Source organism: Perissodus microlepis, chromosome 18, assembly GCF_051167445.1.
Source record: "Perissodus microlepis isolate ML-2025 ecotype Zambia chromosome 18, ASM5116744v1, whole genome shotgun sequence".
Lineage (NCBI taxonomy): Eukaryota > Metazoa > Chordata > Actinopteri > Cichliformes > Cichlidae > Perissodus > Perissodus microlepis.
Window position 1 is genome coordinate 35,055,030 of NC_140478.1, and position 144,179 is coordinate 35,199,208.

Genomic DNA, 144,179 nt, shown 5'->3' on the forward strand with positions numbered 1-144,179 from the left:
AAATGAAAGCCTTCAAGTCCTGTTTAGTCTGTCTGGCATCTTACTGTGAGAAACACCTTCAGACTCATTATGATTCACCTACATTCAAGAAACACAAGCTGGTGGAGCCCTCCAAGAAGCTCCAGGAGAACATCTGCTCTCGTCATGATGAGGTGATGAAGATGTTCTGCCGTACTGATCAGCAGAGTATCTGTTATCTCTGCCCTGTGGATGAACATAAAGGCCACGACACAGTCTCAGCTGCAGCAGAAAGGACTGAGAGGCAGAGAGAGCTGGAGGTGAGTCGACAAAACATCCAGCAGAGAATCCAGGACAGAGAGAAAGATGTGAAGCTGCTTCAACAGGAGGTGGAGGCCATCAATCAGTCTGCTGATCAAACAGTGGAGCACAGTGAGAAGATCTTCACTGAGCTGATCCATCTCATCCAGAAAAGAAGCTCTGATGTGAAGCAGCAGATCAGATCCCAGCAGGAAACTGAAGTGAGTCGAGTCAAAGAGCTTCAGGAGAAGCTGGAGCAGGAGATCACTGAGCTGAAGAGGAAAGATGCTGAGCTGAAGCAGCTCTCACACACAGAGGATCACATCCAGTTTCTACACAACTACCCCTCACTGTCAGCACTCAGTGAGTCTACAGGCTCATCCAGCATCAATATCCGTCCTCTGAGCTACTTTGAGGATGTGACAGCAGCTGTGTCAGAGGTCAGAGATAAACTACAGGACATTCTGAGAGAGGAATGGACAAACATCTCACTGACAGTCACTGAAGTGGATGTTTTACTGTCAGATCCACAAGCAGAGCCAAAGACCAGAGCTGGATTCTTAAAATGTTCATGTGAAATCACACTGGATCCAAACACAGCAAACACATATCTGTTATTATCAGAGGGGAACAGAAAAGTAACAGTAATGAATCAACAACAGTCTTATTCTGATCATCCAGACAGATTCACTGACTGGTTTCAGGTCCTGAGTAGAGAGAGTCTGACTGGACGTTGCTACTGGGAGGTGGAGTGGAGAGGGGGAGGAGTTTATGTAGCAGTCGCATACAAGAATATCAGCAGAAAAGGAGGGGGTAATGAATGTGTTTTTGGATGGAATGGCAAATCTTGGTCATTAGATTGTAACAACAACAGTTATACATTTCGGTACAACAACATCCAAACTCCTGTCTCAGGTCCTCGTTCCTCCAGAGTAGGAGTGTACCTGGATCACAGAGCAGGTATTTTGTCCTTCTACAGCGTCTCTGAAACCATGACTCTCCTCCACAGAGTCCAGACCACATTCACTCAGCCGCTCTATGCTGGACTGAGGGTTTATGATTATGGAGCCACTGCTGAGTTGATTAAAGTGAAATAGACTGAAGTCTTTCATATTGTGGGTTTAAATCTGTATTTTAGTTTCATTTTATTTTCTCTCCATCATTTCTGCACAGAGATCAGCTGTCAGTCAAACATTATGGGTGGTACCTCCACATCTTCTAGTTGTTCTCTTGATGTTTCTGAGTTTTTAAAGGAGATCTTTCCTGTGACTGTTTATGGAGGCTATCACTGCTCATCATCATTTTGATTTACTAAAATATTTCTCCACATGAAAATGTAAACTTCTCTATCCTCTAAATGTTTCTGGAATATTTGTATTGAAAAATGTCGACATTTCTCTTCATGAGTATGGCAGACCATGTGTGTGTGTTTGTGTTTGTTTTTGTCAAAATCATCAAAGAAATGAGGAAAAACTGTGATTTTAATGAATGAATTCATATATTGTGTTGATGTTTTATTGTGTGAATAAACTGGAAGGTTTGACTATAAATCAAACTTTGAACAAAGTCTTTTCTTCTGTCTTCATTCCAGGATCTCACTCAAATCTGATGCAGAAAATATGAAACTAATCTGAGAGAATAACTGAAGCAGTTTTCCTCCTGAAGCATCACAAAGTTCAGAGTTCATGTTTAGAGCAGAAGATTCAGCAGTCGCTCTGTGACCTTTCAACTTTCTTCACTAAAACAGCTTCATTACAGAGAAACAAGTCACATTTTCTTCATGTTCTTAAGTCCTTTCAGATGTTTTTAATGGTCCTTGAATGCAGCATCAGTGTCGCAGGTTTAAAAGGTCACTTTCTGTTGTGTTGAAAGATTTCCTTCAGATATGGTCTTTAATCAGTAAAGCCAGTGATACAGCAGTGTCATTAGCTGTGTTATTGGCACCAGGCTGTGTTTATGTATGTATTTAATTCTGTCTGAGGATGTCTTCAGCATGAAATGATCATTTGCTCAGCTGCTGTGTCTCAAACGACTCCTACAGTCTTTGCTTATGTGACCAACTTTTAAACAACCAAAACAAATTCCCCTTTCCTTGATAAAAGTCAACTTATCTCGATGCATTTTAGCTTTAAACTGCTTACAATTCTCTAGTAAATGACTGCTGTGTGAACAAAACAAACAACTATGCAGAACAGTGGAATTTGTTCTGCTTCCAGTTGATTGAGTTTTGACTCCTGGAACCGTACTGACATTAGTGGCAAAACTACTTCCCTTTTTTCTTTGCTTGGTGGAACTTGAAACTTTAAAGCTGCTTCCAGATTGTGAGTCTTGGATGTTGCCAAACACTGGATCTTATGCTACTTTCACCTGTTTTATTATGAAGGCAACCAGATCAGTGAACACTGCTCTGTGACCATTTTGTTCCTGCAGTTCATAGGCAACAACTCTCCATTTTTCCCTCAATTTGTATGGAAGTTTCATAACAATCATTCTCATATTTGAGGGCAAATCCAACTCCTTCATATAAACAACTTGCTGTGTTGGATTCGAACATCCTTGAAGAAAAAGAGAGAATGACTGTAGACCTTTCACATCCTCACTTTTAATAGGTGCCCAACTCACAATCCTCTCCATCTATGCAGAGGCAATTTTATTTCCGTTCCCAAAATGTTCTCCAAGAAGATATCTGGCTGTGGAATAGCCCTGCTCAGGAGGTAAATGCTGACAACTATGCACCAAGTCTTTAGGCTGCCCCCTAGTGAACTGCTCTAAAAAATGCAAACAGTCGCTCCAGTTATCAGTTTTAGCTTCCACTCCATTTTCAAAGGCATTCATAAATGATCTGTACTGTAAAGGGTCTCCATCAAACATAGGGATGTTTCTAGCTGGAAGGACAGAAGATAAGTTTTGTTTTACAAGCAAAGTAGTGATGTCATTTTGTTTTTGCATAATATTGACAATCTCCTTCGTGCAATTCTCAGTCAAAGTAGGAGACTGAGGCTGTGTTTGCTGCGTCACTTGAGCTGAATCATCAACTTTTACCATCACCTCATCCACCTGATGTTGGTTTTGACTTTGTCTAGGTATGATTACTTGTGATTCAGATGCAGAATTTGTACCAGAGTAATCTCTTTCTGCCGGAACAAATGTATCAGCACAAGGATTTAAATTAGGCGCTTCTTGTACGTGCCCTCTTTCAAAATAAGAGTTCATTCCATCAGAACGCTCAGAGCTACAAACTGAGTTTATTTTTAAGACACGAAGCTTTGCCTTAGTTGCTGCCAACTCTGTTTCCAAGGATAATTTCTCCTTTTCTTTTCTCAGTTTTTCCTCTTGCGCTTCAATAGAATGTTTTTCTTTAATGCAGCGAGTCGCTCCATGAGCGCTGCCTTGTCAGCCGCAGCTTTAATGCGTGCGGAAGATGTTGATGAAATTCGACTTTGCTGTGACAATGTTTTCGAAGGTGGCTTTACACTTGAGATATTAGAGACACTGTCTTCAGGATTTATTTCATCCAAACTTTCAACAGCTTGATCATTAAGAGCAGTATTGCTTTGTTCAGTATACGGCTCGCCTGCTTGCTGCAACCAAACCTTTACTTTGTCCATAAAAACAGAGAATGCTGTCACCTTAGACTGAAAATGTGCGCTTTGCCTTTTCACTTCATCTTCTGGCAGTGGCAAACTTAAAAAGGATTCTTGCAAAGCGTTTGCATCTTGATAGCATTTAATAAACTTCCCAAATTCCGAAGACACTTCCTTAACCTTCTCATGTGAGGTCATTAAATTTTCGCCATGTACTTAGATGCTTGCTTACACATTGAACTCCGCTTTTCTTGGCATGTCTTTATATACAAATCCAAACCTTTTGGCGTAAATTTGATGCTTCTTTTCTCTGCTTGCATCTGAGTGTCATCCTCTTGTTTACTCTCTTGTTTACTCTTAATATCCGACATTTTTATTGTCCTCTTGGATTATTTCAAACATTATAAAGATGCACAGCACACTGAGAATCCATAGCATAAAGCGCAAACATGATTGCAGTGAACAAACATTTCCACAGAGGGCGTTGGCATGTTCCACTGTCCACTGTCCAAACTTTAAAGTTGCGTTTTTATGGTTTATTTTATCCAGTTTGGCAAGCAATAACAAGATCCATTTTTAGTTACTTCCTGCTGCTTCTCCTGCTCTAGTAAAAAACCATAGGCTCACCCCAGTGCATGCTGGTCCTACACCAGTCTCTTTATTTATAGAAACAAAATGGCCCTACAGCTTTTACTGACTAATTTAACAAGGTAACATCAAACAAACAAAACATTGAAAGAAATATTAACCTACAAATAAACTTGTAAATAAACCCCAAAATATAAGTAAACTAACAACAAACTTTAACTAATTTCAAAATAATAAAAAATAAGAACAAATAGCTCCAACAGAAGTTATTGCTGCAGACTGAAGGTTCTGTAAACTACTCAGTCATAGAATGATTACGATATTGAACTAAAACAAATGCCTGAATCCTAAATTATGGATATCCTATTGTGGTGATCTGAAATGTAACACTAAATGTGATTAAAACACTAAAACTCTGGACTCCGGGGCTGAACCACCGCGGGGATCACCAGCCCGAGGAAAACACAAAATACACATGACTCCGTGAGAAAGACAATTCATTCTTGAATGAAGACGTTGATCAGACACATTTAAAATGTAGCCAATTGTGTTTATTATTAAATTATTAAGGAAATAGAAAAGCGGGGGAATAGAAAAGGGGGGAGGGGTGGGGGGTAAAGAAGAGGGTAAAGGAAAGGGATAGAAAGGAGGAAAGAGATAGAGGAGAGAGAACCCCAACTATGCCCTCTGAGCAAGCACTGGGTGCGACAGTGGATAGGAACAACTCCCTTTAAAGGAAGAAACCTATGACAGAACCAGGCTCTAGAGGGGGCAGTCAACTGTCGGGACTGGTTGGGGGGTGAGGGTGAAAGAGAGGGGGGGGGAGATGGGACAGGTGTTAGGAGTTAAGGTGAAAATTACGATGCAACGGTGGAGGAGGAAGACGGGGTGACATCAGCAGAAGGAAAAGTAGAAAAAGTAGAAAAAGCAGGAGTGCTCTTTCTCCAGAAGAAGCGGAAGCGTTTTTTCTTCTTTTCCATGAGCACTTTTTTCTCTAGGATGAGGGTTCGTAACTCATCAATTGTTTGTGTATTTTCCTTCTCGAGTTTCCTGCATGTTGTCTCCACTTCTTCTAATTTGGCTTGTTTTTCTTCGAGCCTTTCTTTCAGTTCTTTACATTTGGCCTCCTGCATAAGCTTTGCCTCGTGCATCTCTGTATAACTGTGTTGTAATTTGTTGTGTGCGTCTTGTAGCTGCTGACTTCTCTCGAGTTCTTGAAGTGTACACTGCAGGTCTTTTCTTGTTTTCTCTAGTTGCTGCTTTAACATCTGCACCTCAGTGTTTTTGCACTTCAAGTTGTTGGAAAGTTTCTCCAGTTCTGTGTTTTTAATTATTCTTTTTGAATCATAATCAGGTTACCACAAATTGTTTTTTAATTTAGTAGAACTTGAAATGTTTGTCAGTGGGTAAACAATTCATAATGCAAAGTCAGAAACATCAAGTTATTCTTAGTACTGCATACTTGCAATACATAAGTTGTCCTAACAGTCATGTAGGGCATCCGTAGTTCAGGGGGTCGGGAAGCTCATCTTGTAACTGGATGTAATATTAGCAGACAGAGGGTTTGATGTTGCAGAATCTTTGGAGTTGTACCATGCTGAATTGAAGAGCCCAACTTTCACCAAAGGAAAGAACTAACTGGCCCCTAGATTGCCCAATCAAATCTCTTAATGCCACCAGCCCTCCCCTACCTTCACTGTGTGCTCAGCTTGTAGAAAAGAGTTGAGTGTGGAAGAAATGGCAAAAATGTGGAGCTGAAAAGCTAAGAGAGAAAAAGAAATTATATATAAACCAACGTGTCAAATTAATGGACATGTTAGTTATTGGAGTTCTGGCTGCATTTTATATATCTATATTGTGTCCTTTTTATAATAAATAATAAAAAACATTATTTATCCTCACTGTATGAACATTGTTGGAGTCCTTGAAGTCTCGTCATGTTGAAGTTACTCATGTGATGTGATGTTGTTATAATGATCCAGCTGGTGTGCAGCCATCATATTAGAGTTCTCTTTCTTCTTCTGATTTTATACAATTTTTCTGTGATGGTGTCACATTTACAGTGGTCGCAACAATTGCACCTACAGGACCCTGAAAAACTGGTGCACAGACTTCAGAGTCTAATAAGTGTCACCACTGTAACCACTGCATAATGCAAACCATGACACGAGTTTAGTCTTGGTGTGAAACTCATTTTGGTTCATAGACACCAATCTGACCTTAAGTGGAACAGACCCATAAAACTAATGCGTAATAAATCTGTTAATAAATAAATCCAAATTCTCCCATCATCATTCTTTGGTAGGAAGTCATAAATAGGAGTTAAATTCAGACTCGCACAGGCTCACCTCTGCACGACTGGCTTCTCCTGTAACCCTGCATGTTTCTAAGGTTTGTTTTCTTTCTTTTTTTGTTGTTGTTCTTGTGCTTTTTGTCCTCGGGTGAGGTTTGAAGTGTCTGTGTGGTGCAGCTGGTCTGGTCTGTCCAGGCTGCACCACACAGACACTTCCAATCACCACACATCAAAGTACAAAGCGTATGACGTCATCACATTCTGTGTTAGGAAGTCATATTTAGGAGTTAAATTCATTGTTCATCATACTCAAGAAATCTTTCTGTTATCTTGATTAACTTATCCCAACATTGTCAATCAGACTAAGTGATCACATGACGCTAGTTATCAACTCTATAAGGTAAACCAGGGTTTCCCATTTTAGCTACTAGCCTGTTTACATGAAAGGGGTGGCGTTGGGCGCATCTGACCAATCACATACAGAGCAGCAGAACAGCTGACTTTACAAAGAAAGATAAAACTATAAACATGAGCATCCAATCATGATCCAGGTGACAGTGAACCGCCATCGAGCTCATCCACTGATCAAAGCCTCTCCATTTCAGCTCAAAAGAACACAGAGCTCAGGCTGTACCCAAGACTCGGGTACAGAGGCTCTCTTTTTTTTTTTTTGCCCCCACCACCAAATAACAGGAATGCATATAAGAGCAGCGGTAGCTACTCACAGATCCCTGTCAGAACAGGCATGGGGTCTGTCAACTCCCCGGCCGTTTCTGTGAGATTGGAGGCGTACGACATCGGAGAGAAGAAATGCATCTCGGATGTGAGGAGGACTTTCTGCCTCTTTGTCACCTTTGACCTCTTGTTCATCACCATGCTCTGGATCATAGAACTCAATGTAAGTCTGTGTTTGTAGTGGCTGTGACAGCAGTTTTGTTTTTTTATTAGATATCTGTAGTAATAAAGTTTTTACAGCAATGTAAAACCACACGAGATTAAGATATATCACCAGACAGTGAGCCTTTTTGACTGAGTCAGCCTACTCGGGAGAAATTTATTGGATGCATCTGCTGTCTTCTATGTATTTTGCTCAAGAAAAAACTAAAACTGAAGATGATTTTATTATTTCCCAGAGATTAAAGGGTTATTTAAAAGTAAAGTTAAACAAAGTCAGGAAAGATAAAACGCTAGTATTGAAGTTTTTAAAAAACTCCAAAGTAAGTGAAGCCGTTAAAAGGCCAGGCTCAGAGCCTTTGGTTTTGCTTTTTTGTGGAAAAACATTTATTGTTCTTTTAGAGCATTTCGAGTTGTTTCTTTCAGCTTGTGGTGGACTTTCGGATTGACAGCATCATTCCTATCTGCTTTTACTTTTGTGCCTGATCGGTACGATTAACAGCAGTCAGCTTGACGCACAAGTTCAATTTCAAGTTGGCTTTTATTGTCACTTCAACCATATACATTTAGTTCACAGTGAAACGAAACAACGTTCCTCCAGGACCAGCCGATCGGCCACAATGCTGGTGGCTTTGCGAATACAGCGTGTAGTGTAGATGTCCTCAATAGAGGGGAGAGAGACCCCGATGATCTTCTCTGCTGTTCCCACTATCCGCTGTAGGGTCTTGCGGTCCGATATGGCACAGATGAACTGAATAACAAAAATAAACACACCGTAGATTTCTGATGCACTAAATCACTTTGGAGGAAAAATTAGTTTCCTCTGCTGACTGACAGTTATTGTTTGTTGAGCTCAGTTGTATGAAAGTTCAGAGGAACTCATGAGTAGCCACCGATTTGTACACAACTGATAGCAAAGTGTGGACTATGGCATTACATGTGAACAAAGGTTTAAAGCTGGTGAAGAATGCACGTTCCTTATCTGTACAGACTTTTTCTTAACTAAACTATCAAGTGGTTTAGTTGGTATCGTGGTTTACAGTGGTTCGCCTACCAGGTGAAAGATCCCAGAAGGAGACGCTTATCCCATTGGGTTTGGTTCAGGAAAGGCATCTACCTGCTGTGGTGACTTCTTGTGACAAGGGAGAAGTAATACCATTACTTCTTCCTGTTCACAATTTTTATCTTTGTAACAACAAATCATTGAGTAATAAAACCAGCTGCCTTTTCAGTGAGTATCTCATCCAGTGGTGGTTGAGCTCCAAATCCACCGTCTTACACATCAGTTTGCGGCAGCTATCCTCGTTCTGCTCTTGGTGAGCTTCATATAGAGGTACAGAAGCCAGTTCTTGACATGGTGCAGGTTCTGCAGATGGACTCTGTTGAGGGCTTCAGTCCAGTTAGGTGGAGTCAGACAGCTGGATGAGAGACTCTCTGGAGAAGCAACTACAGAACTCCCAGAATAGCATCATAACCAGAGAGCCGGCTGGTAGTGATGACAGAATAAAGGTAGAGCAGATAGACACTGAACTTTCAAAATAAGAGCCACAGGATTGTCCATAAGTAAATCAGTCGCAGATGGCAACGTCCTTTAAGATGGATTAAAAAGGTATACCCGTTGATATACCTGATTAGATCTGTGCGCTGTCATACAACGCAGCGGCCAGATTGCACCAGACTGTCCTCCTCCACAGTTATTTAAATGGATTATAAAAAATATGCAATAAGATTAATGCTACAGGTTATTTTAACCAAACCAAACTATTTGTGCTTTCTCAGCACTGCCCCACCACTAACATCTGGATGAGTGTTAGAAAGCTAACTAACTTTATCAAATTACATCCAGGCTTTGTTTTAAAAGGAAAGAATTTCTTGTCTTTAACAAACGGCAGTGTTGTTAACCCATCCAGATAAAAACAAAAACATACATCTGTTTGTTTCTATTCTTTTACCATGGTGGCAGTTTAGGAGGAGCTCTTGCAGGAACTTTTCTGGTTTTTAGTTACTGAAATGCTGCAGTATGTGCAGGGTGCCGATCTTTGTTTTTTCTGCTTTGAACCGTGATCTCAGGGTCTGCTGATTTAAACTAATGGAGAATTTACAGGCTCGTGCTGCAGTATTGAAGTGTCCAGCATGTTGGAACAGTGTTTGTGTCCTCCAGGACTCTGAACTGTTTACAGTATTTGACTGAAAGTTTTAATTTATTCTGCACATGTTTATCTTCTTAGATGACAGCAATCATTAATTAAGCCGAGTGGACTCTGTCTCTCTCCTTTTTGAAGATGTTACTCAGCGTTGTTGCTTTTTCTGTAAATGTCACATCTGAAAAAAGCCGGAAGGAACATTTAGTAAAAAATGTTACTAAAATGCCATCACGATAAGAGATGGATAAAGTCAGCAGAATTATCAAACGTATTCCTGTAAGGGTGCATTTAGATACCACAAACAAACAGAGTTTATGAACTACAGAAAAAAAGTTTTTTAATCTTGTGCATACATTAATACGGTTCCTGCTCAGTTTGCCTGTTTACATGTTTTACTATTTTATCTTATTTGACCTGTTAAAAACAGGTCTGTTAACCATTAATCGGGAGGAAGCAGTTACATTATTGTCAGTCGTCCTCATCGTTTCAAATTGTACGCTATCGTTTGTTTCGTGGTTTCCAAAATAAGCTGTTTACGGCAACGTTTTTCCATCGGGGCGCAGAGAATACCAGCATGGCCAGTGAATATGAGGCAGAACCAGGTAGCTCCAAACAGAAGGACTAGTCGAAACAAAACGAGGACCTTATTCCTAATGAGGGCCGGCCCCTGTAGCATGGACATGATTTGGTTATAAAAAGTCTGACACGGACCAGAAAACTCTACTATGCAAATTATGCCGCAAACCGGTTTCCACCACAGACTCAAACACGACAAACCTCTTCTACCACCTACGCAAGAATCACGTGAAAGGTTGTTGACAGAGTTTACAGATGAGAAGCAAAAAAGAGCCGTCAGGTGCTCAAAATAAACCTTAGACTCAAACGTTAGAACAGGCTTTTCCTCGCAGCACGCCGTGTAATAAATACAAAGAACATGGTGGCCGTTACATATAGTTTCATGCACCGGTCAAAACACTCGGCTCCAGGTACACGACACCCAGCTGAAAACACTTCACACAAGTCGGGTTGCCCAAGATTCATAGAGTTTACATAAAAAGCCCTTTTTTGTCATATACATCGTTATCAGGATGAGAAATGTCTTACATGAGGATATGAGATTTTGGTCATCGCACAGCCCTAACCCCAAATGTTTATTTGAATCCTACAACTTCTCATGTTTTTTGTGTTGTATTAAAACTTATGATTATTATTTTAGATGGAATAAACTTACAAAAAATATTCCTCTAGTAACAAAAAATATAACTGCCTCACTCAGGTCATTTTAGCCTCAGTTGTGTCAGGGTTAACTTTAACATTCAGAGTATTTGTCATGATGAGCTGTTTGTGTTTGTCAGGTGAACGGCGGCATTCAGAATCGGCTGGAACAAGAAGTCCTGCACTACGACTACCACGCCTCCTTCTTCGACATCTTTGTAAGGTTCTTTCTTTTGCTTTAAATGATCAACTTTATATCATTTATTTTATGTGGGGGTTTTTTTCACTATTTTTTTCCTTCCTTTTTGTTTCTCTCCTCCTTCTGTGCCACCTTCACCTTCCTCCCCTCCCTCAGCTGCTGGCAGTTTTCAGGTTTGCCGTCCTCATCCTGGCCTACGCTGTCTGCAAGCTTCGTCACTGGTGGGCCATCGCGGTAGGTTTTAAGGCTGTACGCCACAACAGTGTTTCTGTAATTGCGCCAGCAGAGGGCGCTGCCCAGCAAGAGCTCACATTGTTGGGTGCACAGTGAAGTGTCTGGCAGGAGGATGCACTAATTCTTGTTTCTGTGCATTAAATATGTCATCAGGGGGCATCAGTGTTTGTTACAGGGTGATTCTGTGATTTTCCATTTCACTTCATTATATTCAGTGTATTTAGAGAGTTAAAGACCATTAACATGAGGATGTTTTCAGGTAAAAGGGGTTCTGTTTAAAATATTAGCAAAAATAAGAGCATGAGCATTTCTGATGTTTTCTGTCTTTGTGCAGATCACCACTGCAGTCAGCTGTGCTTTCCTGATTGCTAAAGTCATTTTGTCGAAGGTAAGAAAAAGCTTTACAATTCCTAACTGTCTGCACTCCTACACACACACACACACACACACACACACACACACACACACACACACACACAAAGCTTTGATCTAAGAAACCTGACAACATCTAATATTTTCATTATTTGTAACAAAAATGTTGCACTGACTTTAGTTTTTTACTTCTAATAATATCTTTATTTATTTTAGTATTGGTGTCAATGTCCACACACAAAAACCTCTTAGAGGACAGTTTGTTGTTGGAGTTAATTTTCCTCTGCAGTCTTTGCTCCATATTCCCCGATGGCGATGCATACATGAGGATTTAAGGAAGTGAAGCAAACTATCTCCTTCCTGTACAGGAAAACCTGTAATTGCTGCTGCTTAACAATAATAAATATTTGTTTTTGCACCTTCTAAATTTTAAATGGTCAGATTTTGTATGCTTTGTGTAGAATTACGTATTCATATTGGGACGTGTGTGTTTCTTGTGTAGCTGCTGAGTCAGGGGGCCTTTGGGTACCTGCTGCCCATCATCTCCTTCGTTCTGGCCTGGATAGAAACATGGCTGCTCGACTTCAAGGTCCTGCCTCAGGAGATCGAAGACGAAAACAGTGAGTCTCAATTGAGCTAATAATAAAAAAGGCACCTTCATTACTGTTGCAGTACTGCTGCTGTCACTGCTGTGATCTCTGTCAACAGATCGTTTACCTTACAGGTTCCTTTTAAAACCTTCCTTTAAGTTAGCAAAAGAATGTGAAAAAACAAGTACTATGACTCAAGAGCCTCTGAGTGGAGAATGAAAAAGAAACAAGAAAACGATAAAGAACAGCAGCAGACGCTCTGGTGAAACACTGCCACCTGCTGGTGAACATTCAAAGCTACATACTGAGTAATTTTATTCAGTTGTTTTATTTCAAATAAAAGATCATGGGATAAGAAGTTAATATTATAATTATTTATTATAATGTTAGAGTAAAAAGTGTAATGCATCAGCTTCCTGTTGCTATTTCACAGGTAGTTTACCTGTAATTATTAATAATTATATGCAATGAACAACATCTGCAAATGTGTTTACTCACCTGATAAATGAAAGTTATTTCACCACTGTTATGTTATTTTAACCTCATTGATGTCCTGCTGATGCAGTTATTCCTGCTTCCTTCATCCTGCTGTGTTTCAGGACATCGGTCCATCATAGATACAAGTAGGGCTCCTCTCCTGGGTCCAGGTCCTTTATCTGATGGGCAGTTCTACTCTCCGCCAGAGTCTTTGGCAGGTCTGTTTCCTCCCACTGACATCAGACAAACCCAAACACACCCGACACACTCGCTTCAGCTGTCGCTCCTTCAGACTGCTCAGTCTGATGATTCTGACTCTTCATTCCCATTTAAATGAGCGTACAGACACAAAATATGAAGATATACAGTTCATTTTATTGTCATTATTATTATTATTATTATTAGAGTTTTTAGATTTCCAGCTTTGCACTTCACACCCAGAAATGAGTGGCGTAGCTCCTTCAGTATTTGTTTCACTGCACAGTGAAAGGAGCTTTTTCATCTGCAGACATCTTATTGCTTAGAAAACAATTCAATTACTCAGCTGCCTCTGCAGTGAGCCTTCCATACAATGGGTGGGCCCATCCTTTGCAGACACAGACACTCTCCAGAGCAGAAGCAGAGCTGCAGTCGATAACACAAAATACAAAAATAATTCCCGTTTCTGTAAAATGTGAAGAATTAAAAGTGAAGGTTTATTCTCACACCAGACTCCTGCAGCTGCTTTGAACCTGCAGCCTCCTGCAGACGGATTAAGACAAGCGCGCCTCAGATGTTTCACACAGGTCAATAAACAAGAAAATTTAAAAATGATGAAACCTGACAAGACAGGAATTGTCAGGCTGGTTATCAGTGGCTGAATTTTCAAAATAAGAGCGAAGGGCATCATCTGCTATTAAGCAGTTGTAGATGCCATTAATGTCTTTAAGGATAATACATTTAGTTGGCATGAATACCTGAGCCGTCCGGGTTCAGAGGGGTCGTCTTCTAATCTGAAGGTTGGCAGTTAAAATCCTGGCTCCACCGTTCTTTTATCATCCTAAATTTTCTGTGGTGTTTCTATAAAAACGCTGACCGATTTCCCTTTCGTGCTCAGACTCTGACGAGGAGCTGGATGATAAACACGAACCTGAAAAAGGGCTCATTACACAAGTGACTTAACAGGTAAGAATACGTAATGACAGACGTCAGTCAGGATTCGTCTGATGTGCTGTTTTATTTCTCCACAGGATCGCCGATCCTGAACATGGAGGGATTTTTGGGTCCTCCAGCGTTGTGCTACTGAGGGGAAAACTTCTGCCTTACACCTTCAGCCATTTTAGTTTGTATTTGTTCATATCCACAAATGCAGCTCACGTTCTGATATCAGCCTTCTGCACGTACACCGCGACCGGGAAAGTGCCACTTAAAAGTTTCAGTGTCATGAACTCTGGTTACTGTATGAGTTTTGTTTCTCCACCTTTAAGGAACTCGAGACCTTACAAGAGATTTATCAGAAATAAATCATTACATCCTTATCAGTATCCATCCATAATTCAAAACATTACATTCATTTTAAAACTTAAAAAAATATATATACACTTTCAATTAAAAAACAGAGTGTTAATGTCTTATTTCCAGCATAATGTTTACTTATAATTCTGTGATCATTTTCTTATGCTTCGGTTGTGTCACTGCAAAGGAAAATAAGCTCATGGATGCCACAGAAAGGATTGTTCAGCCAGTATTGAGCCTGCAGACCAGACTGTAGCAGAAAGAGAAAGTCAAACTCTTAGAGATGTTTATGATTACTTCAATGTCTTAAAAATGTGCATGAAAGAATATTAAGGTAACATATAGAGATGTGAACGATACTGTTTGTTTTGAAACGAGTGAAGGATTGTGTGTTAAAGAAAACGAGCCATAAACGTGCAGCATGTACACTCGGAGATTTGGGTTTAGTGCACTGAACAGAAGGGACGCTGCTCTCGAAAGCTGCTGTGACGGGCGGGGAAACGTTCTAATGGAAATGTACATATCTTCATGCATGCTTTGCAAGCTCAGTGGATGTTTATTCTTTTTTTTTCTTTTTTAAAGAAAAGCCCGTCTGTATAACAGAATCATTAAAATGTTAAAGGTTATGTGGTTTTGTTTAATTGTTTATGTCAAACGTCGACCTTAAAGAGATCAACAGAATAAGAACTTAGACATAAATTAGCCTTGTGAATAAATAAAATGTGAAAATATCAGTTTGTTTCAGGTAATGTCAGCTGTTTATTAAAAAAAATATTCCTTTAAAAAAACTTTTTCATCTCTATTTTTCTTAAGCCAAATTACTATTCTTAATTAAGGTGAACAGACTCTGAATGGGGGACTTTTATTTTAATTGTGTGTAATATATTAATTACATTTATTGAATTAAATAAAGATTAACCCTTATTTTTAAAGAAGACATGCTACTGAATACATGGACTGTAGATAAAAGATGGAGGTGACCTTTTACTAGAGTTATTAGTTTCGAATTTTCTAGTTTTTATTTTTCATTCCATTTTGACTTTTTAAGGTCAGTTTAGTGTCAGTTAGTCTCCAGAGTGAATTTTCTTCTTTCAGTTTAGTTTTTAGTAGTTTCAGTTACTTTTAGGCTTTTAAATTATTATTGTTATATGGAGGCCAAATGTCAGAGGGAACATTTATGAAAATCAGTAGAGAGATCACTAAAAATAAAGATTTACCCCCTATTTTTAGTTTAGTTTTCCAAGTTCAATGTCTTGAAATGTTTTATTTTTATCTCAGTTTGGGTTTAGATTAGATTAAATTTTTGGGGGTTTTGTTTGTTTGTTTTTTGCTAAGCAAGCATTGTCAACATGCTCCATCCATAAAATACAGCTCAACCTTTGTTTAATTTAATGCATTTTTTATTCATTAAATAAGATCAAACTAATTTTTGGGGGGACTTTTTATTTAGTAATTTTTGTGGCAATAACCAAAAAAACAAGCAACATATTAACATTCTCTGATATAAGACCATTTAAGAGAGAGGGAAAAAAACAGACCACGATTAATATAATGACATGTCGTAGGGGAGATTTATAGCTTTATATTACAATGTTCCAAAGTTCGTGTTCATTCACCCAAGTATCTGGCCACACATCCATCTCTGGTGGAAGATCTCCACCTTCAGTTGCAGGCTTGCTGTCATTCTTTCCATTGTATGAACTCTTTTCAGTCTCTGTTTCCATTGAGTTATGGATGGTGAGTTTGTTTGTTTTCCTTTTCTTAGCTATCAGTAAGAGTATCTGCAGAATATATTTTTCATCTATGGTATACCTCTCTCTAGGTATAACTCCCAAGAGAAATATGGTGGGGTTCAGTGCAGTATTTACTTGTAGGATTTTCTCTGTTTCTTCTTTGATTCTTATCCAGAAACCTTGAATTATTGGACAGTCCCAAAAGATATGTGAATCGTCTCCTATTCCCCCACATTTTCTCCAACATAGTTCTGCATTGGGTTCCTTACAATATGAGGAGATAACAAGAGGTGTATTAAAAAAAAATCTAATTTTAAATTTCCAGTCAAACTCTCCATAATTGACTACTTATTCCCTTGTGACAAGTTTGACACATCTCTTCCCATACATTATCAGTGATAATAATATTTAGTTCTAGTTTCCATTTCTCTGTAATATGGCCTGTATTTTAAGATCAAACTAATTTTAATATTAGATAAGAATAACCCAAGTAAGTAAAAAAGTGTTTTATAAATGATGATTTCGTTAGAAATCCAGAAATCACTCAAACAGAACCTGTCTGTCAAAGTGAAGCAGGCTAAAAGCTCAGAAAAACAAACATCACACCACGATTTAAAGACGCTCAAGAAAACTTATGAGAAAAATTACAAAGTTATTGGCATCTATTAGTCTGCAAATGTTTGTAAGGCTTTGGGGCTCCAGTGAACAACGGAGAGGTGAACTTTCCAAGAAGCTACCAGTGACTCATCCAGGTCACATAAGAACCCAGAATAACATCTAAAGAACTGCAAACCACAGAAATCTAACATATAAGAAATGTATAAAACCACATGTGCTCAATGGGTTGTTTTTAATTGTTATTCTTCTGTGTTTCAATTCCTGTTAAGATAAACCAGCTGGAGGGAACGCGGCAGATAAACGACTGCAGACAGAAGAAGAAACACAAAGCAGCAGTTTCTATAATTCTCTTTTATTAATTTTTTTCTTCACATTTTTATTGACAGAAGTCAAGTAACCAAGGCATCTGTAAACAGTGCATCCACAAATCTACATGTTGCCTCTCATCAGTGCGATCGTTCAGTCATTCAAAAACACTGTTTGGAAATAAATACAATACTGATTGTTTTTTTTTTCTTTAAAAAAAAGAAGAAGAAGAAGAAGGTAAAACCTACATCTGCCTGAAGGAGCTCGTAAAGATTCAGTCTTTGTCTGTAGTCACAGTCTGGAAATGATGCCACATATGAAGCAACACACGGAGGTAAACGACTCGATGTGGTAAAATCCTGAAGCCGGAGGATGAAATACTGACACCACCTGCACGGCTGGTTATGGGCGGCTAAAATGAGAAGTGAGAATTTCTGGACCTTTGAACCCCTTAAAAAGCTTTCAGCTTCATTATAAAAATTACAGTATATCTATCAGTGCATCAGGTGGTCCAGGTGTGTGATTAGGAGGCTTCCTGTGTGCCTCATTACGAGGTTTATTAAGCTTGTACGACACCCAGAAAGCCACAAACTTCCTCCTAACAGCACTTCACCGCTGTCCAAAGACGACTGAAATGTTCCTTTATTACCATGAACACAGACCCACTCCCACATGCATCACTGTGCTGCCCCAAAAGTAACAGGTTGACTAATCCGCCATGAAAAATAGTCCCCAATAAACGCACCTTTTCCTCCTGTTAAACAAAAACTTCCCATTTTCTTTTTGTGTGGTATCAAAAAGGGTTAAAAAAAAGCCAGCCATCAAGAAATACTGGTGTCAGCAGTTCATCCTCCCAGTGTCGTTTGAGACGTGAAACAGCGCCGCCTGCAGCTAAACCGCAGCGCTGCATGGACAAACTGAAACAGCAGATGTTCTGGTTGTTAAATGTTAAACGGATGGACGAGCATCTCTAACACGACACAGACGGACATGGGTGAGACTTGTATTAGTTGTTCTCGCTGTACATGAAAATGGAATGATGTGCTGAAATTTGATTCTACTCTACTTTCTCTACTGGAATCGTGCGTCAAGTTTTCCTTCCATTTACTGAGAAGTGGTGCGATTTTTTTTTTCTCCCAACGACGTTTCTTGTGTGTGATTATTGTCCACCTGTCCTTAATTTTATCACCTCAAAAGTCACTCTGACATTACAGAAACATGTTATTGCATCAGACATGAGCTCTAACCTGTTCAACCATGATAATCACTTTAATTAAAACAAGAATCTTTTTTAACATCACTGAACCCTTAAAGCTCACCAGTCAGTCATCAGCTCCAGCACGCGCCTCATCTTGAAATATTCTAGCTTGAATTTTATTTTTTATCCTATTGCTGCACAAGATGCACCGCGACTCTCTGAGGGGAACAAAATAGGAAGCACGTGTAAAACAATAATAATAATGATAATAATAATAATAATAATATTAATGCAGTAACTGTAAACAAAAACAAGGGTCGACTGATCGATTGTTTGTTGGCTGTTATGAGTTTCATGATAACCGTGTATTGACGATTACAATGAAGTGACAATACTGTGTCAATAATGCACGTATAACGTAAACTTATGAGTAACTGTTCTCTTTTTACAGGTATGCCTAGACTTGCTCAAACCTTTGAGTTTAACTATTTTGAATTTTAAATTCTTTAAATCTAACCAAGGAAAAAGGGCAGATTAGCTTGGGTAAAAGAATGAAAGTTTAGGCACACAACGATGTGTGCCGCTGGTCAAGTTTCTGGGCTGCTTTTCCTCATAACAGCCATCCCTCAAGATTTTCTCCATTTAAAGCAATGCATTGTCAGGGACTGTAACATCATGTCCTTTTACTGAATCTTTGATGAATGCATAAAAATACAGCCCAAGTCGACCTGTTGGTATCTGTCTGAAGTCTTACTGCTTAAATAGCTGCTTTTATTACGTTTTTATTAGTTTGGTTAAAGAGGTTAACCGCCAGAAAACGTTTTAAAAATTGTCCTTCACCTGCTGGAGCTCAAACCGTGCAGCAAATGAAACAGGTGGCTTTAAATGAGTGTAAACTTTCTGGGGTTCAGGAGTGATGGTCAGGCATCTCATTTTAAAGTTTGCCCAGTTTGAATGCTCAGCATTAAATATCAGAGCTGCTTTTATCTGAGGTCTCAAAAGTAAAAACACCGGGACAAAATGAGGCACCAACCGTGCTGTCGACACACAAAAATACTGTTTTGGTTCTTGTTCTCTGTCTCGCATGTAACAAGTATTGATCGTCTTTCTCTTCGGTTGGTTTGGGACATGATGTGCGTGTCGGACGGCTGGTACACATCTGCCCAGCAGGTGTCCTCACAGGACAGCGATCGATGAAACTGCGCGTGTACAGTAAGAGCACATGTAACATCGAACCTCCACGGGCATCGCACCTCGACATCCAAACACAGTGTTTTTGTGAGGTTTGAGTTTTCAGAGGGAAAAACAAACACAGATGTGTAACGAGCTGTAAACAGAGAGCCAAGAGGAAAGAAGCTCCGACACTGATCTAAATTTATATTTCTGTTCCTAAAGCTCAGAAATGCCCTCACCGTTTCTAGACTGAGGAGAAAAGTTTTGGCCTGCAGCCACAGTGGAAGCAAATCCTCATCAAACTGTTTATATACAAAACACAAACATGGCTTACATGGTGGTACAGGTTCAAAAATATTTCCTTTGTAAATGTAATCTCTGGATTTAAAAGAATCCAAAAAATTTGGAGCAAAATTATTTTCGGGATCAAAAAAAGAAGTTTGTCCCATCACTGTGCGCACTGACAGTGTCCGAATGTTATTAATTTACTTTTACTAATACTATTCATTTATTGATTTATTGCAAAACTATTAAAACATTTTAGGAATTAAACTTGTTACTTTTTGAGCTTTCATCACTGTTAAGTAGCACTTCAGTTCCACAGTTTGTTTAGTGTAAAGTAGAATTAAAAACATAAAAGTCATGGTGTTTATTTGCTTCCACTGGGCTGCTAAATCAAAAATTTAACTACTTTAACCACTAACTAATTTTAAAACAAGCTTTAAATATGGCTTAATTGTTACCTTTAAAATCAAAACAAACAAGAAAAAAAAAAAAGGTCTAAATTTTCTGTTATTGGGTTGTGTTTTCTTCAGATTGGTCATTTTTACTTATTTTTGTTGAGACTTCTTGTTGAAAACTTTCCAAATACGGTGACTGCTTGCTTTTCAGTGCATTTAGTAGCAGTTGTGCAACTTTTCCTTCACAGAACACGATCAGAAAACGTCTACCAAAAAACGACTCTGCTGAGTTTAATGTAATATTTTTTAAATGTCATAATAAATGGAGCAAAATTTATTCTGACCTTTAACGACTAAATCTGTCTTTTAAAGTCGAGCTGTTATCCTTACTTGCCGTTAAATGTCTGCTGTTTTAATGGTGAATATTTAAGTGAGTGAGCTGGGAAGTCCCTACTATTGTCATCTCAGGCAACACCACTCTGGGTGTGAGACCAAAGCCCCACCCCCTCCTGCTCAAACCTACTGTTTGTGAGGGGCAGCCAACCAGAAGAAAGCAGGTTTAAAGCAGTGGTACTCTGATTTCTTTTTTTTTTGATGCTCTTGCATTGACTCTAGATCAAAACCCTATGTTTGTTGTTAGTAATTGATAAAAATGATTTAGTGACAGGTGAAAACAGGATCAGGCCTGAAAATGTTTAAGAACCACTGGTGTAAAATATTAAAAGAGCTTGTTTGGGACAGTGGACGAATTGAGGGGCTGAACAAAGGCCTGTATGAGTTAAAAGAGGATTATTTTAAACTGTGAATCATGCAAAGCTACTCTAGTCGAGTCCAAGAGTAAAACAGTAGAGCTGGAAATGAGCCTAATTGGACTTGCACATTTGATAGGTTAAGCGTTTCGGTTTTTCATATTGCTAAAAACATCTTTGGGTTTTGGGGTTGAACAAAAAAATTTTGAGCTCAGAAAAACTGTTGATTTACATTGTTTGACTTTTTTTTAGATCAAAGAAAACGATCATTAGCTGCACTCCATCAGGAATCTGTGACCTTTTCTCTACTTTCTCAATAAACTACTGAACCATTCTGCAAACTGATGCCTTATTTTCTTATTTTTTCCTCACTTGGCTGCGACTTACACCTATCAAACGCAACACACATCACATTCTGGCAGACGAGCAGGTCATTACCCATAATACACCAGGACTACTGTTTCATATTAAACCAACAAGGTGCATTCATACAGTTTCCATCTGCAGACGCCGCTTTCATTTCTGGAGCAGACAAAGGGAACAGATGACTACACTATGACCTCTACTTGATGGTCGACTACTCGCCATCCTACATGTTGAGTACAAATGTTAGAGTTGCTGTTAGTAAAGTGGACGGAAGTCACTGAGCCTGAAATGCAGTCATTTTCTTTCCTCGTTCTTCCAGTCGTTTATTCGGAGAATCCGCCGCTGACTCGACGGGAATGTGGTCAGGAGGAAAATGCCGATCCTCTTTTTTTTTTTTTCTCCCCAGGTTAAGCTGCTTATCACAGGGTGCCAGTCGGAGGCCCGGATGTATGGATGCATTGTATGGAGCTGGAAAAAGCCAACACAATCTGACTTTAAGCAGTAATACTGCGTGTCATTGTGTCAGGGGAGCAACAAAAGGCCTTGCATCGAAGAGGAAGGCATTCTGTGCATGCCAAGCTGCTTAGCCCAGTGACCTGTTGGGTTTTTTCTTTTAAAAAAAAGATTTAAAAAAAGGATGCTGTTTTTCACATAGCACCATGCCATCGGTTTCCAGTTCTTTAACGGTTGTGTATCACATTTCCAAAGGTTTTTCTTTTTTTTCCAGTGAAAGCGCTGATACAAGAACAAAAATGGCTCAAAAGAAAATCGCAAATGAGGATGAAGCACGCAGACGTGAGGCGACGTTGAAGCTGAAGGGAGAGGTTAGCGAAGCTGAGGTATCTGTTCAGGTGACTCCTACAAGGTGACCAGTCTGTGTGTGAGGGGCTTCCAGTGTGTTTTGTACTATTAATGTGAGGATCGTGGTGACAGAAGGCACACATTGCCAAGGTGGAGGGGTGGAGGTGGGGGCTTATGAGCGATGAACTGTCTTCCATCTCAAAGGAAACCAAGCTTCCATTTGCATTTCAATGAACCGAGCAGAGATTTCCACCTGGTCTGGACAAAGTGGAGGTCTACCTGAAGGTTTTCGGTCCACGTAGTTTACCAGTGTTTCACCAGCTAATCAGAGATTTGAGATGCGAGCAGGACATCCGTGTTATGACTGGTGTTCCTGACAGCGGCTAAAAATCCAGCTGACTGGAGAAACAAGATGTCAGTGGAAGAGACCTACCTCGTCGCCTGGCCTCGATCTGGAGCTCAGACTCGGACTGAGACGTGTTCCAGTGATTGGGCAGGTGTGGGGTTGGGCGCCGCTGCGGGTGAAGGTGCAGCCGTGGCTGCCGGAGGAGTTATTGCTTTCAGCTCCTGGCCGGGGCAGCTCTGGGTGCTAACGCCACGGTTCAGGGTGCCGGCGCGCGGCGGTGCATTAGCAGGCAGAGCGTTGGGGTCGGTTCGAGGGATATTTACGGGACAGGATCGGGTGCGGGCGTGGCCCTTGTGGCCGCCGGGGTGGCAGACGAGGCTGCCCACGGTGTCGACGGGCGACAGGTGGCGCTTGAGCCAGCGCTCTACCCGCTCCTCTTTGTACTTAATGGAGTACCAGGTGAGGAAGATGAAGAGGAAGCCAAGGAACTTGAGGCTAGCAGCGAGGCCGAAGTACACGAAGCGCAGAGAGGTGACGTCGTACTCCCAGCAGGAGCCGTGGACGCCGCAGTCCTGCTGCCACAACATGCAGGTGGTGTCGATGACGGCCCCGAAATAAATGGGAGTCGGGATGTAGGCTGAGTAAAAAAAAGAGAAGAAGAAGAAATCAGGCGGGGGAAAGAACGAGAGAGTGGACAGAAAAGGAGATGGAAAGAGCAGAAAGAAAGAAAAAAACGATGACATGGAAGAGAAAACAGGGAAAGAAGAGGTCAAGGGAGGTAAAAAAACAAACAAACTAAACCCAGAACAGACGTGAGCTCTCAGCTTTCTCATTGAGGTGAGACGCCAATAAAGCTGCAGGAGCTGCTGTGAGAAACTGCAGCACAACATGAGAAGTGCCATCCTGGATTTCATAAATTTCATAATCCTCACCACCTGATTAACCCCAAACACCTCAGAGTTTCTAACTGTCCTCCAAATAATTTACACTGACAGCAGCTCCCTGAACATGCATCAAATATAATTCACCTCCTTTGACTCCTCCTTATTCAGGATAACTGCCACTTTTTAAAACTCTGTAAAACATCTCGTCAGTCAGGAGGCACCGAGTGTTTACAAGCAGTGAGCCCATCTCTCCATCGAGCTCCACAAATAACACTGCTGATATTCTGCTTTTCTATTTAATGTCATGGCAAAATAAAACAAGACGAGCAGCTCTGTGCTTTCCGGTTCTACTCACCGAGAGTCCTGAGGAGGACAAACTGCATTCCCAGAGCGAACGGCCGCTCCTGCTCCGCTACAGACCTGCAACACACAGACAGGAGACTGAGGAAGGCAGAAACAGAAGATGATAGAACAAAATAAAGCAACTGCCTAAGCTAATGTTAAATATTACAGTTGAATTGCTAAAATTAAGTGTTTGTTCAGAGAAAATTGAAATTTTAACTGTTTGTTCAGTGATAACAACACACAACTCTGTGTTTCCGTGAATGTAGATTTATTTCCAAGCATCGTGCCTGCATCTAAAACATTTCTGAGACCACACACAGGAATAGAAATGGAAATTTGGTTGAGGTAGTCAAACTTCACAACTCGAATAAATATTCACCATCCATGCCTGTTGTGCAACCTCTTGGTCTGTAATATGCAATAAAATCCCCCAAAGAAACGAAAAGCTTCACGGCCATATTTATGAAAAATAAAACGGTTAATTCTTAAAAAAAAAAGCAAAAGTAAAAATGAACCAAATGGATGGGAATTGATCTGTGGACTTGGCTAAGAGTGTTTTCACCACAGATGGCACATAACCATGTTTTAAAGGGTTAATGTCTCTCCAGTCACTTAAATTGGACAGCTTTTTTCAAGCATTAGCCAAATTACCTTTAATCTTAGTGCATTACAGGGACATTAAAAGGGCGGAGATTCGCCAGTCGACTCTGATAAAACTCTTTAAAGTTTGCTGACTCTGCACACAGACGTCACCATGTTTGGATGAGAGCAGGAGAGCTTTGTTATCAGATAAAGATAACAAGACTGATGCCGGCAGACTTGATCAGCTTAGACGTGATTCAGCAACAATTCTGCTCATTCACAACAAATATCTGTGTTTTTGGCTTTTTTTATTATGTTCATCTTAATTGACTGTCCTACTGCGTGAATACAAATCTACTTAACAAAGACCCACTTATCCATTTTTAAATCGAAAATGGCCCCATGCCTGAATCCTTTAATGATGTTAACATTTTTATTTGTCGAATGTTCAGAAATATCTATCAAATACACACATTTCCATCAGGCAAATTAGTTACACAGTCATTATTTTTACTATATGTGGTGATTATATTTAAAAGGTCCAAAGTCACATCATCAGTCTAATAAGAGATGCCCAGACCTCTCCAGCTGATCTGGGAAGGATACTGAGGCATTCCCAAGCCAGCACTATCCCAGTACTATCCCAGGGGTCTTCTCCCAATGGGAAATGCCCAAAACACCTCACCTAGGAGGCGCTCGTGAGGCATCCTGTTCATATGCCTAAACCATCTCAACTGGCTCCTTGCAGGCCAGCTGTCCATAAGGTAAGAGAGGGAATGTAGATCAACCAGTAAGTCAACAGTGTCGCCTTTACTCTCACTCTCACAGTTTGTCTACAGTCAGTAAAGTTTCTTCAACTTTTCAAGCACTTTGATTATTTTTGAAAACTCATTTCCTACAAAAATAGAAAATTGTTTCTTTTTTTCTCAGAAAGGTGATAAGAACACCTGGTCTGCAGAGAGGCTGTTACTTAAAAACCAAAGAGGCTGACGACTTTTAGTTGGAACAAAACATTGACATCCCATCCTCCTCACAGTGAGTGATTCATAAAGGTGTACCTGAGGGTGACAATGATGGCGGAGGGCTGAGCGCAGGCAGTGATGAGCGTGACGATGAAGAGAAAGATGAGGAAGGGGATGAGCGTATTGCAGGTGCGGTCGCACTTCCCCGACACGGCGTAGCCGTTCTCGTTCAGGTAGGTCTTGACGATGACGAGCTGCAGCTGGTTGCTGCCCTGACTGCCGGTCGACGGCGTGATGACCTGCCGGCTCTGAACGCAGGCGCAGTCGGAGTAGTTTCGGATCTGGAGGGCAAATGAAGATACGTATGGAAGTTTAGATACATGATTCACAATGTTATTACTTTAGACATTAATGTAACTGCTAAAAACAAGTGAGAAAGCCATGAAGCAGATGTTCCTGAGGTTCTACAGTTTTGGATGAATTAAATGAGACCAACCAAACAAATCCTTTAAAATAAAAACAGAAAGTAACAGGAGTGTCCCTCAAACCACTGCTGCTCATATGGCAGTCTAACAGTGGGCGCCCTGAAGATTTGCACTGGTGTATTTTTAATGTCTTTAGCACTGGAAAAATAAAGGCCTTTTATTACTCTTTCAAACCTATCCGAGTGCCTCCGTCTAATAATGACGAGACGGCCTACAGAGGGCAGATCCAGCATCTGCTGACTCAAACAAAAACCTTGATCTTAATGTTATAGAAAGTCCAAAAAAGGTAGACAGAGCCCCATCTACAACAGGGTAAAGCTGAGAACATAACGAGCTTTCAGTTCCTTGGTCTCTATGCCTCTGGGGACCTGACATGGTCTCTATATACTTCCTGATAAGCAACAACAATGCCTCCACTGCCTGAGGAGACTGAAAAGGCTCCATCTGGACAGCTTCTACCACTGCACGGTAACATCTTGCACAACAGCTTGGTACGATCACTGCACCTGCAGCGATGAGTGAAACCAACAGAGCGTCCTGTTGGCACCCGCTATGTGCCGTTAAAGACTGCTACCTGAAACGCTTTATCTTGCATGCGTGTAACATGAACTATGACCCCACTCCCCCTTTCAACATTGATCCCCCACCGAGTGTGAAACAGTACCAGTGTCTCACACTATAAGGCTCAGGAACAGATTTTTTTGTTCCCGGACTGTAAATCTGTCTCTCCAATCATGTGCACCATAAGCACTGAACTCACAGTCACACACTGTAACACACATAATCACTGGATCAGAACCTGCCACACTCTGACACTTTATCAGTAACAACAGATTACCTATAAGTCACTAACCTGCTATTTTATTTTCTTTATATTAATCTATATGATTTTTTTTAATTTTTATTATTTATTTTATCCTCTTTTATATCATTTTATGTTTTTGCTTTTCTATTATGTTACTGTGTCGTGTCATTACTGTGTTGTGTTGCGCTGCACCTACATATTAATACTGTATATATCATTGTGTTGGCTTTGCTTGTATAATAACAACAAAATGAATTAAATTTGGTAACATTTTGCTTTTTTTTGCCAAAATTATTAAAATCTTCTGGTTTTTGGCCTTGAAATCACACATATACAACGCCAGGATAGTGTCCAGGTTACTACTACCCCGTAGTGTTTACAAGTTCAAACAAGTTAAACTGAAGATCGTTTAAAATGAATATTGAGGGAAAAGCACATCAAAACTAAAACTTTCCATCTCACTTCGAAATAATTTATAAAGTAACAGTTAAGTTCAAGAACACTGTCTAAATGCAATTATTAATTTGAAAAGAACAGAAAAATATAATTTATACATCAGTTAATATACCAAATTAGAACCTTTTTCTAATTTAAAAAAGAAGCTGAATGGTTTAAAGAAGCTAACCCAGCAAACATCATGACTGTTTGAGAACATCACCAAACTCATGATCCATCACAGTTCAGAGGTTGTTGCCAGTAAAAATGACATACGTGACCTTTAGTTTGTGCTAGTTTGATTAAATTTGGACCAATGCTGTAGGTGGAGTAGCAATTCTGCTATGAGCTTATTGATCCTTTAATTTAATTCAGTTTTATTTATGTAGCGCGAAATCACAACAAGACGCTTTATATTTTAAGGTAAATTGCTAAAATAATACAGAAAAAAAATCCCAGTTAACATGAGCGAGCACTTGGTGACAGTGGGAAGGAAAAACTCCCTTTTAACAGGAAGTATTCTCCAGGAGGAACCAGGCTCAGGGGGGTGCGGCCATCTGCCGCGACCTGCCTGTGGATGAGAGGACGGAGCTGCATGAGCTGAAAATAGCAACAGTCAAGCTGAGAAAACAACGTGCCGTGGGCAGAAAATAGTGAAACAAAACATTTAAAATACATCTTAGACTGAATTTAAGATCTTTTAGTGTCGACATTTTTAAAAAAAAAAGACACAGGTATCGTGGCCTCTTACCCCAGTGCTGTCGTTGGCCACGCTGCCACAGCCAGCTAGGCAGGGGTTAAAATATGTGATGCCATCAGAGCCGCAGACCGGAGCGTACTCGTGGATTTTACAGCCGCAGTTCACATTACAGCCTCCGGTCAGGTTCCTCTGCGTCATAGTGAGTGTAGGTCTGAAGGGAGAAAACAGAACCTTTTTAATTAGACAGTTATTTTCCTTTAAAGCTATTCCACTTCTGAGTGTTCAACACTGAAAACAAATTAATTCCAGCACTTAGTGGCATTAAGTCAAATTCAGTCTGTTAACAGGCGACATCATTACACTAAACACTGTGTAAAAGCTCATTTCTTGCTCGCAATGATCCGCATATTAACTGCTTGTCTAACACATTACTAATAAGCAGCATGATTTTCAAAGTAAAGCTCAGGCTGATGGAAAAGTCATCACAGCTTTTAAATGAGCACTTTCGGTACATTTCTCCATTATTTTATTTAGTAATGATGACACTTGTTACGGATTCAAATATTGGGGATGGATACAAGAGGAAAAACCACAATAACAACACTGGTCCGGCCGGGTTGAGTCAAACGATGATTTTAATGATCACACGCGTGGGAGATGGACACCGTACGCAGACAGCATCAGATCTCAAAATGGTGGAGCATTGATCAAACTCTTATAGCCTCTAGTGGCCCCCACCTAATCATAAAAGCCTAAACATTCACATTCTTTCTCTAAGCTACGACCTTGGCTCCCTGTTTATCTGCTCCTGCTGAGATGGGGCAGAAAACCTCTCCAGTATGTTCTGTTCTCTTCTAATCAGACAAATAAGGCGATGACTTTCTGCAAACAGTATTTCTTATAACTCAGCAGTATAATGCATCATAAAACAATATCATTCATTCACAATAAATCAGCAGTCTAATCTAATGTAATGCAAATCAGTTTAACAAATGTAATAGTTATCACCTTCTTCTAATCCAGGAGAATAATGCAAACTAAAACTACATAATAATTCACCATCTTTAATTAGGGGTCTAACATGGCATGAAATAATATTATAATCCCACACACTACGTGAGGAAAAAGTTACAAATCTTCTTCAGAGAAATCTGACAGATAAAGAAATTCACTGAACACTCAGACGTTTTGACGTGTTTGGGAAAAGCCAAAAAGAAAAACTAGAATTCTTAAGTTATGGGCAAAACAAGCTGTTTTCAGGTCACAGTGGCCTTGGTCCTAGACGTAGAAAAACTAATCATTTCTTCTTTCCTTCGTCCATGTAAAAGTTTGTGCCAAGCTGGCACGTCCTGACCTATTTTGTTCACAACAAGTTAAGCAGTAGGGTTGGATGGACGACCGTAGCTGTCATCAAAACACAACAGACGAACAAGAGGAAAAAGCAGAGAGAGGACGAGGAAAAGGAGACAGAAGGGAGGGAATCGAAAAGGGCGAAAGGGACAGACAGACAGACAGACTCACAGAGGGAAATAAAAAAAGACCAGAGGGACAAACGAGAGAGAAAACAGAGAGGGCACGCAGCCAAAGATCCTCTCTTCCAAGCTGTCCTTGGACATTTTCCACAGTTGCCATGTAATCGCTCTCAGGGACGCTTTGTGCAAAAGAAAACGCCTCCGTTCACTGGCTCGTTATCTGTTATCCTGCACTCATCCGAACATTTGCTTCCTCCCTGACATGAGCCACAGATGGGGTGATGAAAACTACCACCTACTCCGTCAGACCGGGAAATGATTAAACAGGAGAAAGGCCACACTGCAGTCGGCAAACGGATGTCTGCGGTTTAAGGGAAAGAGTCACGATTCCAAGTTTACATCTGGAAGGAGAAGCAAAAGAACGACACCAGGGGAGGTGCTGAAAAAAACAACTAAGGTTTTAGACTTAATACAAAAAAAATCAAAAAGATGGCTGAATGTCAAATATGTGTAAACTTTAAGGAACAAAATTGTATTTCTTCTTGTAACCTGATGGCTGTCAGGTTGATGAAACTGCAGACTTGCTGCAGACTTGAATGGAGCAGATCTGGCCAAAAACTTGTGCCGCCTCTAAAGTAAAACATGACTAAAAATGAACTTCAGAACTGTGTGGGATGATTGCAGGGGAAAAGATGTATTATTATGACTTCATATCAAAGATTTGAGTTTGTTCGGTTTACAGCAGCTATATCATTTTAAGAAAACTAGCCTGATATTTTATTCTGAAGGATAAAATCTCTTTTTTTCCTATTATGTTGTCAACAAATACACCTGCTGCTAATTGTCTTCAGTAACCATCTAGCTGTTCAGCCATAAAATAGTTATAAAGCTGGAGGATATGCCCACCAAGGTTTCCTAGTAAAACAAAATAAAAATAAATAACAGGCAAGAAGTTATTCTGTTTCTCTAAATAAGAATAATGCTAAAAAATGCAGTACAGGAAATGAACAGATAATAACGCTGATAAACCAACACATTCCTGACGTTCATGAGGTTTTTTTCTACCTTTTTTAATAGAAGAGTTTTGACTTTTTGTATGTCAGATAAAACAAGCTCTTTGAAAATGTCACCTGGAAAACCGTGAAGCCAATTTTTTCTGACATTTTCTAAATTTTTAAGATCGAACAAACAGACCAGTTTGGAGCAGACGTCACTGATACGTCAGTCGGGTGACAGGAAACAATTAGAAGAAAAGAAATAGGGGAAAACTTTCTGTTTCATGTGATTGTAGGTAACAAATGTATTTTTGTGTCACTGGAAGTCAGTATTGAAATAGCTGCAGATGCCCTTTACAGTGAAAAGCAGAGGTTTATGGTTACAGTCTGTTATAAGTGACAAACTGGGCTGAATGAAATCATTCAGAGAGCATTTCACAATCAGCCAGGCCTCCAGGTTTGGTTGATCATCTTTAAGACACATGAAGGCACCATTTCATTACAGTACCATGTCAGCAACATTAGCAAACAAGCAAACTAGACTATTTATAGCCTGCTTACAACACCAGCCACTGTCAGTGCAAGCAGCAGGGCCTATAATGACATTATAACCACGATTTACTTTTCAGTCTGGACACAGACTGAGTTTCTAGGATCCACTCTGGTCCAAGTGACAAATGCTAGTGCCACCGACTATGCATGCATCCTTCAGTTGGACGTTACGTGAACTGTAACAGGAATGATGACCCGTGCAGGATGTCTGTGACTCTCCGTGTCTGTGACTAAGTTTAATGCCTGCCTTACAGGGGAACCATTCACAGATCCAGAAAATCCATCGCCCACCTCTTGTACAGAAGTACTTTTTGTCTTTGCCTCTAGCAACAGGCAGTACATCAGTCCTTTACACAAATATCGGTCAACAAAACGCTGTAATAAATGTCCTGGACATGACTTCAAAGTGCAAGAATGCATGTTGCAAGAGCTTTGTCTGCTTGTAGACTGGTGTTTGGATGTTTAGTTTTTCCGCCACACAGAAAAACTTTGTCACAAAATGTCTTGTGTTGTTATCAGTGTGTTTTCACACTGCGCTGTTTAGTCTGTTTAAATCAAACACTGGGCTGTTTTTTCCTCTCGGTGCAGTTCACAGATGCAGATGTGAACACAGTCATTGCACTTTGGTGCTGATGAAAACATTCACAGAGAGACCCTTTGGAGGAGGTCTCAGTCTTGTCTTAACAAACTTCGGAGCAATTTGTTTATGATGTGAACGTGAGCCAAGCCAAATCTGAGCTAAACACCTCCTGTACCTCCAAAAGTTGATTCTGTTCATCTGTTCGTTCCCACAAAACGCTACGTTCTATGGAGTTTGTTCTGTGTGAAAAGAAACCAAATCATGGGGAAAATCTACACGTTTACAAACTCATCAACTGATTTGGACCAAAGTAAATAAACAGTGTGTGAAATCAAATCAAAGCCCACCAGAATCCAGAGACCTCACCCCATTTTAAGACTTTGTATTATCCAGGTAGGGAGGATGCTGCCTCTCATGTTTTTGAGGCTCGAAGATGATGCTCATATGGTTCCAAAACAGGGCCGAGGTCAACATTACACAAAGTTAGACATGAAATAAGGCTGAGAAAAGTGGCAGGAACAGATTACATGTGTTTAAACGACCAGATAAACTATTTCGCTGACTTCACTCCTTCAACCGCTTTCATTACTCAGTTTCTTTAACCCTCCTCCTCAGTCAGTCTGATTTTCTTTGACTTCTGTCTGTTTATTCTTAGCTTCGTCTTTGTCTCCTCCATCCTTTGAGTGTTTCTCTACATCCTCCACAACCACATCACTGCAGGAACAGCACACACAGACCCAGTGTAAAGACTCAATTCAGACATGAATGAAGTGGCATTGACGCCGAAGTGACGTCAGTCTTCCTCGTCAGCTGTGATGCAGCACGACCCACCACCTCCCCGGATTTCACCCGCCCAGCTTCTCCTTACCCGGTGGTGTAGGGGATGTTGATCCCTCCGAGGTTGATGCTCTCGCAGCCCACGATGAACAGCGTGGAGAAGCAGAGCAGGGACACGCCGCTGCAGATCATGGCCAGCTTGGCCGACTCGCGAGCGCCCAGCTTCAGCTTCTTAATGATGTAGCCGCCCAGGACGATCCCCACGCCGGCGCTAGGTACAATAATCACACCTGAAGAGACAAAGACAAGCAAACAGAAATAATCAAATGTGGAAAAAAATCTTACCCGTACCTCTCAGGATCAGCAGATTACAATAACTTGCAGCCACAGAAACTTTTACCTTCATACTATGAAAAGTTTATGAGGCAAATGGAGGTGGGGCCTCACAGCTTCATCAATACAGGAGACAAAGTAACAAAGACTCTTTTCTATTATAGGATTTTTCAAAGCTTCAATACCAAAACGGCAGCAATTCAAGATCTGTGACAAAGAGGAACAGAAAAATGAACCGAGACTCTGTCTGTTGACCTGCTTTCTGATAATTCACTGGAGGAAAAAAGGGGTCGTATTATCATGTGGTACAGGTGGTTTTCTAAACGGTGGGAGACACTGACTGATTTCTTCAAATGTGTTTCATTCAAAGCTGTTTCAAGTTAGTCAAGCAAACTCATAAAAATATAAAATAACTAGAAAGTTATGTCACAGAAACATGAAACTGGCTTTAATGTTTATCATCTTTAATGTTCCTTTTGGAGCCCAAAATCTCTAGGAATATTTTTTTTCTATATCAGTAATAAATATAATGAATCTGGTATAATTGAAAGATAGAAGATAGAAAATGTACAGTCAGCCGGTGAAGAAAGAGAATATTTTTAGAAGCTAAAGTCACAGATATGTTTCTCAGTAACAGCTGAAACCACAGAGGAGCTAACTCACCACACGTGGTTTCAAAAAACCAAGATGGTGACGAATAAAATGCTTCACAGCAGTTTCACTATGACAGGACGTCAGCCGGTGGCATCGCTGCAGCTGCATCTATCTTTTACACCATCTATGGTCAGGACACTGGTATATTAAAGCAGCCATGCCACTAAAACCAGCATCCAAATGCATTTATTTTAAAAAAGATTCAGCATCCTATAAGTTGTTAGGAAGCTTGAGATTATCAATTTAAGCCAATTTCTTCTAAGAGGAAGTAAACAGTAAAATAAAATAGAGGTCTACAGGAGATTTGTAGCCAGCCTCAAGTGGCCTTTAAAGAAACTGCAACATTTGTCTTTGAAATTTTACTTCATATTTGAGTCTTTGAGGACGCTGCGTGTTGCAGACTCACTAGCCATAAAAACTAGACGTGGTATTTCAGTTTGGTTGTGCTGCTTTTCTGCCACCAAGTGGCCATAAATTCACCAGGGTAATGAAGTCAGGTTATGTATAAGCAATATAAACTAATCCTGTAGCAATTAAACCTGCGGCTGCACATTGTGGTGAATTCACTTTTTCTTTTTACCGTGTGTGCGTTTCAGAGTATGACGCACTGCACTTTGTTTCTATAGTTACAGTGCGTTTGATGAAGCGGGTAAATTATCTGGACTAAGGGCCAGAGATGATTTTCTCTGTGAGCAAAACATATGTCTATCGTTCAAGCCTCAGCTCGCTTTCAAGCTGGACTTTCACAGATCAAATCGGCGGCACACTGTGTAGCTGTGGCCACTGCAGCTATCGCTTTCTCTTCAATGAGATCCTAAAGAAAACGCAGCGATCACAACAACATCCGCCTCCGGGCAGCCTTGCATTGCCATGACAGCACACATTTATAGTGTGGGTAGCCTCGGAGGGAGTGAAGCCTCTAACCCAGGCAGAGATGCTCTCTTCACTCAGTAGGTGTTAGATAATGTGTCCTGTGCAGCTGTCTGTCCTCTCAGCTTGGAAGATGGAGTCTAATGGAGGAAGCTTCTGTCTCAGAGTAGTGGCTCCATGTTTTTTTTAACTCTATATCACGAACCCAACAACACACAAAAAACACTGCTGTTGCAAGTTGTAATTAGTTGGTATGTGTAATATATCATGTGTGCATTCCTGTTAAATGGGAATTATAACAGGAAAAAGTCCATAAAGGTATGTAGTTCCCGAGGGTAAAAGCCCAGCCGTTAGCCTCAGGGAGTCCCCAGATGTGTTCAGTCCTAAGTGAATGTCATTAAAAGCTCACCACACTGTCTGGTTCTCTGTAAGCAATGCTTCCTCCTTAATAAAACCTGCCCTACGTTCAAGATTGTTCTAGAAATGTTAAACACAATGCCAGCATGACTAAAGACACGTGGATTACAGACTGACTGGCCATTTAAATCCAAAACCAAGCATCAAAATCTCAGGATGAAATTGAAGCTGATATGTGCAAGTGCCACAAAACTGCAGTTCCTCTAAAGGCCACTTGAGGCAGGCTCCTAAAGCAAGTAACCTGTGTTCAAATGTCCAACGCAGTGTCTGATAACAAAATCAGTTTGGGGCTCTAAGAGCAGTTTCAAGTGATCAGTGGGTGAATTTTCTGTTTCTTTCTTGATGCTCGCAGGTTTAAAGCTAAAAGAAGTGTGGCTACACAACATCAACGTGCTTTCACTAAGGCCTTAAAGTACAGAAGACACTAAATTGGAAACTGCAAAAACCAAGTATGATTTTTTTCCACAGTTGAGGACAAAACACTAAACTGTGGATTTAACTCTAAAGACGTGGGCACAAAATTATATCCTACACTTTATCTTACTTGTTCTGCTGAATAAGCGAAGGGAAAGCGCCGTAACTCCAGGCAGGTGGGGGCTCCTGCTTTGCTCTACCCACTCAGGCCCCTTAAAGTGAACAGCTGTGGATACCAAATTGGGGTCCTGGGACCTTCACAAACTCTTGAGCAGGTTCCCAAGAAATAATTTTATTTCACTCACCGGAGGATGGCATATTCTGAAAATATATATGAGTGGCAGTTCTAATCACAGGCTTCACAGCCCACTCCGCCTACAGCTGAGACAGTTATGCAACTCAAACACTAAAACATTTCTGATAACAAGATGCAATTTCCTGGAGAAAAATCATACTAATGTGGCTAAAAGGAATGAAAAAAAGGAATAAACAACATTAATGCAGAACCAGTGTGAAAAACACTAGTTTGTTGGGTGTTTATAAACTCCGCTTTCAGTAATCGAGTTTTTTATGTGGAAAGTTCAGATGACTCATCAGTGTGACTAATGTGCTGTTCTTTGACGACAGCAATCAAAATCAATTTTTTAAAAGGGCAAAGTTTTGTTTTGGTTTTTGCTCATTCAAAGCAAAGAATAATCCGTACAGAGAGTGAGAATCATTTAGAGGGACTGAGTGGGGTCATTTTTGACTCCACTGTGTGTACGGTTCTGATATTTTTAACTATAAAAAGAATTTCTATCATAAATTTGTCCTTTACAATCTGAAGATCTGGAGACAGGACACGACTGGCTGAGGAGGCGACCAGTTAGGGCATCTCTGCTTAGACTGCCGCCCTTGTGACTCATGTAAGCAGCAAAAAAAGAATCAATGGACGAATGTTTTCTGAAACACTTTACGTTTCTCATTATTATCATTATTACTAACTAGCATAGCTCAAGATCACGGTTTGATTTCAGAAGGAAACACAAATGGCTTGGGGGCTGCATCAGGAGGGTCTGCCAGCTTAAATGTGTGGAGTTATCCCTGTGAGTAAGGGAGCAGCTGTAAGTAGCCTTATATTTTCTCCAGTAACAAAATAACTTCCTAAATCTGGGATGAAATGGAATCATAAATGACCTCACTCTGACTTTCCAGTTCCTAAAATAGTCCAAGTCAGTTTCATGAGGGCCCACAGTGGTGAATAAGAGTCACATTAATGGCCACACATACACAGCATATATATTTAATGTCAAGGACATATGTTTGACACCCCTGCTCTAATTGAAGCACTCCTTACAGACTTGTATACCATGCAAGCTATTTCATATCTGCAGAGTTCATCAAACCTGATAAACAACAGCATTACGCAGACTTCCACATGTGGTCCAACTGCAAACAGCTCTTGTCTACCAAAATAACCAAAGCCACTAAAAAAGGTCGTCAGCCCCGAGTGTCATGTTCATTTCAGCTGCTTTATTTATCAGCCACAACAACGGGATGGCTTTAAACAGGACTGTACACTTCTATATGGATCGCCTGATACAAGGCAGCACTCGCCTCAGGTTGGATTTTCAAATTAAAAGGACAGTTCACATCAAAAACAAACCCATGCGTTAACACATTGAAATGCTATTTATCCATCTAGATTGTTGTTGTTCAGATCAAATACAGAAAATCAGCACAACAAGCATTCAAACACTCTGTGTTTAAGCTAAAGTATTAGCCTGTATGCCCGTTTAAGTGTGCATGTGCATCGGCGTGTGACTGTGAGTGTATGTAGGACATTAATGTGCTTGTATCTTTGTGTGTTTCTTAATGTTTTGTGTGTGATGCACTCAGCGCTCCAGCTCAGCGTCCCAGGTGCCCCCTTCATTTGAAGAACAGCAGTTTCTTTATTATTAATGTGCTGGCTTGCAGTGCTAGGGTAACAGCCTCTCTGGCTCTGCTCTCTGATAAAACCAGCGCTGCAGTTGCACAAATTAAAGCCCTGGATGTCGTATGAATATTCTGGTCTGTCTGCATGCTGTCTGCATGCTGTCTGCAGGAAAATCACAGGAGGCTTCATTTAATATGAGAAATAAATTCCAAGTTTAAAAACCAGATTTATTGAGCCCAGTTTTCAGTCTTTGCAGGATTTCAGAGGTGAGATGGTGAGGCGAAACGCTCTTTAAAATGTGTACATTTAACTCACCAGTGTAGATGCTAGCATTGGAGGCAGGGATCCCAAACTGAGACTCGATGAATTTAGGGATGAAAGTGATGAAAGCAGTTACGATGGCGCTCTCTGCCGTGTAGGACAGGCTGACAAACAAGAAGGTCACATTGCTGAGGATCCTCACTGCGGCTTTAGGCAGGTCTGGAAGAGGGTGAAGAAAAAAAAACATGAACACAAAGTAAAGCTTTTGGTTTTTTTCTGTCAGCGTCACAACAGTGAAAATAAACCCTTCTGATTTTTGCAAATCCGTTTGTGATTCAGTCTGAACTACAGATGGCTGAGACAGACTGACATGTTCACTTTAGTTCAACTGTCCTCATAATCTGCACGCTGTCAAAATTTGTACACATTTGCACACACGTTGTTCACTGCACACAGGTTTAGAGTAGCTTTTCTACTCTCAGGAGTACAGAAAATATGACAAGAAACAAACAGAGCTGTACTATCACAAAATAAATAAAACCACTCAACTGGGAAAAAAGTGGCCGTAAATAAATATGAAATATTTCACACGGGGGTAAGAGAACCATTTAGCCCTTCAAGGGCTGCCTGTAAAAATCCTCACAATCATGAACAACAGCTAAAATTGAAGCCTTCAATACTACTTCCTTGATTTGGCACTTCAAATCAAAACTTTAACCGCCCCCTTGGCTAAATGTTCCTAAATCAGTGCTGTGAAGAGGGGCAACGAAACCAACTCCATTTGGACTTCTTTTTCCAAACCTTGCAGCACTCTGAAGAAAAACAAAGCTTGCAGTAACACGTAACACGTTCTCTTGACTTTGCTGTCAAACCTTTTCAGAAGGAGCTGCCTGAGCAACACCGAAGTCTGCTTAAATCATCAAAGATGCTACCGCGATGTAGCAAAAAGTATATTTTTATTTAGTTGCAATCCTGAAGAGATTAAAGCTCCAGCAACAAATGTAGTATGTGGTCATTTCATTGTTTCGGCTTGTGGCTTTCAGCAGGGTCAACACGAAACAAAAACAGGACTTTTGTGGACAACGATCGGCTCTAAACCATCTGTTGTTGCCTCACTTGTTGCTGTGCGTGCTGAGATATATAACTGATGGTTTTATATCTTTCTACTCTGTACCCATCCTATTTTAAAATCCTATTGTAGAAGTTATTCTCTATACTAAAAGTGTAGCTATTGCTTTAACCCGGGCGTCTCGAAACTGAAGCTCTTTAGCCCATTCTCAGTGGAACCGCGTGGCTTTGAAAGAAAACTAGATGATCGTGATTAAGGAAATTATTTCATCCTTTATTGTTTTGGATACTGTTGTGTACTGGAAAATAAAGTTGTAATATTTTGCGTGTCATTGCCTCCATGTATCATCCGGTTACTTATTCTCTTAATTTTGCTGACTAGCTACAGATTCCAAACCCAAAAGAATGAAAGTCAAGGAGGAAAGTCAGAATTTAACAGTGATGTCACTACATCTACATGTTTGCTTTGACCACCAACACTGCTGGCTTAGCAGTACGCTTTCAGTCAAAATTACTCCAAATATATTTGGGATTCCTAATTATCCTGTTCCTGTTACTAATTATTAAATTGGGGCAATTTTAACGTGGTTAATTTGAACCCAGGTGGGACTCACAGGGGACATCTTAGCGTTACAGCTACTTTGTTTCAAAGTAGGCCTAAAAATGCTAACAGGTGTTTTTGTTTCTCTCTACTTCACAACTGTTTCATAATAAAACTGACAAATTCTTTGGTTTAGTCACGTTTCCTAAATGCAAAAAAACCCCCAATGTTACTTTAATGAAAATAAAAAGTTTGTGGATTGCAGAGTAGAAACATGTGGTAAAAGATATGAATTACTGACATGCTCACAGGGTTATTTATACTCAATAAGCTGTATCACCTTCATTATAACGCTGAAATATGTTTTGTGGCCCCAAACTGATTTTTAGGGTAACATATTTCTCAGAAACAGCTCTTAATAGTAGAAATTTTCCTGCTTTATTCTCTTCTCTGGTAGCTGCAGTTACACGATAAGCCTCTACTCTGTTATTCAATTAGAGGAGGCTGACTTGGGTTCTGCATTCATTAGACTTGAAAGACCGTCTGAACTCGTCTTTTAAGGTCAATAAATTGAACTAAAGAGTTATATTTAAACAGCCCACACCCTCATAGTTCTGGGAAACACTCCTCTAATAGCTGACATCATCGATTTTCCAGTACCTTTGATGTCCTTGCCAAAGCCCATGGACGAAGTGACCGTCTGGGTCTTGTTGTTGTTGCTCTTCTCCTTGAGGACGTCGTCGTCACTGGACAGGTCGTCCAGACTCAGCTTTTTCCTCCTCTTCTTCTTCTTGTGTCGGGGCGGCAGTTTCTTGGGGAAGGTGAACATGGGGAAGATGACCAGCAGCATGGCTATGGCGCACAGCAGGAACCCGCTCCACCTACACAGCCCAGAGATTATTAAAGTAAAATATTAAAAACACATGTTTTTATTAAATTCTGAGTCTGTTTTTACTCCTTTTGCTACCAAAGAGTCAACCTCAGACTTGGTATCATCTCATGTGCCTCATTAATATGCACATAAACTGGTACACCATCATCTTCCTGCTATCATCACCTATGATTCATGTAGAAAGCTCGTGGCTGTTCGCTTGTGAGTCACTGATTATGCTGTCAGTCAGAGGAAGGCATCAGTGAGAGCTCTAAATAGATGACTAACCACATCTCACACACAACAACAGATTTTCAGATGGATGATATGTGCGAAAACGTGACCTAAGGACCAAACACGTCTTGGTTTGGAAGGATTCAAACCCGGAGTTTGTTTTCAGATGCGACCGTGTTGGGAGAGGTTTCCTTTTCTTCTCACACATTTAACACAGAGACGAACAGGGACAAAGTGTATTCTACCCCTCCAGACTTTAACAGAGTCCTATTATTTGGTGTTGAGTGAAGTACACTCTGTCTGTTATTACTGCCCCAGTCTATCATACAGAGCCGCCCAAGTGTGTCCGTCCTGCGACTCATTTAATCACAGATGCGCTCACAGCTACGTTGGTCTCGTTGCATCTCTGCACCCACAGTACGGGGAAGCCGCGAGAACAAGATATTCCCGCAGTACAGCCTGTACCAGGAAGAATGCGACACTGTTAGAGTCACATACAGCACATAAATGATCGACTCTGTAATTGGTGGACATAAGTATTAAATTGTAGCATTTCTGTTTCTTTTTTCCTTAGTTGCATTTTTTCCAAGATCTTTTTAGAAGTGTAACAAGTGAAAGGGTGATAGCAGGTTAATAAGATACATTCATCCAATTGTTGTAGTTTTATACATAAAAAAGAAAATCATGGTGTTCTGCACAGCAGGAGGCCAGTTTAAGCCAGCTGTAATTCACTAGTAAAAGACCTGAGTTGCTGCTAAGCAGCTAGCCCCAGCTAGTTTAGTTTTGCAATGACCTTTGTCAGATGTACTCCAAGGATCTGCACTATAGCTGCCAGTAGTGCTCATTCTGGTGTGGAAGTGAACTCTAACCAGAACCTGCAGCGGGTGGTTCATGAGCTCTTACGTCAAGTTCAGAGGCTGCAGAGCAGGAATGCAGTTGAGAGACCCATTGGAGAAGCAGCTGATTATAATGCACCATTATTTATTTGTTTTCATTAGAGTGCAAATAAAAAAATCTGCAGAACAGAAAACTATAAACAGAATTAATCATTCATTAATGAAAGCGTGTGAGCCTCTTTTCCTGACATACATTTACACATAACTCCACCATCATCACCTCAAATAGAACCAAAATTTGTAAATACTGGATCTTTCAAAGTTTTGAGACTTGGAGAGTTAAATCTCTTTAGACTCGTTTCTGATACATGTACATTTATAATCTGTATTTACTTTCTGGTTTCCATTTTTAGTCGGCGCAGCATTCACCAGCCACGTTAATTTGGCTATATTTGGAGAAAAGGAGGAAAGTATTGGTCACAATGGAACCTCAAAACAATTTAACTTTTTATTAAATTTTTGAAAAATGCATCTAGATCCATAATCCTGCTCGTCTCCGAGGCAGAGCCATTGAATATCACCAAAGGGTTAACTTAGAATCCACCCCAGGTACCAACTAAAGTGTGTCTCTAGCACTTTCATTAAGAAAGATACTACTGAACTGTACTGTGTTAATGAACTGAAACTTAGGTAATACAGTTTATTTACCACTAACACTCAGAGAAACTGGGGATAAAAACTCGAGGGATACTCTTCAGTGCCCCGTTTGTGAGCTTCAGCACTAAACCCAGTGAATCACACTGAAGACACAAATGGTTAACTTACTGTGTTGGTAATAGTAGTGATACTCACAGAGTGTATTTGCTTTAATGGAAATTTATATAAAAACCCACCAACTTCAACATACACACATATTTTACATTTCGATGGGCTCATGGCAGACTCTTCTCACCAGTTTCCAATGAAGCGGGGATCACTCTGGTCGATGTTGACAACAGTCTTGGGGTCCACGTAAAAGCCGATGAGGACTCCACCCAGCAGGTAGCCAGCTGCTGGTCCCAGCGCTCCCATCACGTACATGATGGCTGAAAAGAGCAGAGAGAAGCAGAGAGCTCGAACTTTAAATGTGTGCAAGTTTTGGCAGAACATCAAAACTACTTTTAGAGTTGAACAACATCCAGCAGACACAAAGCAGCCTCGTCATCTCACTGGAGTCAGTTCAGATAAATCAACTCCAACATTCATGCATCTTTTCTGCTTTGTTTTGGTCTCAATCTCTTTTGAAGGCCATCAAAAGCTCCCATCTTTGGCTGTGTGCTGTCTGGTGCTTTGGAAGTTTTTTAATGTGACCAAAACTGAGCTAAAACATGAACTGTGCACGTGTGTGAGAAAATCTGGTTGGATATTTTGTAGTTCCTCTCTCTCACATGTAGCACAAAGCAGGAAGAAGTCATTTAACACAAATTTGCACTATTTTTGTATGCATTAAGTGAGAAAACTGAAGGAGGCAGCACACGACACGACATTAGCTACAACCAGGATCCCAAGACTGATGGGATGGTGGCAGGTTTGGAAATGGCTAAAATCAATTCTTTGTCAGACACTTCCCTTTTCCAGCAGTGCCACTAGACTAGTTTTACTGCAGCACATGTCCCAGAGTTCATCTGCTGCCCCTCAATAAATCCTAAACTTTTTTCAAGTACCTATAAATGACAGAGGAATGATTTAATACTGTGAGTACTATGAATGGATTTCATTTTGTAATGAATGCTGAAAAAGCAACCATCCATCCATAGATTGTATAAAAAGGTGGACATACCACTACATACACATTACTTTTTTTTAATCTATAAAGAAGGGCCTAAAAATACCATTTAAAATCGGTTTTTGTGAAGTTGTCAATTATGTGTGACAAACAAAAAACATTTCACTGAAAATGGACAGGTACGAGGACTGAACTGAAAAAGAATGAGCTTTGCATTAGTGGGCACTGCTCTGCCATCATGGCTGAAAGTAAAAACCCGAGGTTGAACTTAAAGCTAATAAATGCTGAACAATAGTGAGGTAGATTATCACAGCTCAGAATGCTGACTACATTAGCATTGACAACAACCGGTACAATTACAGCATCCTGCATTTTGTTTAGCTTCTGTGTCAAAGTTACACCATTACACTGAACTCAATGACATTTGTCAAACTGCAGGCCTTATGCAACACTAGAACTAATCTAGCCATTTACAAAAGGTCGTGTGTGTGTCATGTGTGCAGATCATATGACTGTGCAATCAGGAGGCTGCTGAGGCTGCGAATAAGATTTCTCCAATTAGAGGGAATTAAAATCTTTAATTCCTTGGCTGGAGTTGAAAGCACTTAAGAACTCAAAGCTGGGCCAGGCACTGGAGGAACCTGAAAATTATCTGAACCAAAACTGTCCTGGGAGTCCTGGGAAATACTGGGAGCACTGGGTTTCCGTCAGTGTGTCAGTGATGGCTTAAACTGTTAACTTCACTTTAGTTGTTTTTTTTTTTTGTTTCTATTTTTTTATTGTTTACTGTTGTTAAGCGAACACGACATATATTTTCTGACATCTGTCTTTTACATTCTTGCTAGTTAATCAGCAGCAAATGATACAAACTTTGACCAACAAGTATGAGATTTAAAGTTTACTTGCTTATATTTTGTTATCTGTACTTTTTTTGTGGATACTCGTTTCGTAGAATAATTGAGATGTTTTTGCAACATGTCTGGAAAGCCAAGTGAAAAGGCACTGTTCATGTTTAACTTCAAATCACTAATTTAGTCCTGTGATGATTATTTCAGTTATATTAGTGCTTGTGAACGCGTAACATGGTTTCCACTGTGTTTGTGGCCTAGAAGTGACTCAGTCAATCTAAATGCTACAAACAGTACGGTGCACGGGGAACAGGAATGACACTAAAACTGAGATGTTTGTCTCTTAACACAGTTGTAAATGTTGTGTTCCTGTTCTTTTAACCTTCTTTTAAAGAATCAAAGATGTCCATAATGACATTTTTTGATTTATTTTTATTAAGCTGCCAAACTAACACTTAACAAGATGCACTTAACTTTCACTTATGTAGCATGCTTTTACTTCAATGTACTATATGAAGGTTTAAAAGCCTTATTATAAATAGTGCAAATCAAACAACTTGCCACTCTTACAGTGATGTTACGTTTTTGATCATATGCTGAAGTGTGTAGTTGTCGATACTTGTTAATTAATAAATAAATAATTTGATCTTCCTAAATACAGAACACTTCTGCAGTAGCTCTTCACAGGACTGATCAAGTTTAACTTGAAATCATGAATTTTGTAGCGTTGTTGTGGTTGATTCTTGCAAATATGTGTTGTTTTTTCCCAGTGTTTGCATGGGTAATTACAGCCCACTGTTACTGAGACCCTTAGAGTAATTGCTGAGTAAGGATAGGCTCCAGCACCCCTAATGGCACTAAGATGGATAAGCAATTAAGAGGATGGCTCGATAGATGACCGGTGTGCATAACTTTTTCAGTGTTTTTTCCCCTCTCACGCTGCACTGCTGCTCTCTGTCACTCTGAAGCATTGCTGCTCAGTCACACAACAAACAGGGCACAGAGAGAGCTGTTCCTCAGCTGAGTTACAAAGCAGTAGGTCACTACCCAGAGATTTAGTTCTTCTTTTTTGCTAGATCTTTTTGGGAAAAACAAAACTCAATTCAATGGGTTGGAAAAACAGTTAAAAAGTAGTTAAATGTCTTGATAAACCGCCAAGACTAGTTAAAGTGTAATGACTATAGCTGTGCCATATCTTATCGTATGTGATAATACCTGTGAATATTTGTATGTGACATGTGTCATATTGTGATATCATTGCTATAGTAACACCATGTGTTTGTGTTTCCTAGCCTCGGCATGTCTGACAGCAAGAGCCAAGAGAGAAGAGCAAATGGGTGGAAATGACTGATGTGTTACATGGAAGAAAAGCAGGACTTATACAGCACAGCAGCAAGAAAATATAAGTAAACTTTTACTATGACCTTATTGCTCTATGTTACTTTGCTTATTATAAAAGAAACATGTTAAGCTGTTATTTTATACGTCTCCTTAAAGTTTCCAGGGAAAACACCACCTGTACTTCCATTTGACTCGTGCTGTGTTACAATGCTGCTGCTGGCACCCTGTTTCAGTAAACTCGCAATTCAATTTCGGTAGTGTGTCATCACTGACAGCAGCTCGTTGAAAAATGCCCCTCATTACTGAAACTTGTTCAGTATTTTTTTCTATATCGTCATAAATATTAGTATCGCAAATTTTCTTGAACTATAATGACAACATTTTGATATGGTATTAATTATTATTTTTAAAAACACTTTATTCAACAGAAACATTTTCAATAATAAAAACTGACTGTTGATAATCCAGATTTATGTATAATTTTTTAAAGTCTCATTCCCATAGCCAATAATTCACGTGATGTATCTGATCTTCTCAGAGGCTTTCAGCTCACCCGTTATAAATACAGCAGTATGCTGCTCATCTATACTATGTTGATTTTCTGACAAGGTTAATAGTTACTTCAAATAAAAATAACAGTATAATAATTCCCTCAGCTACATTTTGAAAACTGATCAATATGTACCTGCCTGCCTGATTTCTCAAAAACCCCCAAACACTCAGCAAAATGAAAAGATTCAGCACACATTCCTCATTTAGGGAGCGTTTCCCAATCAAATCAACACATTCCAGAAATGCCGGCAGCAATGTGAGCACTGCAGTTACTCATCTGCAGAGCATCTTGACAGAACCACAATGTCTGTCTCTCCACGCCATCCTTCCACTCGATTATTACATCATCTGACTAAGAGAGCCAGACTCTGGGATGATAAAACAGAGTGATGGGATTGAGGGCTCAGGCCTTCCGAGGGGACCCGTGGATAATCCCTTACAAAGCAAAAGAAGAGGGAAAACCCTCGGCTGGCAGGTTGCCGTGTTACACAACGTGATGCAGTAACGTGACTGTCTTCAGAGGGATAAGAGACGAGCACGCTGCCGGTCATAGGTCAGGCAAACGGGCCCAGCTGAGATATGAGGAGCCAGAAAGAAAGTGAGAAAAATAAAAACTGAAAAGAAGATGATGAATCATACAAAGAAAGACAGACTGTGACAGCAGAGATGTGAGACCTTCATTAAAATTTTATGATAAAGTAGTCAGGGACCAGAAGGATGATGGCTTTTCTTTGCTGCTCTTTATTTCCAACGTAGGCTGGAAGTCAAATCTTAATACATAACCATTAAGCACCAAAAACTTTTCTAAAAGCCTCTCAATCATGTGTTCTAGTGATATTAAGAATTTTTCTAGATTAACCACTTTTATAAACAAAAGAAACGCTTTGAAGAGAAGATTAAGATGCCTCTGAAAGATGCCCATAGGAAAATTCATTCTCTCCCATTTAAGCCATCCGAAATATTAGGAGTGGTACGCAGCCAATACAGCCAACTCCAGCTATAAACCAGTGTAATGAAAGGAGAATTAATGTTTCAGTGATGGAAGAAACCAGAGCACCTAGAGGAGTGCGCAGAAGAGCCCTGCCCTGGTATGAACCCAGGACACTGCACCTCACGGAGGTGGAGCATAAGTGAAAGGAATTATGTCTGTGCTTGTTTGTCCGTCAGCAGTATTACAATTTTTTTAAACTAAGGTGGAGCACAGGAAAAAAGCCATTAAAAATATGGAGCTGGAAATTAGCATTATAGGTCCACCTTAAATTTTGGTGTGGATCTGGATTGCGGTCTTTAAAATTGCAAGATAAGTCTAGAAGCTTGGCGAAGGTCTCTGTGAGTCCTTCCAGTTAATTAAGCAACAGTAATGTGCTTTATTTGTTAAAAGTGGTTTTATAAGCAGGTTGCAAATGCTCAAAGGAGCCAGTGTGCACTTTTTTCAGTGGTTAAAGAAATAGGTCAAAAACAAAAAATCCAACAGATGAATGTGCAAGCCACACAAACCATGCTTTCTGTCACATTTACTTCAACTGTGTACCCTGCACACATATGGTTTGTCATAAAGAGGCTTTCATGAAGAGAAAAGGAAAAAGAAAGATGAAATAAAACCAGACAGGAGACAGGATGCAAAGAGAGAGGAAGCAGAAGGAGAGCAGAGTGCACACCAACCTGCTGCTGTCGAGGCAGCAGTGTTTGTGCTGATGGAGGGAAACCATCTTTGGCCTCAGCGTTCCAACGATCAATGTTAAGGTAGAATAAACCCTGGGAATGAAAATCATCCTAAATCTAAAGTCTGCATAACACCTTTATGATCTATAACCTTAGACCGGTTAACACTGTGCAGTCCCATCAACAACACCCTATTATAAATATATGTTATGTTTTTGCAGTGGGGGTGATGGACTTGTTTAATGGTTGTGTCTTTGTTTTATCATTCAGATACTTCGGGGTTTTATCTCTGCATAGATCCTTCTGTATGCTTGCCTTTTCTTTTATGTTGTTACATAAATTGCATCAACCTGCAGTTAAAAATCTCAGATATTTACATAAGTGCTGACGTTAATTAAATAACTGTACATTACCCCTTTTAAATAAAATAAACATAAAACACTATGCATAAGTCATCCTAAGAAATACCCACAAACGTCAGTGACATAGCAGCTTATCCGCCTCCTGATCCGTCATAGTTCACAGGTCAATGCCGGTAAAGCAAGACATGTGAGCTTGAGCAGAGTTTGGGTTAAGACCCAAGAAGTGATCATTGTGTGTAAGTTTTATTAAAATCTGACCAAGTAGTAGTGATGAAAATGCTCATAAAATAACAAATATAACCTTAACCATGACCACAAATTGTAGACCCACGAGGTGATTGTTATTTTGCTTTCCAAAACTACAGGAGCATGGATTATTGTGAAATATGGACTGACAAACGGACACTTCGCCTCACTTGGTCACAGTATAAATTCACTGAATCTTTGGCCAGATGAGTTACAAACACTAATATGTCAAACATGCATGCCTCATTTTACATGTCCAAATGCCAGGTGACAATTTGGGCAGTCTCAGTATAACTCATGGACCTCAGCTGAGGCTGAAACTTCTCTCCACACCATGCTGGAATTGAGTGACTGGATCCAAAAGGCTATTTGGATGAAGTGGTTTGTAAAGTAGACGACTCGCAGTTTTTTCTTAATTCCACAATTCAATTAAATTTTATTTAAACAGTGAAAAATCACAACAGCAGTTGCCTCAAGGTGCTTTATATTGTAAGGTTGACCCGACAATAACGCAACAGAGAAATCCCCATATGACCTCTGGCGCTTTGGCGACAGTGGGAAGGAAAAACTCCCTTTTGACAGGAAGTAACCTCCAGCAGAACAGGCTGTGGGAGCCATCTGCTTCAACAGCTTGGGGTGAGGGGAGGAAGACAGAACAAACAGACAGATGTTGGTCCAACCCCGGCTACAAAAAAAGCTGGACTGGGTATCCGTGACAACAGACTGATTTGTAATGCCATGCGTTGGCAGCAGTTCAGCAGTTAAAGCTAGCACACTATATGGAGGAGGCTAAAAGCAAAGAGTGACCAATTTGGAAGTACTTCACAGTTACTGCTACAGCTTTTCTTTTATGTTTGCAAAATTTAATTTTAACCTAACAGCAAAATGCGGTCAAGAAAGTCAAAAGACTGAAAGCTTTGATATGACAACACTTTTATTTCTCTACTGCTCACTTGTTTACGTTCATTCTTGTTATGCTCGGACATAGAGGTGTTACAGCAAGCAGAAGCTAGGATGTTTGTTCACTGCAACTTAATTTCACTTCACATTATGTGCTACTGTAATCTAGACTGATACAGGATGGGCCACATACAGCCAACTTTGATCTGAAGTAGGCCGGACCAGTGAAACTACATGATAAATGTGTAAAATTACAGAAAATGTTGTGACAGTTCATTGCACAGACTGACCTGTAATTAAAACATATACATTTTTTAAAATTTATTGTGGACTCGCTAATAGCTGAAAAACAGGAACTTTCCTATGATTTGATTGGTGTTAGTTAATTATGTTGGCGTAGTATGAAGGAAAATCCAATGGGCTTGATTCGAGGCTTCGCCACGGCCGACTTCGGCACCCAGGCCTTATGTTTGACACCCCTGCAGTAGGCTGGGACGAGACAAGTGCAAATAAATTACATGAAAATTTTTGGTACCACTTTAAAATAATGTCACACTATTAAGCATTAGCAAGGTATTAGCAAGTGCTTAATTAATAATTTATATAGCATTATTTCTCCTTAGTAGGCCATTTATACATAAATTATAATGACAGTGATTATGATTATGAATATAACTAGCAGTGATAAGCTGTACATCGTGTATCGGTAACAGATGGATAAACATATGTGTATATTTACAAATGACGAGGATTAAGGAGGAGTAATGTGTATAAATGTTGAATTAAGCACTTGCTAATACCTTACTAATACTTAATAGTGGATGAATTTGTTATAATTGACTTTAAAAGTCACACAATCAATGTTTAAGTCAATCCTGATGTTTCCTTACACATCAAACAATGCCTCTCAGCTTATTCATTTAACCCTGGCTTCGGATCGGTACCTTGCACCAGCAGATACCCAAAGCCAACATAAATCTATCCTATCAAAAAGAGTTGCATGGGTGCATTCCTAGAAAATGAGGCAGAAAGTTCAGTTTTGTCCAATATCACAATAAACAATCCTTCAAAAGTCCCAGTATCCACATCTGGATAAGATCCAGATTCTGGGTTTGTCTAAGCCCCACCTCTGGCAAAAATTTTCCACAAACCTCTGTAACTTTTAGAGTAACACTGCTAATGAACAGGCAGACCAACCAAACCAGTCTCTCTCACACACACAGAGGCCTCGTCCTCCTCATCAGCTTCAGCTGTACACCATGTAGTCTGAGATGTCTCTGAGACATAAATATAATACCCTGATCCTTGACAGTGTGCCGGACTTACATAGAGAGCCTCAATATGCTGCTTGTTACACAACAGGTAGAAGCAGCCAAGCAGTGTGATCTGGTTGGATCTGGTTTGAGACACAATCTGAACTGCACTGTGAGTCATGTTTCAGTGGCGCCAGCATCAGCTGTTGCAGTGAGCAGGTAGCTAATTATCCATCTTTCCTTCCCTCTTTCAAGCACATCCTTCACCTGGCTAGCATCATGTCACTCACTCGTGTGTTGATAACTGCAGATTACTCTGTAACAATACCCTAATGTGCTGTAATACTGCTGCAGCCAAAGAGTTGCATCAACATCACGCATAATGAGCACAGAGAGCACTCTCAGGTGTTACAGCATCAAGTACAGAGTCTGCATATGTAGTTCGGCTCCCTGCTACACTGATTACACTAGTCTGGACCTGCTGGGGCAGCAACACACACTCACAGCAGGGCCGTGAAAGAGATTTATGGCAGCTGTACATTAGAGAAAAAGCTCAGAGCTTGCAAAATGCTCATAATAAATGTAATTTTGAAATTAATGTTTAAAAAAAACATCATGAGATTCAGAAAGACACGGAGCTCTGTCAGCAGGCACAAGCTTGTGAGCCTTCAGTCTATTCAGATAAATCAGAGGCATAAATCAGGACTGGAGTTGCCAAGTTTCATTTGATGTTTTATTAGATGTTTGCCAGTTGATGGTATGATTTAATCATGGTGTACAACAGTGCAGCTGCACACGACAGGATTAGTAAAAGCTGAGTGAGGAGGCAAGCGGCGTAGCGGTACGCTAGACAGACTGGCGGACGGACAGCGCTGAGGCCAGCCCGGCCCAGGACGAGGAGGAGGAGGGAGCGCGATGAAATGTTATGGTATGATAGCGTTGTCATAGCAACCTGCTGACACAGCAAGGTCTGGTTACAACTTCCCAGCGGGACGTAAGCGCTAACGTCAGACTCCCTGCCTCCATGAAATCTGTGAGGAGGCTTCCTGCGTGTTTCACCTCAGCACGTGTTCTGATCCTCATGTTCGTCAGCGTTTCACTCGCTCCTCACTGACCTGGCCATCACACTGCACTGCAGCTCAACAATCACAAGTACTAAAACCACAGATGTGTCAAAGCTTTAATATCACAGTTCCAAATATCGCGGCGCTTTCCAGAGACAGATTTAAAAAAGCTGAAGCATGAGAGGCCAGGTTACCCCTATCACTTCATTTCATTCTCCATTGCAATAGTTCTCTATGCACTAAAGAAGCTTGTTCACATAACAGCATACGGTTTAAACAGGCCCAAGTGGTTCATTTATATTTGTTTATCAAAATAAAATATCTCCACATTTTAAATTTGTACAAGAAATCAGGACAGAAGACATAATAACATTAGTATGGAATCAAATTAATGGTGTAACCCATTAAAGGTCTATGGTCGTTTGTGCCATTGCATGAAATGCCCGATTTCTTTTGTAACAGATTTAGAGCAGCATCAAATAAATCATTTTGCAAACTCTATTACTGCACTGACTTTATTATCATTATCTGAACTGAAGGTTTACTGTTTTGCATTTGCAGTGTGGGTAATTTTCGAGCAAGCTTTGACTGCTTGCAGGTAAAAAGCTGGGTGGAGCGCTAACACGTTTACTGAAATGAAATCTCAAAACCAATTTCCAACTGTTGGGGAGTTAGCCTTCATAATTCATTCTAAATAAACAATGACCAGTGCACAGAAGAAGTAGTTAGTCAGTCATCAAGGGACAAAAATATGTAAAAGAACCAGCGATGTGGTCATTTATCCCCTGAGAGGAAGCAGTTATAATATAAAAGACTTCTTCACAGGGAAGTAAAAGGGTTTTAAAAGTGTTAACACAAAACACTTCTGATCTTGTGCGCTTGTTTGTGTTGAAGACTGCAAGTGTGCCTTTATGCTGATTAAATTATGACCACACCTCTCTAACACACTTTTCCAGAAACTACAGAGCCTCAGAATCAGAAAAATCCATTAAAATCCACTTTAGCATTAAAATTGATGCATTTCCAATAACCCAAAATAATACTTTTTAAAAGAAAAAACAGGATTTGAGTAAAGATTACCGTTGTGCTAGTATTTTAATGAAATCATGCATTAGAGTAGAACAGCTTGGAAGCAGAGATTCCCAGGTTAACTATACTTAGTCTATGGTTGTTCAAAGCTACAAAGTTTCTGGGGCAGATGAGATAAACAGGCAGTGTAACCTGGGCTTTATGAAATATTGGGAAGTCCACTAGAATTTTAAGTAAAGTTGACGGGCTGCGTGACTGGGATTTACAGCATTAGCGGTCTTCTGGCTTCAAATCTTTTAAAATATTAAAGTGAGGAAGGACAGCACCTGGATCCCAGAGTGGATCATTAAACACCAACATATCCGCTCTAACTCTGGAAATCTTAGTACAGGAAAGTGGAGTTCCCCTCTGTGAAATAACAGAACTTTCAGTCAAAGATTTAATTAAACCGTTTTAAAATTGCTGACAAGAAAACCTGTTACGTTTTAGAAAATGACCACACATTAAAGCCACACTAAACATAGCCGACAGACACACACAGACAGTTTTAGCACACCAACTGGTTTGTGGTTTTTGCTGTTAATCCCCGACGGTCAGTCTTTTTTTAATGCACTACCTCTGCATTAAAAACAAGAGACAAGTAAACTGCAGCCTGGTATTAACGCAAACCCCCAGTGATGATCTTTTAATTCCACTGCAACACAACAGCAGGAAACCAGACCTGATCCGAGAGAACAGCCTGACACCAAAGTGGTAAAATAATAGCATCAGCCACATGAATTTCTTCCTGACCTATATATGAGCCATTCCCTTAACACACCGACGGCAGCTTTTCAGCTACAGCAGACAAACAGGCAGGAACAAAACTTTTTAGACGCTTTTGTTATTGAAGTGTGATTTAAATCAGAGCATTGAAGCCGATTCCTGCTCGAGGAGCTCCAGCTGCAGGCCTTTACTCGAGCTTATAAGGAATTGTAAAGAACCAAGAAAAAAGCCCTACAAAGGCTTAAAAGAAGTCAGTAATGCACATTTCCTGTCATCACTTCATAAGAAGTGTAGAGGCGAGGATGAGATGAATCTCAAAAGCTGCAGTAAAGGAACTGACTTTCAAATGCACCTGCCTCTGAGTTTACTTTATATCTAACCTTTACATCCACACAAGGTGAACCGTGTCCACGCGAGTGACTGCTCGTTTTTTTATTTTTCACATTTCCTGCACTTTTATTTCCAGATTGTTCCTCGATTTGTCTTGTTACGTTCACCTTGAGAGGTCTACCTCCTCAAATCCTTCTTTTTTGTATTTCTTGTATCTCTGCGTGTTCAGCCCCATAACGGCGATTCAAACTGTAATCCTGAAACAAAACTACTGCTCTCCAAAAACTAAGCACCAGGATTTACCTCCGACTTCAGTAAATACATATTTAGAAGTTAATGTCTTGTTTAAAACTCTACATGCTGTCTCAATCGTTTATTTTATAGTGAGCGGAGCCCTTTCAGGGCTGGCAAAGTCACACCTCGTATCAACATCAACAGTACCAGTGAAGCCGCATTGTCTCCATTTACACATATTTCTAAAAAAGTATTTAAAAGTAGCAGTCACCTTCAAAATAAAATACACCAAACTGACAAAGTCTAAGTGTAGTTTATCAACGATTGTTTTGCCTGTTTGCTTAAGCACCTTGCTCCTCTCTTACTTAAAAAGAAAAAGAAAGAAAGCCCTCAGAGGTAAATAACACCAAATCCTTCCTCTCACGTTGTCTCTGCTGCTGACCAGATCAACACAAACCCAGAAACATGATAACCCACCCTCGTGTCATGTGCGGCTCAAATCTGGAGAGTGAAACGCTGCTGAAGCGGCTTGTAAGAACATCTGATGCTCGTCAAAGGAAAAACAAAAACAAAACAGTTTTGTTAGAAATCCGAGTGTTTTCAAGCTGTGACAGCATGAGGGTTTCATGCCTTCACTTTACAGGTTGCTTTTTCTTGGAGCTTGACGATTTTTCAAAGAAAGAATCAATTGGCTGACAGAAAAGTAACTCACAGCAGTTTCAAGATGAACTGCTGGCTCGTTAATTCTTTGATTTACAGGCCAAGCAGAAAGCGCAACATTCTTCTCTTCTCTTCTCAATGTTGTAAACATTTTCAGGTATAATCAAAGAGCGCAATAATCATCCTTTTTTTTTTTTTTAATTTAGACGTACAGACTCAGTGTAAAGTAAAGTTAATACCTCAAAGCACTAAATGGATCACAGTATCTAAACATGTAGCTTATTCTATTCGATGGGTAACCACCACAACTCGTGGTGGCCTAGTTTAATATTTCTGAATCACTTCCACCTTAACAACAACTTCACCACTTACTGTGACAAATGCAGATCATGCCGATGGGAAGAATACACCAGGCTAAATAAGGCATGGTAGCTCATTTCAACAGTTATTGTAAAATGTTGTTTACGTTGTTTCTCATCATTTCTCCTGACTGGCACCTCACTGTGAGGAAGCAGTGTTTATGCACCACATATAAAGCTGATGACAAACAGTGAGGGGCTCAGGTGACTCTGTTGTGCAGTGGAGGTGGGGGCGTCTGGCTGGCACTGTTTGTGCTCTCTTAGAGGGAAGGTGCACTACAGATCAATACAAAGTTGTTCTGAGTGATCACATTTATCCTGTGATAAAACATATTTATACTTATGGGATTGATCTGACCGGGGCTGATCTGGTTACACTTCACTAAGACACTTTATGGTTGCTTTATTATGTAATTCGCAGCCCAAATATCACGTCGTCCAAAGCTAAAAACTGGAAATGTCACATTCATATTGTATGTAGCTTCACTGTAATGACTGATACCATTTTTTATTTTATTTACCTGTTTATTGAGACAGAGTAAACAGTTAAATGCAGTCTTACATACAGTCCTGATGTATCAACTTATTTCTATTTTTTGTTTGACTCTTTTTTTCCCTTGTTTTACTTTTAGATCTTTCTTTTATTGCCTTTATATCTTGAGTGAATACCTTTCAAGAGGCCCTTACAGCATTAAGACTGTACAAACCTGCCATGATAGTTTTTTATGCTTAATCTCTGAGTAATAAGAAAACTTAGAAGGAAGCTTCAACACGTGTCATGGTGATAACCCTGTAAACCCTGAACGAAAAAATAATTGCCAGAAAATTTGAATTTAAAAAAATAGTGTTTATTGAACTTTTAAAACATTTTCTAGTTTTAATTTGTATCATATTTGCTATATCCCGCTTTTCTTTTCAATTAATGGAGCTTTCCTGATTTATTATGTTTTGCTGTTTATTTGTTTGTTAGCAGGATAACCTGAAAAGTTACGGAAGGATTTGGATGAAATTTTACCAGAGGTGAATTACATCTGCTTTCGATCCAGATATGCTTTCGACTGTTTTTTTCCCCACTGCCAGACACTGTAAAGCTGGACGCCTCATATCACAGCTTTAAATTACACAACAACAAGACATAACAAAAAACAGAGATATTTCCCAAAGGTTTTAAGATAATATCGCAAACGAATCCTGATCCTGAGACAATTCAGTGGGGAGGTGTATGCAGACTCAGACACAGAAATCTGTCTCCTGTGGTGTGGATGCACCAAAGTCTAGCCAAAAATAAGTGATTTAATCTGCTGTGAACTTAAATCCAATTAGACCGTCACACTGGCAGTTCATGGTCGTAAATAACACTGATTTTACTTGTCTCCCTAAAAAAAGAAAAAATGTTTTAAAAAATTGCGAGGCGACAGGTCTGAGGTCATATTCATGGAGCGCTAACGTAATTCGTTACCAAACATGGCAGCAGCGTTACACCCGGCGAGGACCACATTGCGTCTCTGAGCTGGCACATTAAAATTTCGAGTGGCTGCAGCGTGGCCCTCTGCCTCGCATGGCAACCAAACAGAGCGCCTCTTATTGGGGTTACAAAGCAATATTGTCCTGAATTATTCTAATGGTCGTCTGTTATTGCCTTTGGGCGTGATCTCATATGTAGGCTAACACAAAGAAGGGCCAATACGGACCAGAATGTGTGTTTACAGCAGACAGTTAAGCATCTTGATAAATGTTCAAAAACAAGGACCTCCCCTGTCTTTACCTCGTCTCAGTTCAGATGCATCACCTTATCACTCATCAGTCAGCTTGAAAATGCTCATGAACAAGCTACACGCCAGAGGTTTTAGAGTATGAATGGTGTTATCCTCTTAAATGAAAGCCTTGTGTGTTCTGGGATGGATTTTAAGCTTTATTAAACTCTAAGGTGAAAGGTCTACCGGCTACTTATCAGGCCTTTCACTTTTCCTTCACCTTTGGCCCAGGAGTCCAGGCTGAAGGTGCTGACCTCGAGCTGCGAGAGCCCCAGTACAATCATTACACACCAGCTTCCTCTTTGAAGTCCATCTTTAAAAGCATGTACTTGAACAAGAAGTACTGTTATTGTGAGCAGTGATAATAGCAGTCTTATAAACACCCAGTTGTTCTAAAGCTCTCTAAATAACAAATTACTTTTGCGAAAGCCCATCTTTGTCCCAGAAAGACCTTTCTTTTTTTTTCCTTTTACAAGTCAGGGCCACACTCAAAGAAAACGTTGCATTGTGTTGCTGTGAGTTGGCCCAGTTTCCAATGGGCATGCCAGTCGGACTTAAGATTTACTAGAAACTCCAGTTTAAAACTCCCTCCCAGTGGCCTTTTATTACCATTAAGAGCCCTGAGAAACTAAGTGACGCCCTGAATCAGGAAAATAATTTGTCATGTGTCACAGATTGATTTCAGTTCAGATTCACCAAATTTGCTTTGGTAAAATTGTGTCTGCAGAGTTAGATCTTCAGCCCAGATAAACGCAGCTGTGGTCTATTTGGATAGCTGAATTCACAGTATGGCTTCAGATTCAGCAAAGATATCATCTGTCTCCACTCATCTCATGTCACTAATATAATAACCTAAGTAGGCTAAGCACCGTAAGAGCCTATCCGAGTACAGTCAGCCCTTTGTGCTCACTCTCCATGGTCAATATCAGACGCAGAGTAGATCCCAACTCATGCAAGAGAGAGGCAGAGAGCCAAACCTTCAAACAAAGCCTCAAAATGACTACATGTGATATTTAAAAAAGCCTGGACTGCATTTAAAACAAAAGAAAAATACTGCTTTTAACCATTACTGTGTAACAACAGCAACATTTCATTCTTCCTGTGTTTACATGTTGAGAAATTAACAGATTAAAGGAACTGTTAACAGGTAAATTAATCTGTGCATGTGCTGACCACTGTTACAAAGCTTGAAAAACACTGCAGTCTCTTCCCATTCCTTCTGCTGTGCATTCACTGGGAACTGCGAGGTGAACTGGTTGCAACTTATGAGAGAAATCCAGTGATATAATAAAACTGATGACTGGGAGGATTCGCAGTGTCCAAGATTTAAGCATACTGACGCAGACATGCTGTCAATCTGCAAATCAAACACTGAACCAAAACCAGTAGAAGTCAAGATTTTACAGGAGCAAAAACATTCTGATTCTGTCTCCCAGTAACACAGCATCTTACTTACATAATATCAGGTGATGGTAATGTAAACCTACACACAACATTCACCATTAGGACTGAAAACAAGACAATTTGTTTTTAAACAGCCAATGTCCTCATTCTTGTAACTGAAGGAGCTGTCAGCTGCCATTAACCCAGCCGACCACATCACTGTGTTTCTGCAGCCAACCTCCTGCTCACTGAGGATCCTCTGCCCTGCTCTGCATTGCTCTGTCACATCCAGCCATTGCTCGCTGCTGTGAACAAATGCTTTCTTTAAGCCACCACAAAAGAATGCCAACGGTTACTGGTCAACTGGGTCCTGCCAGACAAACCCGATTCAGTTAGGGGAGAATGTGGGTAAGGTTTTTTGTTTTTGTTTTGTTAGATTTTTGTACATATACCTACTCAAAAAGAGAAAATAATAACAATAATGTATCTATATTTTAAAATACAGACATATTTATATTTTAATAAGAATATTATGGATCGTATGAGACCTCTGATTTAACTTTGAAATTCACTTTTCTCCCAGACTGATTTTCTAACACAACTAATTTTTAAATTTCCCCTTCCCAGCACCAAATGCTGCTGGCACGGTGGAGTAGTGGTTAGCACTGTTGTCTCACAGCAACAAGGTTCTTGGTTTGAACCTTCCGTTCGCCTGGGGCCTTTCTGGAGTTTGCATGTTCTCCATGTCCCTGTGTGGGTTCTCCTTGTCCAGGTACTCAGCATTCTCCCACAGTCCAAAGACATTACAGGCGTAAAAGGTTGACTGCCTCTCTGTGTTGGCCCTGCGACCCATCCAGGGTTTACCCTGCCTTGACCTGTGACAGCCAGGAAAGGCTGCTAGTCTCTGTGACCCTGAATTGTCCAGGTGGTTAAGAAAATGGATGCGTGGACAAAAAAAGCAGAAAAGACAACACCAGATGTTGCTCTTTCTGAGACAAACTGAGGAGCTATTGAGGCGTCTTTCGGGGAATTTCTGCTTTGTTTTTCATTAAATTTCTTTCCCCCTGAAATGAAGACCAACAGGCTGCACTTTTCAAAATGCAGCCAAATAGAGCTCATTTTGAAACCCTTACTATACATTTTGCGTGCTTGGAAAGCATCCAATCATGATCCAGGTGACAGTGAACCGCCATCGAGCTCATCCACTGATCAAAGCCTCTCCATTTTAGCTCAAAAGAACACAGAGCTCAGGCTGTACCCAAGACTCGGGTACAGAGGCTCTCTTTTTTTTGCCCCCACCACCAAATAACAGGAATGCATATAAGAGCTTCCCCTCTTCCCTCCACCCCCCCTACCCCTTTCATAACTCAGCTCTCATTTGGCGGTTTAATTAGGCTTTACCTTGTTTGAGGCTGCTGGAGCGAGAACTTCTGGGGAAGCATGTGAAAACAGGGGGGGTCACTTAACCCATTTGGCTGCAGAACTCTCTGGACCAAGTCTGCGGCTCAGTAGAGTCACAGAGCAGGTAATTAAATATAAAAATAGTTTTAGTTTTATGAGATTAACTGGTCTTTCTCCTCCCCAATCTAACACTTTTGGGATGAAGCAAAAAGCTAAACATCACCCAACAACTGCTGGACCACACTGATGCTCTTCACTCAATAAAATCCCTGCAGCCAGATGCAGATCCAGCTGTGCTTTCCCATAAGACTGGATATTGTCTTTTAATTTAAAATTTAAAACCACTTTAAAAAGAAAAATAATAATTAAACACCTTCAACATGTGATAAGCATTTTTTAAGCCAGGGCTCACAAACTGAATGTTTTGTATTGCCTTAAACTAACCAGCGGGCTAGCTTAAAAGACACTGTTATTATTCTTCACCGCCTCGATGTTTCACCATCCTTGGAGTTTGTAGTTTTAAGCCTTTTTTAAATATAAGCTACGGCCAATGAGTTATAAAGAACTATAAAGAAACCTCTAAAAAGAGGTTTCTTTATAGCTATTATCTGAAATCAAAGCTCTAGTTACAGTCAGCTAACCCAAAGTGAATGTAGTTAACAGGGATTACGTATCCTACTGATGGCCTGTTATGATAGAAGAAATTACTAGAAGATAAGCTTGATGTCAAAAAGGAGAGACCTTTCCGATGCCACAATGGTTCTGACCAGATACAAGCTGGGAAAATTGAACTAAACTGAACTTTTTTAAGTTTTCTTTGGTGAAATATCAGAAAACAGATCTGACATCCAGGCTATGAAAGCTTGTGTCTGTTCCTCTGTTGAAACGATGTCGAAACTATGATCTATCCCACGATATCGATCAAATCTGAACAAACATGAGATTTAGATGAATTTGGATTTAGACTATGAAACTGATTTGCTTGCAGTTTTTGACAGTTCTTTTTACTTTTAGCTTAAATGTGTTTTTATGTGGTTCTCTGCCACACTTACAAAGTTGTGAGGGTTTCAAAAATATAGGGAAATGGTTGATTCACATGTGACAGAACATAATTCATAAAGTTCTCATAATATGAAGCTAAAATTGCATAAATTTAACAAATAAAGTTACTCTAAATTTAAAATACATCAGCTCATTGTGAGGGAGTCAGGTGGGAGGACTGATTGCTTTTCACAAGAAAGACGTGGCAAAGATCAACAACTTCAGTTTTTCATAACAAAGCTCAGTATTTAACACTAAAATATCTTCTGTAGCACATCTCTTCACTCCGCATGTCTTTTTTCATTTTATGACTGCGTCACCAAAAAAAAATAAATAAAAACAAAAGCTTCACAGCTATAGGTTTTAAAGAGGCTGTAAGAGTCCTTCATCAGTGTGGAGAAGCAGCTGCAGCCACAGTGAATTCACAGCTGTTACACTGGATTGTAATGACTGGAGGAAAAGAAGCATATAAAACACACATAACCTAACAAACCAACATGTAACCAGCCATTCTTCAGGCTATTTAATCCTTTAGTCGATCACTTTTCTTGATCATGTATGAATGTAAACTTCTGCTAACTTTTAGGCATTTGCTTGGACAAAAGACACGACACGGATATTACTTACTAGCTCTTTCAACCATTTTATAGATAAACAAAGAGCAATAAGCAAAATTGACACTAATTATATGTCTGTGTCGTAGCATCTGCTGTTAAAGTCAACTACCTTGTGCTTCGTAGGTTTTCAGTGCAGTGCTGAGATCAACTAAACTGTAACATTTTTAGTCGTTGAGTTTAATAAACCGGATGTGTTTACAAACCTCATAGCTTTCTCTGTGTCATATAAATTGGATTTTCATTTGTTTTTGGAGGTTTCTTCACACAGTAAGTGATGTATTAAACCATTAGAAAACACAATACACAATGTATAATTTTTCTTTTTTTACTTTACAAAGGGTTGCAAAGCATTTAGACATTTCAGTTTTTCCCAGCATTAATCAGGTGAGGTTAGTTATTGCCTGTTTTATTGTATTTCATTTCTATTGTGACTCCATCATTTTCTTCTCTAGAAAAAAATCCAGGGACTCATCGAAATAAAAACATAAGCAATGAGTTGTTTTTCTCTGGCTTTCAGTTTGTTCCCAATGGAGATTCAAGTGCTTCTACTAAACACTGTATAAGAGAGAGACATGGAACTCAAAGAATCACTAATAGAAGTTTTTGGGAGGACTCCATAATGGCTCTAGATGGCGGTTGTCCCACCACTGCCTCTAAAAAGAGCCAATCATCAGCCAAACTAGTAAAACATGTGGGCTAGTTGTGTTATTGCACTGCTGGTGAACACCATTTACAATAAACATGTAGGTAAATGTACTTACAGTCTTTCTAATGGTAATATCTGTTCAGATCTCCTGTGGGAGGAGCCAAAGTCACTGAACTTTAACACAGCCATGAACGAAGCCATCATGGTGCGTAGCTTTGCATGTGTAGTACAAGTATAAAATGTTGACAACCAAAGCTTTTAACCTGATTTCGATTTTAACTTTGGCTTCCAATTATTATTAAACCCAGATGATTAAGATAAAACAAACTACTGTTTTCTAATAATAGTACTATTTTGCCTTTTAGTACCTTAATTCCCTTTAATTTTACACTTCTCTAAAACTCCAGATTCATTCAGTTCACATTTTTTTATTAATTTATTTAAAATTAACATAATTTCAAATGGACTTTCTTCATTTAAAACTTGATTAAAACTTTGGACGGGGCCAGTACGGCTGCTGAGTGGTGAGCACAGGCAGTATATAACATGGATCTTAAAGGTGAAGCCAGCGCGGAACTGCCTTAAACTTAAACCTGCGTTCCTCTTAATAGCCAGTAGGGGCCAACAGCTGGACTTCTAGTTGTATAGAAGTTAATAGGAGAACAACCTTCCAACCTGCCCTCTCTAAACTCTGTCCTGATGAGTTTATGGACTCAGTTACTCATCTAAGGTCACACTGAATAAACATCAAGCCCAATTTGGAAATTTTAGTCATTCTAAGAGTCTCTAGAGGATAATCGTGGGTGCATTCATAGGGAAAAGGTGGGTGTTTTTACAGTGAAATGATGCTCAACTTCAGGCTTCATAGTGGGACTTCACAAACCAGTTAGTAACCATGGTGGCTACTTCCATCTTTCATAGTGTCTGTAGTTTTGTCAGATCTGCCAGAGCAAAATGCAAACACAACATGCAAAAGTGTCACAGCGCTGTCTTGCTGTGAGCCAGTGATGCCCAATTCACCACTGTGCTGCTACTGGCCTCCATGCTGGTGGTGGATGCATGTTCAAATCCCAGCAGAACTGCTCCATATTTAAGGTGGGCAGGAAAACTAACCAAACATTCCCCCAAACTCTTACCTAGATACAGCGAGGCATTCTCCTTCTTCACATTGTCGTCCAGGTAGGTGGGCCCCAGCGTGTAGATGGGCGTGGACCCCATGCCTACCAGGATCTGAGCGATGACGAACAGCGCCACGTACAGGTTGTGCTCGTTGCCCTCCTGGTCTCTGGGACAGGAAGTGATATCAACGCGATCCCTGCTGCTGGCATTGCTATTCATGCACAGGCCCTCGTTGGCCGAAGATGAGTTGACCTCCTGGATCTGGTAGGGCGGGGAGATGAAATGAGGTAAGGAGAATAGGGCAGCACCCACAGCGATGAAAATGCCCCCCACTGCCAGCCAGCGAGGCCTCTGGCCCCGCCCACCAAAGTAGCTGATGAAGACGACCACCAGGAGGCTCCCGATGTCGAAACAGCTGACGAGCAGGCCAGACTCTGAGCTCCTCAAGCTGTACCTTTTCTCTATGGTGGTGATGACGCTGCTGAGGTAGCCAGACACCATGAGCGACTGGATGAACGTCAGGTAGCACATGCAGAACAGGAAGCAGCGAGAGTCCTGCAAGATGACGCCAAGGTGCTTCCGACTGGGCAGACGAATCTGAGCTAGCCTGGCTGCGAAAAACCCCGGGGGCTTCCTCCTAGCCATGTGTTTACTCCTTCGGATCTCCGTGTTCTCCATGTACGAGGCCGGCCTATTCAGCGCAGACTTCCCTGGCTTTGGCGGGTAGTTTGCTCTCGTTGGGGACTCGGCCTGGAATGACTCAGTGTTGGGCGGGATCTGGATGAACTCTGTGCTCTCCTCGGCCGTTATGGACATCCGCACTGAGCTCGCCAGTAAGGTTTTCTCCTGAGATGCAGCTTCGTTTAAAACAGGCAAACTTTTAGATTTGAAGTTCGTACCTGGATCCTCCACCTCGCTGGAAAACCCGTCCTCCTTCTGAAGGGACTCGGACAGCTCTGCTTCCTCGTGGTCAGCCATCATTTTCAGTCAATTTTCTTTAGAGGTTCAAAAAAACAAGCCGGCCCAGTCAAAGAACACATTTACAGTTCAGGGGCTGCTGGCCATCACATCTATTATTAATAGGAACACCTACTCCCACAAAGAGACCCAAAAAAGCAACAATGACAAGCACGCTCACAGCCTCTACTTTATCTCTGCTGCAGGACAGCAGACAGCTCTGGGTTTGTTTATCTTGTCATGCACACTTGCCTTCTGCCACCATCCACCATAATCCGGAGGTGGAGACCGCTCAGGCCTCCTCTGCTCGGCCAGCGGAGCTCCGGGGCCAGGGCTCCCTGCAGATGCTTGCTTCAGCAGGACGCTGGTGCTCCTGGGTCGGGAGCAGGGATGACATTAATTCACAGAGCATCCCTGACAGCCCTGCCGATGCAGATCACACAGCCGCAATAATGTCACTTCTTTCATCAGGTTGCATGATCGTCGTCCCCTGCTCCTCCTAACTCCTGCCCAAGTCAAGGGCAACCCCGACTCCAATGTTATCACCGCACCAGCTGTCCTCCCAGCGGGCGAGGGGGGCTGGCATTTAGGGATTATCTTTCGGTGCAAATTCCTGGGGAGGAACATGAACGAATAAAAATCAGGGAAACGGGGAGAAGTCGTCGAGGAGAACCAAAGACAGCGAGCAGAGACAGAGCTGCAGCTCACTGCAGTGCTGCTCGGCTGCTGTCTGTCGCTGTTTTGAAAACAACCAGGTTCAATCCAGGAAACACTTCAAAATAAAAGCTACAATTTTAGTGACAAAACTCCCAAGACACACAACATCATAACTGTGAAATGTAATGGCCATTTCGGGCTTTCTAGGCTATTTAAGATAATATAGCTTGTAGTAACTTTCCTGACCAATGCATGTTTTCACAATTATCTCCACACGGCTTCAAATATTGCAAAAATAAATAAAACAAAAAACAAGAATCCCATTAACTGTATATTACATCTAAAAAACGTTTTCTGTGTATATTCACGTGCCTCTATATATAATCACTCTTGAACATGTGACTGAATCTGCGATATTTAATATTAAATTCGGTCTGCTTAACACAAACACAATAAATTCCTAACAGCAAAATTATCAAATTAGAAGAAAGGCCGTCGGAATTATCACAATTTTACTGTTTGTTTGTTTTGTTTTGTTTTTTGTTTGTTTGTTTGTTGTTGTTGTTCTTTTTAATGTACGGTTTACAATATAATGTGTGGAAGATTAAAATGTTTTATTTTGAAAAGAACCATGGCTAACGGCCATACAGCTAGCGGCTAACAACCCGTAACAATAACAATATCGACATTGTCTTTCATTAACCTGACATACGGTAAAGATGAGACATCATTCAGACCTTCATGTCCAACTTCCACTAAATAATACTCAAGGGCTGGTAGTGAAGAGTCATTCAAGCAACGTCCATGTTAAAATATTCCACATCCAAAACATCATGTAGCAAATTAGTGGAAAAAATACCGGAAAAGTGTTTTCAAAATAAAATAAAAGCGTCAGAAAAAAGGGGGCGATCGCTCATTAAAGCAAGGGAACTTTGGAGATTCATTTTGAGGAATTGCAGGTATTTAAAATACCAGTTTGGCCAGTAGCCGATGCACCCGAGTTTGTTTATTTGTTTGTCATTTATTCATACTGTAGTGTCAAATCAAAAGATAAGCTAAAATGTTTCAAATCTTTCAGCTCTTTGTCAAAGATAGCAGATGTAAAGAGCAAAGAACACCCCTCTTTGTGAGAGTAAAAAAGCCAAGCAAAGGTTAGACGAAATTTCGATATATATCGGAACAAGTTTCCACAGGTATCAGTCAGTGAGGCCAATACTTGAATATGTGACCAATATATAAATATTAAATTAAGCCTTTTTATCTTACATTTTTATCTAGATCATAAAATATGCAAAGAGTTTAGATAAAGGTTAAATATAAATTAAAATCTAAAAAAGTGAGAACAATGAGATTGTGAAAAAAAAATATTAGAATACAAAAACACATACTGCATGTTAAATATACAACATACACTTAATGATAAGTATTTATTTATTTATTTGTTTAGTTAAAACATCATGCAGCATAATAAGCATAATGTGGTTTCAAACTTCTCCGAGGGCTAAATGAAGACCTGCAATGCTTTGCCTAAAGTATGTAGCCAGGCACTTACACCTCCGCTCTGCTGCGTCTCAGCCACCATCGCTCTAGCAGCAAGGGTGCTAGAGCCAGAGTAGGGGAGAGGCGAGCTGGAACAAACCATTTTGGGGGGGGGGGGGTATGTATACTTTTGTTGTCAACCAAGTACTGTATGCTTTTATATTTTTAGTAGTGTGTCACACAAACAGCAAATATTGTCAAAAAAGTAAGAAATCTTTGGGGGTGCTTTGATTCATCCCCAAAAATGGGCTAAAATCGCCCCTGGATGCAAGTAAAACACAGCAGAAAATAAATAAAATCAAAGACTCAGCGGTCCTGTTGCTCTGTTTTCACCTGTATAGCAGGAGTGGGACAGGCGGAGGTTTGCCCTGCAGCGGTCAGTGGAAGGATCTGGGAGTTTCACATTCCCGTGGCAGAATACTGTCGGTACTTGCTCGGACGTTTAGGGTTTTTGTCGCTGTAAAAATAAGTTTTCTTCCCAGGCAGTGAACAGTGGACACTAATGTTTTTGTCACTTTTTACAGAATCAAAGGCAGCGTGCTTACAGGAAAGTAACAGTAATCTAATGACCTTTTTTTGCAATAGTAATCCCTTACTTTACTCGTTACTTTAAAAAAGCAGTCGGATTACAGTAACAGTAACACGTTACTTGTACTTGTAATGCACGTTACTTGTAACGCATTACTGCCCATCTCTGGTAGATACATAAGAAAAAACATATAAAAACCACAAATATTATTACCAGGCATCCAAATTCAAAAACAACCCAAAAAAATGAGATGCAGACACTGAACATGGGAGCAGGCATTTACACCCATTTAGCCAGATGAGAAGTTAGAGAAGTACCACACTGATGTTGTGCAACAACACGTCCACAATCATTGTTTCAGTTCATCGCAAAGATGAAAGATTAAGTTACAATTATCATGCAGATTGTCTTTATGGACCCAGCTTTGCTGGCATGAACACTATCAAGTAAACACTGGATAGGGTCTTCCATAAGAGTTTGCAAAAGACAAGATTATTTAAGTTCAGTAGCATGAAGAAACATTTGAAAACAAAAACTATAACAACTTAAAAAAAAATACAATAAAGTAAAATCTTTATTTTTTTTTTATTAAATTTGCCAAAATATCAACCAAAGTGAGGAATTTGTACATGTGTTTATTGAGCGTGTGATGTCTACATCTCACAAACAGTCAAGTGTAGTTTGAAAATTAAACATTCTCAAAATAGAAACTCATAGAAACAAATAGCCAAAAAACTTATCTCTGGAAACTAACTGAATTGAAATCCAGCTAAAATAAAACAAAATATTAACAACTAATGAAAAACAAACTGTAAAAAAAAAAACAGACACCATTTAAAAGTTTACAAAGGGTGTCCATATACTTTTGGGATATGAAGGTAAGAGACCTGAGCTTGAGAAAAGAGCACAAGAACGCAGCGACCTCTGGTGGTTAATATGAAAACAACAAATACAGAAACCTGCATTTAAATTAATCACATTTTTCACATTATTATTAATATTTAACACATTTAAAATTATTTTAAGTAAGTAAGAAGAATGTATTTATATAGCACATCTCACGTAAATATAACAAAGTGCTTCACAAAAAAGCAAGAAAAAAACAACATATCATATTAATCTGAAGCAATAGACACAACATAACATCATTTATTGTTTGGAAATACTAACAACTGTCACTCAAAGTTCTAAAGCCTCACAACGGCTGCCCCATTAATTCATTGTACAATACATACTTTTTATGATTTAAAAAAATCAACATAACGAAGAGCATGAATTGTTCCTAAGAAAAAGGAAAAGTAGTTTTGTAGTGAACTGAGTAAACTTAATTTTCCAAAATATGAACAACTATAAAATGTGCCCGTCTGTGGTAAGAAGCTCATTCATCTGATAAACAGTTTTGTTGGTCGCTATCGTGCAGGTGTATTGTGTAGCTGCTGCATGTTATGTGTGCTAGGTTTTCATGCTTTGTGGTCATCTCTGTGCAGCTAACCAGTGGGTTAACTTTAGTTGTGTCTAGCTGATTTCCCACTACCAGAGGATCTGAACCAAGGAGCCATTACTTTGCACAGTTTTGAGGTGGAATCACTTTTCACGTCAAAGTCGCCATCAAACCTCTTCTAGTAGGTACAAGGAACCACAACCAACCACCACCCATCACTGGTCTCACTAATGCCAAGCCGGCATGTCGGCAGAACCAAGAGGAGCGTCAACAGTACAGCATTAATGATGAAAACCAGCGCAGAGCTAGGAAGGGAGATGCACCCAGGGCTGTTCAAGGACAGTGGTAGACCACAGAAAATCCTGGAGGGTGAAAATCAGACCTACATCCAGCTGCAGAGCCACACTAACAACAGCAGCAAGCCCCACCGTGAATGTAAACACTGGCAGACCAACAGACACGCCTCCAGCAGGGCAGACACAGACGGAGGCAGCAGTGGCACCAGCAGTAGCAGCAAATATGTAGTCATAAAGGGTTCAGAGTGGGTTTGAAACACAGACAGTAAAATTATTTAGCTCAGTTCAGTTCAGAAAGTATCAGAAATAGTATCCTGAATACCTTTTGTTCTACGATTTTGGTGCATGTTTTTATTTACCTTGATTAAGCAGAGACTTTAATGCCCCAATTGAAAGTTCCTTACTTAAACCATCTTAAAGCAGCTTCATTCAAACTGAGCAACCCTTTATGTTACACCATTAAAGTTTTCTTTTTCATTGCCATCCACAGTTAAAGATTTGAATAATTTTGTTCATGCTTAATTCTGCTTAATTAATTTGTTGTTACTGTGACCTCTAGCAGTACATCTGTCCGGATGATTAGGATAACATCGTATTACCGTCATGAATGTCGCTTTTCTGTTTTTTTCTGATAGTAACACATATTTGTTTGCTGTGTTTGGATCCAGTGTGATTTCACATGAATATTTCAAGAATTCATCTCTGGTCTTTGGCTCAGATTCTGGTAGTGAACCATCCACATTAGTGATTTTCATTAAGATGTTTGTCCATTTCTCTCTTAGAATTGATTGTAGTATATCTCTGGTCTCTGATAGTGCCCTTTGCACTCTGTCAAAATGCTGCAGACAAAAGGAGTGGATTGTAATAAAGCATATAGACTCACTGAGTGCTGACAGTGAGGGGTAGTTGTGTAGAAACTGGATGTGATCCTCTGTGTGTGAGAGCTGCTTCAGCTCAGCATCTTTCCTCTTCAGCTCAGTGATCTCCTGCTCCAGCTTCTCCTGAAGCTCTTTGACTCGACTCACTTCAGTTTCCTGCTGGGATCTGATCTGCTGCTTCACATCAGAGCTTCTTTTCTGGATGAGATGGATCAGCTCAGTGAAGATCTTCTCACTGTGCTCCACTGTTTGATCAGCAGACTGATTGATGGCCTCCACCTCCTGTTGAAGCAGCTTCACATCTTTCTCTCTGTCCTGGATTCTCTGCTGGATGTTTTGTCGACTCACCTCCAGCTCTCTCTGCCTCTCAGTCCTTTCTGCTGCAGCTGAGACTGTGTCGTGGCCTTTATGTTCATCCACAGAGCAGAGATAACAGATAATCTGCTGATCAGTACGGCAGAACATCTTCATCACCTCATCATGACGAGAGCAGATGTTCTCCTGGAGCTTCTTGGAGGGCTCCACCAGCTTGTGTTTCTTGAATGTAGGTGAATCATAATGAGGCTGAAGGTGTTTCTCACAGTAAGAAACCAAACACACCAAACAGGACTTCACTGCTTTCATTTTTCTTCCAGTGCAGACATCACAGGCCACATCTTCAGGTCCAGCATAGCAGTGATCAGCAGGAGCAGCTTGGAGTCCAGTCTTCTTCAGCTCCTCCACTAAATCTGCTAACATGGTGTTTTTCACCATCACAGGCCTCGGTACGAAAGTCTGTCTGCACTGAGGGCAGCTGTAGATTTTCTTCACATCCTCCATGTCCCAGTGACTCTTAATACAGTTCATACAGTAGCTGTGTCCACAGGAAATAGTCCCCGGATCCTTCAGTAGATCCAAGCAGATCGAACAAGAGAAGGCGTCCTGATCCAGATCAACTCTTTTTATCGCCATTTCTCTTCAAAGTCCCAGGGTACTTAAGATTGCTTCAGTTTCCTTCAGCAGAGTTTGAACTGTAAGCCAAAAGCTCGCCATGCTTGTTTATTAAAGAGCCTGCAGTAAATGAAGCTTATCAACTCTGACACTCAGCCGCTTGCCAGTTACACCCATCTAAAACCTGGTAGGTCTGTGAAGCGGCGGGACACTTAAAATATCTGGACAGACTGAAATGTGCCAGTTCGCTTGTTTTGTTTTGTTTTTTAATCAAAGTCTCAGCAGCACTTCTACCGACCTCAACCAATCAAATATTTGGTTTCATTAGATTTGCATTCCTTGAGTCCTTTTTCAGTACACACATTCTTCATCATTTCTCTGCAGAGTGCATCAGTTCTGTTGTCTGAGTAAGTGTAGTCAAGGCAGCAGATTCAGACACACATACAATCTACTGTATAGATTTATCACAGTAAATATATCAACAAAGGATCCAAAGTGATATCCTGCTCTTGCATCCAGGTGGCCAAAAAAAAAACGAAAATTGTCACAAGCTGTGAAGAAAGTATTGGTTAGTCCAGAAGACCCGTCATCAGTAAACTGGTATTGGCTGGGATGTTTCATGTAAAAACCAACTGTTCATCATCTGCAACCTTTACAGACATATATGTACATTTCTGTACACAATACTAGTAGCTAAAGATGTTTTTTATTATCAGGAACAAAAAAAAAACAGGTTCTGTTATCTTTGTAGTTGTTGTAAGTTGTTGTAGAGCAGCAAAGTCGATAAAAAGAGGAGGTCAGGGCGGATGGACGAGCCAACAATGCATCTTCACAATCAAACTTTAACCTCTTATGATTTCAGAAACAATAAACGAGATGCTTTTTTCCTTCCATGAGAAATTAAAATAATGATAGTGATGGCATTTTAAGTCAAAATTTCCACTGAGGGGGTACTTTTGAATTCTTTTCTTTTTTCTTCCAGCAGAGTAACTTTATACAGAAAAATGACCCCAAAAAAAGCCATAACTGAATACTCAGCTGAGAGAGCTTCATTCAGCTGTTTAATAAACACACAAACCGTCAAGTCTAATTGTCAGATATTGTTAGAGCCCAAAATAGGTCTTCATAGCAAGGTGTATCTGGTGTAAAGTTGGATATTTTAACATGAGAATCTATGAGGATTGACTCAGTTTGGCTCGAGTGGCCACTGGAGCAACATTATCTTTTACCATGTCGGATCATTTTTCACAAACAGCTGCTTAAAAGCAGGATGAACGTCAAGACTTGTGCGCAGTGGAGTAAATCAGTAAATCATTTAAGCTGCTTTCCAGAAGAAGAAGTTTTATTTATTTGTGGGTACAAAGTCACAGTGAACTGAACAAACTATACGTGCTGTTTCCTTTGTCGGTGTGATTGGATGAAATGTGTCACTTAAAGAAGAGTGACTTTCAGTTTTGTTTTTTGTAATTAAGATCCTTCTGATCAGATCTGTGTTACGCACCAGCTGCTCACTGCAAGATATCTTATCAAAAAGTCTGTGAGGAGCGATAGGGGAGAAATTAATTTCAGTGAGAGCTGCAGCGCTGAACATTCAGACTGTTGAGTCTAAATACAACTGGAACGGTTTTATTTTGTTAGAGTCAATGATTAAACATCCAAACAGTCAAATTTTTAAAATTGGCATTCAATCTACAAACAGGTTTGAAAAAGTAATTTTTTAAATGTGTTTTTTAAATAATCAGCTATGTTTTCACTCACTGTCCGTATTTATTTCACTCTTCTTTCTTTGAGTGTGTTGACATTTTAAAAGTATCTTTGTGTAGCAAATACTTGACACTTTACTGTCTGGTGATGCTCACACTGGATTTCTGAAATTCAAAGTTCCTCCACAGATGTAGGAGTTAGAAATGTGCATACCATGGCACACATCCATAATACAAGACAAAATTCAGATGAATTCCAATGACGTTGTTGGGGCGTAGCGTGGCGTCATGGTAACAATCCACTAGAATTTGTCTCACATGTCGACTCAAAGATTTATTGGCCAGATTTTGACAAACAGCTTTATAACTTAGAAATTATGACTCTTACAAATGTGCTGTGTATTGCCAAGCAATAAAATACCATATAAAGATCACATCTGACCTCTGACCTCTCCTCAAATATTGTCAGCCTTTCATAAAATGTTTGTTATATTTAAAACTATGCTTAAAATTCTACTGCTGTTGTTTGTATTGGGAACATTTAGGAAATCATACTAAACATCACATTATAGTTTGCATCCAAACATCACATTTGACCTACGAACTCGTCGCATTTCAAATCTGCCTTTTTGTCAAGTTGACTCCAAACAGTGTTATATCTTTATAGAAAGTCTTATCAGGAGAACTAAAATGAGCTGTCTGCTTAGTTAGAAATATACTGTAGCATAGTATTTTTTAATAAGCCCAAGTTATTCATGTCCAGTGTTTTATTAATCAATACCTATTGTCCATAACCTGATCCTACATAATGTTTGTGTAGTCAAAGTGAATGTCTGTCATGCTACACTTGTCTGGTTTTAGCTGCACTACAAACATCTTAAATTACAATTAGAAAGAAAATAAAATTAATATTAAAAAATATGTAACACTATTCTCTGAAAAGTAAATACAGGTCAGAGGGGGGCCTGCCTTGGTGGATGTTTGCACTCTCAGAGTGCTTCTTGTTATTTATTCAGTATACTATACTAGTAACACTTTCAACCACTCCCTTATTTTCAAAGGAGGTTCAATGGCAGATGGATCTACGTGTTTGATTTAGCACAGATTTTATGCAGGATGCCTTTCCTGACACAACCCTCTCATTTATCCAAGGCTGAGACCAGCATTAGGAGCCCACTATAGCTTGTGATGCCCGTGAGAGGATTTCTGTCTCCTCCTGGAATCAAACCAGGGATCAGTTAAATGTATTAACCACTACACCATGGAGCCGCTGTCTATAGTCTGTTTTCAACACAAAGGGGTTGTAACACAAAGCTTATATGTTCATCAGCATCAGTTTCTGTTCATATCAACAAATATCGGTAGAAAAAAATCTGTTCTCAAGTTTCTCCCCATACAAGTAGATTCCAGTAAAATGTTTACTCAAAAACAGGCCCGCTAAGACTGTTTGAAGCGACAGGTTTGCATGATATGAGATCATAAGATGAAAATGACACCTGAGACACATCTGGAACATATTTATTTATTTATTTATTACTTATTTATTTTTAATATTCAGATGTATCCACGTACATGTTTCTGTTAATCATGACATCTGAGCTGAGTCTATAAAGCTCACGCAGTTTCCTCTTGCTGCCACTTGGTGCCGCCTGTGCTCTTTGTTTCCCTAAAGCAGCTAACTCATCATGAGGCATGATGGTTTTTGAAAATAGAGCATCACACAGGTGATACTTGTGTGTCAAATATGATGCGCTTGGCTTTACAGGGTTTATTATGTCACGTGAGACTGATAGCTGTATGTTCTGTTAGTCTGTAATGATGTTAATGTTGTGAGTTTTATACTTGTGTGTATTCCCATATTTTTACTGCAACCCTTTTTACAGACCAGACACTGCAGGTGACAACGAGGCTTTAAAAATCCTCTCTTTAAGAAGCTTCGGTGACCCAGCTGTGGCTTTCTATCAGTAAATGTATGAGCACCAGGAAAAATAAATAAGCTCACTTTAAAGCGTTCACCTTTATCCATGGCTTTTCATATGAGTAGAGTCAGTTTCAGCTGTATAAACAGCAGCATGACGACTGCAGCCTATTAACCTGTTTAACACTGCAAACATATACACTGAACCCGGGAACTCAGGCTTGTTTGGAATCACATTAGAATCTGCTAAAGCCATCTGGATCCTGGATTTGAACCCAGGTTCTTTTGTTAACAGTCTTCATATCCTCCCCCGAGCTTGTAAAGGTTCCTCTGGTAATTATGCTTGCTGTTGTTTTTTTCTCACAATATGAAAAAACAAAGTTACTCTGTGAAAAAAAATCCTTCAGTTTGGTTCTCGAAGGGCAAAAAGACCATCAGGTTTCAGAAATAAGCCAACAAAAGCTACTTTTTCCCATAAAAATAAAGCAAAAACTTTGTAAAAATAAAAAGCAGCACTTGTTTATTGTGACTGAGGTTACAATGACTGGAACTATGCGTGGGATGAGTTACCTTTATTTATTATTTGTTTAATCTTAGGAGCAGATAATAACGTGCATAATGTTAGAGTGAGCTCAGCTCATGTAGCTTAAAGGGTGCAAAACATTCAGTATGTCAGAGTACTAACGTTTAAAGATTTGTTAAAACTACATTTCTAAAACCAGCAAAAACTACAGAGAAACTGTTTTGTGCAGCAGCCAGTTCCAGATTTTGTTTGAGTTGTATGAAGTGAACTTCAAACCTTGATGTTGGTCCTTTTATAAGATAGTAACTGCATGAGAAGAGTTTGTTCATGTTTAAGTTTGTGCCAGTGTTGATTGTGTCTGTAAGTAACTAATGAACATGTGCTGATCATCTGCAGTGTTCTGCTGAGTCCTGGGATTCCTCCTGATCGATCAATTCATTACACCTGCACTCCCCAACAGCAGCAGCTTCTCCTGGCAGTATCAGCACAACAGCAACTTCAGTCTGACCACCAGAATAAACCTGATCCAGGGACGCCCCCAGACAAGGACGAGCAGCTCCCAAAGGATCCACTGCCAAAGTCCTCAGACCAAAAGGTGGTTTGAATGTTGGGGGTGACTGCTGTAAAGTTGAAGCATGAGTGAAGAGGACCAAACACGAAAAACCAGTTTGAAATAAAAACAATTAAAGCATTTTGGTCACAGTCCTACTTCATACACGCAGACTAGATAAAATAATCAGCTGCAAACCTAAAAATAAACTTCAGTTAAACAAACAACCACGTACCTGATTAACATACAGTTATCCGATGCTGCTGTAGCGCTGAAGCTGTACAGTAGGCCGTTAGGGAGATGTGATATGATCTCCCAGTCTGTCAGCGAGGAAACCACCAGTAAATATTTAATCAGCAATTTAGTTTGCCTTTCAAATATTCATGAAATCTAATCAACTTAATCACGGTGTGATCGTTATTTCACAGCGTAATGAAACTCCCCGCCAGTTCACTCAAGTGTGTCCAGGGTGGCTGACTTCACGCCGTCGCTCTCTAAAACAATAAAACTGAGACACACACACACACACACACACACACACCTAAAGATGCAGGCACACATGCATCACATAAAAAACAATGTAGCTGACTAGGAAAGGAGAAGGGAAACCAATAAATAAAAAGATTAGCGTGAAAGGAAGCAAAAAAAGGAAAGAAGGAAGGATAGAAGTAAGAAAAGAACAAAGGAAGGCTAAAAGAAGGAAGGATATAAAAACAATGAAAGAAGGAAGAAAGGAGGAAGGACAAAGGCAGAATAATAGATAATTGTAGTTGAGGAAAAAAAGGAACAAATAAAGGACAGAAGGAAGGAAAGAAGGAAGCATTGTGTTTTTCAGCTTTGCTGTTATTCTGCCCCCTGGTGGCTAAAAAGCCACATAAAGCAGCTTTAAAGATTATTGGACAGTTTTTGCACAAAAAAGGAAACGAGAGGATCAATATGAAAGATATATTCAACTTCACACTAAACAGACTCATAAATTATTGACACCATCAGCCATAACTCTGACTTTAAAGGAGCTGTTTCCCATTTTTAGAAATACATTTATTCCCTTTCTTGCCAGGAGTTAGTCAATAAGACTCTTGGGGGGCCGAGCTAGCTGTCCTCCCGCAGAGCTTCCAGTCTTTATGCAAAACTAAATGTGCAGCTGGGAGTTTTGCATACTGATGTGAGCGGGTTATGAGGCTGCTATTTTATTATCCGAGTATTTTCTTTTTTATGTTACAGCTTTTTCAGATGTTTGGTTTGGGCTTTAAGTGGTTTCCAGAAGTTCTCCCCTGAAGGCGAGATGACACCAGAGGCATCGGATGGATTGGAGTACCCTTGGAGCATTAATTTTTACAAAACTTCTCAAGAGTTTATTTTATTCATCTCAAACTGATTAACTTTTCTGCAGTTTTGAGATGAAGTTGAGCACGTACCAGCAGATTTGATCCCATGTTGGTGAGGGAGAGCAGGAAGCAACATTATGAAGTGTATACACACATGCGCCTCAGAGAAGATCCTGCAGCTTTCTGCTGTGTGCAACAAAATATTATAATATGGCAAGAAATGATAACGTGTACAGCTTCTCCTCCTGCCGTTTCCCGACATCCAATCTGATAAGATGAGATAAAGTGGATGTGAGACTTTAGCATCACGAAGACACAACAGAGAGGCTATTACTGCGTCTGATGAAAAACAGATAGATTGCACTGTATTCCAGCCTGTGGCTAAGATCCCACAGGGCAGGCAGAATGAGGTGCTCTCCAAAATGAGCTCGACATCGCCGCAAATAGGACACAGCAGCTTTCCCGTGTTCTCCTCGGGCCAAGCATTACTCTGTACATTAGATCCATCTCACCGTTCCTCTGTGGAGAGCTGCAGCAGCATGTACGGGATAAACGGAGGTGTATTGTTGTGTCACCTGGAAACATCCCGTGTTATAGAATTAGCATATTTATGCTTCACAGTCCTCAGTTTCTTTGTCTGGCTTTAACCTGGATTTAATTCTCCACAGTTTTAAACGTGCTGTTTAATTCAGTTTAAAGCTTCTTAACGTGGGATTCTTCAGTGACTGTGGTCATTGTTGGATTCTTGTTGCTTTGCATTAATTACTGTTTTATTGATACGCATGCAAACACGCACACACACGCACACACACGCACACACACACACACACACACACACACACACACACACAGTGTAAATGACTAGAAAGGGAGAGGGAATGGGGTTGAAGAAAGGAAGGAAGGAATAATTTTAAAAAGGCAGGAAGGAAGGACAAATGGAAGGAAAACTGATAGAAAGGAAAGAATAGAAAAGCAAGAATAGAAGAAATTATGGACAGAAGTAAGTATGGTAAGAAAGGAACCAAAAAAGAAGGAATGGTACAGAGAGAGGAAGAAGGAAGGAAAATAGAAATAAAACATGAAAAGAATGACGGATGAAAAGAAGAAAGGCAGAAATAAAGGAACCTGAAGGGTATAGAGACGGATTAAGGGGAAAGAAAAGGAAGAAGCAAGACTAAAAAGGAAGGAAGGAAAGAAGAAATTTTATAGAGAAGGAAAAGGAGGAAAGTTAGGAAGACCGTAGAGAATGAATGAAGGAAAGGGAAGAAACAAGACAAAAAGGAAGAAAGGAAGAACAATAGAAGGAGAGGTAGAGAAACAAGAAAACAAAGGAAGGCAGAAAGGAAGGATTGAATATGTATTCTATTAAATTTGTAGGAAGCACTCGTGCTGCTCATCACTATGAAACACAACAAGCAGCATTAATGAAGGATAGACTGTATCTAAACAATGGACTTAGCTTCAGGCAATGTAACAAATTACTTTCTATCACTAAAGTTTTTAAATGTTTTTAAACATTTTTAAACTCTAATGAGTAACATGTAGTTACTGCTGACTGACTCCCTCGGTGTTTCCTCCAATTAGTCCTAGATACTGAATTATTATTATTATTATTATTATTCTCTCTCTTTTTTTTTTCTTTTAGACAAACCTGCTGCATTCTGCGCTTGAGGCCTTGTTACAGTTTTCATCTTGTTTTCCACCCACCTGCCTTTTCCCTGTCTGAATACCAGGTCTCTTTAGATGAAGCGTGACAACCACTTTGCGTAACGTCAGCCTCGTGGGATCATTAGTGTGAAAATAAACTTTGTTATTTTGTTTTTTTGAGGGGGGTTTCTCTTTATTTCCAGCTCCTGTGTCAGAATGCAGAATTTATAGTCTGCATAAAGACTGGAAGCACTGACAGCTAGGCTGGTCCCCAAAGAGTGTTATATATTATCTCTTGCTAAGAAAGAGAAAATAGCAATGAAAAATGATGAATTGATGACGCTCAAGAAGATCTCACAACCATAAATTTGAATAAATCTTACATATTGATCGCCTGATTGTCTTTTGATGTGCAAATCTGGCTGATTTAACCTCTTTAAAACTGTCATGGGTGACACAGAGCATCATTAGCATCCTTTAAAGCAGAAACTTTAAAGAAATGTTATTACAGCTTTCCAGTGCATATGGGATTCATGTCACCCAAACACAAAAGATCCCAGAATGAAGTTACAACTGCAGCTTTACCAGTTCCATGTCTGTCAGATGCTGCGGGAGTCACGGAGTAAAAAGCATTTAAAAATCATGTTCTGGGGCAAAGTCAGTAAAATTTCCTTTGAAAAAATTCACATTTGACTGTTGACTTTATATCAGCAATGTTTTTATGTGACCACTTAAAATAAGTTGAGATTCAGTAATACTTCAAAGTAAATGCCTAAATATGGTCCCAGAGGCATTTCATGGCGTTTCTGATCCGCTGACAGTTTAAAGATGGACTGTGATTGACACTGACATCATCCATTTATTTTAACTCTGTGTTTTGAAGCCTCGGCTTTGGAGTTTGGGTTGCCAACATGTTGCTTCAAGCCAGAAGTTACTATATTTGGATGAGAAGGTAGAGTACAAATGTATCCTTTAACAATGCCTATTTTGGTTCGTAAGCTGTATTTTTATATGTGCTTTAAAGTCCTGAGTTTCCTTCCTGGTTAAGGGATTCCCAGGATCGTGCTTGAAGAAGCTGGATCCTGGGAACTACAGGGAAATTTTAAGCAGACATATCAGTTTGAAAATACAGCATTCATATAGTACATAAATGTATTTGATTGTGAGTCATGTCACGCCAACTTTTCTACATACAAATTAGAAAAACCCTTCAAATAACCGAGTCTTACAGCTGCCTTCGGTCCATTCCTCCTCTCCTGCTGAGCCACACTGATGGAAGAAACTGTACACAGTCGTATAAAAACACAGCAGTGGAGCTTCGGGAGTCAGCAACACTGATAAAAGCTATTTTGGAGAGAGGTATATATAATCTATGCAAATCATGTAAAATTTACTCAATTATTGCACTCAGCCAAGGAATTATAAAGTAATGGGTTAATTATACCCTTTTCCTAACAGTTACAACATTACATTAAAAAATGCAGTAAAATATACCCCCAAACAATGAGTCTTATGTTCCTAATTGCGCATGCGCCAGACCGCGCTTTTTGACCAAGCGGGACAGCAAGAAAATTCTGGGTCCTTTTTCCAGCTTCCAACAAACCCGATCGAACCACAGAAGTGAAGGTAAGCTATTTACATAGGGTGAATAATATATAATAGCGTATGCAAATGGTAATTTTTGAAGTAATGAGCTATTACACTTCACTTGTATTGCTTACGTCTGTGTAATGCACCATTACTTGAAATAAAACTTTGAATCTGCTGCTGTCTGTTAACCATCTAGACAACTGCTGGTAAGTTACAATGAAATGTGTTCGTGGTGCGCTTTTTATCAGTCAGCATGCATGACCAGTCCCGGACTGGTAATTGGAACACTGAGGTTGTGTCCAAATTCATGGGCTGAATCCTCCTGAGGACCCGCTTTCGCGGGCTTTGTGGGCCGGTCCTCAGAAGGTCGGGTAGGCCGGATGTAAACCTATGTTTAACCAGAGTAGCGAAAGGCCTCGGTGATCTGAAAATGATGTGCCGGGATTGTGCCGTTCTCGGCGGCTCTAGTAACCCTCGAGCTCTCGGCTAGCTATCGAGCTGGTGGGTAACAGACATCTCCGAAAACGTCGAAGCACTTTTGCAAATATGCGATGTCTCGATAAACGGAGCAGATAGTTGCAGTTTACACACCCACATTCTCGCCTGAAAATATGTTAAAAGTTTATTTTGTGACCCAGAAAGAGTAATTTTAAAACTTAGTAGCTGCCGCCATTGCCGGAAACTGGAGTTTGGCTGGGCCGCGCTATGAATTCTGGGATATGGTGGGCCACGAAGGACACACCCGACCCATCCTTAAAATTCGAGGAAAAGGAGGACGCATTTGTCGGGTGCATTCGGAGGAGTCCAAGAATTTGGACAGCCTTCGGCGCGTCGCTGTGGCGGAATCGGTCTACAAATGCGTCCCCAGGAGGATGAAGCCCATGAATTTGAATCACAGTCTTTGCAAACTACTTTCCTGCCTTGATGGAAAAGAAAACGGACGTCAGACGATTTTTTTTTGAGACATGAGAGGGGCAAGTTGTGGTGGCTCTGCTTCTGGGTCAACACATAAAACAGGTAAACAAACTTAAATCCTGTATGTCTTTGAGATTCTATGAACATTGGGCAGATCATTCCCAACAGTCGTGTTTTAAACTTTTAAAAATCAGCTGTTGCTTCTGTCTGCGTCTCCCCATTGATCTGTAGCTCCTCATCATCGCGGAGAGCTCACTGAAAGCTTTTTTCCAGCTGTAACTGGCGGCTTTGTTTTAGCAGCACCAGAACTTTCTGAAAAGCTCTGAAGCATGCTTGCTTGTATTTAAAAATGTGCGCGGCAGTAGTCGCTTGTTCTGTCATGCAGATACAGCTTTGCTCACGTATATGCTTCATTATCCACTCAGATGATCGCACTGCGTGGAAACACTGGGACACAGCAGCATCATGAACTCCAGCTATAGGGAGATTTTTCAGGAGGAAAACAAATACATAAAAAAAACATTCATGTTATAACTATGAGATCTGGTCTGTCATTTAAAATTTCATTTTTTTTTGTCCCCTTACTTAGATCATCGAAGAGTTCAGACGCATCACCAGTTTTGTTGGTGGAGACATTCATGCTGAAACTTGATGAGTACACACCAGGTCTTTTGCAGCTTATGCATGCTAAAGGAGGAGCTGCTGGTTCCAAGATGAGACCTCTGCTGGACACTTTGAATGACGTATGTTATTTGACTTTTTTCACAAATATGTAATTATGGAGGGCTGCAGTGGGTAGCAAGAAAGTCCTGGGTTCGAATCCTGGCCCAGGGTCTTTATGCATGGAGTTTGCATGTTCTCCCTGTGCATGTGTGGGTTCCCCCCAGGTATTCCTCCCACAGTCAGAAAACATGACTGTTAGGTTAATTGGTCTCTCCAAATTGTCCTTAGGTTTGAGTGTGTGCATGCATGGTTGTTTATCCTGTCTGTCTCTGTGTTGCCTTGTGATTGACTTTCCAGGGTGTACCCAGCCTCTCACCTGTTGAAAGCTGGAGATAGACATCAGCCACGTTTTTGTTTTTAATTCAGTCTTAATGTAAGTAAATCACTCGACTTAGTCTTTTCACTAAATTGTATCTCCCGACAGACACAAAGCATTGAGAAGAAAAGGGATCTCCTTATCTGCTGCCTCATTAGCTACCTCGGGGAAAGACAAGAAGATCTTTTTCATGACATACATACTTCTCCTTCTCCATTCATCTTCTGTCCACTCCCCTCTTTAGATAAACTGAAATATATTGAAAAAGCATCTTAAATAAAATAAAACATGTGTATGCTTTTTGTTTCTTTCTTTTTAACACGTAGGAATGTGAGGATTATACAGACAATATGATGAAGGTGATCGTGATCCACAACATCATGGCTGAGGAGGATCCATCAGATGTGTCCACTGTGATTGAGGGAAACCAAGTGATGGAGGGATGTGGAAGCCGAACAAAGGCATGTGTACTGCTGATGGGACTGATATATGCCCTCAACCTCGAATATCCGAAGGAGCTGAAGAACACATTTGATACTTTTCAAAAACTTTTTTTAGAACTTGACGGGGCCAAACTACTGAAAAAGGTCCACGGACACAGAAATAAGCTTGTGCAATGCACACACATTTCCCCTCTTGTTCCAAGAGAATCTTTTGTCCAGACATAGCTTGATGGAGCTGTCATTTTTCTTCTGACAGCAAGCACAGATTGAATGTTGGTGTTAATGTTCTGTTCTATGTATCCATATTTTTGATAACGTACATGCACAGAAACAACCTTGTAGAGTTTCTGTGCTTTTGGCTTTTAAAATGGACTGAGTGGCCTTTGAAAGTGTTGTCTGCATTAGCTGTTGTGTTGCACTTTATTCTGTGTTTTTATGTAATAAAAACATTGAGATGATGAACCATCTGAATGCCTTTTTTGGGGGGTACATTTTACCTTATATGAATAGGTAATGTTTATCAACTGATAATAATTAAATTTTATTAGTAATTATATAATTAATTTTACCTAATTTCAATGAGTAAGTAGCTGTTGAATATATACGTAAATATGGGGTAAATTTTACCCAATTTAATTAAGTATTTCATAGCTTTTTATTGAAGCTATTTTATACACAATATATTGACTTAAATCTACCCCAAAAAAGTCAATGCAAATTGTTACCTCAGATTTATTGGGTAAATTCTATAGATGACTTCTTACAGTGAAGGTGAACGCTACAGAAAATGTGAATCCCAGAAGCTCGACACGTGGCGATAAACAAAGAGGAAGAACACCTCATTATAGAGGAGGGCTGAAATGATGAAGTGTGATAGCAGCAAGAGCTATGTGAAGGTGAGGAGCAAAGCATAGGGGATGAGTAGATGCAGATGTAACACAGTCAGATTATCAGTGTGAGGAAGTGATTGACGGGGATTATACAGCCATTGTTAATTGAAAGTAAGGTTGAAAGGACAGGAAATGAGAGGGGATTATGCAAATGAGACATTATGATGCAAAAGAGTTTCAATTAGAGCAGAAAGCTTCAAATGTCTTTTTAGATTCATCATTATGAATAGAAATGTATTTTTGAGCATATGTTAGTATTACAGGGGGTTTGCAGTGGTTCCCAGTCACTTCCACTTTGTTATAATGCTGATAACAGCTGATTGTGGAACATTTAGAAGTGAGGAAATTTCACGGCTGGACTTGTTGCACAGGCGGCGTCCTATCACGGTACCACGCTGTAATCCTCTGAGCTCCTGAGAGCGACCCGTTCTTTCACAAATGTTAGTAGGAGCAGTCTGCATGTCCGGGTGCTTGATTTTATATACCTGAATTTGATGATTTGGATGGGAGTGTGAATACCTTTGGCAGCTTAATGTATTTGATATATCACAGATTTTCACACAGGACGCCTTCCTGCTTAGTGTCACCTCCCGGTCTTGAACCAGAGATTGTTTCACATGTTTGAATGTGAACGTTTTAACACTTGATCCTTTTGTATTTGGGTTTAAAGTGCTCCTCTGAACCTGCTCATAAAGAATACTGACGGTGCTTTGAATTCAGCGTTGGCAGGTCTCCTCTGTCATCTTTTAGACAGCACAGCATTGTAAATACACCTTGTCTCTTTGCCTTTTTTTCCCTTTAATTAGGACACAGTTTATGCATACATGAAAATCTTTCATCCTCTGCCTCTTTCTCACTTCCATAGGGTTGGTTTTGAAGCCTGCAGACCTCAAGCAGGAGACTCAAAGCAGATAAAAGTGTAGCACGACGAGAAGTTCAGTTCGTCTCCTGCTGTTTCTGAAACAACACAGCGGGAGCAGCTCGCTAACCTACATTTCAAGCTTTAATGTTTAATATGTGCGTGTGTGTATTAAGTGTTATATTGTTGCATGCATGCAGTATGCACAACTGTCACATGTGCAGCACAGTCCATATTTATCTGTGGCCACTGCAGAGTTCTGTGCATTGGTCGGTCTGTTTTAGGCATTTCGTGTGTTCTCTAGTATTTTATAGTATGTGCTTATTATTAATTCATCATTTTTATTAATGCTATGATTTCTGGATGTTTTTGAGTAAATGTGGAAAACTATATTACAAATCTGAGACTGATAGTTTATTTACAGCCAGAGATTTAACATGTTTTAGCGCTGTAACCATGGGACTAGCTCAGAAACTTATAGGGTTTTATGACTTCCTTTCCACCTACATGTAGAAGTGGTTTCATGCAATCCCCCCTAAAAAAAAAACCCAATTTGTGTCTAAAAGCTGGCACAGTATCAGACCTGGGTCCAGAGTTGGACCACTGACATCAGTGACTGTGGGAGGAGTTACTCCAAGAAATTCACCAGCAATCTGCAGATTTTCATCACTCTTAAATTACTTAAACAAACTGTTTTCACACTCCAGAAAATTTCAGGGTAGTCACGTCTGCATAGTTTCAAAAATTGTTGTTTTCTCACATGAAGCACACAGCAGGAGGGAGTCTGCTTCAGCATTCGTGTAGGAGCCGTCTGGATAGAGCATGTGGGACGCGTAAACTCAAAAGCAGCACATTGTTTGGACTAGATGCTTCTCTCACATTGGCTCAGTCTGACATCACACAGGTTAGAGACGGGCTGATGTCCAGTCTGACCACATTCTCACGTGCACCTCAGTCAGAGGATGTGTGGAACAGTTCAGTGCAGCAGAGCAGCTCACGTGATGTTCAGTCCTCAAACAGCTGGTTTCTCTGCTCTCTTTCCACAGTCCAACGACATGCATGATAGGTTAGTTGGTGAAAATGATAACTTTGAATCCTCTGACCACATGCTTCAAATGTTCTCCATCTTTCTCAGAAACACTGATATTCCTCTGTTTTCTCCCCTAACATCAATATTCTGATGCTTATGTTTGGTTGTAGCGTTCAGACACTAGTTCAGCACCTCTGTATGATTTACAAAATGTGCCACTGACCACCAGCTGATGCCACCAAACTCAGTGATGCTGAATCACAGCCCTTTCTCTCCTCGTGATGTCACAACCTCAGCAGTCGCCCGCCTCCTAAAGCCGGCAGCAGGAGAGAGAAGTCAGTCACTGTGCAGGGCTTCCCGCTGCAGAGCTGCACTCTGATTCATTTGTTTCAGACCAGCAGAAGAGAAGAAGCAGCAGAAGGACAAACTAGTATAATAACAGAGGAAAAAACATCTCCTGAATGGCACCGGGGACCTGCAGCAGAAACATGGAGCAGTCAGACTGTGACCTGAAAGGAAAGTCTAAGAGGAAGAGGAGGAGGAGGTGCAAAGGCAAAGGTGAGTCGAGCAGCTGTGATTGTTGAACTTTATGTGGGAAACAGATGATGATGCTGACAGTTATTTGTGGCAGTATTCAGTGAGCTTGGGTCTTTTTTTACTCCACTGATGACATTCTTACACAGGCTTTGTTTTGCTTTGCCGTTAGAGTTACTGCATTATATTACATCACTTACAGCGAGTGCATTTAGGAAGAGATATTTTACAATTTACCACAGTCCACCTGCTGTATTTGTGAGTTCAAGAAGAGCATTTACAGGAAAAATAACACTTATTGCTTTAGTCTCTGGGTTTGGTGATGATTTCAAGTGTTTGGTTTTCTGCTAACTTGAGCTTTGATTTGGTTTTGTCCTTCGCTGCTTCTCTGTCTTTATGTGGGGATTTTCCTGCTGTCTCTGAGTTTTGAATCCTTGTTTGGGTCTTTCTTTGTTTCTTGGATCCTGTTTGTGGGTGCTGGCTTGGTTTTGTTATTTTGGGGGTTAGACTGAATTTTAGCTGCAAGCATAGTTTCAGAAATAGTCAGTTGTTACCACTGACAGACCTTTTGGGCTGTTATAAGACTTTTTTAGATATGCTAAATCCCACGTGAAGGTCTAAATAAAAACTAATCAAAAACGTCTGGACACCTGGATATTAAGAGCATGTTACAGGGATAGAGCTTGCTCGTTGAGGTTTAACCAACCAATAGATGGAAATTAAGTGCAAATCGCCGGTAGTGTGGCCGAGTGGTCTAAGGCGCTGGATTAAGGCTCCAGTCTCTTTGGGGGCGTGGGTTCGAATCCCACCACTGCCAGGCTTTAGTGGCTCCACATGTTCTCCTCCCAAGCTGTGATTTGAATTTTTAAAATGCTTAAACTGGTTATCTACTCTGCATATTCACATGAGAGGAGTGGGCTTGGCAGCACCTAACCAATCTAAAGAAAAAAGAAGAGTTTCTTCTGTCTACAGTAACTGCTCCCTATGATGGAAATTGCTTCAGTTTGTCAGCAGATCAAAGTGAAATGAATTACATTGGACAGGTTTTTGTTCTGTCTTCTAGTAGCTGTAGTTCCAACCGGGTAAAAGAGACTTAAATGCAGATTAGAATCACATATAAAAAACATTTATGTTTTTTTTTACCTGTTGGCAATCGACAACGGTACAGTTTGCCCTTCATTCACAGATTTTAGTAAATTATGGCTTAACAATCTATATGATACATAAAGCTGTAAGGAAAACAGTGATTTTAAACATAAGCGCTGAGCGTAACCTGCTCCCGCTGTGTGAGAGTAAAGATTAAATATAAAAGTGATTTCATACCTGTTGATCTTTAATCTGTAAGAAGTGACCTTCCTAGTGCAGAAAACCCAGGATTGATCCTGAGGTTATCCGGATAAGATCCTGCTTCATAGTACAAACTTCTGCTGTGGCGACACCTTAAGGTACACAGACTTTACAGGCTCTACATCAGGCGGGTCACTGGCAACCTGTTAGGAGGAATGGATTTTTGATATATCAAAAAAAAAAAAGGCTTCGACCCTTTGCGCTGCTAAATTTAATATAGCATATTGCAAAAGCACTGCTATATTATATTTGCATTTGCTTAGAACACAACGAACCCTAGCTCCGACCCTAAGTAGGTCATGGTGACCTGGTGGATGTGAATCAGTCTTATTTTGGGATATGAAATTGAAGCACTGATGCAGACACTGGGATTGTTTCTCCCTCTGGAGCAGTTAAAAAGTCAGGGATCATCTCATCTTATTAACTGCAGTCAAACTCAAACTTCAGCTCTAAATGATGCTAAAAATGCTTTAGTCATCCCTTATGGTCCAGTTGGTTTCTGAGTGATTAAGTCAGGTTGTGCAAACTTCATTCATCTTTATAGCACTGGAAATCGTTCATTTTTAAGCCCATGAATAAAAACTTTACGTGTTTTTATCAACATGATAATCTGCTCGAAGTACCAATACTAACACATATATATAGCAACAAATGCAAATAGCCTGAGCTAAAGAGTATTTATAACTGGTTATTTAACAAACTGAATTAAAAACAGATGTGTTGGATTCGATTTTGTTAAGATCCGTGTGTCTGAATGACAGAACAGCGAGATGTCTGCGTGCAGGTTTAATGTTCCTGTCAGACTGATGACAAAAAGCCTTCCTGAGGTTTAGGAGCTGGTGTAAAAAGCCAAATTGGTGCAGTTGCTATTTAACCACATGACATCAGTCAGGACATTCACATATCTGCCCTGGTGATTGTTGTTTTCAGCTTTAATTATTGTCATCTTCAGTTGGTGGATGTCTGCAGAGAGTCTCAGGTGTATGCTCCCTCTTTGTCTCCGTGGTTCAGACTCTCCCGAGAACCTTTTCTGCTTGATTTGTTTGTTTGCTATTTTTGCTCATTCATTTCTGGGCTTCTATGAGTGTTTATAGCTGTAACACAGGATGAGCCAAACGCAAGTGCTGATCAAGCAACAAAAATGTGACCAATCCAATCATGGCAACGCAGTGCATCTCAGGCATGTTAATCAATTAAAGAAACCAAAGACGAGATCCTCTGCTGCCAAAAATGAAGATGTTACAAGAAGAAGGAGTTACAGGAATACAGCTGCTGGCACGGCCAACAGCGACACCATCACCTCCGTTCACCTCCAAAAAAATAAACACTTGTGAGGAAGGACAGAGGCGATTGTGACTCAAAAGTGTCAATGAAGTTTTCAGTTTGCTCCTTTTTCCACTTTCTGTGTCTAAGAAGTCCCAACGTGCAGCCAAAAATGTTCACTTTCTGTTTACTCGTGTGAGTATAAATGTCTCATCAGGATATGAGCTCCGATAATCATAATTACAGTGGTCTGACCAACAGGTCAGCCTTTTAGGATTACACTGGCATTGTTCTGCACATGATAATCCTCGGTAAATGCTGCAGATTACTCCATGATGGCCACGGTATTAAATCCAGCAGTTATTCAAAGTGCTCAAAGCCTTTTCCACTTTCATTAATGACCTGTTGGCCTTTTTTGTGCATCAAAGTGTGCCCTCTACGAAAAATAAATCATTAGAAAATCACCAGAAAATCATTAGTCCCCACAAATCCCACTATTTTCGGACCACAATGCACTCAGCTAATGCTTCTACAGTATCCAACAATGAGCTGTACTATAATGCCAGCTGTCATTTTAGAAACAGAAGGTGGCATCTTTTTCTCAAATGGCAAACGTCTCCGCTTACAATGGAGCTCTGTGAGCGCGCAGCAGGAGGGAGACTCGTGTCGTGCGACTGCTGTGCGCTCAGTAATTCAGCAGTGTTTGAGTTTCTCTGTTCTTCTGAGACTGTGTGAGCTTCTAGACAGCTGGATGTATAAGCAAACTGTCACTCAAACAAGTAAATGGGGAGGGGGAAAAGAAGAAGTAATCACATGGGATTACCAAGTCTTTTCTGTTTACAGTGTTACAGAAACATCAAATTTAATTTAAAAGGAAGTTGAATGTTTTTCTGAGATTTCCCATTTTCCTTTAAGTCTCTTATAAAGCCTTTATGTGCATTAAAAGGTGAGAGAGTTCAGAAAACACTGCTGCTGAACTCTACAGGAACATTTCCACATGACTGGCAGCAGCGCTAGTTTGGCAGAGCCGATTCCTCCTTCACAGTTTGGTTCAAACATGAACAGCCATTACGCATCCACCCATATGTGAGGGTTCACGTCGTATTTTTCATCATCGGTTGGGTGAACACGAGGCTCCGCGCACACATTTGTCTACCTTCCAAATCATGGTGAGAGCACAGACCCTTTTCTAAAAGGTGCTGGTGACTGCTTGGTGGACTGGATGTTATGTGGACTTTAAGGAGAGAATTGTTGTTATGTTCTCAGTCATTAGTTTCAAATCTTACTGAATCCAACATCCATCTATCGATCCGTTATCTTCAACTTATCCAAAGCAGCAGGCTAAGGAGTAGGGATGGGTACCGGTATCCGGTGCCATTATGGCACCATAAACGGTGACATAAACGGTAGTAACCAGACCGAAAAGCAGCGCACATTTCGGTGCTTTATTTCGGTGCTTTTTTTTCCTGAGATGTCACACACTTTGGATTCTAGCCAATCATTTTACCTTTGCAAGCGTAGTAGGCGGGTCCAGGTACGTATGTTCTTTTAGAGCAGAGCTACAGATTAAAAATGCCCAAAGCGAAGCGGTCAAAGTCTGGCTGTACTTCACAGCAAAAGATGCAAACTCAGCAGCAACAAGTGCTTTAAGCTGATACTGTGATACTGTCAAAGGAGGTAACACCTCGATCTGATGAAACACCTGGCGACGTATAGCATTTTGTTAAAAGCCGAGAAATGCGCCGTATTTGATAGCTTGCTGCGAGACCTCACACCGGGCACATCTACTGCGCGTGGGTTGCCTGTTATCGACCCGGAGTTATCAACATCCCCCAAAAACCCGAAGAATAGAGTCCTGGCCCCTAGCCCTGCCAGTGTAGCAGAAATGATGATGATGATGATGGCAGCAGCAGCCGTTCTTCTCTGCGTGAGTAGCTTAATGTTGTTCGTGTGTAATTTACGTTGAGTAGGCTAACCACGTTATTACATTAATGCATGTAAGGTGAACTAGCAAACATCATCATAGCTACATGCGGCTGTCTTCTTGTTTGATGGCAGATACTCCCTTCACCCTGGCCAAAAAGGCTAAAATGACCAAAGAAAAAGTGGAAAACAGTTAAACATGAGAGGTTTTTGGACAAAGTTTGTGTTTTTTCCATTGATTAAGCACTGCTTCCAGCCAAGAGTGATACCATATATGCCCTATAGCTGCAGAAAAGGCTAACATTGTTGTCTTTTTACAAAAAAACAGTTGAACATGAGAGGTTTTTGGACCAATTTTGTGTTCTCCATTCTTTAAGCACCGGTTCGAGCACCGTTTAAGCACCGGCACCGTTTCAAAAGTACCGGTTTGGTACTGGTATCGGATAAAACCTAAACGATACCCATCCCTACTAAGGAGGATATTCCCAACGCCCTTCTCCCCAGCAGCGCTGAACAGTCCCTCATGGCCCCCAAGGCCTGATCTCCCCAGCAGGTTCTGGGCTTGCTCCAAAGTCTCCTCCCTATTGTTGTGTGCTCAAGAAACCTCAACTGGCTCCTTCCAACATAATGTAGGAGTAGTTCTTCTCTTAGCTCCCACCGGGCGTCCAAGGTCCTCAGCCTGTCAGCCTGCCTCAAAGACAGGGAAACTCATTTCAGGCACTTGAATTCACAGCTTTGCTCTTTCTGTCATTTCTTAAGATTGGATGAATGTTTGGAGCTCTCTCTTCACCACTTTAGCCGAGTATAATGCCTCCAATACTGCTGATGCACCAATCCACGGGTCCACCTCTCACTCTACCTTCCCATTAGTCATGAATAAGACACTTGAGTATCTCGCTTTGGGTTATTTCTCTTGCCCAACTCATAATGATGATGCTGGATATTTTGTTCCTTTTAAATATTTTTATTTAAATGACTGTTTTAGCCTAATGAGAGTTTTTTATGGTGTGGAGTGAAGGTGGTGGAGAAGATGACCCAATTAGACAAGAAGTGAAAGCCAGGGAGAGACACACAAGGAAAAACAATTCCAAAATAAAACAGGAAGATATGATAAACACAAGGAGAAGACGGAGGGAGGGAAAGGCTGGAGACACACAACACATTAAAAATCAAAACAAGAATAAAAACTCAATAAATCCCCAAAAATCTAGGACCATGAAATTTATAAACCGGTGGGTTTCATATCGATGACATCTGTTTTTAATACACAGATCAATAGTCATACATGACACTGAGTACTGCACCGTATTGTAGACCCCTAAATAAAGTCCTGAATCTGCAAATGAGCACAGCCCCGTGGAGCAGCACTCGCAGCTTATTCACCTTTTTCTGTCCCCATAATTAAGGCACTCAGCTGTCACCTATATTCCTCCACAGGGAGGAGGTTATTTTGAGATATTTTACAGCAGTTTCAGGAGATCAAGCGAGGCAAAGTAAAAGTCAGAGAAGAGAAATAATGGGAAGCACAATTATGTCAAAAGATGCGCAAAAAGCTCAGAAACAGAGAGACAACAAAACCGGCAGGGTAGTTTTCAGCTGCATCGGAGTTCACCTTGAAATAAAAACATCAGTGAGTTGATTAAAGAGGAAAAAAATCAAGAACATGTCAAGAACTTTCTAGATGCAAAGCCGCTTGATTTCAGCTCATTTATTACAGCACGCTGTGAGGACCCTCTGAGCGCAGACTGCAATGAAATTACTTTGTTAATCTGGATTTGTATCTGTTTTTTGTCTGGATACAGATGAACTTTTTGGGAGCATTTCAGTAAAAATAAACTGCCATTTGGCTGTAAAAAAAAATCCCCTTCTGTTGCCTTTTCAGTCAAATTAACAAACTGTCATTTGTTGGCTGCAAAGTCTCGTTGGAGAAATGATTTGATTGTCCTGCTTTTAGCGAGGATTATGATTCTCCGACATGCGACAAACAGCTGCTGTCTGCTACGGCTCTGTGTCATGACGTGGCGTGTGTTTGGCTATATTTGTATATTGGATGCATTTTGGATAAGTGAGCTCCATCGTGCAGTCAAACTTAGTGGGGCATGTCAGTGCGCAATTTCACTGATGGATTCTTCAATCGCCACACTTCTCTGGGGCTTGGGCTTTGTGAAACCATTAGCAATATGGTTTGTGCGCCCATTTAACTTAATTGCAGGGATGCTCAGCGGGTAAAGTGTAGCCATAACTCTGCAAGCGTTAGGGGTCCCATCTTCTCTGCAGCTTGGAAGGACAGTGCCGCAGCTGAGTTTTGATCCCCAGTGGGGCTGAAGCAGTGACAGAATAAGATAGTCACTGATTTTTATTTTTATTGCAAAATCCAGAATTTTTATTTTTAAATTGCACTTTTTATAGTAAATTATAAAATAAAAATAGCAAATGTGATTAACTTCAGGCTGACAGTGCTGCGAAAAAGTATTTGCCCCCTTCTGGTTTTCTTACGTGTTTTTTTTTTGTCACACCTGCGTGGTTCAAATGATCAGACAAATGTTCTTATTTGACAACAATAACCCGAGTAAATACAAAATGCAATGAGATGAGATGCAGCGAGAATTCCAGGGATTTAAGTAAAGGTTGTTGAGTTCTGGCAGGTAAGTGAAGATTAATCCTTTCCTTAGAGGAGCAAACCAGCCTGAGACAGCAGGTGAGTACCAAACACAAGAGGAGGTCTTCAGCCAACCGAACACGAGATTGCAAGGCAGAAAAAAGGCAACGTTAGGAAGCACACAAGCATAACTGAGCCCGATCACCACAACAATCTGGCAGAGAATGGCTGCTCGAGCGGGTGCTCAAGTACTGGCAGGTCATGAGCAAATCAGAAACATGTGTGTTGGCTGAAGAGCAGGAAACTGAGAGACCCTGACAGTCAGTGGAGTCCAAGAACAGAGCCTTGGACTCTAGACTGAGGCAAAGTGGAAGTCACAAAATGTGAAATTCTGTTCGAAAAACATGGATGCCACTGCTTCTAGAATTAAGAGGAGAGGGACCATTTGGCTTGTTATCAGCTGGTATTGGAGGTCATTAGTACTTATGGAACTGGCAGCTTGCACATCTGGAAAGGCACCATCAGTGTTGAAAGGTATATGCAGGTTTTACATCAGAATATGCTCCCATCCAAACGACACGTGTTTTAGTCGAAGGCTTTGCATCAACAAAACGATGCTAAACCAGCTGAAAACATTTGGTGCATCGTGAAACAAACAGAACAAACAGGACCCCTGAGCAGCTGGGTTCAATCGCATTCTGCCTTCATTTAGATTTTACACAGAGTCCCAACTTTGTTAGAATTTGATTTGTATAGACACAGAAATGTAGGCTGAGACAACATGCCAGTTTGATAGAATTTAAGATCAGATTTTAAGGGAAAAAGAACAATAACATTGTTGCTACAAAAAGGTTGTGTATGTATTAAAGACGTGCTTCAGGGGAAGACAAAGATTTTAGATGCTTATAGAATAAAACTTTAGGTTCTCCTGTTATCTGTGCACAGTGATCAGAGACATCTACAAGGAATGGTGATGATATTTTCCAGAAATCTGATTGGTCAGTAGGCGGTGATTTCTTACCTGATCTTTAATCTAGAGCACAACAACACTGCTCCAGAGATGATATCTGCAGCATATGTAACCATGGCGATGTACGTATGACATAGCAAGAAGTAAACCGTCTCCATAACAGCGAACACCCAGGGTTAACCCCGAAATCACCTGGATAATCCTGCTTTGTAGTACAGACCTGTGGCTGATTTAAAGCAGCCGGACTTACCCTGTGCAATGACCCCAGAGAGGACTCAAACACAGGACCAGGCAGTCAGAGGAAAAGCACTAAATCCTAATCTTTAATCCAGGCTAATGTCAAAAAGTCAAAAGGGCCAAAAATCAGACATAAACATCACAAGGAATGCGACTGGGACTAACAGGATGCAAAAAATACAAAGAGAGAAAATGGAAAAACGAGGAAAACGGTGGAAAACTCGACTGTAATGAGAATGAGACAGTCTGACGGGGAATAACGGGGAGCATCAGCTGATTGACAGCAGGTGAGGATGTCTAACTACAGTGCAAAACAAGCAGGGATTACAAAGTAAGTCAGGACCCAAACCGGCCCCAGTTAAGACCAAATGTGGCCCAAAGATAAAGACGCCCTGCACACTTTAGCCAGATGGTTTATAAAAAAAAAGTCTAATCTACAGAAAAAAATGATACATTTCTTTCTTACACTGACAGCAACATTAGATTTAACCCACTCATTTCTCTGACTACACTTGGGCCTCGATAAACTAACAAAACAATTAAGCGATTCTCCAACTGTGAGCCAACAAACACGGCTCACAGTGAGAGATAAGCACCGCCTAATCATTCAAACTGATGAAGTGACAGCGAGTCTGCAGGCGAGGGCATTAAAAGCTGAAGCGAGGCCCATTGGAAGCAGGCAACAGGCTGCCATAGATTACTGCTGCCACTGTTATTGTCTCTCGTTTTAGTTTCATTGCACATCACCGTATGTTTCAGGCAATAATTTCATCACTCATTTCCAAATAATGATCATCAGCTTGTTGATTTGAAAGCAGACGTTTGTTCCCTGAGTGTGATGAGATGAGACGACGTACTGAACTAAATTTAGGCCGGAGAGAAGCTTTGCAGCCTGTTCTCGCTGTGTGGGGAAGAAAATGGTATCTGACATGGATCTGTGGTGAAATCGCAAACACTTAGCTGCAATATTTTAATTAGACAAAATGGAAAAATGGGTTTGAAAGCCAGCACAATACATTTGGAAAAATGCAGTCAGCTTGCTGCTATTTATTAAACTTTAGATAAAGATTTTAAACTGTCTTTGTGCTTTCTGCTCTTCTTGACTGCCTAAATATCATCAGTGAAAATATGCAGAAAGGGTCCAAAAGCATTTTATCCGGATTTTGTAGATGTGTTTATCATTTTTAATGAAGATTTGACGTGCGCTTGGTGTGCTCACCAGGATTTCTTAAATTCAAGTGAGAAGGGTGAGATCAAGAACCAGTCAGAAAATTCCTAAACCAAAGAACTGTGAGGTACTGGACTGACACACACACACATATACCTTCAGACACCAAGTGACTTTTTGCACAATACTCGGTGTTTTGCACATTTCTGTTGCACTGTTGTGTCTGTATCACTCTGTTCTGTCTGGTGTTGCACTCTCTTTGTTTTGATTTTTTGCAATTTTTGCACACTTGCACTTTATCTAGTCCTGTGTTGATTGTTTGTTACATGTCATATGTAGCACCATGGTCTTGGAGGAACGTTGTGTTGTTTCACTGTGTGCTGTACCACTGCACATGGTTGGAATGATAATAAAGCCACTTGACTTGACTTGACTAATGAAGCTAACACAGAGCAGTCTGGATACAGCTGTAACTATGTGTGTTTAGGGGTAAAAGTAAAGACATTATGTCACACATCCTGAAATGTCCCACAGCAGAAGCCACAAAGTGTTAATGCCCCAAAACCCAGTTTTTATTGTTTCTGTCTTGAGTCTTATTTGAACAAATGTCAGAGCAATAGCATCAAGAAACTGCTACAGTTTATTTTCCTTAAAAAATTAATTCAACTTTATATTTTCATATTTTTCACCTGGTTCTCCGTCACCTGCAGTGACTCCATGTCTCACTCACAGTGGGCCTCGCCCCACAGTTGGAGAACCACAAAGTTAATCACAGTGGTGCACATCCCAAAAAGTTGATTCTGTTCATCTGGACGTAGCGTTTGCAGTGGGAGAAACGTTTCATCGCTCATCCAAGTGACTTCTTCAGTCTCAGCTGACTGCAGGTTTCCCCAATCTTATAAACAGTACATTTGCATAATGACTGAAACCAGCCCACTGAATGAACAATGGGCTGTGAGGTCCGTTCCTTGATTATTAATATGCAAACTGTCATGACCATTGATCAATAGCCATGAGTACCATTCACAGAGTTGGGGAACAGCTGCAAGATGGTGAAAGATGTACCCTTAGGCCCCCTCATCAGTTCAGAGATGGTCTTGGATTTATTTACCTGGATGATTGAGCACACATCAAGACACAGTGGTGCACTTTTTTTTTTCAAAATGTGAAAATTGGTAGTTTTACATCTAATAATACCAAAAGTTTTCATTGCATATTTAACATTTTATAGTCATATTTAAAATAATTTACTGAGGAGGAAACACTGTATCTTCACCCCTTTGTTCCCACAAGGAAGCCTCAAATGGTTATACTGGTTTGACAACACATTTTTATTTGGGGCCAGTTAGATTTTAGATTTCTTAGTTGATGTGACAAGACAACACATACTGTGTCTGAACCACAGCTTCCCACTACCTCATGGGTATGTGGGTTAATCTGGACACGGTGCCAAAAAGAAGCACTTCGCTGTGAGCAGGATTTGAACCTGCGCGGGAAGATCCCATTGGATTTCAAGTCCAACGCCTTAACCACTCGGCCATCACAGCTGCTTCCTTTTGCTTCTTTGCTTTCGTTTTTGCATGTATTGTGACACCACCAACTAAATCATTTTCACTGATTTCTGCAGTGAATTTTTTTCACTTGTCTCTTTGCATTGTCTCCACCTGAATCTCACCTTTTTCACAGAACAGCTTAGGTTTGCAAAGCTGCATTTAAACAAACCACCTAACCCTTTGCACAGACAATGTACAATACTGTGCTAGACCTTGGAGGGGTGATGATTTGGACTTGCAGTTTTTGAGTCAAACATGAACTCTTCTGTATACCAAAGTCACATGAGAGGCCATCTGTCTGGCAGTCAAAACGTGGCCAAAATTGAGTCATGCAACAGCACAATGATCACAAGCACAGCAGCAAATGGTGCTGCAGTGACCGAGTAAAAGTCCAGACCAGTGGTGCAACCTTAAGCAAGTAGTGCACCAACAGCCATACTTGTCAAAAAAATCTTTGGCTTTAAGTTCAGGCATCTACAAATACAGCTTGAAAAGATTGTGATGATATCTTTGGTCATGGTTATATCTACTAACGACCCAATCAAAACGCAGCGTGAGACATGCTGATTAAGACGTAGCTCATTTGGATAATGATGATGATGTGTAATATCATCAAACGTCTAGTTTCCAATTCTGTATCCATCAAATGTAACGTCCTACAGGTTTTTAGATCTACATCGCACACTGAAGTGAAATCGCAGTGTGCTCGAGCCTTCAGAGGCAGATGGCTGTTTAACCCTGTGACGAACTGTACAGAGACTTTGATCACAGTGACTCACCTGCTGGTGGACAACAGCGCCATGCTACGTTTGTCATTCACTTTGGTGCGTTAATCGCTGTTTTTCTGTAACTTTGTAGGAGTATGTGTGGGACGTGTGTTTGTGTGCATCTGTGTGAACAGTGCGTGTTGTGTGCAAATGTTTAGCTCATTGGAACATGCTGTCAGCAGTTTGCTCTCTCAGCCCGCCCACACGTGAACGGAGAGCTGATCAAAGCTCGAGGCGTTATCACAGCAGATTTTCCTCACAGGTAGAAGATAAAAAGGATATTTTTCTACTTTGAAAATCTAATTTTTTCTCAACTCTATAGTGTTTCTTCTTGTAATGAGCAATGAATTAGGTCATGTTTGAGCTCAGCTCTACTGTGCACACCTTCTCTTATCTCCTATAAACAAACTCTAAAATGAACATTGGTGGGATTTTAAGGAGGAGCATTTTGAAATTCAATTCATCGTTCAAAGACGCAAACAGTCTCTTTCCATCTTAAGAAACATAGAAAGAGACATCAAAACTAATCTTAGGCAACACTGGAATCTGTAGAAGCGCTCTTTTTCTACTGGATAATAAAAGAACTGCAAACTCTTCAGCATTTTAAAGGACAGTGACAGTTATTACAACTTTAGCCCCAGCACCAAAACTCAAGACTGCGCTGCTTCGGTTAAAACATCTCATATTAAATTAAACTTCAGCCGGTACACTGGACCACTAAAACAAACTTTTCTGTTCACGAATGTAAGTAAATAACTTACTTACATTACAGTTACAGTTATTACAAATAACTTACTTAAATTATCATCTTAATCAAAAATAACAAAGTGCTTTTCTATTTTTTTTCTTTGTTTTGTGAAATAGTACATTTGATAATTCATGAATAACAACAATAATGAAATTTTACTATTAACAATTACAGAAACATAAAAAATATATTGGTGATTACAATAATATAATTAATAAATACAGTATAATAATTAACATACTTTTGAAATAGCTTGCACATTTGATTGGTTACAAAGTCACATGGTTGTCTCCATGCAGGTCCATAGATTTGGACCTACATTCCCTCACTGAGCTTCCAGTCCAGCGCCGTAACCACTCGGCTATCACTGCTCAGTACCTGCGCTTGAATGTTGCATGTAAAGGCAACTTGTGAGGAAATCTAAAAAATAATGCATATGTCAGCTTATTTAACTGACCCAATGTGACAAATGGCACATGCAGTTGTAATTTGTCATCACTTTATTGTCTGCTAGCAAAACACAGATGAAAGATAATACAGACTAGTTCTGCTGTTTACGGTCAGAGTAATAAATGAGGGTAGGACAGATAAATAGCATAAAGTGTGGATGTAGCTTCTACCTTTTTTCTCTGGGACTTTAGAGGACAGCTGATGCATTTATGGTCATAGTTTCAGGCCATACTGAATGAAAATGAAGTCAGGTTAGTAAAGTTTTATCATTCTGTAAATCAGAAAGGAGGATTATCTGGTGAAAATGGTTGAGTCCAGGATTTTCTCTATTTTCACTCAGTGGTAGCATATTTGATGAATGTAGGCTGTAGAGCCTGGACCAAAATCTTCAATGCACGACTGCTTTTTCTTTCCTTGCTGCATCAGGAGGACATCTGGAGGTCACATCGTGCAAACAAACTTCTACTGATGCAACTAAACTGGATTTTGTTAGAAGCTCACCATTTCATGCTGTATTATCAGCTTAAAGGTCACCCATGCATTGCATGTATTGAAGATGTCTCCACTACTGAAAAAACATCTTAAGTCAAAATTTCAAGTTTTTTCTCAAACCTTCCAGCTATTAACATGTTTTTTTCTGGAACACCTCATAACTGCACAGTGCTCACCGGTAATCATGGCTTTAGAAAGTGTTGCCTGTTATAAATATTAGAGACATTATTTTAACTTTAGCCACTGGGAACAGGATTCAAACCCGTGCAGTGAAACCCAACAAAAGTTCAAGCCGGAAACCCTAACAGCAGAACAACCACAGCCCTGAAGTCCTGGCCAAGAATGGCATACTTACTGTCTCATAAAAGAAAGACCCGCCTTTTTTCCTCTTTTATATTTGTACTGAGACTCATTAAAGACAACACATATAAAGTAAAAAAGTAAGAAAGGAGCAGGAGCTTTAATAAAATAAGAAAAAAATCTACTCTTACAAATTTCCTTCCTTATACCGAGTCAGTCGATAGAAAAATTAAACCAAAAAGTTTTCATATTTCTTTGCCCTTGAGAAAAGACAGTCCACATTACAAGTAAATGAAACCACTTGCCATTAATTATGCTTAGCAAATGAGATTATCCACAGCTGTCAGCCCACACACACAAACCGGACAGTGAGCGGGTGCTTCTTGCTTCCCCCCGCCATGCCTAATTTCATTATTCTATTAAATAAGGTTCATTAACACCGGCTGAATGGAGAAACTTCCCTTCTTAAGCTTTGATAAACACAAGCAGTGTGCAATACGAAGCCATGCAAGCTTCCTGCTCTCTCTCTTTTTTTCCCTCTGCTGTTCTGCATCTTCCAGAACATTGTGGCCTTTTGCGTGCAGGTAGCAATCATCTGAATGACTAACATCAGCATTTTCTTTTGCACTTTCTGCACCCACTGATGCATTTACCTCAAAGAATGCAAGGGCAGAAAATCCTGTGGTGGCTGAGAGGCTAAAACGAGGTACAGAAATCAGCTGGATTATAACACCGGTGATGTGTGGCCCCAATATTTGATAGGTCGACCTCAACACATCTGCATACCGGTATACAATGATATATACACTAAGGAATGTTTTGTGCACTTTTGTGCAATCTATAGCGACTGACTCTCCTTTGGATCCAGCCTCAGGCGGCCACGAGAAGAACTGTGGGGTTGTCTTATTGTTGCTGCTCAAGTGCATTATCACTTTTTTATCACTTTGGTATGACTGCTCATTTGTCTTCATGTAAAAAAAATCATAGTTTGTACTGCAAACACTTTTTTGACATAATTAAGTTGGATGACAAAGACTTCCGTGCACCCCTATCCAGCACCAATCCCCTCCGGTTATTCACTAATTTGTTCTTTGCTACATGCACATGCTCTCTAAAATCTGCTCACCTGTTTTGCAAAGCTCAAGCTGCACAACACCATCGTGTAGATCTGCTCATGTAAAACTTTAGAGGTAGATTAAGCAGACAGTTTGTCACATTGCAACTTGGATAACTTCTATTTAAATCAAGTGGAAAGTCTACGACTTCATTCACAAATGGGTGTGAGTTAATGAAGGGCTTTTTGGACTAGCGAGGGTGTGTTTTTGAGTCTATATCAGAGGATGTCAAGTGAAAGATGATGAAAAACGTGAAAATGGCAGCAAGTGTGGGAAGACGGGAGAGCTCAGTGGATACGACGCAAAGAAAAACAGTTATTAACTTCTTTTTTTGTCTGAAAATAAATGGTCCCATTAGCTGTGATGATGCAGGTCATTAAAACACCTCCAGCCTCCACCTGCCTTCAGAAGCACAGGACTCACATCATTACGTTCACATCCCATCTCACAGCTCTCATTCATATCATCCCACCACTTAATGGCATCACACGCCTAATATAACTGAAAGGTGGAAGGTTAATGCACAATAGTTTAGTGTGCACTCTTCATTATTCTAATGACTTTTAGTTTGCTTTGCAGTGCCCTCCAGATTCAGCAGTCACTTGGGGTAAAAATTAGGAAAATAAGCAATAAAATTACCCACAAAGAAGTCAGAAAAGTTGCATATTTAATCTGACTCTAGCTTCTTTAATATTACTTTGTTCTCAAAAGAAATATCTCAGTTTAATGGTGAAATTGACACCACTTTTATTTGCATGGAGCACAACTAATTTCATATGATTCTCTGTAATTTGCAGCCATGTTCAGCTCATAATATTGGTTTTTAAAAAATAATTTTTAATTTCAGGAAGCCTTAAAAGTGAAAAATGGCATGTAATAAAACTGCAGACTAGTTTAATGTTGATCCATAATAGTTATCGTTTTAACAGGAATTCATTAATAGCTTATGAACAGTATAATTGCTGCTGCTGCTCATATTTCTGTGTTTATGTGAATGTATTCTAACAAAAAATGCTACAAAATAAAAACTCTCAAATGGTACTTGTGCATCAGATAAATGGGAATAAATGGGGTCACTGGTTTGGGGACCAACAGGGATCAGCAGGTGATCTATTATGGTGGGTTTTTTTCCTGAAGCCAAACTCCAAAAACAAAACAAGTGGAAGTTGTAGTGGAGATGGAGTAGAGAGGAAAGGGCTGCATATAAAAAGTAAGGTGTGAGAGCTTTACAGAGGATTGTGCATTTTAAAATCCATGTTGGAATGCTACTACTGAGATGTCATCATTCCCACTCTGCCAGTAACCTGCCTCAGTACCACAAGCTCCTGTCAGGCATCCCCACTCTCCAAAATTGGGTACCAAGCCCCAAAAACAACTTGTTACGGCTGATGCCGGTGAATTCTTAAACTTATTGTGTTTCCCCTCATTTATATCCATTCATCCTCTTCTGCTTATATATATGTGTGTGTGTGTGTGTGTGTGTGTCAAACAAAAAATGAGCCGTTACTGTGGCCGATGAAAAATGTTCATGCCTTTTTAATTTGTCATTTATTAAAATTATAAATATATATTTTAACTCAAAAGCACAGTTTTTAAATTTAATGTTGCTGAAACAACAAAGTAATAAAAAATAATAAATCTATCTGATCGAGGAATCACTCATCTTTGGAAAAGAGAGTTTATTACAGAGAAATGGTTCTTTCCAAAATAAAAGCTATACTATACGCTTCTTCTGGGCTATATTCTCAGCAGCATATTAAACATATCAGGTCCCCATAAGGAGAATCATGTGCTAACGGCTGTCTAAATGACTCGGGTAAAGTTTGTAGCATGCATGCTTGTTGTTTTTGTCTGCTTCCACTTGTCTTTGCACTAGGATGATGTCGGCGTAAATGTGCAGTCATATTCGTTGTGTTCCCACTATTGCTGTCAGCGTTAATCTCGTTGAAATGACGTTAACGCCACAACACGGCAAATCTCCGTTAACGAGCTACCGCGGATCGCCCCGTGCGTGGGGCTGGCCAGCGTCAACACGTTAACGAGCAAACTGCGCTAACACACTAGTTCTCACCAATGTAATTGAGCATTGTGTGGCACATCCGACATACTGTTTTACTTTTGTCCATGATGCACTTACTTTCAGGGTCATACATCACATGAAAACCAAAATAGTTCCAAACGCCAGATCTGATTGAGGGTGGGGGAGGTTCAATTTGCCATGTTGCAAGGAGAGCTTAACTTCTGTCTCGCTAGCTTGCGCTGCGCTCAGTGAATCTGCGTTCGACTACTCCGCCTAAGCTGCACTGTCGAGCACAGATCCACTGAGCGCTCAACACAGACAGCATCGTCAGAAGAAAAGTTGATAAAATAAATTAAAAATTTTGTATTGTTCGATGCATATGCGTACCGAACCGAAAGCACTGTATCGAACGGTTCAATATCGATATGAGTATTGTTGCACCCCTAATATATATATATATATATATATATATATATATATATATATATATATATATATATAAGCAGAAGAGGATGGATGGATATAAATGAGGGGAAAACACAATAGGTTTAAGAATTAATCTTCACCCTAAACAAGATCCAGATGCTGACGGGGTATAGCTATACCATTTTGGAAACGATTAATAACTGCAGTTACTGAAGACTCCCCCACATGGCATGTGTGTGAGGGATATTGTAGATATATGTTACCATGAGCGATAATAGCCACTAAAAGCGGAAATATCATTATATCCACCAGCAGTCCAGATTATAAGATTGACAAAGAAAAAAAAAGGTTAACGGGGAAAAGTGCTCATTTACTATCCATCCATCCGTTTTCTTCCACTTATCCAAATTAGGGTCACAGGAGCCTATCCCAGCTGTCATGGGGCAACAGGTGAGGTACACAGTGGACAGGTTAGCAGTCTGTCACAGGACTAACACAGAGAGAGAGAGAGAGAAGCATTCACACTAATTTTCACACCTAATTTAGAATCACCATTTCAACTAACAAGCATGTCTGGACTGTGGGAGGAACCCAGAGCACCTGAAGAGAAGAACCACACAGACACAGGGAGCTCATGTGAATCTTCTTCATGTGAGGCAACAGTGGTCACGACTGCACCGCTGTTACATCCCCACATATATGTATATAATGATATATAAGCAGCAACTTTTTCACCATCTCCCAGATAGCACAGGACCATCATCCTTCTCAAACTAAACATTTGACAGAACACATTTGTGCCAGTTTTCCTTAAGTGTATATGGTAAGTCTGCACACTTTCTACTACATTGCGCAGCTGTGATGGCCGAGTGGTTAAGGCGTTGGACTTGAAATCCAATAGGGTCTCCCTGCGCAGGTTCAAACCCTGCTCACAGCGGCTCAATGATACCATGTGCTACTCAAATATAACCAGGGGTTTTTTGCAAAATAACAGAGGGACTGGATGTGCTGGTGATTTTGACCCTCAGTCTTAAAGCAGCTAATTGTCTGCACAGTCTAATGGTCTTCGCTCTGAAGGTGATAAAGTCTGCGTATGAGGAAGGAGGTGGCAGCTGACACTACAGTTGGAAATCCATACAGCACAAATTTTTGTGCTGTCAGTTTTATTTAAGCTGTTTAAGTTTCAAATCACATAAAATTACCAGGTTTGGGTTAGAAAGCTTAATTTCTTTATGCATGCAAAGAAATTAAGCTTTTTAAGTTAAGCCTTCTTCAGTCTCAGCTGACTGCAGGTTTCTCAACCTTATAAACAGTACATTTGCATAATGACTGAAACAAGCCCACTGAATGAACAATGGGCTGTGAGGTCCATTGTTTGTGAGGTGACCGAAGAAGTCGCTTGGATGTGTGTTGAAACATTTCTGAAAACACTACGTCCAGATTAACAGAATCACATTTTTGGGAAAAGCTTCATTCCTGTGGTTGGTTTCTTGATAATATTGTCCCATACTACCAGCAGTGACAAGGACAGAAGCAAAAATAAAAACAGCCGAAAATCCTTCAGGAGGAAAAAGGAGAGAGCAATGTTCGGTGGCCACTACCATCAGAAATATTCATATTTTGTGGGGGGTTTGCACCTGTTGTTACTTTGATTTGCACAAAGCTCGTGAAACCGATGGTCAGAGTGGTTTTTGCTTCCTGTGCACATGGATATGCCTGAAGTTTAACTGACTCTGTGTTACTGCGATGGTCAAGTGTTCCCTTCATTTTTTGTGAGCAGTGTAGTGCAGGAGACATGTTCTTTTCTTTACAAGTTTTCTCTTATTTGTTTCTTTATTTAATTGTAACGAACCATAGAGTTTAGAATAGTGTGGCTGCTTCTATGACTGCAGTGCTACACTAGCAGCATTAAAGTCGCCTCTGTGTGATAAGGATTAGAAAAGTCTGTAAAGTTTGGTAAGTCTTACTCAAGTAAATTACAGTTTTCTCATATTCCATCACTTTAAAAGATTTTTTACGGTGGCCCTGAGAGGCCAAACGGACTGCAACTTAAGAAAACACCAGCAATAAGAAAAACGCTGCAAAAGCACACAAAACACAGCAGAAATAGGAAAAAATAAAACAGAAATAGAATAAAACTGATTTTCAAAAGCACTAGGGAAGTGTTTCTGGGGAGACAATAACCTGACGGACCAGTTGCAGGAACCAAATATGCTAAGATTTGCGCTGGCTGACACTTAGAAGAAGTGGAGGATCTATCGGTTTTGTGAGGAAACAAAACATGAGCAGTGTGTTAGCCTAACTATTTGCCTAAAAATCTGTCATCAGTATTATATGAATCATGATAAAACACGCCTACCATGTTTTGGGTGCCTGCAACTGGTCCGTCGGGTTATTGTCTGCCCAGAAACACTTCCCTTGTGTTTTTTCCTATTTCCATTGTCATTTTTCCCATTTCCGTTGTGTTTTGTGTGATTTTGCAGCATTTTTCTTATTGTTGGCGTTTTCTTAAGTTGCAGTCCATTTGTCCTCTAAGGGCCACCGTAATTTTTATCACCTTTTTCTTACTAGTTTCTTTATTTTCAAATCATCTTGAAAAAAGTAAGTGATTTCCAGGAAATGTTACTTTCAATATACCCTTATAAGTAAGAAAGGATGTGGGTGAATATGCTTGCCGTAATCTTATTCATTTTTACGTATTAATATAATTAATTTGGAAAACTGTCGTAGGGTAGAGGCTGGGTAAAACCTGGACACACGTGGGCAGCCTGTCAGTCGATCACACTTTGAGCCACTCGCCAATGTCTTTGGAAAAGATTTTGTGCTCAGTTTAAAATCTCTGTGACTGGGTTAATAATACAAAGCTGTTCATTTAGTTTAAAGCCCATGATGCTTCTTGTGTAAGCCTCCGTCCTTATCACAGACACCTTTCAATTACCCCGGCTGGCTCTGAGCCACCTTTCTGTTTGTTTTCATTCAGTGGGAACTCTAATGGCGTTCATGGCTTCCTGCAGCAGATTTTCGCTATCACCGTATATGTGTTTACCTCAGTCCATTTAATTTCTTCTGCAGTTCAGGGCGAATATAAAACTAAGCATCAGAATCATTCAGAATCACAACACTGACTCGCTTCACAAACACAAAATGTCAGAGGACACACTGTATATTTCCATTTAGATGAAAATTTATATAAGATGAAAATAACCTCAAGTCTTTCTCATTGTGTTTTTCAGGATGCAGCAGCACGCCGTCAACCTTCATAAGCCCCATAAAACACTGGGATACTGAAGCATCATCAGCTGAGGATGCAGACAGTTCAAGTAAATGCCGTCCCTCGTCTTACTGCACACAACTTGCTCTACATCCATTATTTCAATGTGCTACATATCTAACATTTGAAGTGCAGACAGTTTATGTGGCTATTTTACAAACACAGATGTTGTATCAGCCTACATTACGCTCTCAGCCATGTTAGCAGCATGTTGGCTTCATGGACTGCAGCATAAGCCTGTCAGTCAGTTATACAAATGCATTGTTCCAAATTTCTCTTTATGAAATGTTCTGATATTAAAATGTTTGCAGACTTTGTTGGATGGACGAATCATTCTGCTGCCCTGACTTTTTAGCACAAATGCTCATCCAAAGTAGGCCAGTGCAGCCATTACCTACAGTCACAGGAATCCCAGTGACTCTTTTCCTGCCAAAAAAATAATTTTGTGCCTCAGCAGCCATTACTGCGAGTGCTACAAATATACTACAGTCAGTATGAATGATAATAATTTAAAGGGACCTAGTATGCCCATTGCCACATCTCCATTTCCTTCGTCTCTAATAGAATAGCTTTGAATTATCAAATTAATAATTATTTGTACTTTCTCGCTGGCCCCTCAGTTCATCTTCTGTCTAAGCTGGTTTTATGTTGATTGGCTGCCTCTCATAACCACAAGATTTGAACAGCAGATAGGAGAGAGTTGAGAGCTGTGTTTCCAGAGATGCCTGTAGGAATATATGCTCTCATGTTGGCATCATGAAGAACCATGAGTAACATAATGTCTGAATCTCAGTGTGTAGTCTGAAGCCTGAGCTCACAGGGACGTCTGTATGTATGCCGGGTTTATTATTTAAAAACTTTGGCCAATGGGACAATATGTGTGAGACTGCCACTTCAACCTCATCCTCTGCCTACTGGCAAGAATTTAGTTGGTACGATTTTTCATAATGCCAAAACAACAAGGTGGAAGTTCCTTTTGCTGGACGAGCTGTGGGGAAATTGCTGCAAACCATACCCACATATTCTGGTTGTGTCGAAAACTTTCTACATTTTGGGAAGATGTTATATCAAAGATAGAACAGACTATAGGCTTTAAATCAAAACAACGGTCCGTCATAACATTTTATTTAGGAGACTTACCCAAAGAATTAACAAGCAATGACAAATATCTCCTGAAGATTCTTACTGCTGCTGCAAAAAAAGCAATTACTCGTAAGTGGCTCTGTACTGACCCCCTGTTCTGGACGACTGGTTGAGGGTTGTTGAGGAGATTCATAAAATGGAAAAACTTACCTTTTTGTTAAGGTTGCAAGCTAATACTTATACTAGAGCAGGGCGATATGACCAAAAATATTTATCACGATATACATTCGAAAATTTGCGATAACGATATAACTGACGATATAATTGATACTAGACAAAATACTTTACAACTCCTCAACTTTATTAGTGCAAAAAAAACCAAAAAATCATTGTATTTTCACTTACACAAGCAGCTTTTTTAAGTGCATTAAAGTTATATAAAAAATTAACAGTGCAAATGCAAATTCCTTGCTGACAGTTTAACCAAAAAGCATTTCCAGAGGAAATTGTCCGACGTCCTCAGCATAACCATGTATAATATCCACAAAACTTAAAAAGAGGTTATACACACACAATACAGTAATATTATGTTGAAGCACAGTACGTATCACTCCGAGAGGCTCCTGCCTACGACAGCCGTAATGCTCCGACAATCCATCAAGCGGTGCAACAGATTTTCGAGCGCAGTGTAGCACATAAGATCGTTTCGAGGTCAGTAAACACAACCAGAATTCATACATAAGGCACACGGGATTATAAGGGGCTCTGTCGACTTTCAGAAAAATCAATGGATTGATTTTAAATGTGCCGTATTTTCCAAAAAACACGGTAATAACAACGGCCCGCTAGCATGCTCTACCAAAAATAGTGCTTTGTTGTGTATCTGAGGGACGAAAGCCAAACCAGTTCCACACCGCTGAAGTTGCAGCATTTTAACAAATCAATTCTGGTTCATCCGTTTCATTCAACGATCCACTTTCGCTCTTCTCATTCTCCGTCGCCGCCATGTGCGTATGTAAACAAAGGCACTGCGCACGCGCATTTTACCCATATTCTATCGCGATATTTCATTTTCTTATCGTTGCCCAAAATTACACCGGTATTACCGTGAACGGTATGATATAGCCCAGCCCTAACTTATACCACAGGATGGTACAAGTGGTTGAAATCTGTCCAAAATTAGTATGGGTTCCTTTTTTTCTGTTTGTGCCTCCTCACTATATACACTTCTGTTTGCCTCTCCTAGGGTGCTCATACATCTGTACACGTGTTGTCAATTCATGAATACAATGTTATGTTTTCACTGCCAGAACGGCTTTGTAGAAAAAGCTGTGATTTTCAGTCGACTGCTTGTTTTGTTGTGGTTGTTTTCCCTTTTTTTGTTCTAAAAAAAATGTAAAGCCTTTATTAAAAGCTTAGTAATAAAAAAACTGTGGCCATGTTTAATGTGAGCTTTCAGAAATATAACAATATAAACATGACAGAAGACGTAAAGTACAAACCCTGGCTTTACACAGATGATTACACAACAATCATTTGCTGACACAAACTCTTTATGTACCTGAATGGTTTAAGTACACTCATGATTTAAGTACATGGAGACACAATGGATGTGTGCACTTCAGATTTAGTCTCTGTTTAGACTTTATTGGAAATGTTAGCATGCTAACAAACTAAACTAAAATGGTAACTAGGTAGCTAAAAAAATCGTATGCCTGGTAAATATTAGCGTATTTGGCATTAACTGTCCTTTCCATGGACAGATGAAACCAAAGTGGAGATGTTTGGCCATAATTCCGGAGTTCCGGATTTGGCATGAACCACAAAAAGCATATCAGCACAAACAACAAGTGGCGAAGGAGGGATGATTTGGGCTTGTTTTTCAGCCACAGGATCTCACAGGTCGACCATGAACTCCTCATGAAGTCTTCTGCAGTCAAATGTGAAGCCATTTTTCTAACAGCTAAAGCTTGGCTGAAATCAAATCACAGGATACAAGCTGAAAAATAAAAGAATCATTGTGTTGCAATGGCCGAGTCAAAGTCCTCAACCTGACTGAAAGGTTGTCACGGGACCTTAAAAGAGCTGTGCATTAATGAATGTCCAAAAACCTCAATGAACTGATGCAACGCTTTAAAGAAGAGTTGACCAAAACGCCTCAACATCGATGTGAGAGACTGATGAAGTCTCAGAAAACAAGTTATTTCCTCAAAAGTTGGTCCTATGAGCTTTTGAATCATAGGGTTTACTTAGCTTAGTTTTAGAGTCCAGTTAAAATGTTTTAATCATGTGGCTGTGTAAGAAAGCTGATGATTTTCATGTACAATAAAGCAGGACAGGATTTCTCACTGTGAACACTTTGATCTTGTAAACAGGTACCAGCAGTTTGGAGGTGAAGGAGAATCAGGATGACAAATGCCAGGTGGAGCGTGACCTCCTTAGAAAGTATCACCCATCAACTTTTTGCACAACTTTCCCCAGAAATGGACAAAGAGCTTTGAAGAGGAAGCAGCCGCTGGTGGACGGAAAAGACCAGCTGCTCTACCAAAGTCACTCGACCTGTAAAAGAGCAGCTTGGGGTGTGACTCAGAAGAACGCACTGGTGCACCTGAATGAGCTACGACCAGGCCTGCAGTATGATATCACATCAAAGACTGGCCCGCTGCACGCACCGGTGTTTTCTGTAGCCGTGGAAGTAAACGGCTTCCACTTCGAGGGCCGAGGACCAACTAAAAAACAGGCCAAGATGAGGGCTGCAGAGCAGGCTCTCCAGTCATTCATTCAGTTCCCAAACGCCTCCCAGGCTCATGCCACCATGGGGAACTTCACCAGCACACCTGTGGACTTCACAGCAGATAAAGTGGATATTCCCAACGGATTTTTCAAAGAGTTTGAGCCGTCGGTGCTTCGGAACTGTGATCTACTCCACTGCAACGCAGCAAAAAAGGAGGTCTTCTCCAGCATTTACAACCACAGAAGACTTGTTCGTCTAACACTGGACTTGGTGTCCTCTACAAATCCAAAAAGACGAGCAGTCACCACCTCACTGTTAGAGGACCTCAGTCCAGTAGCACTGCTCAATGAGCTGCGACCGGGGCTCAGGTACATGTGCCTGACTGAGAGAGTTCCTGGCAGGCCGATGAAGACTTTTGTTATGGTGGTCAGGTTGGAGGGGCGGGTGTTTGAAGGGTGTGCCCCCAGTAAAAGACTGGCCAAGGCCAAAGCAGCAGCAACTGCCCTACAGTCTCTTTACAACATAAGTCTGGGACCAGAGAGGACCTTCATGGGCCTGCAGGACAGCAGGGCCAAAAATCAGCTACCTCAGGTGAGTATTTTACCTCTACTCTCCTTTTATAAGTATAGTAATAAAAAAGGAGTTGTATATGGAAAGAAGTGAGGGAATAGTTTCACTCAGGTCATCTGTAATGAGTAAATAAACAAATTTTAATGAGTTGATTTTCAAAAACATGTCCTGCTTACATGGATGAAAAACTGTATTGAGCTTCGAGTCACCTACCTGAGCAGACCCAAAAAGGATCGGGGAGCACGTGGACCAGAGCCCCAGCTAAAAGTCAGTCAGCCATCAATCAGTGCGCCCCAGGGTGGCTGTGGCTACAATGTAGCTTGCCATCACCAGCGTGTGAATGTGTGTGTGAATGGGTGGATGACTGGATGTGTAAAGCGCTTTGGGGTAAAATGTTGAAAAGACAAAGACATCACACTCTCTAAATCTGCCTTTTTTTTCACCTTTCCGGTGATCTTTGTTAATTAAACACAAATAACTGAATAGTAACTGGAATTTTTTTTTTTTTTAAAGAAAACACAGGATTTTGAAGGTAAAGAGATAAACTGACAAAAACTGGGAGCAAATCAAGATGCAGCATCCAAAGCTGAAAAATGAAGCCAATGCAGATGTGCCCAAAACTGCAGCTCCTGTAGGGAATCCAAAAGGAGAGTCAATCCAATCAGATAATGAGGGCGGAAAAAGGGGGACTGTAAACAAAACACATATACAATAAACAGCAATTTCTCTGTTCTTACGTTTTTCTATGCAGATTTCTCCAACCCTGATCATAATAACATAAAACCAGTATTGATCTGGTTTTGTTTACAGTTGTGCAACACTTGTTTGTGTCTTTGTTTCACAACAGTACCAAGATGTGACACGTTTCAGTGTTTCACTTTCCCCATTACAACAAGCAAGAGAAAACACGAGGGAAGTGGAAACACCAGGCTAACAAGGCACAGCTGAAAGTAATTAAGACAATAACAAAGGAAGTCAACCTAATGGAAAAGCACAAGAGACAAATGACTAACCATGTAATCATAAGGATGAAGACAACAAGAGACGACTGGGGTGGGAAGAAAAACCAAAACACATGAAACCAAATACCAACAAACCAGCAAGGCACAAAACCCGAATCCTTAAAACATAAAGTCCTGTTAAAATCACTAAACATAACTTCTAAACTAAAATCCTGAATGAGAAAAACAACAGACCGTGACAGAAACACACAGAGGACATGAAAAAGGAAAACATCACATCAAAGATGGAGTTAGAAGATGGTCAGAGATAGGGCTGTTCGATATAACGATATATATCGGATGATGATATAAAAACGTCTATCGTTTCATTTTACGCTATCGTTTGTTTCGTGGTGTCGCAAAATAAACTGTTTACGGCAACATTTGTTCATCGTTTTGATGGTCACTGTAGTGGCTATATTAATTTCTTAAAGTTCTCTATTTCTCTTATATTTAATATTACCTCACTACGAATGTAAGTAAGTAAGTAAGTAAGTTTATTTATTAAGCGCTTTTCATAGACAGGTAGTCACAAAGCGCTGAATGGACAAGCGCCTGTTTTTATGAGTTGTCCTTAGCAACAAAGACGGTAACACCATCGCGTGTCCGCTTGTTTATGTTCCACACAAACCTTTCACAATAAAGCTCAAGATCCTGTTGAGACTTTTCAAAATAAACTGAATCACGTGAAAGAGCAGATTATTTACGGATGAGAAGTAAAAAAATGCCGCCAGGTGCTAAAAAATAAACCTTAGACTCAAACGTTAGAACAGGCTTTTCCCCGCAGCACGCCGTGTAATAAATACTCACAAAGAAAACGGCGGCCGCTACAACTTATGTCTAAAAATGTATCGTTTCATGCATCGGTTAAAACACTCGACTCCAGCTACATGACGCGCAGCTGGAAACACTTCACACAAGACGAGCTGCCCGAGATTCACAGAATTTACAGAAAATGTTACATTTTTGTGATTTATATCGTTATCGGGACGATAGAATTCTTATTGGTCATATCGCACAGCCCTAGTCAGAGACAACAAAACTGTTCCCCAGATGTTTGTTTTGTGCCCACCATTTTTATAGTGAGGTGACTAAACGTTAACAAACTGCAACATTGTTCTCCTCTTACATCCTGTGGGTCCTCGCTTTGAAACTCCATGTCAGCTTCAAGTCGTGACACTGAATTTCTCCCTCATCTCTTTAGCATTTGCCATTGTTCGAAGCAGTCTGGATAAATGGGTGTGAGGTGCACCGTATGCTACCAAATGGAGTGTGCTGCACATCAGCATGGCCATCATGTCCTGAGGCCTGAGAGCTGGATGGTGTCCTGCACACTCCTCTGCAGCATCTAAACAGCTTCATTATGTCTCAGAGCCGCGGAGAATTGTCCCCGACGTCTTTTACTGTCGTGCTGCCGTGTTTTATGAATACAAGGCGACTCGTCTCCTCGGATCGACTCCGGGGAGATGAAGGGAGTGACTGGGCATAAACCCTTTTACACAGTTGTTGAAATATGCAAATGATAATGGAGAAAGACAGATATGTACGTACTTCATTGAAGGCTGAGGGAGGTTTGATGAGAGGATCCACTGATGGGTGGGTGCAATGGCGACATTTTGGGTGAAAAAGGGGATTCAGATGCTTTGATTTTGAACAAAAAGCACTTTTACATGGCTGTATGCTGATACACCAATAAGTGAACAATTTGCCAAATCCTCCCTCCTCCTCCTCTTTGTGTGGAATTTTTATTTCCCATCATTTGGCATCAGCCCTCCCTCCTTCGCTTCAATATGAGCTGTCTGTCAGACGGCGTGACGCATTAATGAACATTATTACAGCACATTAGGGATGAAGGAGGAGCGGCAGCGGAGCAAGGAGATAGAGGTGGAGCAGGAAGGCGGTGTGAAGAGCATAATAATCCAACAGATAATTGTTTAACACACTCATTACACACGACCTTGTGCCACTGTCATCCAGAAAATGTTGAGCTTGAGAGTTTCACTCAAAATAAGCTCGCTCGGACCACAGAATAGTTTGAACCTTTAAAAGGTGGTCGTTGAGAACATGCTGGGTTAGCATTACTGGAAGTTTATATGGTTAGAAATATAAAAAAGACATTAAAGTGTGACACTTTCTTTTTAAAGGGGGCCTGTTCTTCTCATTTCCAGCTCCCTATTTCTGTCCCTAGTTTCTAATAGCATAGCTTAGCATGATCCACTGGCTTTGATTCGGCAGCTTAGTTCATTCTCTTATCGTTGCTCTGACTGATCTGAGGAACTTAAGATCATGTGCCTCATCACTTGAGCCAAGGTGTGAAAAAAAGCGTGTGGGTCATTATCAGCAGAGCTTTCACTTGACTTTATCAGACTGCTGTTTTCTTTCAGTTTATTGTTGCTTGATTGTCCGTTAAAAGATTTTATTTAAAGGTTTATTCTCTGAGCTCTGAACGTCATCGTGAGCTTCAGCCAGATCTGATCCAATAAATATAGATTTTTTGTTTGTTTTGAAAAAGCAGAGAAATTTACACAAGTTCGGTTTTTGGTTTTTTTTAGCTAACTTGTTATTTACTATTCTTACTGTGGGATAAATAAAGTATTCTCATTCTGATAAATTCCATAATAAAGTACACAAATCGGATCTTTAAATGTAAATTTTGCAACAGAAAAAATATTATTCTGAGTGTAAGTAACAAACTGTTTCCTAGTGATATTTCTAAAAACTCTACCTTTGGTAACATCCAACATTCCTGTCAGTTTCTGTGACAGGAATCTTCCCACAACAGACTAGAATAAATATTTTAAAGTCCAGACAGTCAGTGGAAGTATAGTTTACCTCCAATCACATCTGAATTTACCATAATATGAATTATTAGCAGTTACTACAAGGCTCAATTCAGACAGTCAAATATTTAATCTGCTGTCCCCAAACTGAGGGAACAGACTGATGTGCTGGGCAGTCTCTTATCCTGCAAATATTCAGCAGACGGTAAATAGAAGGACATTGAGCAGGGCTGCTGTTTAGTTTAAACTTCCTGTTGTTTTGATGCTGTTCCTTTACCTTACTGTAACCTCCAGGTGTCTCTCAAAAGAGTGACAGGCCTGAAATATCAAACAATGAGAGATATTTTGGGATTGTGACACCTCTTCCTTCGAAAACTGGGGGAGTTAATTGATAGAAAACTCTCGGCCATCGCTGACAAACTGTCGGATTTTTAGATGAGCTCATGCGCTCGTAGTCTTGGGGAATATGGCATTAACACAAGTTTACCCAGCCAACTTTTCAGACAAAGTGAAGGAGCATTAAAAACTGTTAACATCTGTGGGTATTTGATGAATAGAGCAAGTTTTATCAACAAAAATGGTAAAAATACTGCAAAAATGTATGAATCACAAATCATTTATTCATTATATATAAAATAAAAATATAGTTTTAACAGTCCCATAGTTATTTGATCATCTGTGCAACACTTCATCAGCTAAAGGTACTTTTTGTATTTACAAGCAAAACTAAACTAAAACTTTCGCCACTAGAGGGCAGAGTTTTCCCTTGAGTGTTTTACTGTAGTTGTTCATTGACAGCATGCAAAGTTATCCATTGCTGTGTGTGCGCTCTGGCTGGTGTATCCTTTCTTCTCATGCTGGAATGAGGACAGTTTCACTGTGTTTGCACAGATGTGGAGAACAGCTGCCTGAACAAACACATTTATTTGCTTTGTGCTACAGTTAGCCATAGCGAGTTGTCACAATCTGGCCAATAGCCAGTGATAAAGAGGAAAGACAAGCTAGGTAGACCACTTTATGTCACTAAAAGATTAAAAAAATGGGGTTTAGTGCTTCCGTTGTAACAGTATATTACATGGTTACATTCCTAAAGCTTAAAACAAAGACTAACAGGCAACAGTATCCTCTGAATAATGAAGCATCTCGTGATCTTCAACAAAAACACACTTTCAGTTTGTATCCTCAGTTTTCTTTTTCTGTAGTTCTTTGCAGAGTCAATCTTCCACTTGGTGAGAGAGAAATACACAGCGCTCGCAGACAGCTGTTCCTCTACCTCGCACGCCCGACACAAGGTGCTGGCAGGGATCGTGATGACCAGAGGTGAGTGTTGGCGCTATGATGGTCAAAAAGTATGACCTAATTCGACCTTGAAGAAGAGGTCAGAGGTCCAAAGTAACGTGATCACATATCATTCCTTACATGCCGATCTGTTGTCAGTACAAAAAGTAATAGTAATAAACATTAACAGTAACAAAACAAACCAGTTAAATCTATTGACCTTCAAGAAGAGGTCAGAGGTCAAATACACAGCGCACTTGTAAAAATCTTAGTTTCTAAAAGTTCATACGTTTTATCCATTTTCAACTAATAAATCTGTAAATTGATGTTGTAGAATAGAAAAGTTTCCAGGCAGAATTACACACAACAACACTTCCTCCAAACACATAACCTCCTTAGCATAAAGCGACCCAAAGTATGAAGCATAAAGTGGTGAAATGACCAGTTTTCTAACTGGAGCACAAAGGACTCTTTTTGTAACTGTGCACCTGCAGGAACAATGTGTTTTGTTTCAGTTCATCTGAAGTAACACCGAGCCACACCTTTGACCGTATTCCTTACTCAGATTTCTGTCATGGAGAACAACAAACACCTGTTTGTTGTTTCATTGAGGTTTAAAAACGGGAGCGACCTTCAGGAGAAACGTCCTTCCCTCCTGCAAAAATATGTTTTTGTAAAGCAATTAATTGAACTTTGGTATTTAGTCCAGTGAACAGTAGCATCATGTAATCTTTGTTGTCATTCATCACAGTAGTGTGCTTTCTTCATCAGGTATCTTTTAAAAGAAAAGAGACATGCACCCATAGGGCATCCTGTGTAGGCTTTGTTTTTCATTATCTGAAAGAGTCATACATCATCTACATTCGTACTTTACACACTCCCACTTAAGTCACAAAAAAGCACTTTGGGCTTTGCTCTTTTCTCTAATTTGTGCCTCGTCGTCTCCTCCATCCTCCAGCCTGAAATTAGCCTCTCTAAATTTAAAAGAACAAATTACAAGTCCAGAGTTATTCCTAAATTGTTCTTTATAACTGCTTCACATCTCCTCCTTAATTATTAAAGATCGTTAATTATTATAATATCTGATTTTATTTTACTTCTCTTCCACTTTTTAATTTTCTCTATCTCTTGCTTTTAAGCCCCGTCTGATGCCATTTCACCTTTATCCTTGTAAACATTTTATTTCTGTTTATTAGATTATAATTCTGTGATGGACTTCATACAAAGTGTTGTAGAATTAAGTGAGAGGAGTGTGTGTAGGTTATGTTGCTTTGCTGATGCTGTTGATACTGATCAGCGACAGTCTGATGCAAATATCTGAGACAGGGTGGGATTGTTAATGCAGAAACTATAGGAGGTTCACATCTATGACCTTAGGAGCTGTGATCTGACATGGCGAACACCCAGTGAGTTTAAAATATTGCTCTTTATTTCACAGAAATCCTGCATCATAGTGACACAGTTATCAGTCAGTCCTGGTTCTGTTCTCTGGCTCGCTTCATGTTATCGTTCGCTCGGCTTTTTGTCATCTGAAATTTGACGCAGACGCAGCAGCGTCCGATCTTCTAACAGGATGTTTTGCCACTTGTCTGGGCTCATCATTTAAAGCAATCAAAGAGTCGCCCCGGATCAGAGGCGAGACAGCCCTGTGAATGTTTGATGAGGTCGGATAGAAGCACAACAGCCCCTCTTGGAGACGACGGAGTGATTGTTCAGTCATACACTTTTCATTAGCCCGTCTCAGCCTGTTAACGCTCCGGTTATGACCCGACACAGAGGCGGAGGGGAGGAAAAGAGGAAATGCCTCGTTTTCCTGTTCCCTGAGTGAAATAAGATGGCCCGTTTCAGCGGCAGCATGCCAGCAGTCTCGTTCCATTAGAGCCAATCACAATCATCCTGCCTGTCAATTCCCACATGCTTCATTTCTCTCCCTCCAGGACTCGATCTTCGATCAGCCCAGGTTGTGTCTCTGGCCACAGGGACGAAGTGCTTGGACTTGGGTGGTGTGAGCGACTGTGGCTGTACGCTCACCGACTGCCACGCTGAAGTCGTGAGTCGACGGGCGCTGGTTCGATTCCTGTACAGTCAGCTGGAGCTGCTCCTCTGGTATGATTAGCAGTCTCTGATTTTCTTTGTGGCCTTAAAGTGGTTGGTCAAATATCAGCGTTGGAGGGTTGGCTGTAAATATGAGTTAAATATGGCATTATAAATAAATCGCATCGTTCACAGATCTGAAGTGCAAATGACACATATTCTGAAAACTTTGGATAGATTTTCTTATTAAGTATTTTTATTCATTTTCCAATAAAATGTTCATGTTTTTGATAGATGAGGCTTAACATTGTGTCCAGTTTTATGTGGATTTTGTCTTTTTGGACAGTTTTCTAATACCTGGATTAAACCTAGTGCTGAACTAAGGTTTTAGTTTATAGGACGAGAGTTAATCCATATTACCTGGTGAATTAAACTACTGTGTCTCTGCCCACATCTGTGTCTTCGATGTGGGCTTGAGGTCAAAATACACAGGCCCTCTGATTAATGGTCTTTTTTTTTTTTTCAGTGGATTTTTTAAAAATGTATTTTGTTCAGTTTTGGGTGATATTTGCTATTAAACCTAGTTTAGCCTCTTTTTGTGTTACATTCGTGTTCATTTGCATTAGAAATGTTAAAAAATATTATTTTGTGTAAGTTTCTAGCCGTATTTTGCCATTAGAAATGTACATTTTTAAGTTTTTTCATTATTTATGTGTGCTGCTGTGTTATTTCACAAAAAAAGATGAAAATTGTTTTCGTCCTTTTTGCTCCTTGTTGTAAAATAGTGTTTTTGTTTTGTTGTTTTTCCTGTCTGATCGTTTCCTCTCTGAAGCAAGCCAGTGGACAGCGAGGATCAATCGATCTTTACACCAAATAAAAGCTGCGGTGATGGCTTCCGGCTGCGGGAGGGCGTCCACTTCCACATGTACGTCAGCTCGTCGCCGTGTGGAGACGCTCGACTCAACTGCCCCTACGAGACCACAGCTGCATGTGAGAGGAACACATTTAGATTGTTTAAGTAAAGCCTCTGTGCATCATTTGCAAAGCTTCTGACCACATCTTCTAAATACTCCCACGTTACACCTCTGCTGATCCAGTTGCACTGGCTCCCCATAAAATTCAGAATCCACTTCAAGATTTTGACTTTGACATTCAGGGCTCTGCATGGACAAGCACCAACCTATATCAGAGATCTTTTACATCAGTACATCCCCAGCAGGTCCCTGAGGTCATGTGATCAGGGCTTCCTGGTCGTCCAACATACAAGGCTGAAATCAAAAGGCGATAGAGCGTTTGTAACTGTGGCCCCCAGACTCTGGAACTCCCTTCCTTTAAGCCTGAGATCTGTGGACTCATTGGTTTCATTTAAAAAACAGCTAAAAACCATCTTTTTAAACTTGCTTTTGGTTGATTTCTGTTTTTCTGTTTTAGTTTTTCTGTGAAGCACTTTGTGATTTCTGTCTTGAAAGGTGCTATACAAATAAAACTTTACTTACTTACTTACTTACGATTGTTATTATCGTGATGATCCTACAGGAGCCCATTAGAGGTCCATTAAATCAATTTAAAAAGTGGAAAAACATATGAAAATGATCTGGATGCTGATTCTGTTGCGTTATCAGATCTAAAGCATCCAGATCCGGGCTTCAGGAGACAGGAATGATGAACAAAAACTAGAAGAAAACTAAAAACACTTCAAAAGTCTCAAGCATAAAAGATCAAGGCTGAAAAACAACAGCACAGGGAAAATACAGGGAGTGGATAATTAGGAATAAAATGCCATATAAACCAGAACTGCAGGCTGAAATGACAGCTGAACGAGCCCAGGTACACAAACAGATCGTGTTAACAGGTGGGAACAAACAGCAAAGATCAAACAAGAAAGGTGGAAGCAGTGCGAGCAGGGCGCACAATCACAACAGAGGGAAACAGGATGTTATGGTCCTAATCAGCTTACCCAGCATTTCCAAGTTTTGTTTTCCTAATTTCCTTTGAGATGCTTGATTTACTTCGCACTTATATTGCTGAGTATTTTGTCCTATTTAGTATACTTAGTTCTGATCCTGATTACTAGTTGCTTTTCTTTTGTGCCAAGTCTCTTACATTAAATTGTGTCGGCGCTTTCCCGGCTTAGTTTTGCTTCCTGTGTCTCATCTTCTCTGATTCAGTTCAGCTGTGTGTTGTTTTCCCAGCTCTCTCCACTCTACTGTCCCTGTCTCCCCTTGTCCTTTCTCAGTTCTCCCTGCCCTGGTGTTTCCCTGCCCCCATGTTTGAGCACTAGTGTGTTTTCCAGGTTTTTGTTTTCCTATTTTGTTCTTAATGTTTCACCTTTGTGCAACCAGCCTCCAGCCCACAATAAACAGCTCGCCCTCCTTTAATCCTCCCTGCCTTTGTATCTTGCATGTGGGACAAGCTCATGACACAGGAAGTAAAAACTGCGTGATTTGAAACTAACGATTTGGACCTTTGTAAATGTTTTTCTTTAGCAGAGATGATGCTTCTGCCAATACTTTCTTCTTGTGTCAGATCCCAGCAGGAGATTTCGCTGCCACCTCAGGGTGAAGGTAAAGGGAGGTGAGGGGACGCTGCCCATCACGGCACGGAGAGCCAATCAGAAATGGGATGGCTTATCGCCCAGTAAACCTCTCGTTACCATGTCATGTACAGACAAACTGGCAAAGTGAGTTATATTAAAGGCTTAGTGTAGTTTATTCATTATGTTTCTTTACTGCTGTGCTTTCACTTGTGTCACCAACACAGTGGTGTGGTTACCTCTGCAGGTGGAGCGTTGTGGGCCTCCAAGGGGCTCTCCTGTCTCACCTGGTGGAGCCGGTTTACCTCCAGAGCCTAACAGTGGGCACGCTCAGCCACACGGGTCACCTGGGTAGAGCTATGGCACGCCGCCTCGCGCCCATCAAACACCTCCCCTTCCCCTACAGACGACAGCAGCTGCTGCTCGGCTGTAAGTTTAAATGATGATGATGATGAATGAGCCAGAAACCACAGCTCAGTTCTTGTGACACTTAGGGGAGGTCCTGAAGCTGTGCCGAAGTGGGTTCTTAATAGCACTAAATATGCTACGAAAAGTACAAAAGCAAAAGCCGAGTAGTTACCGTGAGCAATAAGAGGCACTAAAATCTGAAATGCCATCACCAATCAAAGCTCTAAGGTTGTCATATTAAGAAAAACACAGGTTAGCAGAGTCTTGTGATGCTCATTCACTCTTCAGTATTTTCATTTTTTGACTCTAGGGTAGCTTGGCATGATTCACAGGTCAAAATAATCCTTATTTGTCTGGGCTTCAGTCCAGTCTGATGTTTAATGGGAAACACAGGTTCATGTCTGAGATGATCATATTAGGGATTTCACCTCTGCTGACATCATAATATTTGAAATATGAATTTGAAATCTTTAGGGAAATTGTGCTTGGTTTAAACTGAACGTGTACCATCCATCCATTTACTTCCACTTATCCAAAATTTGAACGTATGGAGTAAATTTCATTTGACCAGATGCCATTAAATGTAACATTTTATATTGTACTTATGTAACAAACAAGTCTTAGCCTGATGTTTTAGAGATGTCTGAAGCCTGTTGTCAGAAATGTAAGAACGCTCCAGCCTGTCTACTCAACAATCAAGAGGAACACAGCCTGAAATGATCCTGAAATAAACTCTGTGCACCTCAATCAGAGGGAGCAGATTAAAATTAAATATGCAAATCAAGATATTTGCGATTCCAGCAACAAAAGAAAATCCAGTTGAGCAGAAGCTTTGTTTGTATGATATGCATAATTATATCATTGGAAGCGAGATTATTAGGTCCAGGTTGGACAGTGGGTGCATCAAATTTACAAAAAAATCTGTGTTTTCAGGAGGAAACGTCTACAGGTGTGTGTTTCCATGTTTGCCACGCAGGTTTGAGCAGCAGGGACGCCCGGCCAGCAGGGAAGCCTCCCAACGTCAGCGTGAACTGGAGCTGCGGTGATGGAGGCTGGGAGGAAATCAGCACCTCCACAGGGAGGAGGAAGGACTCAGGGACGCCATCGCGGCTCTGCAGGCGCTCGCTGTTTGCCCGCTGGCTGAGGCTGCAGCAGCAGGTGAGACAATCGCAGAGCTGAACCAGTGAAATGTTACACAGCTTCAAACGAGGAGACACCCCAGTCGGTCAGACGAGCTCGGCGCTCATGAAGAATTAGGGTTTGATCACATGGATCTATAAACCTGCATTTTTTCTAGTGACCAGCAGGGGGTGGCACCTCTGGTTCTTATTCTATAGAGGTCTGTGGGAAAATTACCCACTTCACACTTGACTTGTGTATTCAGTAAACATGTTCATGATGGGATTGTGGTATTAAATGGTAGCTCCAGGTTTTATTTAATGTAATATGATGCTCATTTTGTAAATTGTGCTCATTATTAGTATTCAGATGGATGATAAAGCTCAGTATGCTTTAGGGGGTGCTGTTTTATTCTGTTAAACTTAAAACTAAAGACTGGGACCATAAACTCTGAGGTATTTCTTCTATACAGCCCCCTGCTGACCATTCAAAATAACGCAGGTTAAAATGCTTTTTTATATAAGTGAAATAGGGGGAGCTACAGTGTGCCGCAAACGCCCTTCTTTAAAAACTGGCTGTAAATGATTATTGAAGCAGCACTGACTTATTCACATCATCACATGACATGAAATGATTATAAATACTAAAAGCATGCTGGTAAATTAAAGCACAAGTCACAGAAGCATGAATTTCTTAAGCTGAAATCATCTGAGCTCTGCCTCAGACCAAAGCCATCTACATTATAATGATGTCTTTGAAAGAGAGGTCTAATTTCCTCTGTGAAATTAAAATATGTATGCAGAATGCACTGTGTTGAACCAAATGGCTTCAGTTTAAAGTTTGATGACGGCAGCCAGAGTCGTGATTATTTAAAGAAGCGTCTGAAATCGCTGCAAGAAAAGACAAAGCCACGGCCCAGGAGAGAGAAAACCCACACTTTTAGATTCAGTTTAAAGAATTGAAATGAGGAGAAATAACCTCAGAGTTTGTTATGGATGTGTGACGGTGTGGACGTGCTGGGAGACCAGACAACAAACAAACACATAACTCTCTATAATGCTTTATTATCATTAGTTTGAAGGGAAACTCGATCACTCACACTCCAGCTGCATCAACACAGATCTCGTGCGAAGGCTCTAAATTAATCAGCTCATAGACGTATTAGAACATTAAAAGTCTCTCCAAGTGCAACAATCGCCGCCCTGCATCAAAAATGGCTGCAGTGCAATTTACAAAAACTGCAGGGTGGCTCCGAAGCACACGGCCAGATGCTGAGGTTGTTTCAGCCTCCAGCAATGTTGAAAACCAGGAAAGATCGCTCATAGCACTGTGACGGTATCACACAATATCAAATCTTTTACTGTTCTGAAGCTATTTGTCCCACTGAAGGAATACAGACAATGTGCTTATTTAAGCCTAAAGAAATCTCTTGTAGCAGATCAGCCCAACTTCACTAATCCTCCGAGCATCACTGGTATTTAGTTTTCTGGCTTCGTTTATGTCTGAAGTCATAGCAAGGATGTAGTTTTTAAGAAACTACTTACTACTTTAGTACTTGGGGTCCAGCATTTAGCCCTGGCACTAAGGGGTGGAGTGTCAGGGGTGATTTGTGACAGAAAGATAGCAGGAGGAGCGGAAGGGAAGGTTTATAACGTGGAGATGGTGGCGCTGACAAAAAGACGGGGCTGAGGTGGAGGTGCTCAGATTTTCATTGGGAGTGACAGCATCAGGAGCGAGTACATCAAGAGTACAGTTCAGGCGAAGCTGTGTGGAGACAAAGTGCAGAGGAGGATGGTGGGTATATTTGACAGAGGATGTTAAAGATGGAGCTGCCAGGCAGGAGGAAAGGAGGAAGACCAGAGAGGAGCTTCCTGGATGTAGGACATACAGAGGGATGGTGTATGCTAGACTCAGATGATCTGCTGTGGAGATCCCTAAAGGGAGCGGACCAAAAGGAGGAGGAGGAATACTTCAGTCAGATTGTGGTGTGTCATTTTAGATAGAAGTCACCAGGTCTATCTCTCTAAGACTAAAGGTGTTGAATGAATGTGGAGGGTTTTTAACTCTCAGCCGCTCCTCAGCGTCTGTTTGCTTTCAGGAGTTGAAGACTGGAGATGGAATCAGTTCTGCTAGCAAAGACTAGATGGGTTGTAGATCTTCACTGGTGGGAGGCAGCAGTGCATTTCCAGAATGGAAGCTGGAAGTTACAAACTGGGTCCATTCCAAACCCGAATGAGACATCCCTTCATGGCTCTCCAGACTCCATGCTTACCCGTTAATACCAGGTGTGAGCAGGACCCAAGTTTCACACTGGACCATAATTGGCTGTCAGACTGTAGGAACTTTCCTCCTTCAGCAGACGGATTTGAAAACCGTCTTTTACTCATTTACATTTTCAGTTTGAACACTTTTCTGACGTCCTGACTTGTCACACTCTGCTGGGTATGACGAACAACATTAATGCCCATCCAGGCATGTCACTCCCAGGTCCCAGCTGCTGAATCTCCACCTCTCCTGGAGCCATTGTTAATGTCATTAGTGCCACCTTAGTTTCCTGTGTCACCTCAAAGTGACACCTGTCCATTTCCACTAGACAGGTGTCATTTTGAAGAGGCAGAGAAATATTTTTACCTGAAAATATAATTTAAGAAGTGCATCACACTGACTGGACTGTCAAACTGTAAAAATAAATAAAACCAGAGAGTTATATTGCAATAAATTGTTTATTTGTGCCTTTCTTTCTCAGCTAATCAACCCTGTAATCGGGGCAGAACCCACAACAGGGACGTATTGTGCTTCCAAGATGTCTGCTCAGTGCTACCAGAGGGCGGTGCAGCAGTTCAGCAGCGCTCTGCAGGGAGGTGGTCTGGGGACGTGGCTGAGGAAACCGCCAAAACTGGGTCACTTCACTGTCAGCGTGTCAAAAACTGAGCGTTAAATGGTGATTATGGAGGCTGCAGGTTTTCCTTTTGGCACAGCATCACGAAGAAGTTTCATTTTATTTATAATAAACTACGAAAGTAAAAGTGGCCTGAACAGAGACAGCTGGGACAGACAAAGTTAAATAATTGCAGATTAATACAACGTAACAACACTGTTAAATAGCAGACTCTGAATGGACAATCTCCTTCTCCTGTGTTGGTCCTGATGCGTTATAATTAATGCAGAGGGTCAAGAGGGCTTCACGAGGTCCCCAATGTGAATAGCAGTTGTACTAATAGCACCTCTCAAATCTTTTGTACAAGTAAAGATAGGCCAGCATATCCTCACCTTCCAGAAGTGTCCTAATAAGGTCTACAGCTCGTGTCAGTCCTTGTGAGAAACTAAAACAATAAATGTACTGTAACAAACTTTATCCCAACCTTAACCAACCAGCTGAGCCAGCGACACTGAAATTTTAGCCGTCAATCAGAAGCGAGTCCCAACATTGAGTTTGAAAGATTTCCCTCCTCACAAGCTTTTTTTTTGTGTTCTTGTTTATTCTGTTTAGAAATGTTGTGTTTGACGTCTTATTATCTTAATGTAGGCTGGAAAGTGAGTGCTGTAGGCTCAGGAGTGTGATGGCACACTGCCCCCTAGAGGTAGGTGGTGTGCTTTACAAACTGTAGAGTCTAGGTTTGATGAGCAAGAAAGTCCCGTTTTCTCCTTTTAATCTAACTTTAATTTACTTTAAAATAAGTCTCTGGAATATCTGTAATTAATGTGTTTCTGTGTTAATTTATAGGAAAAACTACATTTTGTTGAATGTGACCTAAAAGAGAACTTCTTATGAAAGCCATCGGTGTTGGATACTATGAAGTTTCCATTATTAGACATGCAGATTGTCTTCTATATTCGTCAACTATTTTTATCACTGGAAATAAAATTATTTGTGTTAGTTTGTGTTATTTTTATCTATAAATGCACAACAAATTTAAAATAAAAGCCTCCGTCCTAAAAAAGTCCCAAGACATTAACACAATATACGCACACACAAATCAGACAGCAAATGTTCAAACAGCACAAATGTTTTATTTTTGTTTCACAAGCGACTGCTTGTTCCTCGTTGCACAGCTATAATCCACAAAACTCAGTAACATATTTTCCTTTTCTTTCTTTTTTTTGGAGAACTGTGAGCTGTTGTGTTTTTGTTTTACATCGACCACACAAAACACAGTTTAAACACCAGGAGACCACAGTCTGACGAGGGTTCAGGATGGCAGCTTAATGACGGGCGATGCTCAGTGATCGGGTTTTTCTGATGGCGTGAAAGATGAAACTTAACGTTCGGTTAAAACTGGTGAGTCGTGAAGGTGGTAACAAAGTGGCTCAGTGTTGGTGGAAAGAGCAGTCGAGTGCAGTGAAAAAGTCGACAAGGACACACACACACACACACACACACACAAACAAACAAATGTTCTGTCATTTAAACCAGGGATGACGGCCAGAGGAACAGATTAGAGTCCCAACTTTAAAGATAATGCAGATAATGACCACCTCTGCATATACATGCGAGATAAGAATACAACGCGTCAGTATTTACTACAGATTATTCATCTACTTCATGTAATCAGTCTATTTTCAGTCTCTTGTGTGGCGTCACTTTATCTTCAACATCAGAGCACAGAGCCCTGCACAACAGCCTGAGAGCGCTGCTCGTCGTTTTCTGAATCAGTTTTCATTTTTTCCTGATACAATTTTGAGATTTCCTATCAACCTCCTACTCCTAGCACATTTATTTAGATTTCACTGATCTCTGAAGTTCTTTGTGTTCTCGTAAGTTAGCAAAAGCTGTGACAATAACAACATATGCAGTTTAATACAAAATAAATATGAGTAATGCTGATACTGGAAGGAAATCCTGTCTGTGCAAACAATTCTAAAGATACCACAAAAAATGTACAAATGTACAAAACAAAACCTCTGCCTGCGTCTTCCCTGGCATAAGTGACAAAATGAATTCTGTGAATGTGAATGAAAAAAAGAAAAGAAAAAAAAATCACTATTAAGCAACAAAACTGAGTTACACCAGACAAGTGGTAACAACGTGTCATCATGTTATAAAAAAGAAACATGTTGCAGCCACGTACAGCCAACCTTTCTTAATATATCACAGTCTGTGACACAAATGTTAAAGTAAGAGGAGTTCAACATTTTGCACACACACAGACACACAAAAGAAGATTGAAAAATGGTCTCACGATGTCCAACCAAGCAGAAACAAACATGTTTGCAGCCTGATATTTAAAACTGTTCCAGCCTCTGTGGCAGGCTTCCCTAAACTCTAACTAACACTGAAGTTCAGACCTCTGTGCTTGTTTCACTTTATTCAGACTAATGATCCTTTCACACCTTCTATCATCAAAGTTATTCAACAAACAGTTCTGCTGGAAAGTAAATATTCAGGGTTGTAAAAGGCGGCAGTAAAGCTCGACCATGTTTACCCACAAACAAACAAATAAAAAGGTATTTTGTTCCCACTGAAGAGATAAAATGTTAATCATATCAGTGTGCTTTCTACAAACCAGTGAACGCTCCACAAATATAAACTTAAGTTTTACATGAATTGTGCTTGTTTACTGTGTCACTGCTGTAACTCATGAGTGGAACACACACACACACACACACACACACACACACTACAGAGTCTCCCATTCCCTCAAATGCAGCTTTGGCTGAGTCTTTTAGTGGCAGTGGGAAAGCGAAGCCAGTAACAGTAAACACATCGCAACAGTGCTCACTTGTTTTGAAGTACCATTAAAAAAATGTGACACACAAGGGAATCCCCACAATATCGTTTCAACACTATTCACTAAAGGGCACTGCGATAAACTACAAAAAGGTTTTACAATCATGTCAGGCATTGGTACAACAGCTGGACTGAGCAGACAAGGGAACATTTCAACAGATTGATCTCTACGTTTGACGACACTTCTTTGATGCTCATTTAAAGTGGATGTTTTTTTCCTTTATCAGATGTCTGCACTGCAGAAAAAAAGTGCATGCCTGTTGGATTCCTGGATCTGGGATAAACACACAGGGAAAAAAGACATGAAATCTTCATTTCTATCTGAGCAAATCCTGATTTTGCTGTTTAACACCGACTGGCTTCAAACAAAAGTGAGTCTCTAATTAAAATTCTAGCGAGGAAAGGTTCGTCCTGAACATTGCAGCACAAACAGAGCTGCACAAACTGGAGTGAGACAAACCCCTGTGCTGCCAGCACGAGATGTTACCCTTTTTCAAAACCACCATCCTGATCATTAAAGTCCTTCAGGTTATGTGCCACCATGTCAGCTGACCAACAGCCAAAAGTTACCAGAAAAACATTTATTTCCAACAACAGCAGCAAAAAGAAAAACTGTAACAGATACTTTTTTTAAAAGTGCATCACTTGTTTATGCTTGCTTTGGCATAGCTGTGACATCATCACGCCAAAAAAAAACTTTCCACCACAGGACCAATCGGGGAGTTTTAGGGTGACGGTTTGCCAGTCTGTCAATGTGGGACTTGTTTCAGGGTCAAATACCAGCTACTACAGCTACTTAAATTTAGAGAATTCTTGAATGGGTTATACTATGAAAAAGACAAGAAGAAGAACCAGCAACCTACTGGAAGCCAGGTGGAGAACAAGGAAACAGAGAAAAAAGATGAATAATGCAGGATGCCAAAGAGTCATTGCCATGCTGACCCATGTTAGCCTTGGCAAAAACCAAACAGTGATGTGAAACGAACAAACAAAACAACAGTAGTACAAATGTCCTAAACATCCATAGGACCAACACATCAAAAGTGGCTCTGAAACATAAACAAGGCCAGTGGATGCTTTACTGCGTCATAGATCAGCGTAGTCTGGTAACACACCTGCACATGACTCACTGCTAGACTCAATGCTAAGTTTTGCAGTAGATGACAGCAACAAGCAGTCAGGGGTTATGTACTGAGGATTAATAATAAACCCAACATGGTTTAACTGAAGAGTCTACATTATTTAGCATGCAACGTTAGCTAGTAGCAAGTAGCTAACATTAATATCCATAAACAATAAGTAGCAACTTTTAGAGCTAAAAACTGAAGATGTGCTCAAAACTGCAGTTCCACTACTGTCCACTTGAGGCTGGCTCCAGAAGTGAGTGAATTCACAAAGAGCGCCGTGTTAAAATGCCCAACTTTACCGCATTAAAGAGCCTGTTTATAGCAAAAAACGCTTATAGCCTAGTAGATAGTTTCCTCCCCCATAACAACTCTACACAGATTTTTTTTCCTATATCCATCCATTTGCTTACTGTTAGCTTCAAAATTGGAGGTGTGGCCACTTTATCTGACAGGTATTGCAACACAGGTCACTGTACTGGACATCGATACCATGTTGGTGCCTTTTGGATACCAACACGGTGGCTCCGAGCAACCGTCGCTAATACACTCATCTAAAACCAATGAGTGACATCACAGTGGATACATGCATCTTTTATATACAGTCTATAGTTCAAACAGACAACTGCAGTTGGTTATGTGGAGTAGTGTAATGTTTTGCTGCAGTACCAGTTACTCTTGTAAAATTGTTAGCTACTTGCTAAAGTTTCATGATAGCTCACCAACAAGCGGCCACTGGATGAACGTCGGCAGGCTCACATCGAGCCCTCGCAGGAGTCATTTTACAGCCTGTATTGTAGCTTACTGGTCCTCAGTTACACTATCATAACTATTGGTTTTCATTTATTATGCGAGTTACAGACAGAGCCAGGAGCCAAACAAAATGTTTGGAAACTTATTTCAGTTTCCAAGAAAAAAAAAAAAGGAAAAAAAAAAAGAGTAAAATATAATACTGAATACTGAAAAGGAACGCTTTGTTAGATCCCAGTGCAGAACATGAGACTCAAGCTTTCCAGCAGTGAGGGCTTCCACTGCCACGTTGCATCATAACCTAGGAAATGTACGTGACGCAGAAAGTAAACAACAAGTTTCACAAATAAGTTTTCATTGATGTAACTCTTGCAGTGTATTAAAGAGGAAAAACGAATGATATAAAATGAGTGGATTTTTCCTTTAAAGCAGCAGACCGCTGTCTTTGTCCAGCATGAATCTGCTGTTAGTGGCACAGATTAGATTTCCAGTATTGCATTTTAAATCAGCATCAAGCAGAAACGTCAGCACGTCACAGATCTGATTTAGCATTAACAGAATGCGTTTTTGTTCGCGGCAAAGAAGAAGCTCGTGTGCTTTTTTCATTAGAGATACACAGGATTTTTTTTCTCTTTTCCAGATGTTAAATCACTTCCACGCAAAGACCACAAATGTGTTTTGTATATTTTGGCAGCGGTGATTTAGTGAGCGTGACAGATGGAGTAGACAGCAAGTGCAAGGCCTTTTTCTGCTCTACCCCAAACAAAGGAGGAGAACAGAGCTCAAAGGACATCGAGTACAAATACCGACCCCCCCGTGGGCTCAAAAGACGGCTGCTGGAAACGACAGGAATTTCATCCTGTACATTACAACATGAGACAACTTTTCATCGACACAAAGGTACGAGACAAAAGTTTTCTCCAGCCGCCTTTTAACCCCACTCAAAGGTTTCAGTGTTTGATACTCCAAACAGACTTTTGGTGGCATTTCCCTGTAAGGTGACAGTAGGAGGAGGTCATTTCTCCTGCAGCAGAGCGGGGATGTTTATGTTCCAGCCGATGGCTTGCCGATCGAAGCCACAGGTGAACAGGTTGCAGGTGGTGTTGTCTTCACACCAAGCGGAGCAGCACACCATGCGCCGGTGACCCTAAATCATAAAACAGAAGACGCGGCAGCTGTGAGGGTGACATTTTTACTTTGACGTGGATCCTGAGCATCCTTGTTCTTAAGCAGTAAACAAATATTTTTCCTGATAATGTTAAGATGACAAAATGCAGGTTTAGTCCAAGTTAGAAGTAATTTTGTTCTAAACTTATAAACAATCACTTTTTTCCCCTCAAGAATCGCCTGCTGTGCATTAGGAAAAAAGCAGGTTTAAGACAGTTCTGCATTGGTTTAACTTTTAAGACCCAAAAGCTACAGCTACATTTTCAATTCAGTTCAATTTTATTTATATAGCACCAAATCATAATTAATTAACAGGAAGAAACCTCCAGCAGAACCAGCATCAGGGAGGAAACGCCAACTGCCATGACTGGCTGGAGGTGAGGGGAGGAAGAGGAATATATATAATATCTAATAAACAATATATGAACTCTATACCCAGAAGCTTTCCTTACACTACATCACATACTGACAAAGGGAAATCTTCAACCTACATGGGTTTTTATGTTTTTATCTTCTTTGTTAAGCATATTGAGTTTAAGTATAATAATATGTGCTAAATAAATAAAATTGCCACGCCCATAAATCTAAATAAATCAGTACATTCAACTCTGGGTTAAATGCTAGAATGTCTCACATCTGCAATGATTAAGAATAAAGTGGAAAAAAATAAAAATCTCAAAGTTTACTTCAGTTTAAGTGACATAATAAATTCAAGGCTCACATTAGAATAAACCCCACTATGAAAATTTACCTCTAAAACATTATATATCCAACAGACTGGATACATTTGTATTTATTCAGACCACCTCCTGTTAAATTTCAAGAGGCTGCACTGGAACGTTTTCATTTTTATTTCTGTGGCTTAAATTTTTAGTGGAGGTTTAGTCTTTGTTTTTTGTTTAAATGGTAAATCTCGCACTCACCTGTCTGTTGCTTCGTGGGAGTCGAGCCAGTCGCACCCCGGACATGTCAAACAGCCGGACCTGCCGATTGTCGTGAGGAAGAGCGATGATTTTCTGGTTCACCGACACGCTGATCCTGAAAGGTGTAAACAGGGAACACAGGGTCAGGCTTTATCTGCAGTATATGGTCCCTCTGATTTAATCAGAGCCCAATCACATTCATATTTGAAAGAGCAGGGACGCGTATGTTTGTGACATTTAAAACTGAGCCTTTTAAGCTCAATTCTGCTCCCTTATAAATACATTTGTAGATTTTTAGTAGACCTGTGTAGTCATTTTAATGTATTCCTTCCTATAATCGTTACTTTTTAATGACATAAATATAAACAGGTTTACACACCTGTTGACTGCAGAGTCTGTGCGGATGGTTGCTATGGGCGACCTCATGTTCTTCAGGTCCCACACTTTGACGGTTCGATCGTCGCTCCCAGACACCACGTTATCTCCCACTGTGAACACTGCTGATGTCACCGTGCTGCCACATGACGAGAAAACAAGTCCAGTTTAGACTTCAGAAAACTTTCATTTCATCAGCTTCTTGTTCTGTTTCCTTTTAAAGCCGCTGTAACCGTTTCCTGCAGACGCAGTTAGAGCCAAATTCTAGAAGGTAGGAACTGAAAACGTAATGTTTTATAGTGGATTTCCTTCAGATATCTATCATCAGTAAAGATAGTGGGTGAAGGGGTGAAGGGGCAGTGGTGGTATAAAGCCCTGTGCAAATATTAAATGATTTACTAGTCGTGCTTCACTCTGAAGTTGATAGATGGTCACTGTAAAGAACATAAACTCTGATTACATAGATCTATCTTCCACCTAACCTTATATCCATCTGTGCTTTCCTTCACTCCCTTGGTAGTAGCTCCAATAAGCTGCTTTAAAGTTGAGAAGCAAACAGTAATTCCAGCCCCGCCCACTTTGCATTAGCATAACGTCACATGTAACAGGTCGCTGAATTTTCTTCCACCCTCTCTGGTAACCATGTCAGTGTTAGTCTCTTGCTGTGTGCAAAGCTCATTTCACAGGTTTGTCACCAGCAAAGAAGAGCTTGTGCACAAATATGCCAGCAGCTGAAACCAAGCAGCACCAGCACTCAGGAATGAGAACTGACTATTAGTCCCCATAAAGTCCCTCATTAAAATATCCATCTTTATTGTGGCAGGGCTCGCAAAATTTCAAAATCCCTGGTAGCCCTTCGGGCAGGGACTCTTCAGTTTTTGGTAGCCCAAAATAAATTTAAGTAGCCTGAATAAAAAAAGAGAGCAATTTTTTGATTGATGTTTTGTTTCCTGTTTTGTTTCCTTTACAATATTATACATTAAAGTATAATATTGTAACGGAAACAAAACATTAATCAAAAAATTGTTGAAACACAAATTACAACATTGTATAAAAATTACAATCATCAACTCAAATACTTGGTTCTAATTGAACAGAAATTTCTATGAACTTGTAAGAACTGTGTAGAACATGAATCAGCCTGTGTCAGATCCTGAATTTGAAATTTCCACTGAAGTCACGGGAAAGAGGCAAGTGGAACCAAGATCGAGGCCATTTGCTTTTTGAAGTTTGCAAAGACTGCTAAATTTTGCCAGTGGTAGTTCACTCTTTGCAACATAGTACGCTGTTCTAAACAGATTTTTCAGGTTTATTTTTAGTATGTTATTTGCAATTGGTGTTTGTTCAGGGAAAGATATTGCAGACTGAGCAATAATGCATTTCTTGCATTTCTCATGGGTTCTAATGGGGGCCTTTCTTAAAATGACTGGTCCCAGTAACAAAGGCGCTTGTCGACTCAGAAATCGAGGGAAAACCAACAACACACCCGGCAGAACATTATGTTATTTACACGGGTGCACATAAGTGGTCCGCAGGTGCGCATTCGCTGTCAAAATAAAAGACGCGCACCAGATAAGAAGTTGCAACGCGTGTTTGCGTCCATATAAAATGCACTGTTTTTGTCCGCTAGAGTGGGATTTTCACGGCACATTCTGCACCACCTCTCTGTGCGTTCATCATTTGTTTGAAGCCAGCTCACCTCCTGCAACTACTTTTCCGAGAATACGCGCTTCTTTTGTGGTTCGGACTCCTTCTGACATTTCTTTGGAGGTGGAGGAACACCAAAGTAATTGCTTAAAGGAGCTTCTTCGACATCTTTAAGAGTTCTAAACAAATGTCTGTCCTCCTCCAGAAAATCTTATGTACGCAAACACGCGTTGCAACTTCTTATCTTGTGCGCCTTTTTTTATTTTGACAGCGAATGCACCTGCGGACCACTTATGTGCACCCCTGTTTATTATTTAGTTTGTCATATTGCAGCCACAGAAATTCTTTTGTCCATGAAACCATAAAGCTGCACTTTATTTTTTGCCTTATAGTCTGATTTGTCATAACTTTTCCGTTTTGTGGTAAGCTTTTCTTTGGCTGTCACTTCTTCACCCTGACCTGTCTTATTTGGCTCAGCAGAACTAAAATATATATATCCTGCTGCTTTTACACACGCACTCACTTAACGCTCAGCGATTCTCTGCGCGATCAACCTCTCACATGTTTAAGCTGCGGGAGATTTCACTTGTCATGTTTGCATAGTAAGCTAACGATTGATAAGACGATGTCAGAGGAATTGGTGCGCAAATTATCGTCACTCACCAATCAGTACTGTCGCTCTCTATACACAGTTCGCGCGATTGCAAAGTGAAAGCAAAAAAAACAAGCAAATTCAAACGAAATTTCCGAAAGAATGCAAAAGCATTGACATATATTTTCCCTTCCTACGATAGCCCGACGGGCAGGGCAGAGATAGATTTTGGTAGCCCGACTGGAAAAATCGCTAGCCCCGGGACGTCGGGCTAGCGATTTTGCGAGCCCTGTGTGGCTTACAGCAACAGAAATGACCGTTACAAATGGTACTGAAAAAGGTTTTTGTCTTTATAGCCAAACTCTCTATTCCAAATACAACATACACATTCACATGTATGAAAGTTTGCATTATTTGAGACATAGCTATATGCATCTATACACCAATGCAAAATAACTGGGCTTCCACTCCACTATGGTTAATTGTACTACAGCACTCTAAAGTGCTCTTTATGAACCACCTGCCATGAAGGCAACAGATAGAGATGGATCCATGGATGTTCGGCTTACTCAGTGTGCCCCTGGAACACGTTGACAGAGTGGATGGACGGGTCTCTGAAGTCCCACAGCCTGAAGGTGGTGTCCCTGGACGAGGTGACTACCAGACGCTGGGTGGGGTGTGTGCAGCAGTGGGTCAGCTCTTGGTCGTGCCCTGAAGAGACAGCAGCACACAGTGAGGAGCATACACACCTCCTTTTTTCCCTTCATGTTTATCTTTCTTTTTAAAAGCTGCCATTCTTACACTGAGAAATCTTTTCCAACCCAGCTTCACTGCACCACCTCCCGTTTAATATCTTAATTTATTCCAATTTCACAGAGAGACCTTAATTCGGCTGAACACCACCCAGTTCAAAACTGACTGCAGCACCTTTAATGACACACAATCCCTCCCAATTTCCTGGTTTTTGTTCATCAGTCAGACAGATACAAACTCCACTGTCTGATATGACATCAGTAGGCAAGTGTAAACACGTCCATCACAGAGGCAATCAAAAACTTTAGGAAATATTGAATGTTATAGTTTAATAAGCAAGTAAAAATAATGATTTAATTTAGACATATGGTAAAATACTTTCTTGTCTGAAACTACATAAACGTGGAGCCTGATACTACATTTCTACACGCCTTAGAAACACCACAGGCCTCCTCTCAGGAGCAGAGGAGGCCTGTGGCCATTTAAACCGATTACATTCTCACTGCATTCCTCTTCTGCTTTGATGTAATTGGGAGAAGATTTACGATTCCCTGCTTTTCAAAAATGGCAGATTCCAAGTTGTACAGGTCATCTGTGTTTTAAATACAAACTGAAAGAATTAAGGGCAACACAATTACATCACTGAGATAATAAACATCTACTTTAGGGAGATGACTAAATACATGCCAATGAAATAAGATCAGCACCATAAAAGGAAGCAGAATTTCATAACTGTAGTGCAGAACAGATGAGCTGAAATGTTTAAACAGTTCATTTTCAACCAGAAAGGAGAACCACAGCTTTGCTCTAACTAACCAAATCTGACAATATAACCAAAAACACTTCACAGAAGTTGGGTCAACTCAACTCAACTAATAAAATGTCGTCAAGTCAACTTCAGAGAGATTGAAAGGCATATTTTTCTCAGTGTGGGCTCCACATTTTTATAATAAACACAATATTTCATATTTCAATACTTTCGTCTTCCTACCAGTGAGTGAGTGGACCAGCTCTGACGTCTCCACATCGTACAGATTGGCGGCTCGGTCCCAGGAAGCCGTCACAACCTGTTTGCCCCCAACCAGCCAATCGGCAGCGATCACCACACCCTGATGGCTGCGGAGAGTCGTAGTCGCCACACGGATGGAAGGGCAGTCGTTCGGCCCCTCCGCCTCGCCGTCGGCCTCATCTTTGTCTGAGAAGTCCACGTCGTCTTCACAGGGTGTCTGCTGCTGATGTAGGAGGGAGAGGAAGAGGCGTTGATGACAGGAACACTAACAAGTTTTAAAATATTAAGGGGGGGGGGGGGGGGAGCGACTTTGTGCTTACGCTGATATCAGCAACAGGCTGTGGAGTCGGCAGCTGCACCATGTATCTCCAGATGTGAGCTGTCTGATCTCCAGATGCTGTGGAGGAGGCAGAGATAAAGGGGTAAAACAGCTGCTGAGAGTCAAGGAAAAACAAATAAAAAGAAATAACGCTCCATTTGTGTCCATGTTTTACTTTATGGTTAAACCCAGCAGTAAAAAAGACAACAACACTTATTCGTTGACACTTTCAGTCCTTCTGCAGAAGCCTTCTCATGTTTGGGTTATTGTTTCTCAGATGTATCGAAACAATATTTCACTTCAGTTTTATTTTTCCAGCTGCTGCAATAAGTACATGTAACACAGATTTGGCTGCTTCTGCTTTAACTCTTAGTTATGTTGATGCTGTCGATGGTTACCTGTTAGAGCCATCTGTTCAGTGGGGTGGAACTTGATGGAGTTCACTGTGGAGACACAGATATGCACTCTGTCACATGACAAACACCACTGAGGCATAGTATACCATGTTTTTCTGACTGTCAGTTTTATGATGGCTGTTTAATCACTGTGCAATAACAATTTTGGCAGGTCACAATGCTGCAGGATCTACTTCTTAAACAGAAGAGATTATTACGTGCTGGTTCAGCAATTCCAGGGTTTGACATTTCTAACTCTACCTGATCCTTGATGACCCATATATTTGAGGAGGCACTTTCCCGTCTCAATGCTCCACAGCATAGCAGAGTGGTCTGTTGGAAAGCACACAGGACAGTCTGAGTTTTTATTTATTAATAATTGTCCATCACGCTTTAGTTTAGGTCTCAGCTTGGAAAGAAAAAAAAAGAGCTTAAACATGTTTAAATATGTTGACATTGCAAACAACAGAAGGAAAGACAAAGACACATGAACCTCTGAGTTTGAAGACAGAAGATGAAGCTAGAGACAAAACCACCGCCACAGAAATGAAGAAAAAAAAAGACTGTATGACATAAATAAAGTACAAGAGCATAAAAGAAAATACCTGCAGACGCTGTCCCGAGCACCACAGGTTGGGTCCTGGTGACGCTGAGGTCCCAGATGCCATCCCTGTGACCCACATACTCTTTGACCAGCTGGCACACCGCTCTGGACGTGGTCGCTTTGAAACTGGACACAATCTGATGGTAACATCAAGCCAATGTTAACACGGACCAGGAAATCCCAGATAATCCCAGACGTGTCCCTAACAGGATTCCTACACACCTCACCTTCTCAACCCCCCCCCCAAACATTCATAATGTCACTAGAGGTGACTGAGGGGTCTTACATAAAGACATTTCTTACATATTTTTAAGTCTTTTCTGAATTGGTCAAATCGTTCAACACACCCAGTGTGAGGCCCCAGACAAATGTAAAACTAACAATGGAAATAATAATAATAATAATAATAACTAAACTGAAACCAAACATTTTTAAACAATCAACTGAACTGAAATGTGTAAACTCGCTCTGGAAACTAACTGAAACTAAATTAAAAACTAAATAAATAACTGATAATTCTGTTATTACAAACCACCAAATCCCTGACCCCACTGTCTCTCCTGACACTTGTCATCTTTCTCTGGGCCCCTCTTTGGCATTTTGGTTTGTTTTTTTTTATTCTTTAAAGCGGATTAAAGTTTTAAGATGTTACTAAATCTAAAGTTCAATTTGATCACAGATTTTATTGTTAAGCCATCAGTTTCTCGAGCTGTGTAGGAACCCTGGTCTGATGGAGGGAGGGAGGAAGCAGGTCAGCAGGACTGAGGATCACTGAGGAGCTGCTCAGCAGGGTCCTTATAGTATGCCAGTGCTAATTAGCTTTGGTGAACAGCAGTGTTATTCACTGGGTTCAAGAGCTTTTACCAAAATATCTTTGTTCCTGTTTCTTTTAAAGCTCCTGAAGTATCAGACTGGCAATCGCACACTCAGACGAGCTTTAAAACAAACTACCAGACAAACCCAGATCAAAGCATTCGCATTATTCATACTGTATCAGTACTGCGGATCACTAAAACTAAAAGAGGGAGGAAAAAAGAAAACAAAGCGGCCAAAGTTATGGTTAGACACGAAACCGAGGAGTAGCTTTTGTCATCTGTATCAAGATTTTGTTGAGACATTTACATTAAAGATAGGGATGATACAAACAGGACTTCTGGTTCGTTTTGGGCACAGACCACTAAATAAGTTCCAACTGAAACAAAGTAGGAGAACATCAAGACAGAAATCAATCATCTGATACACGAATCAAGAGAAACATTAAACAAAATCTGAAGGATTGAAGACAACAAATGATAGTCAAACTGATGACAGGGTGTGAACCAGTGGTTGTGATTGTTAGCGAGCAGAGCAGTACGTTCTCGTGTACAAAAATAAATAAATAATATGAAGCAAGTAATTTCTTATGTCTTCTGTTATAACACTGGGAATGATATTAATCCATAACTTGTGCACCTGTAACATCAACGCACCATGTTACATTTAAAAAAGCAGCAACAGGGACATTTGGGGAGGTTTAAGGAAATGCAAAGCGCTGCAGAAGAATTATGGAGCAGTGACTCTCTACAGTTTGTAGTGTCAGAGTGCAGTCTGCCACAGCCACAGTGAGATTTTGCTTTTCTTAGTAAAATAATCAGTTAAAAGTGTGAATTTATTATTCAATATATCACTCCACGGTATGAATAACAGCTGGTCTTCTGTTCGCGGTCCCCCACTCGGCTGCTGGTTTCAGGCTGCTCTGCATAAGTATCAGTCTGGCCACCAAAGTCCTCAAACTCACAAAGAGAGCAAACATCAACTTTCTGATGAAGGATCATCAGCAGTGATGAGAGCTGGACATGCAGCTACAGCTGAGCAGTTTTCAACAGAAGAGTCCCCATTTTCTATGTATTAGAAAATAGTATTTTCTAATACATAGTATTTTGACTACTCCCACTTGGGGATCTTAAATTAAATAAATAAATAAAGCAGCTATGGTAAGGCTTTTGAGTTTTAGAGTCCCATGCCCTAAAAACTGTGATCATACCTCATGTTTTTACTAGGAAAATGGGTCGTTCTGTCTGGGTTGTTACTTTAATTGAGGGAGTTCAAGTAACTCGGGATTCCTAGGGCCATGTTTTAAAACAAATATGAAGATATGTTTGGGTTTTCTGTCATTTTAAGTCACCCAAATATTTAAAGTCACCATTAATACTGACAGTTAAAAAGTAATCCAAGTAAAAACTCTAAACGTTTTTGTTTAAAAAAGCAAAATCTGTTATAGGCAAAGACTTTTGAGCAGGCCACACACGTGACTCTGCCAACAATGATCTACAGCAGCCAGGAAATGCTCCTCAAAAAGCATTTTGAAGCTGGTCCGTGTTAAAGATGCCTCCAGAGTGTACCATTATGTGAATGCCGACGGTAGCGACATAAAACGAAATAAAAAGGTGCAACTGAAAAGGCCCGTTAGGGAGATGATAAAGAGCTGGTTTATCTCACGCAGGTAATGAGAGAAAAGCTCAAAAGCCTACATTTGGATGACCAAGTCTCTTGGGGAGGGAGGTTCGCCCCCCTGGCTGGGCTGTTCATGCATATTGGCACACAAGGGGAAGAAATCAACAAGTTACCCATGAGTCTCCACCCCACAACTCCCAGCTGGTTACGCTGAAGTTGCGGGATCCACCTACTCTGGCATGGCAAGAATTTGAACGCGGCTACAAGCAAAAAGGTGAAAAAAGAAAGCAAAGCAATTCTTTTCTTTAACATTCAAAAGTCATGTGAGCTCACACGGACAAAGCGGAAACAGGCGCCAAATAAACCTTTTTTTGTCTTTTACTGACCGCAAAACAAGTGACACTGAACATTTTTACTGCGTTGTTTTCTTTATATAAATTGAGATGGACAAAATTATATTAAAAATAGACTAAGGGTGCTTTTCATGATGCCAACGAGCTTCGTCTCTCCTCCCATGGCTCAGAAATGATGCATCTATACTGAAGTCTTGTTTTTTCGTTTGTGTTTTTAAATTGAGGTGACGTATACGAGCTGCACCTCTACACGGCACAGTTTACTCTCACTGTGCTTCCTTTGTTGTGCTGTGAGTAAGAATCAACAGATAATAGAACATTTACATGGTAAATATATGATATGAATAATGTGCCATCACACATAATGTTTGATAAATCTGAAATAAAGAAATAATTTTATGGTAAAATGTTGAATCATCACACAAAGTAGCTGTTTATTTTACCACTGACACGCTTACACAGCCACACCGTTTATTACCCTTCAGGTTATAATAATGAAGGTAAATAAACAGCTGAGAACTTATAAGAAGAAGACACTTGTACATAAATTGGAAGGTTTAAAAGGAATATTCAATATATAGATTAAAACAAACAGTATTACTACTGCTAATAATAATAATCAGCTATTTTTGTCAGTTCAAGTATTTAATAAGTAACTACCTTTTATTTGAGTTCTGGGTCATTTATATCAGTTATTTTGAGCTCATTTAAGGAAGAGCCACAGTTGGAGGAAATAAGGAAACACGTTAGTATAATGAAAAGCACTCAAAGGCTCACAAAAACTGAACTTCAGATCTTTTGTGAAGGACGGATTTACAGAAACTCTGTTTAATAAGCAATAATTACAGAAACTTTCCAAAACCTTACAAACTGGTAACTTATAATATCAGATACATAAAACAATTAAATTTACAAACATTTTCGATTTACCTTGCTCGTTGAGGCCTTGTAGGTCGTCTTCAGCTTTTGAGAGAGCTGGCTGGTGCTGTGGCTCGCTGTGAATTTCATAAAAAAACAAAAAGAAATCAGAGAAGTCAAAGGTCAGAGGATTAAAACACACAAAAAAAAGATGAGTAATATATCTATGCTACCTATAACATAACTGTACATGAATCTCACCTTTTGTTTTAAGTGCTCCTTTTGCTAAATCCGCCCCTTCAAATGTTTGTCCCTCTGCAGCCAAGCGATCATTCAGTGTTTCAATCTCTCTGCGTACTGAAAGTCAAACATGTCGCGCATTAAAAGACATCTGAATGTGTCGCTTTATTCACCACAGCAGGGTTAGCAAGTTACTCTCCATTGCTGAGTAGCAGCTTTCTGCTTACTGGCCACAGAGACTGATAAATTCATTTTATTTTGTAGGAATTTATCTTTTTTTTCATGCATCTCAATAAAAAAAAAAGTCAAATGCATTGAATAAAATTAAGAAATGCAAACTGCTTTCGTTTTTGTGTTGGGTCTCTTGCTGCACAGTGAATTATTACAAAAGCTAGAGCAATCACTTCTGCTTTCATGGGAACTTACATTCGAGGTTTTCTATGTAGAGGTTTTCAAACTCCCTCTCGATCTGACTGAACAGGTCCAGCAGATTGCTCCTCAGAGACAGAGGCAGCTTGGAGTCCTGGAGAGGGTGGAAAAAAGGAGAGCATTAAAAAAACGTGGAAATATGAGGGATTATCCAAAGAAGCTGATCTGGTCACTTGGCCACCTTACTCATGTGCCTCTGCCCACTTATTTTGAAGGATTAACTAAATTATATCTAACTTAATTTCACTGACTAGGGCAAACAAACTGCTTCCTCTGGATGTTTTCAGTGGGAGGAAGATTTCATTACCCTGAAGAGAATCGACTTTGTGCCATTTTCTAACCTGGATCATTGAGCATGCATCAGGACTGACTGTGAAACATGGCAAAAAATGCTTCAGACATTTTCTGGCGCTGCCCCAAAATAAGGCATTACAAAGACGTTTTCCCTAGGAAGGTAAACTTCTACCATCCTGTTGCAGAGTTCTCCCACAGATTTCAATCCATTCTCTGAGCACGAAAACAACATTACAGAGTGAGAAAGCCTGAAGAACAAGCAGGCTATATATCTGGTACCAACAGCACAAATTTACTGCAACAAAGCACAGGAACAGCCTCTTATCACACCATAAACCTGGAGGAAGGAAATAATCGTGAACTCAGGCTCGGGCAGGAAAGAAGGAAAGAATTAGTAAAATCATCCATAAAAGTGAAAGAAACAGTCAGATGGTTACAGAGCACTGGGGAGGTCTTGGTGCCTTACAGGTCTGAATGTGTTTTTATAGGGCAAACAAACAGGCTTTGACAAATTGATACCATTCTGCAAGACTACTGCTGCTATAAAAGGAAACTCTAGACAGAATTTCTCTTTATCCCATTTTACAATGTGCTTTAAACTTCCTTAAATAATCTATAATGTGTTGTATTGGACTGATATACAAATAAAAATAAATACACAATATTTGACTTTTTTTTTTTTAAAGAATGTCATGATATTTAGACGATTTTAAAAAATGTCCATCAATGGGACATTAAGCACTGCAGTTTAAGTTAAGAGTCATTTGATAACTGTAGCTTTCAAGTTTCTTTAAATTACATGAAAAGTACAAAAGATTTAACAGAAAAAACCCAAAAGACAGAAGAAAAAAAAAAAGAAAAAAAAAGGTAAGCGTGCACAAATTCAGACAACATTTTTTTAGGGATTATTCCCAAAGGCAACATAATGTGATTGGAAAGTCTGCACAGTAACTGCCTCTGATTAAAAAATAAATAAATAAATCCATCCTCCCTCTTCACCCCTTATCCAGCTCAGAGTCACAGAGGTCAGGTCAGGTCACCAAGCAAGACCAACACACAGAGGCAGACAACTGTTCATGCTTCAGAAGCTCTAATAAACTATACTCGACAATAAATAAAAAACAAATACCCAAGGACAAAAACTATGATGAAATATATGAATTTTTCAACATATAAAACTGGATGAAAATATTCTGAAGAGACAAGACCCAGTCAGAAGTAATTAAAATATGAAAGGTGGGACAAGTTTGGAAGTGATCCAATCAGAAAAGATCTTGTGAAGTAAAGCTAAATGCGCACATCTGATCTGTCTCAGGGAAACAGTACAGCTAGCATCCAGCTACCTGTTTCTCATGAAAATGTGTCAAAATTTAAATGCTTGGGAGGACGAGAGCAGCAGGCACGTCTCCCATTTGATGGCAAGGAAAATAAGAAGCTTTGTAAACCATGTGTCACCAGTCTCACCAGTAAAAGCACAACAAACATTTACACTTTGGATGTCAGTCAACTGAACCAACTTTAGATTTAATCTATGACAATCTTACATTTAGTCGACTAAAACTAAAACAATTTAGATGCCCAAATTATTATTTAAATCGAAGTTTCCTGTTAAAATTAACACTGCGGCCAACTGGGCGGTTCAAGCCTACAACCTTCTTCCCATGATGGCTGAGGTCATTCTTTAAATATTTGAACACAGAGTTTCCTCAGCTTTGTCCTATTACAAAATAAGCTCCTAATTATGAGCCTGAGGGTGTGCTCGCGTCAGGCACTCCACACTGTGCCTGAGCATGCCTGCAAAAACAGCATAGTTGGACACATGTAGCATGACTGGTGATGAACTCTACCCTAACGACAGCCAGCACATGTACAGAGAGGGCAAAAGTCATCACCTCCAAAGATGATGACCACAAAAATGTATAAAAAGATTAACCTTGTCATAGTCTGTAGGAGCACTTTACAAGAGAAGAGTATGTGAGAGGAGAGGGTACATCCTCAAACAACGGTTAAAAAAAGTCATTTCAAATATTTTTAAAAAACAAAACAAAAATCAAGCGTTATAAGTCAGATTTGAATCCACCTGAGAAGGCTTTTTCACAGCGAGTCAACAGTTTTGTGTCGCTTTCCGTCTGTAGTTGAGTCAGCAGCTTCGACACAAGCACGGAGTGGAAGAGATCTCCAAGCTTTGGCCAGTCACGATGAAACGGGTCAGTGTGTGGAGCTCTCTTCGTTGTGTACTCTGCACAAAGCATGCCTTCTTTCTTTGACTGCCTTTGTGCTCGCAGCTACTTACATAGAAATCGGTCGTGGGTCAGCATTCAAAGGCTAAAGGGTTTGTGCTACATTTGAGATAATGACATGAACAAAAAGAGGGCTGACTACGACACAACGCTGCATGATGATACATGTACTGCTGCGTGAAGCCACAAGTCTACAGACTAGAGCACACTGAGGTATGAGATCTCAAAGTCCAAAACGACTGAAAATCTTTGCCTAAAATGAATCAAATGAGGGCAAAATGCAAAAAAATCTTATGTTTTTAATTAGTCTTATGCTCAAAAGACAAATTCCTTTATATTAATCCTTATTACCAGTGTGGAGAACATTTTACGCACATGTGAGAAGTCAGAATATGTTTACATATATGGGCCTTTATCCCACAGGATTCAACATAACCAGCGGGTCCAATGTTGGGTACATACACTGGCCAGGTGCTGGAGAGTGACGGTGTTTCCAACAGTCAAGTTCAGCCAGGAACCGACTGAAATGAAACATAACTAATGACTATTATTTTTCTGTTTTTCAGCCTCATTATCAGTATATAAAGAAAGTGATGTAAGATTCAAACACCTGCTGATTCTTCACATCAGTAGAAACATATGCAACATTGAAGTCACATCCTTCATGTGCATCATTGTTTACATAGAGCAGCACTATTGTGATTTGCATAAGAACAACAACACCTCAAGTTCACAGAGCTGAAAACATCCCATCTTCTCTCAAAGACATACTAAACAGGTCACAAACACTGATTTATTTGGAACTGCAAAATGTAGATATTATTTAAATAAACACAAAAGAAAACGTCCTGTAATCTAGAAATAGACACATTTTTAAGGAGACTAGAAGTGCAGCAACGACCACACCTCACCTCCACCCATTACTAATCAAACCTAAACTACACCAAACCTATACAACTAATGCTAAAGCTCTACAAACTATGAGGGAAGTTACACTATTATCCGAAACACAGAGGGCGAAACACCTGAAACTTACCTCCATTCTCATGAAGGATTCCAGATTATCAGAGGACTGAGACCAAAAGGGACCAGAGTGAGAAAACAAAAAGTCATGAGGAAGGGATTACACCACGTCTGGTTAGAAACAGGCGCTTTCAGCAGGTTTAAATCTGCAACAAATTTAAACCTCTTTTCACTGCATGATCACAAGTTCAGCTTCCACATTCAGGGAGTTTTAGATTTGCAATTTAAGAAATTTGCAACATTTCTTCTTCTTAAGGTTATGAACCTTTCTTGCAGCAGGAAAAGCACGGGTGCTGCTGACAACATTATCAATGTTACAGCTACGCTCAGGTGTCTCAGTAAACTAGAGCTGCTGAATGGTCATAAAGTGATAAAGACCTCCATCTGTGCTTTTCCTACTGTGACATGTGAAAAGGACCAACATACAAACGCAAAAATAAAACAATAAATTACCTTAACTCAAGAAACAAACGCACATTGATTTTGATTCTTGGACTCTACTAACATAGATCAAAAATAATCCTTTTTTTTGTTCACTATCAGTTTTAATTATGTTTTTCTAGTTTCCTTTCTGCTCCCTTTAAGGGCACTTTCTTCTGATTAGCTGTCTCTTACAAATACAAGGTTTGAACAGCAGGTGCTCAGAGACAGAGCTGTGCGCCTGAGTCAACCATATTCATCATGTGCCACATCACTGACATCATACAGAGCCAAGAGTAAAAAAAAAAAAAAAAAAAAACTGTCTGAAGCAGGCTGCCTGAGTGTTTGGCCCACGGGGAATACAATGTTTTACAACCATCAGCTGCAACTTTATATCCACCAGTAAGATAATCATGTATTAACAAAGCATTAACAAACAAGCAATAATAAACCTGGTTATTAAAAAGTTTTACTGAATTTCTTCATA

The 144,179-nt window shown here is 40.3% G+C and overlaps 5 protein-coding genes, 3 non-coding genes and 2 pseudogenes across 11 annotated transcripts in view; 6 read left to right on the forward strand and 4 right to left on the reverse strand.

The window, feature by feature from the left end:
• Positions 1 to 1,793, forward strand: part of LOC146368797 (tripartite motif-containing protein 16-like) — a 2,226-nt gene extending 433 nt beyond the window's left edge. Inside the window, exon 1 of the mRNA XM_084913334.1 lies at positions 1 to 1,793. This exon is cut by the window's left edge and continues 433 nt beyond it. Within this exon, the coding sequence (XP_084769460.1) occupies positions 1 to 1,355 (1,355 nt within the window). The 3' untranslated portion in view covers positions 1,356 to 1,793.
• A 5,628-nt stretch (positions 1,794 to 7,421) lies between these two features.
• LOC146368798 (STARD3 N-terminal-like protein) lies at positions 7,422 to 15,130 on the forward strand. The gene is made up of 8 exons (XM_084913764.1): positions 7,422 to 7,621; positions 11,117 to 11,194; positions 11,332 to 11,409; positions 11,744 to 11,797; positions 12,284 to 12,401; positions 12,971 to 13,066; positions 13,945 to 14,012; positions 14,078 to 15,130. The coding sequence occupies exons 1-7, from the start codon at positions 7,469 to 7,471 to the stop codon at positions 14,007 to 14,009; spliced, it is 642 nt and encodes a 213-aa protein (XP_084769890.1). The 5' UTR covers positions 7,422 to 7,468; the 3' UTR covers positions 14,010 to 14,012; positions 14,078 to 15,130.
• A 1,896-nt stretch (positions 15,131 to 17,026) lies between these two features.
• LOC146368799 (solute carrier organic anion transporter family member 5A1-like) lies at positions 17,027 to 63,583 on the reverse strand. The gene is made up of 9 exons (XM_084913763.1): positions 61,649 to 63,583; positions 41,253 to 41,385; positions 39,020 to 39,240; positions 36,805 to 36,969; positions 31,978 to 32,176; positions 27,562 to 27,721; positions 25,182 to 25,426; positions 23,552 to 23,616; positions 17,027 to 22,949 (listed from the first exon to the last, which is right to left on the reverse strand). Exons 1-9 carry the CDS (start codon positions 62,610 to 62,612, stop codon positions 22,426 to 22,428), a joined length of 2,676 nt encoding a protein of 891 aa, XP_084769889.1. The 5' UTR covers positions 62,613 to 63,583; the 3' UTR covers positions 17,027 to 22,425.
• Positions 63,584 to 68,160: 4,577 nt separating this feature from the next.
• LOC146368800 (E3 ubiquitin/ISG15 ligase TRIM25-like) lies at positions 68,161 to 69,081 on the reverse strand (annotated as a pseudogene).
• Positions 69,082 to 70,820: 1,739 nt separating this feature from the next.
• Positions 70,821 to 80,739, forward strand: LOC146368801 (uncharacterized; annotated as a pseudogene).
• Positions 80,740 to 83,624: 2,885 nt separating this feature from the next.
• On the forward strand, positions 83,625 to 124,408 carry LOC146368802 (inactive double-stranded RNA-specific editase B2-like). The gene is made up of 10 exons (XM_084911704.1): positions 83,625 to 83,851; positions 104,439 to 104,525; positions 107,935 to 108,884; positions 113,847 to 113,964; positions 115,860 to 116,028; positions 116,789 to 116,946; positions 118,483 to 118,636; positions 118,737 to 118,918; positions 119,874 to 120,055; positions 122,763 to 124,408. The coding sequence occupies exons 1-10, from the start codon at positions 83,755 to 83,757 to the stop codon at positions 122,952 to 122,954; spliced, it is 2,289 nt and encodes a 762-aa protein (XP_084767830.1). The 5' UTR covers positions 83,625 to 83,754; the 3' UTR covers positions 122,955 to 124,408.
• trnal-aag (transfer RNA leucine (anticodon AAG)) lies at positions 84,563 to 84,644 on the forward strand. Its single transcript has one exon. It is a non-coding gene; the product is annotated as a tRNA-Leu (tRNA).
• Positions 94,800 to 94,881, reverse strand: trnas-uga (transfer RNA serine (anticodon UGA)). Its single transcript has one exon. It is a non-coding gene; the product is annotated as a tRNA-Ser (tRNA).
• On the forward strand, positions 102,061 to 102,142 carry trnas-uga (transfer RNA serine (anticodon UGA)). Its single transcript has one exon. It is a non-coding gene; the product is annotated as a tRNA-Ser (tRNA).
• Positions 124,008 to 144,179, reverse strand: part of LOC146368806 (WD repeat-containing protein 37) — a 24,443-nt gene continuing 4,271 nt past the window's right edge. Inside the window, exons 3-15 of one of the 4 annotated variants that reach the window (XM_084911709.1) lie at positions 139,713 to 139,809; positions 139,308 to 139,403; positions 139,119 to 139,183; positions 138,009 to 138,095; positions 135,404 to 135,539; positions 135,060 to 135,131; positions 134,802 to 134,846; positions 134,405 to 134,481; positions 134,067 to 134,307; positions 132,892 to 133,033; positions 130,088 to 130,222; positions 129,709 to 129,823; positions 124,008 to 128,765 (exon numbers count right to left, since the gene is read on the reverse strand). In XM_084911709.1, coding sequence (XP_084767835.1) covers positions 128,634 to 128,765; positions 129,709 to 129,823; positions 130,088 to 130,222; positions 132,892 to 133,033; positions 134,067 to 134,307; positions 134,405 to 134,481; positions 134,802 to 134,846; positions 135,060 to 135,131; positions 135,404 to 135,539; positions 138,009 to 138,095; positions 139,119 to 139,183; positions 139,308 to 139,403; positions 139,713 to 139,809 — 1,440 coding nt within the window. In that variant the 3' untranslated portion in view covers positions 124,008 to 128,633. Of the gene's footprint in view, positions 128,766 to 129,708; positions 129,824 to 130,087; positions 130,223 to 132,891; positions 133,034 to 134,066; positions 134,308 to 134,404; positions 134,482 to 134,801; positions 134,847 to 135,059; positions 135,132 to 135,403; positions 135,540 to 136,524; positions 136,595 to 137,912; positions 138,096 to 139,118; positions 139,184 to 139,307; positions 139,404 to 139,712; positions 139,810 to 144,179 lie in introns of those variants that run through there. The other 3 variants (XM_084911707.1, XM_084911706.1, XM_084911708.1) reach the window with 3 other exon arrangements.

Excerpts from the sequence above, each read along its gene's own strand:
- LOC146368798 (XM_084913764.1), top strand. The coding sequence starts at position 7,469 with ATGGGGTCTGTCAACTCCCCGGCCGTTTCTGTGAGATTGGAGGCGTAC. Across the intron at positions 12,402-12,970 it reads GGAGATCGAAGACGAAAACA|GACATCGGTCCATCATAGAT; the intron begins GTGAGTCTCAAT and ends GCTGTGTTTCAG. Across the intron at positions 13,067-13,944 it reads TCCGCCAGAGTCTTTGGCAG|ACTCTGACGAGGAGCTGGAT; the intron begins GTCTGTTTCCTC and ends TTTCGTGCTCAG.
- LOC146368799 (XM_084913763.1), bottom strand. The coding sequence starts at position 62,612 with ATGATGGCTGACCACGAGGAAGCAGAGCTGTCCGAGTCCCTTCAGAAG. Across the intron at positions 41,386-61,648 it reads GAATGCCTCGCTGTATCTAG|CCATCATGTACGTGATGGGA; the intron begins GTAAGAGTTTGG and ends TGCTCTTTTCAG. Across the intron at positions 23,617-25,181 it reads GCCATCATTGTCACCCTCAG|GTCTGTAGCGGAGCAGGAGC; the intron begins GTACACCTTTAT and ends TGTGTGTTGCAG.
- LOC146368802 (XM_084911704.1), top strand. The coding sequence starts at position 83,755 with ATGGCACCGGGGACCTGCAGCAGAAACATGGAGCAGTCAGACTGTGAC. Across the intron at positions 83,852-104,438 it reads GAGGAGGTGCAAAGGCAAAG|GATGCAGCAGCACGCCGTCA; the intron begins GTGAGTCGAGCA and ends TGTGTTTTTCAG. Across the intron at positions 108,885-113,846 it reads CCAAAAATCAGCTACCTCAG|TTCTTTGCAGAGTCAATCTT; the intron begins GTGAGTATTTTA and ends CTTTTTCTGTAG.